The sequence below is a fragment of the Squalius cephalus genome (assembly GCF_949319135.1).
Source record: "Squalius cephalus genome assembly, chromosome: 3".
Classification (NCBI taxonomy): Eukaryota; Metazoa; Chordata; class Actinopteri; order Cypriniformes; family Leuciscidae; genus Squalius; species Squalius cephalus.
The window spans coordinates 55494350-55638528 of NC_137124.1; the positions used below are offsets into that span (position 1 = coordinate 55494350).

The 144179-nt window shown below is 38.0% G+C and overlaps 3 protein-coding genes and 1 long non-coding RNA gene across 13 annotated transcripts; 1 reads left to right on the forward strand and 3 right to left on the reverse strand.

The window, feature by feature from the left end:
- Positions 1-2838: 2838 nt before the first annotated feature.
- LOC307155906 lies at positions 2839-10475 on the forward strand. Its single transcript, XR_013820614.1, has 3 exons — positions 2839-2905; positions 4490-4567; positions 10194-10475. It is a non-coding gene; the product is annotated as an uncharacterized lncRNA (long non-coding RNA).
- Positions 10476-27269: 16794 nt separating this feature from the next.
- Positions 27270-30205, reverse strand: rassf10b (Ras association domain family member 10b). The gene has a single exon (XM_079865217.1). It carries the CDS (start codon positions 30007-30009, stop codon positions 28645-28647), a length of 1365 nt encoding a protein of 454 aa, XP_079721343.1. The 5' UTR covers positions 30010-30205; the 3' UTR covers positions 27270-28644.
- A 3551-nt stretch (positions 30206-33756) lies between these two features.
- Positions 33757-109592, reverse strand: tead1b (TEA domain family member 1b). 8 transcript variants are annotated; one of them, XM_079866118.1, is made up of 15 exons: positions 109326-109592; positions 108811-108907; positions 86137-86389; positions 56550-56614; positions 53181-53243; positions 53027-53089; positions 47767-47778; positions 45707-45841; positions 45377-45423; positions 42888-42949; positions 42659-42783; positions 41492-41665; positions 40090-40230; positions 38883-39035; positions 33757-36937 (listed from the first exon to the last, which is right to left on the reverse strand). In XM_079866118.1, the coding sequence occupies exons 3-15, from the start codon at positions 86282-86284 to the stop codon at positions 36824-36826; spliced, it is 1302 nt and encodes a 433-aa protein (XP_079722244.1). In that variant the 5' UTR covers positions 86285-86389; positions 108811-108907; positions 109326-109592; the 3' UTR covers positions 33757-36823. The 8 variants fall into 8 exon arrangements, with proteins under 8 accessions (XP_079722244.1, XP_079722245.1, XP_079722246.1 ...); XM_079866119.1 differs by lacking the exon at positions 109326-109592 and adding an exon at positions 109042-109300; XM_079866120.1 differs by lacking the exon at positions 47767-47778.
- A 7362-nt stretch (positions 109593-116954) lies between these two features.
- On the reverse strand, positions 116955-139911 carry parvab (parvin, alpha b). 3 transcript variants are annotated; one of them, XM_079865586.1, is made up of 13 exons: positions 139620-139911; positions 134290-134379; positions 134128-134198; positions 133413-133515; positions 133194-133334; positions 132815-132930; positions 132309-132367; positions 131040-131059; positions 130108-130169; positions 129949-130017; positions 129765-129866; positions 128257-128329; positions 116969-117702 (listed from the first exon to the last, which is right to left on the reverse strand). In XM_079865586.1, exons 1-13 carry the CDS (start codon positions 139753-139755, stop codon positions 117662-117664), a joined length of 1083 nt encoding a protein of 360 aa, XP_079721712.1. In that variant the 5' UTR covers positions 139756-139911; the 3' UTR covers positions 116969-117661. The 3 variants fall into 3 exon arrangements, with proteins under 3 accessions (XP_079721713.1, XP_079721712.1, XP_079721711.1); XM_079865585.1 differs by lacking the exon at positions 116969-117702 and adding an exon at positions 126459-126667; XM_079865587.1 differs by lacking the exon at positions 128257-128329 and having other exon boundaries at positions 116955-117702.
- Between the last annotated feature and the right edge of the window lie 4268 nt (positions 139912-144179).

A 144179-nucleotide genomic window follows, 5' to 3' on the forward strand; every position in this document is an offset into this window, starting at 1 on the left:
GGAGACGTTCGTCCCGTTGCCATGTTGTTGTACCATCACTGCAGACAGCCGAGTCCCTGGCTCGGCTCCTCAGCGAAAACCAAAGATGTGTTGCACCTGCTACTCACTATATACCCTTACTGCGTGATAGAAGCAGCTGGCGCAATTATCGCATGCCAATGTGCATTGGCTCGTTTAGTTTCTCTCGAAGTAGATTGGTCTCTCTGCAAAGATTCCCATTTCCGAAGAATGTCTGCATTCCCTCTTTCAGGGAACGTGGGTTACCATACATAACCGAGAAGTTTTCTTTCCTGTGTTGAAATTTTTCCTTTTGAGACAGAATGGGCTTATTATAGACTTTAGCTTATGTTTTAGGCTACAATATGTTTCGATAAACATGAACATTCACATAAATTCCATGCAACTATTTTTCTTTAACATGGCACTGCGATTAATGCGTGGCCAACCAATAAGATTTGCACTTTTGGTCACATATGCTGTTCCTGTTACATAAATCTATGACTTGGTGGTGTTTAAGGCCCCGTTTACACATACATGGTAATTTTGAAAAACGGAGACATTTCCCTTCAGTTGTGCCCCTTGTTTACACGCAAATGGAGAATTCGCCTCTGAAAACGATTCTTTCTAAAAACTCCGGCCAGAGTGGAGATTTTGGAAAACTCTGTTTGCACGTTTGCATGTAAACTGAGAAAAACTGAGTTTTAGGCAGTCGACGTCACAGTATGCGACAAAACTGGCACTGCGTCAAAGGTGCGACCTATATTTTCGGGATTCTGATTTGCTAACATGGGCTTGAGCTTCTCGTTACACTGCCACCTACAGGTTTGGCATGCTCTTGACGGCATATACACGGGTTTGTGTAAACGAACACTTTTCTGAAAACGGAGAGGGTAAAATGTCCGTTTATGAAAATAACCGGCCACGTGTAAACGTAGCCTAAGGTGCAGTTCATAGTCATAGTCATAGTCATAGTCAACTTTATTGTCATTCTACTGTATACATGTATACAGTTGAACGAAATTTCGTTCCGTACAGACCGAGGTGCAACCAATACAAGAATAAACAACAACACCACCTGATACACACAATACATAGCAACAGTAAACAATTACAGTAAAACAATAAAATAGTGCAATTCAAGCATAGCAGAAAGTCATAAAGTCATTAAAGTGACAGTGCATAATGGTACATTTTTTAATGCCCATTTCATTTAGGTGACAGTCCACAGTTAGGGATTTCTGAGAAATGCTGTTGATATTTGAAATTAACACAAACAAACACACCCCTCCCTTCATTGCTCCAACCCTAAAATGCATGAACACACAATGCAACAGTGGATGTCTCTTTACCAAGCAAAATAATTCTTCACAAAAAATAAAGCCAAGATGATGGACGAACGACAAGGAAGAGCAAAAAGTGAATATATAATACACAAGAGTGTATACAAAACAAGAGTTGGTTGTTAGTCGCCAACAGCACATCAGCTCCAGACAAACAATGACACTCAAAACTGTCCTGTTTCTAGAGCTAACATTACAACAACAGCTTATGTTGGTTCTGTGAAACAGAGTAAAACAAATGTAACTCAAGTATGGAGCAGAAACAACACAACATCGGCATCTATTTTCAGGCCTGCCCACTCAGGTCTCTCCAGCACTGGAAAGTTTTTCTAATATTAACGCAGGTCCTAAAGCTCTTGCCTGATCATAACTCTTCTAGTTTCAGTGAGTGATATTACTCTGACCTTTTCTCTTTTGTAATGTCTCTCAGCCATCTCTCTTTCTACAGTCTTTCTTCAAATCTCCCTCTTGCTCACTCTCTCTCCTCCCCCCATCATGAGTGGACCGGCTGCTGATTGGCTCACTCTCTCTTCTCTTTAGACATTCTACTAACTATAAGTAACTTTGCAACTACATGTCAACTCACTTTCAGTAGAGTAGAGTAGACTGTTAGGTTAGGGTAAGATGTTAGAGTTTGGCTAAGGAGAATAGGTTGACATGTACAGTAGTTGCAAAGTTACTTATATTTAGTAGAATGTTTGTTGGAGGAACATCAAAATAAAGTGTTAGCAGATATTAAGCTACTAATACTCTAATGACTGCTAGTTGACATGTAGTTAAAAAGTTACTTATAGTTAGTAGAATGTCTAAAGTTGACCATTGAAATAAAGTGTTGCCAGACTTTCAATTTTATGTGTATATGGCATCAAAGCTAACCAACATATTGTATTTGTATACTTACTAAAAGTTATATTGATTTCAAGGGCCCTTTAAAAAAATACAGTAAAAAAAAAGCAGCTGTTTTTTCTTTTTTGAGGCATGCATGTCATACCTAAGAGCACTGGACCATAACCATGCTGCTTTCTAGAATTTCAAAGAGAGCTCAAGACATGCCCTGCGGCCAGTGTAATGCTGTCTTTCTGAAAATGTCACTTTATCCAGCCCTCAGCTGGAGCCTGGCTGCTCTGTAATAGGAGCTTTGATCAGAGGAGCACAATCAGATGATCTGAATGTCCTGTCAGATTCAGAGTCAACAGCAGCACAATAAACAGTCAGCCAAACTAAGAGATGTTTACTTCATACTTTGATTCAGCAAGGATGTGCTTTGACCCATTGTGGTAATTAACACATCAATTTACACTATTAGTTAGGTAATTAATCCATTAAGACATGATTTTGGGAGATTTTTTAAAGGATTAAAGTGGGCTGTGGTGATTATCTGTCCATTAATTGGATTTAATCAATGCATAGCGCACAGGTGTTGCTAATATGTTACACATATTAGAATGATTTCTGAAGTATCATGTGACACTGAAGAGTGGATTAATAATGCTGAAAATTCAGCTTTGCCATCACAAGAATAAATTACATTCATTAAAATAGAAAACAGTTTGCAATAAGCCTTGGTGAGTATAAAATACTTTTCTTTCAAAAACATTTAAAAATCTTACCTATTGCAAACATTTAAATGATAGTGTTACTGTAAAAATTAAAAGATCATGAACCTTTTAGGGTTCTGGAACTTCCAGAAACTGATCCCTTTCAAAAAAAGGGGGAGTTATTGCATATTATAGATAAATTGTATTAATACACTTGCATGCACATGGAAAAAAGCTAATATATCTACAGTAGAAAAAAGATACTGCCCTGTTGATTATAGCTTCAGTGTTTGCTAGATTTTGTTAGTAGCTTGTAGTGTGACTAAATATTTTAAAGGAGTAGCCTGACTGTAGCTTATCTACTTTAAATTAGTAGCCTGTAGCTTGGAAAGCTACAGTTTCAAAGTACTGTAGTTCCCCCAATTGAGCACTGTCTCTCTGCATGACAGAACTTCAACCCTGTGGCACAACTGTCACAGAAGAATTTCACACTTCAAACATCCGTGTGTGTGTGTGTGAAGCAAAACTCTCTTTGTATATTAATGTACAAATGTCATGGTAAATCTACAGCCAGTTTCAAATTACTTTACCATGTATGATCTGAATGCAAAAGAGTTATACATTAATATGATGAATGGAATGGTGTAAAAAAGATGTTTAATGGTCTTAACTCAGAAAAATATAATTCTTTGTTTGAAATTAATTCAGTTGTGGATAGGTTTTCACCTATTAAAAGTAATATTTATTGACAATCACATGCAATACAAATTAAATATGAAAAAAATGTAATGTGAAGTATTGTTTAAAAGCACAAAGAAGAAAGTAGCATACATCAGTCATAACAACAATCAGCTAGCCCTTCCCTTTTTACCACAGTCCCAAAACATGCAAATATGTCTCTTTATCTCACATAAAGTAACATTTGTTTTCAAGAGTAAGTTTCCCCTTTCCAGTCACTTGCAAAAAATGCTTAGAACTGGAAATCCTTTACCTGAAAAGGGATGTAGTCCTAATGCAAACTAGTTTAGTAAGATTGTACTTTATGAGTAGCATAAAAAAATTAAAAAAAACACTGAAGGTTGAAGGTTTAACTTTCAAAGTTTTGATTGAAGCAATACTTCCTCCAGGGGTCAGTCCCTGTTATATGTGTGCAACATGTAGCTTTGGGGAAAAGCCAAATTAACAATTGGAATTATATTATATTATATTATATTATATTATATTATATTATATTAGATTAGATTAGATTAGATTAGATTAGATTAGATTAGATTAGATTAGATTAAAACTATTCATTTAAATTAACCTCATGATTTTTTTTTGTGATTAATTTCATTTAAATTTTTGTTGAAATATTGTCTCTAAATATATGTAGGCTAATGTATAAGGAATATAAGCAACAATGTTACAAAGATTTAGTTAAACTTCAAGGACAATCCAAATGCCAATACAGTGTCTTCATTTGCTGTTAATAGTGTTCATCTAAGAAAATAGCTTAGCAAGCTTAACAGCCATAGACTGTGAGGGGCACAGCACAGGATACCTTCAGATATTTAGAACGTGGTGGAGCAAATTGGTTTTTCGATCACAGATTTCCTTTTTCTTCACTAGTGGCCAACCCCAAACCAAGTGAGAGAGAGAAGACTGAATTGAAGAAAAAGCTCCAGGTCTCATTTCCTGACGTTGAAGGTAAGAATTTCAGCCAGATCCATGACACAGACATTGAGATTGAAGATGGTAATCCATCTCGAAAATGAGTCAAGACAGAGACCTAAAGAGGGTCTGAATAATTCGAGCAGTGTAAATACGCGTTCCTTTGGTGTGAAAGATCTCTGATTTTACATCAGCGTTACGCAAACCTTTGCAGTGCACATATTGTGCTGTATCCTGTGGTAGAAATTCCCATACGCACCTGGCTTAAGTCAATCCAGTTGTCTCCCACGACACCCTATGATTGGCACCTCCAATCCAAAATTATCATCGAAATGACCTCCCCTCTGACTATGTCGGTAACCCTCCACATCTAAGAATAGCCACTCTGACAACATCAGGTAAACCCAGATGCCTAAGACTTGAAATACTAGTATTCTGACCACAAAAGATGACTAAGAATAATAGCTACTCTAACTACGTTGGTAACCCCGGACTCTGAGTCGGACGACGTCTCTCCCTCTATGAACACTATTCGTTCCCCACTTGGGAATAAGATCTCTAGTTTTGCTGATCTGCTGCACAACAGTTACCAAACAGACTCCAAGCAATGCCTTTGAAATGGTTTAATCGTGACCGGGAGGACCTCAGCTCAATCACCTCACGACAAAAAGAGAACACCAGTTTATATAGAATAAGTGCATGGCAAACGTGACATGATTCATTACATCATTTTTCTCTACTATAATTGGTTCTTCGTATATGTGAACACCTCTCTATTACTAGGTAAAAGCAAATCTGTATTTCTCGATTAAGTAAGTGACATGTGAAGGCCAAGTATGGTAACCCATTCTCAGGGTTTGTCCTCTGCATTTAACCCATCCAAGTTACTGTGGCGCCAAGGGAGCGATTGGGGGTTTGGTGCCTAGCTCAAGGGCACCTTAGTCATTTCATGCCAGTATTGAGAATCAAACCCACAACTTTCAGGTTACCAGTTAGACTATCTAACCTTTAGGTGACAACTTCCCCACTTCAGTTTGTTACTCAAGTCATGATGTTATATATCTGGACAGTCATCTAGTCTTGTCCATCTCCATCCATTATTTCAACACACACTAACTTTGGCCCAAGTGTTGGGGACATTTAGATCATTGTACTGCTGCATCACAGTTGCACTTGAGCTTAATCTCAGGCATAGATGTTTGGACAATCTTGAAGAATATCTGGTAAATTGCAGACTTCATGTAGCCTGGGTTTCCCCATGCTGCCTTGCGCGCAGCACAATTTTATTCACGCTGCTAGGCAGCCTGGATACCATGGCCCAGATTTTCCCCTCAAAAAGGGAACCAATCACAGAACGGGGAGGGAGCAGCAAGATGATGACGACGTCTATGCGACACACCGAAGCAGTTTGTTTATATATATGGATCCAACATGGCATCAGACGTGAAGTTACCTTTCGATGCAGCCTTAGATAGTGTTCTGAGTAGTTTAGAACGCAAGTTTATTTCGTCTTCTTCCTCGTCGAATTTCTGTCGCTCTACATACGTCATCTGGTATAATTGAAACGATTGGCTATGAGCTACGTACAGGCGCATTTGATAGACATTCGTAGCGCCCAATAAACGGCTCTGGGCATTCGTAAACCACGCCTCAAATACGAGAAAATGAACATGTGGTTCCCAGACTATGTCTCAATGAGAAAGAGGTCTGACGTTAGCCAGGCTAGACTTCATGTTCCCTTAAATGATAATTCATTGTCCAGATCCCCAGGCAGAAATTAATTCCCATTTCTTCACACTGTCACTACCATGTTTCACTGTAACAGTTCTTTTGAAAAGATGAATGAGGTGCTGCAGTGTTCTTGGGGAAATTTTTCCCGCTTTTGGGAACCGAGTCTCCCAAGTGGAGGCTCTGGCTTGCACTTTGGTTTAGTGGAGTTCAATAAACTTAGAAATGGCTTTGCAACCTTTTCAAGGCCGACATATTTCAACATCTCAGCTGCTCTGGAATTTCTTTTAATTGCGCCATTTTGTAGAAGCTTTGAGGTGAGCAGTTCTTGCTGATATACAGGATTCACAATTTAAACTCAACAGGACATTTCACAATTTGTGAACAGCTCATAGTTTTCCAAACTTCTGCTGTACTCAATACCCTCTTAATTTGTGTTCAATCAATTTGTTTGCCAAAACTGGGATCCCAGAGTTCAAGGAAAGTCTACTGAGTACACAGCCTTTTCTGACGAGACACAAGAGGCCAGTATTGTCTCCTGCAGAGGATCAAATCCTTCAGTTGCAGAGTTTAGACCTCACTTTTCAGTATCGAACATTGGTCCACGACCTACCTGACACCAGCCTTTGTGAAAGCATCTCTATTCAGCCTCCTAATTTGAATGGGATTAGGCCTAATGAAGGTCCTCTCACATTGGCTACAGGTCAAATCAGCAGCCTGTTGTCCTGGAGCCTGCAGGCAACTTAAGGCCGTGAGACACCAAGCCAACGTCAAAGAACTAGCGGCAACAATTTGGCCAATAGGCTGCGTCTGGGCCAAAAAGCTGCACTTGATCACACCAAAAGGACTACAGGCGACTGTCAACTACCATGTGCATTCTGTGTCTGGTGCAAGAAAATAACTGTCTATATTATCAGGTATCAATAGTCTATATTTGTCATTCAAAAAGGGAAACCAAAATTAGGACTGCAGATATGCAAACCGTAAACAAAGAGGCACTAAACCATTTAGAATATCAATCATTTCGATCACTTTCTCTATTCCATGCAGCTCATGTTGTTAATGTTAATTAATGCATTAATTACTAATAACTAATGGAACCTTACTTTACATGTTACCAGTAGTTTTCATATTACTTTCTCTCAGTGCTACACAGATTCACATCCTGCTTAACTGATACACTTTATAGTTCAGAGATTTAAGAATTGAAAGAATGTCTTGGGTGAAAAAAAATCAAATATAAGGGGACAGTGCATTTATTTTGTTCCAATCACTTCCCAACCTTTTTATGAAATTTTGAAGACAGCTTTTTTTTTTATTGGCTGTTTATTAGTACTTATAAAGCACATAATAATGCCTTATTCTGCATGACCTTATTCTACATTACTAATCCTATTCAATACCTAAACGTAACAACTACCTTACTAACCATTAATAAGCAGTAATTAGGAGTTTATTGAGGCAAAAGTCGTAGTTAATAGTTAGTTAATAGTGAGAATTCTTTTAGAGAAGACTTTATTTAAGATGAAGGCTTAAATTAATTGCTGCATCACTGCAGACACCAAGAAACAGCAAAAACTGTGGGGAAAGCATGGAGTGAAAGGTTATTGTCATTCCCCTTGCCAGAATAAACCTCATCAAATGCTATGTAATTTCATATATATCTTAAGGGCAGCATATCTTGAATTAGGCTGGGTCTGAGTAGGCATGCTCTTTTTATTCATTACTACATCAAAACTGCTCTCCATGCCTTCGAGATACAAGCACACAGACAATACTGTGGCTGACTCACTGTGAGCTTTGAGCCAATCTGATGGGCAGGCTCTCTTTGGGGTTTTTCTGCAATGTGGGTCCCACATATTCCTAACACATTGTGTCAAGCCTCAATGTGATTATTTTCATTTCAGGGATGTGATGAACAGACTGTGTATGTGTGTTTATTCAAGGGTGGGTCCTTAACAATTAAGTGACTGTTTAAGTGGGGGAGTCATGAATTATCTACTGAGATAACAGAGATTGTCTAGACAGATACCACAGTACTAGACAATTCATACCACAAATCATAACAGAAGCATTTGTTATACACAAATAATGTATTATATAAAATAATGTATTATATAAATGTCATACAATTTAGCAACACTTTGGAATTGAATATTACGTCACACAGAACGTTATGTCATAACTCTGAGAATTTCTTTAACAGATCTTAGACTGTATGCCCTATTTTAACGATCTAAGCGCATGGTGCGCAAGTTCACTTAGGTCGTGTCCGAATCCACTTTTGCTAGTTTAACGACGGGCAAAATGGTCGGCGCGCCAGGCGCATGGTCTAAAGGAGTTGTCCCTATTCTCTTAATGAGTAATGGGTGTGTTTTGGGATTTACGTGCAATAAACCAATCAGAGTCTCATCTCCCATTCCCTTTACATATTTACATTGAGGAATTTGTAAGCGGAAAATCTGAATGCTTCTCCAGAGCGAAAACAGATCTGGTTGTGCGCGAGGTTAAAGCGCATGAGCAGACCAACTACGGGGCAAGCCGGATTCCACCATATATTTATGTACACAATAATAATCTTTTACATTTGTTATTCTTTCATTTTTTATATTTGGCATGTTTGTGTGCTGCTGCGCGTCGCTGTGTGTGTAATAAGCAGAGTGTATGTGCGTTGTGGACCCGCCTATAGGCGCACATTACTAACGCGCTCTTTAAATAACAAAAAATAAATAAATAAATATTGCGCCATTGACTTTAGACCAGGTTTCAGTTGATCAATGGCTCAGTCCATTTCAGTTGCCTCAAAATAGCAACGCGCCAACAATGCGCCAGAACACACCTCGTTTTCAGACCAGCACGCCCATGGGTGCACAGATGCATTTGCTATTTAAACAACGTGGCGCAGGACGTGAAAATGATAACTGAGTCAGGCTGAAACTAGGCTGAATGCCCTGCATTGTGCCGGCTATATAATAGGGCCCATTATGTTAACACACTTAACTTTCTTTTCTTTTTTTAAGTGCACTTTTGTAATAATGTCAAAATAAAAGTTTTACTTTTAAATCAATGTTTTAATATTCTTTTGTCATGCTTTTAAAAAATTCACTTAATTTGATCGTTGACTAACATTTAAAAGCACATGTTAAATACTTTGTATATAATTTACCATTACTTTTAACATTTACATATATTATAAAGATGTACTACTTAAGTGGGTCAAAAAACCGGCAAGCTACTGTACTTTTTCCTTTTTTAATAAGTACTCTTTAAAAAGAAGTTTGCTAAAGTGTTCTTCTTTTTCACAAGGGATATTGGTTATGAGAAAGTATATCCTTTTGAATATGTATTATGACAATATACCTGTACTGACATACTAAAAAAAAAAATTACCCTCTTGTCACATACTGTTTGCGGTTACATCTAGCTAAAATCAGCAACTTCAAATTCATTATTAGATTCTAAGTTTTAGATTAATTTAAAAACTGTTGCAACTTCAACCTTACATTCTTCCCCATGTTTATGCAAAGTTGAAAATAAATCCCTCCTCTTCTGTAGTGCAAGGGATTGTGAGGAATTTTAGCCCCTAAACACATGCATTTTAAAAACCCACGAGAAATAGTGTTACCATTGACATTATTTTCAATGCGCTACGATTTGCAAATCCTGTTGCATCCTGAGATCTTAAAGGGATAGTTCACCCAAAAATGTCAATTCTGTCATCATTTACTCACCCTCAAGTTGTTCCAAACTTGTATGAATTTCTGTCTTGTTCTAAACACAAAAGAAGATATTTCTTCTGAACCAAACAGTTGATATGCATCATTGATTTCCATAGTATGGAGGGGGAAAAATACTATGGAAGTCAATGGGGTCCAAACTTTGCATTTTTAATGTTATTTTTCCTTACTGTTTTCTCTCTTTTTTTTCTTGCCAGCATTTTAAAAGCATATCCTCTGGAAGCAGAACAATGTGTGAGCACTGATGCTATCAGAGAGGTAACAGAGATGCGGCTCTAGGCAGATGAAAGGCAGTATTGTGTGTGTTGTCCACAGCTCTGCTGCAGAGAAAAGCAACTCTAAGAGGCTGAGAAAGTGAGCAGGCACTCAAGGCTGCCAACGCCACCACGATTCCAGCACTCCCAGCACTGTCTTTCAACACTCTGAAGTTTCTCATGGAGGCAAAGATGAAAAATTCAAAACATTAAGGCCATTTTGTCAAGCTCATGAAAGCTCTGTATTATCGACATAAAATGTGTAAATAGGTATGCTTCTCAAAATACATCAAAAACCTCTCATTCTATTGAACATGTGCTTTGAGGTTTGAGGTTTTTGCATACAAATGCTAACATAGAGGCAGCTTTGTGTGTTTCTCCCATGTGGGCATGTCCAAAAGGCCTTGACAACTCTCTAAGAGAATTGAAGAATATAAAGCAGTGAATAGACTTTATTGAATGTCCTGCTTGACTCTGTGGACATCTGCTAAGGGATGAGGCGTGGACGGCAGACAACGTCTCCCCTTACACATGTCAGACATTAACACTTGACCCTCAATCTGCTACACATGGGTCTTGTTTCACTCAGTGTATTCGCTGTGTGTGCAACACAACCTGCTGTGAGCTTACAGAGGAACACTGGCCTCAGATAACTACTACCTGAGTAGATTAACTTACCGTCCATTCACCATGACACCGGATAGTGTTCACACGTACAAAGTATGTGGGTACATGCAGTTTGCCTGGACATTCTACATGTGGGCGATGCAAGAAGTGTAATATGCGCCAACATTAATTACATCCTCAAAGTCGTCACTGCCCAAGTAATAGTTTAAAAATTCTGATGGGAAGTTCCAGCTTAATCATAAATGAATTAAAAGGGTCACATGATTACATTTTTTATTTTATATGTGAATTTTAATTTAAACAAGTTTACCGGTTCTTTCAGCACCTTTGAAGTTTGATTAGTCAGTATGAGATAAAACAAAATCACCTTCTTTATTTTTCAAATGCATGTTATATCTTATTGTGAACGATTCATCTATGCATATGTTTGCATATGCATTTTTTTTTCTTTTTGTGTTAATAATATCCACCACCAAAAAAGACAATAAATGCACAATAAATAGAGAAATAAATATTATCTCCAAAATCTAATTTTGCCTCCATTTTTGAGTGCAACACCTCAAAAGCCAATCAACAAGTCCCGACCAACATTTCTTAATTTTCAATTAGCCGTTATACTAGAAATACAGATCAAATACAGAAAAGATCTGTCACTACTTCAGTTGCTTTGCCACGTTAAATATCTTAAAGGGTTAGTTCACCTAAAAATAAAAATTCTGTCATTAATTACTCACCCTCAAGTGGTTCCAAACTCGCAAGATTTTCGGAACACAAATGAAGATTTTTTTAATGAAATCTGAGAGCTTTCTGTCCCTCCATTGACAGCTAATGCAACTACCACTTTGACACTTCAAAAAGTTCATAAAGAGATCGTAAAAAGAATCCATATGAATTGAGCGGTTTAGACTAAATTTTCTGAAGAGACTCCATCACTTTACATGATGAGGCTTTTATTCACATAAACTTTGATCAGCGAACATAAACAGAAGCTCAACCGAACCTGCTTAACACGTGAGAACAAACCTCATTGGTTCTTGCTGAAGCTCAAACGTGCTGCGTAACACGAGAATGAACCTCATTGGTTCTTGCTGAAGCTTAAACGTGCTGCATAACACGAGAAAGAACCTGATTGGTTCTTGCTGAAGCTCAAACGTGCTGCGTAACACAAGAGTGACCCTCATTGGTTCTTGCTGAAGCTTAAACGTGCTGCATAACACGAGAAAGAACCTCATTGGTTCTTGCTGAAGCTCAAACGTGCTGCGTAACACAAGAGTGACCCTCATTGGTTCTTGCTGAAGCTTAAACGTGCTGCATAACACGAGAAAGAACCTCATTGGTTCTTGCTGAAGCTCAAACGTGCTGCGTAACACAAGAATGAACCTCATTGGTTCTCGCACGTCAAGCAAACATGCATGAGCTTCTGTTTACCACAACTGATGTCTGAGTGGATGAATGTTTATATGTGAATAAAAGCCTAAATTCAATCTGTTCATCATATAATGGAAGATGATGCTGACATGTATAGGCAAAGACGAATGTTGTATGTCCAAGCGAACATGTTAGTCAGGAAATTTTATTACTGCTCTGATGATGTGAAAGTGCACTTGTTTCGTGCTTACTGTACCCCTATGTATGCAGCCCCATTATGGGTCAACTACAAAAAGGAGACCATGCGCAAACTGCAGGTAGCATATAATGATTGTCTGAGGATACTGCTGAAGAAGCCCAGGAGCAGCAGTGCAAGTAAGCTTTTTTGTGACTTGAGGCTAAGCTGTTTACAGGCCCTCTTGAGGAACCTAATGTTTAAGTTTATGTGTCGACTTGATGAGTCACAAAACTATATTATAGTAAGGCTCACAAGTCCCAGGTGTAGCTCGGTCCGATATCAATCACATCTATGGAAGCATTGGTATGAGTGCCTTTTAAGACTTTTGTGAAAAAGGGTGTATTGTATATGTTTATGTAATTTTTTTTTTTTTTTTTTTTTTTGTTTGTTTGTTTGTTTTTGTATGGTGTATGTCCTGCTGTTGGGCCTAGAGCCTGTAATAAAGTTTATATATATAATGCAATCGTGTCTCTTCAGAATTTTTTTTACCAAACCGTTCAATTCATATGGATTAGTTTTATGATGCCTTTACTACCTTTCTGGGGCTTGAAAGTGGTAGTTGCGTAGCTGTCAATGGAGGGACAGAAATCTCTCAGATTTCATTACAAAGATCTTCATTTGTGTTCCAAAGATGTACGAAAGTCTTACAGGTTTGGAACAACATGAGGGTGAGTAGCTAATGACAGAATCTTCGTTTTTGGGTGGACTATCCTTATATGTCAGTATAACCCATTGAACAGACTGAGCGTCTGTCCCTCACAGCCTCATTTTCATTCATGTCAAATTAAATAGCGTCGGCCCTGGGTCACTGTGATTTTGCCAAGTAAGACATGTTCTTGGTTCAACATATATTGTTGACATTCCTGTGCGAAAACATAGCCCTAACCCTATCCCTAAAATTAGAGGGAAATTATGGTGAATAACACTGATGTAGAAGCTCTTAATCCTGCATGGTTTTAAGCCTGAGCTTGGCAAAAACTGCAAACTTGTCCCTTTGAGTCTGATGTTGAACCGAGAACATGTTGTACTTGGTGAAATCACGTTTACCTGGGCGCTGCAGGTCCATTGTTCTGTGAACGTCACAAAGTAATATGGGCTTTGTGAGGAAGCTGCTGCTGAAAAAAAAGGGGCAGCAAACCTGCAACTGGAAAAAGTGAGGCCACATTTTTTTCTTTTTTTCTGTGTAGAGCATGTTAAAACACAGTAGGCTACTTTTAAGTGCAGTATTATTGTACTGTACTGTATTTTAATATATGCCCTTGCCAGGACTCCTGATTCTTTCAGAGTTTTTATCATTAGAGACAGTGACAGATTTAGTAATATTAAAGTTTCTCTGTGGATTTTTAGGATTTATACCAGTAATATAATCAACAGCGCAAGTGAAAGCACTTTGATTTGACCTAATATAGACAGTTGTGACTGGACACTGCATATGGACAACAGTCCTTTGATCCACTTTATTTTGTGCCGTAGTGTGGTCGAGTTAGATGTGATTGCAAGACCATCATCTGCAGCAAATATGGCAACTGAATTTAAAGAAATGTTCCTCTTCAAATCTCTGTCAACTCCCTGACCTGATTCTATACAAAAACCTTTCTGCTTAATCCCAGAAATCATCTCTGCTCATCGAGTCTAGCTGGCACATTTATTAGTTTGTATGCCCTGGTTGCCTTTAGAAACATCAATCAAGAAAGAAGATTCAAAGAAGGAGTGTGTGTGTGGGTGTTGGAAGAGAGATGTGGCCACACTAGCTCCCAGGTTTGAAATTGAATCCCATGTTTTAAAAGAGGGAATCCATTTAGCCTTCATATCTCTGACTACTACATCTCTGAAGCACTGCCAGAATTCCCATTCCTAGTCAATATATATATCATATTCACAGCAGAATGCTTCAAGGTGACATATGGACATTCCATCCATTCACCCCAAAGAAAGCGTTAAATTAGTTACAGTATTATGAAAACACACAACACTCAATGTGCAAGGCTTGGGGTGTGTGTGTGTGTGTGTGTGTGTAGGGGTGGGGTTGGTTGTTTGGGGAAGATACAGTAGTGGGGCATGTCGTCACACTATATGGGGTAAGTTGTCACATTGCAACCTGCTGTTTTTGACTGATTTGAGAATAACCTTTTTGAAAAACTGAAATATTATGTAAAGTTTAAAGTTACTACTACTGCTATAATAAGAATACTATAATAATAATAATAAATATAGCTGCAAGCAGCCATTAAGGGGCCAAGCACAAAGAAGGCACGACAAGTCATCAGACCAACTGCAACAATGAGCAAGTAAAGACATATTAAGATGATTTTAGGCAAAATGGCTGAAAAATCATAAATACAGGCACTAGTAATTTGATTTAATGGTTTATCACTTTCGACCAATAGGTGGCGCTGTGAACAAATTGATGTGGTGTGGTCAGAGTGAGGTGACAATGACACATGACATACATTTTTTATCAGCATAGTCTGAAGACTACGTGTTTAAATTTTTGTGATTTTCAAAATTTTCAAGACGTATCGACGTATCAATGTCGAATCGTCTTAAGCCAAGGAATCAGAGGGGGAAAAAAAAATGTTTCCAGCACTTACAGCTGAAAAGTTATTAGCATAAACGTAAGTGACATTTTGGACAGTTGGTGGCGCTAGAGGGATTGAGTTAGAAACTCGAAGTTTGCTATAATGACATTTCAGACTGTCCTCTATCTGTGTGCCAAATTTCATAACTTTTTACCATACGGTTCTATGGGCTGCCATAGACTTCCAGAGCGGAACAAGAAGAAGAAGAAATGGAAGAAGAAGAAGAATGCCAGCGGATACACAGGTGCCGTCGCACCTTCAGTGCTTGGCCCCTAATAATTTACAATTTTAAAAACACACACACAAAAAAAAGAACAGGGATAATCACTAAATGAACAAAATTACAGTTTTCTCTTCCGGGATCAAACACGTCACAATATTCCTCATTTAAATAATTCCTGCCCAAGGCATAAGCAAAATAAAAGGACGTGGCCTGTTTGAGTTGAGTAGTCGGGGTTATGGTAAAGGATGTGATGTTTCTAAGATATTCAAATTTATTTATTAGGATAAACCCCTTGAGATGCACCATCTCGTTTTCGAGGGGGTCCTAAAAGATATGCTCGAAGAGGTTGACCAATGTGCTTTTCAGAAGGAGGGGCTTCATAGAGACAGGAAATAAAGAGAGCGTTACTGGGAAGAGAGAAGCTGCAACAATGTCAAATATGTGACAAAAATAATGTGTTTTTTGAACATTCAAGCATGAAAACCTATTCTAGAACCCAAACACAAAATCAAGACTTTGTAAAAGGGAATAGCATTGCCTCTTTAATTACTGAAGAATATATATATATATATATATATATATATAGACTGTATATATATGCTAATCCCACATAATGTCTTGCGTCTTATTGAGATTTAGTCGTTGTGACAACCTCCCCATGTGACAAGTAACCTCAGAATGATGAAAAACTGAAAATTAAATGTCTCTGGAGATCTAAGACATATTACATAAAACCCACAGCTTTACACATGATATGTAATCATGCAAAGACGGGTTCACATTAAATAAACATGATTCACGGTTTACTGCCATTGTGCTCACTGAGAGAGATAAGTACTGCTACAGTTTCACTCAAGTTTTCCAACACAGGAAACTAACAAGGCATGAGTTAATAAATGTTGCATAGCAGTGCATTCGGAACGTTAAACATTCCAGATACAAGTGGTCTGATCACAAAAGTTGAAACCAACATGGACATCTGCTGTCGACTAGAATACACAATGAGTGTCTGGACATCTAAGAGCATTTTCTGAGGGTAAAGATCACTAACTTCATTAGAGATAAATCCCACAGGAAGTAAGCAGACGGCTAACGGGAACTAAGAAGTACTTATGTTAGCGTTTGGGTCATTGAGGCATAGCTGACTTGCTTGATTGTACTTCAGGCTTTGTTCTAAATTAATTTAAGGCGGCTCAGTGGCTTTCGGTTACCAAATTAGCTGCCGAGACCCATTAGCAGAACACAGTGTGCATGTAAATCTCTTTTCAGAACAGGCCAAGAAGACCGTGTTTGAGGTGCCATCAAAATATGTGAAAGTAAAAAGAAGTTAGCAAACAAAACATCAATTATTAACTTATATTTTTGCATTTTCTGAAATAAATTTTGAATGGTGCTTGCCTGTGTAACATTTGCCTTTCTTATTTACTTTTTATGTTAAGTAATGTGTTGCGTTATTGTGTTATATGTGAAGTAATGTGTTGAATAATCCTCAGGCTGAAGAAGATGCAAATTCACGCCTGTGTATAGGGGGCGCAGCTCAAACAAACCTTTCAGCTGTGCTGCCATTATGGATTGCAGAAGAATAGGACGCAGGAGAAGTTTAACACTCTTACTTCAGCAATAAAAACAAACACAAAAATGTGATGTTTATCTAAAGTAATTTTTTGCTTATTAATATGGTTAAATGGATCATTAAAGGTCAGCAGCAAAGACATTGGTTCATAAAGTGAGATTAAATACATTAAGGCCTGGTTTCACAGACAGGGCTCAGATTAAGCCAGGATTAGGCCTTAGTTCAATTAGGACATTTAAGTAGCTTTTATAAATGTGTCTTAAGAAAAAAACATTACTGGTGTGCATCTTGAGACAAAACACTGACACTGACATTAGTGGGAAGTTCGGATCATTTTACTGACTCGGATCTTTGAATCTCGTTCATCAAAATGAACGAATCTCGAATGAGTTTCATTAATTTCTTTCATTTCTGCAGAATGTATTTAAAATGTTACATGTTAGCCAAATTCCCCAAAAACACCAAATGTTGATCGCATTTAGAATAAGAAAAAAATTGCAATGCAAGGAAAAGGCCAAATTATGAGAAACAGAAACTATTAATTCATTTATCTGGGTCTTCAGGCTATGCAGTCTGTTAGTTTACCTCACCTCCCGAAGCCGTTCGTTCATCCTCATAAACTGAGCTATGCAGTCTGTAGTACCGGATACAGAATTGATTAGTTCATCTTTTGAGTCTTCGGGTTCGAGTCGTTCATTCATCACGTGACAAAAGAACGAAAGACTCCGAAGAATCAGACCCAAAGACTCGAGACAGAACACAACTTTCCTGTACAGAACACAACTCGGTAGTCCTGAGTCATATTAAAGATTCGTTCAAAATGAACGATTGGTTCATGACCGACCCATCACTAACTGACATATTTTAAGATGTGTCAATGCAAGTTTCTTTCGGTTAAAACAGCTCAAAAATGCATTTTAGTCTGGGAATAGTCTTCAGCATTTGTCTGTGAAACTGGGCGAAAGAACACTGGTTCTATCCCATACAGAATGAGCGAGAGCAACAGTGATGTTTGCCTCTAATGAGTGTGCTGCGGGCTACAGTAATATTTCATGAGATGATAAAGCACAGCCACATTAATTAATCTCAAGGAGATGAGTATTGATAAATATGAAATTTCTAATCTCATTTCTGCTTCGTCATGAGGTTCTTATTTCTTGGCGAGAAAGAACTTGTCGTTTAGCTCAGCATCAGTGAAGAGACAGCATGGTGCACAATGGGAGTGGAAACTAATTGCAAACAGTCTTATCTCTGCCTCATTGACCAGGAAAATAAGGGTCTAGCGGTTTCATTTGAGCACCACACCATCTGTATCTCAACATTCATAATCATCCATTATGAGTTGTTTACCTAATGTGCATAGAGATCTCACCGAGCGGAACCAGGTATGTAGCTGGCTCACATTAAGTGTGTGTGTGTGTGTGTGTGTAGTGACCACAGCTGGCTCCCACTTCCCTCTTCCGCTCCACTTCCTCTACCTCATCCATACAATACAGCCCACCTCAAATACCCTCCCCACACACACACACACACACACACACACACACACACACACTTCGGCTACAGCTGCCCTGCAGGGAGAAGGCCACAAGGCACAATGAATGACAGCTTGACCTGCTGTCTCCTCTGCATGCTTCCCCTGAAGCACCTTTATAGCCTGACCCATGAAATTTCATTTGAATGCAACTCTCCCCCTCACTGCTCGCCATTAATAACAATCCACACACGCAGGAATGCTGAGTAACTGAGCCACAGTGTTCACATATGCCAATTTTACAAATAACTGTGTAAAAGAGTCATCCATTTAATTCAGTAATGACCATATGCCATTGTTTACTGCACCGCTGCTCCACACCACCACTGCTACAACTACAGTGACTGCTACAGAAATCATTTTATTAATATTATTTAGTTTGTAGTCTAAGGCCTTGTCCCCAAATGTAACCCTAAGAAGTATGCGAGGCCTTAGGCCCTAAGGCCTCGCATACTTCTTTCGAGTCCACACTTTTTTCAGTGCATATCGGCCACAAAGAGGGTGCTTGCGAGCACCCTTCTGAAACCTAAAATTAAAAATGGGACACCGTACGTTCTCATGGACTTCACAATCACAGCGACCACTGTAAGTCCACAAGACTGTAAGTTCATATGAAGTGTACCATTTGGGACAGGGCCGTTATACACTTATCACAGGGTTAGATGTTGTTGTCCCTTTCTCAAGGACACATGAATGAATGAATGAATGAATGAATGAATGAATGAATGAAGGAAGGAAGGAAGGAAGGAAGGAAGGAAGGAAGGAAGGAAGGAAGGAAGGAAGGAAGGAAGGAAGGAAGGAAGGAAGGAAGGAAGGAAGGAAGGAAGGAATTGAATAATTAATTAACACATTTGTGATTTTCTTTCCTACAGGAACTCACCAGTTTTTAGGGTGTGAATTTGATGAAGTTGATGTTCAGCCTCTCTCACTCATGCCACCAAAAAGTTCACATTCCTTTCCACTTCATTTCACTCACAGAACCTTGTGTGGGCATCTTCAAATCGTGCACCCCTTATTTAAGATGAAATCAGCTGAAACTGATTTAACGCCTATGACTCATCAAAGGATTTGCTAAATTGCAACCGAACAGCAATCATCTAACAACAGTGAACACACACACACACACACACACACACAGAGATGAGCAGAAACACAACTAAAACTGACACACAAACCACACTGACTCATAAAATCAACATCTCACCAGAGGATGATTAAACTACTCCAAAAACAGCATTGCCATATTCACTTATTACAAACCAGTTTTGCTTTTTATTTCTTCCATATGATAAATGTACAAAAGTTGTTTAAGTCGGTTTGATCACCGTTATGGTGATCAATGTTCCCTTTAGTTTGGCACTTGGCCATTGACAGGTTGAATTAATTCTCTTTCAGCAATTGTTGAAGGTGCATGCTATCAATATTGTCAACAATATTTCATGCTCCTGACTGCAATGTGCACTTTATGTATCAGTGACAGACAACTGTATTTTTTTATACATGTGAGTTCCCAAATGAGTATGAGTCTTTAAAAACAGCAACTTTCAGTTTTGAACTTTCATTATCAAGTTGTTATTAACTGTCCCATCGAAAGAGCTCTTCTCATAAACCTCTTTTATTGAACAAACTGCTTATTATTATGCTTTTATTAGACTTTTTTTTTCTAAATAGTTTTGTTTTGCAATTTACAAGCTCTTTTTAATTGATTTGAACTGATTTGTGAACAGATCTTTAGAAACAGGAGATAATTCCTTCTGATGTTTTGAAACATTTGACCAATTTACCAGTGGCTTTGACTATTAATGTAATAATAACTAAAACAATTAAAATGTTCTACTTTCAGCAAAGGGAGCAAAATAAATCATAAAGTTATAATCATATAATTCAAAAAATCATATGTTTTACCTCATATTGTTTAGTCCTTACATAATTAATGTGTTATATGCAAGCAAAAACTATTGTCCCCAAAACACTGTTTGCATACAGACAGCTGGCCTACTCACACTCAACCCAAAGACCAGCTTCACCATCTCCGTTTTTCTTGAATACTGCATGAATATACTGGACCACCAACTAGACCAGTACTATACCAGCATAAACCAGCATGGACTAGTACTTTACCAGCACTAACCAGCATAAACCAGCCTGGATCAGCACTATACCAGCACAAACCATCATAAACAAGCCTGGACCAGCACTAACCAGCCTGGACTAGCACTATACCAGCACTAACCATCATAAACAAGCCTGGACCCGCACTAACCAGCCTGGACTAGCACTATTCCAGCACTAACCATCATAAACAAGCCTGGACCCGCACTAACCAGCCTGGACTAGCACTATACCAGCACTAATCATCATAAACAAGCCTGGACCCGCACTAACCAGCCTGGACTAGCACTATTCCAGCACTAATCATCATAAACAAGCCTGGACCAGCACTAACCAGCCTGGACTAGCACTATTCCAGCACTAACCATCATAAACAAGCCTGGACCCACACTAACCAGCCTGGACTAGCACTTTACCAGCACTAACCATCATAAACAAGCCTGGACCAGCACTAACCAGCCTGGACTAGTACTATACCAGCACCATCATAAACAAGCCTGGACCCGCACTAACCAGCCTGGACTAGCACTATACCAGCACTAACCGTCATAAACAAGCCTGGACCAGCACTAACTAGCCTGGACTAGCACTATACCAGCACTAACCATCATAAACAAGCCTGGACCCGCACTAACCAGCCTGGACTAGCACTATACCAGCACTAACCATCATAAACAAGCCTGGACCAGCACTAACCAGCCTGGACTAGCACTATACCAGCACTAACCATCATAAACAAGCCTGGACCCGCACTAACCAGCCTGAACTAGCACTATACCAGCACTAACCATCATAAACAAGCCTGGACCCGCACTAACCAGCCTGGACTAGCACTATACCAGCACTAACCATCATAAACAAGCCTGGACCAGCACTAACCAGCCTGGACTAGCACTATACCAGCACTAACCATCATAAACAAGCCTGGACCCGCACTAACCAGCCTGGACTAGCACTATTCCAGCACTAACCATCATAAACAAGCCTGGACCCGCACTAACCAGCCTGGACTAGCACTATACCAGCACTAACCATCATATACAAGCCTGGACTAGCACTAACCAGCCTGGACTAGCACTATACCAGCACTAATCATCATAAACAAGCCTGGACCCGCACTAACCAGCCTGGACTAGCACTATTCCAGCACTAACCATCATAAACAAGCCTGGACCCGCACTAACCATCCTGGACTAGCACTATTCCAGCACTAACCATCATAAACAAGCCTGGACCCGCACTAACCAGCCTGGACTAGCACTATACCAGCACTAACCATCATAAACAAGCCTGGACCAGCATTAACCAGCCTGGACTAGCACTATACCAGCACTAATCATCATAAACAAGCCTGGACCAGCACTAACCAGCCTGGACTAGCACTATACCAGCACTAACCATCATAAACAAGCCTGGACCCGCACTAACCAGCCTGGACTAGCACTATACCAGCACTAACCATCATAAACAAGCCTGGACCCGCACTAACCAGCCTGGACTAGCACTATACCAGCACTAACTATCATAAACAAGCCTGGACCAGCACTAACCAGCCTGGACTAGCACTATACCAGCACTAACCATCATAAACAAGCCTGGACCAGCACTAACCAGCCTGGACTAGCACTATACCAGCACTAACCATCATAAACAAGCCTGGACCCGCACTAACCAGCCTGGACTAGCACTATACCAGCACTAACCATCATAAACAAGCCTGGACCAGCACTAACCAGCCTGGACTAGCACTATTCCAGCACTAACCATCATAAACAAGCCTGGACCCGCACTAACCAGCCTGGACTAGCACTATTCCAGCACTAACCATCATAAACAAGCCTGGACCCGCACTAACCAGCCTGGACTAGCACTATTCCAGCACTAACCATCATAAACAAGCCTGGACCAGCACTAACCAGCCTGGACAAGCACTATCCCAGCACTAACTATCATAAACAAGCCTGGACCCGCACTAACCAGCCTGGACTAGCACTATACCAGCACTAACCATCATAAACAAGCCTGGACCAGCACTAACCAGCCTGGACTAGCACTATACCAGCACTAACCATCATAAACAAGCCTGGACCCGCACTAACCAGCCTGAACTAGCACTATACCAGCACTAACCATCATAAACAAGCCTGGACCCGCACTAACCAGCCTGGACTAGCACTATACCAGCACTAACCATCATAAACAAGCCTGGACCAGCACTAACCAGCCTGGACTAGCACTATACCAGCACTAACCATCATAAACAAGCCTGGACCCGCACTAACCAGCCTGGACTAGCACTATTCCAGCACTAACCATCATAAACAAGCCTGGACCCGCACTAACCAGCCTGGACTAGCACTATACCAGCACTAACCATCATATACAAGCCTGGACTAGCACTAACCAGCCTGGACTAGCACTATACCAGCACTAATCATCATAAACAAGCCTGGACCCGCACTAACCAGCCTGGACTAGCACTATTCCAGCACTAACCATCATAAACAAGCCTGGACCCGCACTAACCATCCTGGACTAGCACTATTCCAGCACTAACCATCATAAACAAGCCTGGACCCGCACTAACCAGCCTGGACTAGCACTATACCAGCACTAACCATCATAAACAAGCCTGGACCAGCATTAACCAGCCTGGACTAGCACTATACCAGCACTAATCATCATAAACAAGCCTGGACCAGCACTAACCAGCCTGGACTAGCACTATACCAGCACTAACCATCATAAACAAGCCTGGACCCGCACTAACCAGCCTGGACTAGCACTATACCAGCACTAACCATCATAAACAAGCCTGGACCCGCACTAACCAGCCTGGACTAGCACTATACCAGCACTAACTATCATAAACAAGCCTGGACCAGCACTAACCAGCCTGGACTAGCACTATACCAGCACTAACCATCATAAACAAGCCTGGACCAGCACTAACCAGCCTGGACTAGCACTATACCAGCACTAACCATCATAAACAAGCCTGGACCCGCACTAACCAGCCTGGACTAGCACTATACCAGCACTAACCATCATAAACAAGCCTGGACCAGCACTAACCAGCCTGGACTAGCACTATTCCAGCACTAACCATCATAAACAAGCCTGGACCCGCACTAACCAGCCTGGACTAGCACTATTCCAGCACTAACCATCATAAACAAGCCTGGACCCGCACTAACCAGCCTGGACTAGCACTATTCCAGCACTAACCATCATAAACAAGCCTGGACCAGCACTAACCAGCCTGGACAAGCACTATCCCAGCACTAACTATCATAAACAAGCCTGGACCCGCACTAACCAGCCTGGACTAGCACTATACCAGCACTAATCATCATAAACAAGCCTGGACCAGCACTAACCAGCCTGGACAAGCACTATCCCAGCACTAACTATCATAAACAAGCCTGGACCCGCACTAACCAGCCTGGACTAGCACTATTCCAGCACTAACCATCATAAACAAGCCTGGACCAGCATGGAATCCATGCTGGTTTATGGATTTTTTTTTTTCACCAGTCACACTTTTTGCTCCAGTGAATATTTCTTTTTGAAAGTGAATATTTGTATAATGAACATCTTGAAAGTTCTGGCTGCAAAAAGCCATTGAACTTTTCCCTCTTGAAAATAAAGATTCTTTTTTAGCATCTACGGTTCCACGGAGAACCTTCTTCAACATCCATGGAAACTTTCCAATCCACAAAGGTTCTTCATAGTGGAAAAAAGGTCCCTTAAATTTATAAAATGTACTTCACACAGAAAAATAAGAACTGTTTGCTGAACATTTTCTTCTGTTATGTCACCAAGCTGATTTACCACAACCTAATCGTATTGCGTAAAGGTGAAGCACAAAGGCCTCCGGCGTAACGCAGCGAATGAATGTGCCTTCTTGTGTTTAATGGAGAAAACACCGGCACTTTTAAGCTGTGGGACTGGTTGAACAGTGTGTGCTCAAGTGTATGTTGGCACACAGGTGTTTGTACACAATGCATTACACGTCGTCTCTACCCTCACGCACCAAGGGACAAATCAACAATTTGTCCACATTTCAAATTGTACTCGACAAACACACAGGTACTGTATCTAGCCAGATGGGGCCCGTGTGCCAGTTCCTCTGTGATATGAGGGCTTGATGGTTTATTCTTCTCTCCTCCCTGCTGCAGTTTAACAGCACTTGACTTTATTGTGTGAAAGTGTACGGATACTCGCACTGCCAATAATTCCCTGCAGGCATTATTACTGATTGGTGGTGATGGATGGATCGGTATAAGGGTCTGTTTACATGACACCCTTTTTCAACTTTTTCAAAAACTTTTAAAGCGTTTTGGCTGGTTCATTTACATCAGAGGTCTTCAATCCTGCTCCTGGAGGGCCACTGTCCAGCAGAGTTTAGTTCCAACCTGCTTCAGCACACCTACCTTTGAATATTCAAGCGATTCTGAAGAGCTTGATGAGCTGATTCAGGTGTGTTTGATTAGGGTTGGAACTAAACTTTGCAGGACAGTGGCCCTCCAGGAGCAGGATTGAAGACCTCTGATTTACATGACATAGTTTGTGAAAACGTTTGTGAAAACATCATGCGTATGCATATTATTTATTCACCCAGACACCAACATAGTGTCAGCCCAGATCCGGCCCACATCTGGGCCGTGTGGAATCCACGTGTACCAGATGTGGGCCGGATCTGGGCAGACATGTTGCTGTCTGGGCAGTCTATAGGCACGTAGTGTAGCGTTTTTAATCGTTTTCTCTGTTTTGACAACGTTGTTGTCAGTATGCGAAAAAAACGAAGGAAAAATGATTCCATTTTAGTACTTCATTGACGTGTAAACTTAACTTTACTGTTTTTTTCAACTGCTTACACACATTTTCAAAACTTTGCCTCTTTTTTTTTTCAAAACTTTACACACAAATCCAAGAGTTGCACTCACAAAACGCAAAATGCCTCACATCTCTTGCAAAATGAAGCACTGCATTCAAAATATCACAAACACATCTCAAAAGCAAACATTTGTCTTATGTTGCAAACAACTTTGCCATAATATTATATTTTTGGCCAATATATATCATATAGGCCTACACACAGTTATTCAAAACATAAAGCTCTTCTTTCATGACCTCCTATGTACATTTCTGTACATGATTTCTGTACGAAAAACCTATAACTTTGACCTTGTGAATTGTGTGTTGTGGTTTGCAAAAAGTCGAAGGCCGAGAATTAGTGTATGGTTTTGCAGATTTGGTGTGTGGTTCTGGTGTTTGCGTGTCAGGTTTAAGAAACTGTGTGATAAGTAAGGATTTTGTGTGTAAGCAGTTGAACAAAACTGTAATAAACTTTTAGAGTATTTCTGTTAACCCTTTTTGGACACTCCTGAAGTCTGATTAAAAGCCTGGAATCAAGAAGTATTGATTTGTTTATTGCTTTCGTTTAATACGCAGTGGTTCAACAGTTGTAGGCTGATTCATTTTTTCAGGATTCTTTGATGAATAGAAAGATCAAAAGAACAGCATTTATTTGAAATAGTAATCTTTAGCAACATTACTGTCTCATCTGATCAATCTAATGTTCTGACCCCAAACAGATGCATATGAGACTGAAACAGTCCACTTGTACATATATAGATGGAAGAAACCATAATGCTCAAGATGGCACTAATTTTACAGAATTGTATGTGATACGTACAACACCAGTGTCTGTATCTCAGATTGCTCTGAGCTATTCAGTGATAAGAAATGACTTTGACCGTGCCAGAACTGATCCTGGGATCTTCTGCCTGTTTCTGGGGTCTTTCGTCAGGTGTGAGCACATGAGAGGAGGTTATCTGGGTGGGTTATGTAAATGAACACACACATACACACACACACACACACACACACCTCTGGGACAGGAGGATTGCGTAACACTTTACACCACCAGCAACTCGTCTACCCCGTTCACACAACACTTGCAATTGCTTTTCCACGCAAGTTACCTTTCTTCGCCTTTTAGCCTGAACAATATTTATAGTTCTGCAATTATATAAGCAGAGAACCATCTGTGTGTGCTGCAACATTCCCCCTTCTGTTAAACATCAGGAACAATGTTGTGTTAAATTTACATGATGGCTCAGCTGCAGCTGTGATTGTTTTGTAACACCTAGAAGAGCTTGAATCCACCGTAAAGCTCATGAAACACAGATTCCCCACTGAACACACACAAATGATGAGCATTACTTTCACTCTTCAACACTGCGAGAGCTTGAAATGTTGCCTGGGTGTGTCATACATTCCACATTTTATCTCGTAAATCCTCTGGTGAGAAATGTCACCGCAAAATCAAAATAAATTTGTAGGACCATAATTATTATTCTTTTTTTTTTATTATTATAGCATTTAAGCACATTTCTCTTAGTATAAGAGTAAAAACAATTACTGTAAAAAATAATAATAATAATTAGCATATATTAAAGGCAAAATTTGTATATATTGCATTATAGTAATTTTGATTTCTATTTTAATATGAGTTTTTAATAGTGATGGCAAATCTTTCCTTCAGAAATCATTCTAATATGCTTTTTGGTCCTCTAGTAACATTTCTTGTGTTATTTTATTATCAGTGTTGAATTTAAAGTTCATAAGAACAGCATTTTTTTTTTTTTTTTTAATAAAAGTTTTTAGCAACATTATTACATTTATTATTTAAGTTAATCAGTTTATTTTTCTATTGATTTTGGTATCAAATATCAGGTGAACATGTTTTTTGTGATGATGTGTTTTAAAATATCAATAAATGAAGCATTCCTCAGTATTTTAGTTCATAAGACAATATTGTTTTATCATAGATTCTCATATTACACAAATGTTGTATCTGTACAATTCTAAATACATAGGTTCTCTGTTAAAATACAGTGTGATAAAAAAAAAATCTCCTGTATCATGAAGTTCATCAGATGTCCACCACTTGCTCATGTCTACTGAAACATCTCTTGCACTCATTCGAATCCCACAAACATAACTCTCTTGTGCTTATGCCAAAATGCAACTTAAAGCTGAAGTGGGCAATTTTTCTCAATATTGAAATACTTTCTCTCAAGGAAGTCTATATCTGTCAGCATTCCTATTCATCTCAAAGGCTGTTGTTCATTCTGTAAATTCAATTCTGCCATCTTTGCTCATGGTTCCGCATGCAGGTTTTTTGAGCCAATCACCTGAGCCGTAAATGCCATGTGACCGGAGCCGCATAAAAATGTCAGGACAATGCAGATTGGCCGCAGACAGTGAGATTTTGTTTCATGCGTTTGAACTGGCAGAACATCTACTACAATACCATTAAATATTTGCAACATTCAAATCAGTCTGAAAACTATTTTGGAAATTCCATTTGAGGATGCACGGACATCACACACTTCAGCTTTAAATAACGAATCATAATTCATAAACCATACTGCAATGTAAAATTTATCTTCATTGACCTGCAAGGCGCAGCCTTCACAGTGTTGGATCGTGTCCATTATACTTGCTCCAAATGATGTCTTGTGCGGAAAACTCCAACCACAGTTAAAGAGATTTCAATCCTGCATGTGTTTCACAAAGTAACTAATCACTAATTAATGTCTAGATGAAATTAACACTGATTCTTGTAGGATGCTCAATAAGTGCATAGTTGTGTTCTTTGATCATTTTCATTTGCAGGAAAGTACTTTTCTTACTTTCCCTCTCCTGTTTGCTTCCACTTTATGCTTGTGTATTGTGTGAAAATGTAAAAAATGTGTTATATTAAAGGGATAGTTCACCCAAAAATGTTACTCGCCCTCATGTTGTTCCAAACCTGTATGAGTTTCTTTCTTCTGTTGAACACAAAATGAGATATTTTAAAGAATGCTGGTAACCAGACAGTTGACGGCACCCATTGACTTCCATAGTATTTTGTTTTTCCTACTATTGAAATCAATGGGTGCCGTCAACTGTTTGGTTACCAACATTCTTTAAAATGTCTTCTTTTGTGTTCAGCATCTCTACAGCTCACACAGGTTTGGAACACAGTAAGTAATGACAAAATTTTCATTTATGGGTGAACTATCCCTTTAAGCCAGTGTTATGTTGTTCATTTCAATAATCCAGCAGGGATTGCAGGCTGTGGTTTTCACACTAAAGATTCACAGACGGGTGTGATATCTGAGTCTTGACTGTGCATTGAACTGAGTCCCGTATCTGAGTCGTCATCATTCCCGTCACATGTTTTTGAAAGCCCTCTTGCCTGCTCCACCCACACACTGTCCCCCTCGAGAGCCATCAGTCTGTCTGTTTCTATTGTGCTTTCCTCTTTCAGCTCCGCATTGTCTGCACTGTCCTCCTCAAAATCCAAAGAGTTGACTTTCTCCAATAAATCCGTTAGTTCTTTCTCTTTCGCCCCCCATATCTCCTTGGTCAAGTCCAAATCATTCCTTATAGCCTCCAAGTCTGTGTTCAGCCGCAGGCCGATGTACAAACTGGTGTCGAGTTGGGTTCTGATCCTCTCCTCTTCCAGAAGCAAGTCATTGTCAGACGACGCATCCGGCGCTGAAGATCCTTCGTCATGTTCTTGAGTTGTGACTCTGAGAGATGCCTCGCCAGAAGTGCTTTCGGCGTCTTTATTCGCAAGTTCCTCGTGCCTTCTCTTCATCCATCTCTGGTTGAGTTCCTCTTGGATCTCAGTCGTAATGCTCTCCATGAGGGCCTCGTGCTCAGCCAGTTCTTCTTGCAGTTTGATGACCTCCTCGCATCTCCTCGCATATTCCTCAAACTGGGCGAGGGCTTCTTCTGGGCTGGTTTTGTCCCCCTCGCAAACTTTATCAGGGTTGGCGTCCACTAAATACGTATCTTGGACATAGTTGATCCCGTGCATCTTCATTCTATCAAAATGAACTTTGGCCTCATACCTGTCGATTTCCCTGTCGAGCTCTTTTATCCTCTGAATCTGCTGGCGGATGGTGTGATCTTGAGATATGACCAGGTGCACAAGGGTCTCCATCTTCTCCATGCATGATTCGTCCTTAGATGCAGCCTGCGCTCTTTTCTTATTGATCTTATCCAATTTTCTGAATGCTTTCCTGACTATCCGCCTTTGTTTCTCTTGTGACAGAGCCATGGTCACTCTCGCGGTCCCCTTGTAAACACACGGGCTCTCCTTGCTGAGAACTACGCGCGCCTCAGCGCTCCGCGGCCCGTTGCTCGGGAGAGACGCCTCGTTCTTCACCAGCACAAACCGCACGTTTTCTTGCTCCTCTCCCCACGCGCTCCACAGTCGCAGGATCTTGGTTTTGTTGGGTAAAATCCGCTCGACCCCTCTCCATTTCTCCACAACGCAGTAGGACTGAGGAGAGCCCGAGAGAGACACGCGCGTCTCCAGGTTCTGCTCCTCCAGTAAAACCCGGATCACATCTGCGCAGGTCGTGCGCTTCGACAAGCCCGACACGAGCTTCTCTTCACGACAAACCCACACTGATATTTTACTCTCCTCTGCCTCCATCTCTCTGACTGATAGTTACTGTCCCAGCAAAGTTTCCTGCTGCAGGAAATTATTCAGATGAAGTAAAAACTATTAAAAAAAATAGAACTATTGCACCCTATAAAATGTAAAGGGTTAATCCACACTGTTGAAATGATAAAGCTGTAATGTTGTTGATTGAAAGAGTTGCTGATGCTCCAGTCCTCATGTGTGTCTCTCGGTCTCTGTGAGTGAATGAGAGCTGACGGGACAGCGCTGCTGCGAGTGCACCGCACTGATCACATGACCTCTCTCGAGCCTAGATAGTCCCATATAAGATAGCCTACCTGTTGTGTGCACTTCTTTTCAGATGAAACAAAAGAAAAATCTCTGGTAACACTTTATTTTACAGTGTCCTTGTGATATATGTTACATGTACTTACCATAGTATTAACAGTAAATTATGCATAGTTACATGCAACTAACCCTCAACCAAACCCTAATCCTACCCTAACCCTATAGTAAATACATGTAGTTGCTTATTATTACTCAGTACTTAAATATATAATTACACTGCAACAATGACACCTTAAAATAAAGTGTAACCAAATCTCTTTTTAAAATATTTATATATAATATAATAAATATTATATAAATATAATAACAGCACAAGGATCTGATCAGTTGTTCGGATCATTGACCAATAAAGCTTCAAAAAAGGTGTTTTTATGAAAATCTTTTCAAAACTGATGTAATTGAATCATGAACATGAAACTTACATGGAACATAAAAATGTGTTTACATAAAAGGTTTCAAACCTAAAATTATGTCATAGTATTTAGTTTTTAATTTATTGTTATTGAGACGCCATTTTAAATTGTTTTTTTAGTCGGACTGTTGCACCACCTGACATTTTGAGGGTTTAAGATAACAAAACATAAAATAATGTGTATTTATTTTAAACGGAAAAATTGCAATTGGACACAAATATATGCATGTCATGTCATTTACCCAAACTCAGCGAATTCATACTTCATATTCATTTATCAGTTTTACGTAATATTGTCTTTTACAAAACTCACTCGGGATTCATTTTTTTTTTTTTTTTATAAAGAAACAAATACATGTTTCTAAAAAAAAAAACACGATGATTATCACATATATTAGCCTAGTATCATCATCATCATTTCATAATTAGGGCCAATTATTTTGTTTTCGTTTCATGTCTTGAGGTTTTATTTTTTTATGCCACAATGACTAATCGTTTTATGACATATCCAAGTGAAACGGCTTCTGGAACAGGAACAAATATAGGGCGGGGCTTGATTTCGTCCATGGGGAATTTATTTTATGGTTGTGGTTGCTAACTTGCTATTGGTGGATCTCATGTGAGTGACAGGTTGGTTTTCCCGCCCTCACTCTAGCAAACACGTCATCAAAGAGAAGAGATGTCGCTTCAAGAGGAAGGGGAAGCTATTTATAATTAAAGATTATGAGGGCACATGACAAAATGACAAAAACAACCATGCACACATTGCACAGATAAATCATTTATAATAAATAGCCTACTGCAAAATAAGAATGGTTCATTTTGATTTCATGGTGACAAACAATTAGCAATATATTTGCTTACATTGTTAATGCAATTGTTTAATGTTAGTTCATGTTGCTCAGGTCCATTATTAACAGATACAATTTTTGATTTTATTAAGTAAATGTTGAAATTAAGATTAAATATCGGCATACGCTTCAGAGCATTTTCTTTGTTAGTTCATGTTTACTTATGTAGTTAACAAATGTTTTCAAATAGAACCTTATAGTAAAGTGCTACACATTTATTCTGTGAGCATGCAGTGGATAATGGGAGATTTACAAAGACAAAATCTGCATTTAGCTGGTCATTTCAATATGTCCCCTTAAGGCACCTCACTATCAGCTGTTATCAGGGCATGACTGAGGGAGTCATCTCATGTGAGTGGACATGATTTAAAGTACTATTCACCTTTAACCTGAGTACATCTTTAACCTGCCGTTTCCGAAACAATAAAAACAAGCAGCCTGTCCCAACCCACAGTAAACTGATCCATTTCATAAAGGCCAGAGTTTAGTGCTTATCATGCCTGAACAGTGCTTGTGATGAGATGGACCGTTTGTTTGCAGTTATTTTAATAGTTGCATTTTTTAATCTTGAAGGCCAAAGTTGGTGTATTTGCTTCTTCAAGCTTGGAGTAGGCCTACTTGAAATGTGCTGCTTCCAGAGTATTGCATTAAGAAATTGAGAAAATAAAAACTTATTTAGAAATTGTACATCACAACACCAACAACCGTTTATCCTATATGTAGTGATTATAAGTCTGCAAATTTATAGACTACATGTAAACTCGAATTTCAGGGTCAAACCTGATCCAATTAAGCTTAAAGGGGCATAATCCTTATAATAAAAAAGCAAATTGCATGATCATTGTATGGTTTTAAACTTCAGAAATCTCTTCATATCCACAAAAACAAAGATATGCAATGACACCACACATTACTTCGCTCAACCGAAAATGTATATTTCATTTTTAAACCTTTTATATGTCTTTAAGCAATACATAGCAAATAAAAGTAATTTAGGTTTAACCGCTTCCTGAGAACGATCCTGCAGCGACACATGCTGTTTACTCTCATTATTGCAAAATTCACAATTCATATCTGTAAAATACCGCCCCTAGTGTTCACTGCTATTACTTTAACTACATCTAGTGTACGAGAGGGATACAGTATAAATAAATAAATACAGTATTAATGCCTACAGCTTTTATATATGTATTAAAATAGAACAAATTATGCAAATTAAAATCAAAAGCTAAGGGCTACCACTAGTGTTAAAGTTGAGGTTTGTAAGATATCCTAAGTTACAATACATTCAATAGACTATTTCACAGCCTGTACCGGAGTTAATAGTAGAATAATTGTGCGGATACAAGACATGCAATAAATGTGTAGATTTTCGTAAATAATAATAACCCAAATATACAAAATACACTGGACACACACACACACACACACACACACCACTTAATTGAAAGGGTTGGTTCACCCAAAAATCATTTATCAGTACAGTTGATGGACCCCGTAGTATTTTTTTCTCCATACTATGGAAGTCAATGGGTTCCATCAACTGTCTGGTTACCAACATTCTTCAAAATGTCTTCTTTTGTGTTCAGGAGAAGAAAGAAACTCGTACAGGGTTGGAACAATTTGAGGGTGAGTAAATAATGACCGGATTTTCATTTTTGCGTGCACTATCCCTTTAACTTTGTTTTCAAAAAGTGACGACAGGTGGCGCTGCAGACTGGCAGATAATTTCAGTACTGCAATCCATCCCCGCGGGAACATCAATTACAATGACAACTTTCTTTAACTCACCACATGTCATTCCAAACCTGTATGGCTTTCTTCTGTGGAACGTAAAAAAATATATTCCTGGAAACTTTCCACAGAAGAAAAGTCATACGGGTTTGGAAGTACATGAGGGTGAGTAGCCTCAATAATGACAGAACTTTCATTTTTGGATGAACTTTCCATTTAAATTAAAAGAGGGAAAGATAACATGATCAGACAAGCTGTGTTTTAATTATTTATTTTATTCAATATTGTATACATACAAAGTATTCTAGAAAGCTACAAAATATCTACCACTTTATCAAGGCGGCATCAAAATGTTACGGAGCAAAGACAAGACCATATGCGATAAAGAACACACACTTAATAAGTTTTCTCTTTTCACTCTCAGCCTTGCTCCAATGTTTTTTTTTTTTTCACCCCCATCATCAGGGATATTAAGAGATATCACACCTTTGTACCAAGAAAAGCCAGAATATATAATTTTATACAAAGCACCTTTTTACAAAAAAAATCTCTGCACACAAACCCAAATATCTTTTTATGATACTATCTGAACTAGAGAAAAGTTCACTTTAAAGCCAACATCTTAAATGGTAATGAACATAGGAGGTACCAGTACCTACACACAGACAAAATACAAACATAGATCAAAAAACATAAGCTAAACTGCCGTCATACTGTAGTCCGGATTCCGCTCAAATCCTTACTTAGTGTCCATTACTAGCAAAATAATGTCCGTTTAACATTCATCATATTAAAGGCATTAGTTCTCAAATCCCTAGAGAAGTAAAGGGGACTGTTAAGGAGGAACTGACGTAGCAGATGCACCAGCAGTAACAGTATCACCACCCGAACGGGCTCTGAATATACTGACGTCATCACAAAACATGTAGAACAATACAGGAAGATCTCTATATGAAACGTGAACAAGAAGGCGAAGGTAACAAAACAATCAACATCGTTTGCCGTTTTGATATTGAGCGTACTTAACTCCACGGTTTACTTTAAGCGGTACAACATACACAGCTGTAAATCTAACTTAGTCTTTCACTCTTTGAGGGTTTCATCCACTTAAATGAACAACATGAATAAATTATGCAGTGGAGATGATACGGTTTGGTGAAGTCAAGAACTTTGCGGATAATATCCTCAACTATCTTTTAGGTCTGAGGAGAAAAACACCTTTGCGTCACTTAATGTAGTGTTTGCTATATTCACGAAAGAAAAAGAAGACATTGAAATGGCTTAAAACAAGAAGAAAAGGAAAAAGAACACCATTTAGCATTCATAATCTCCATGGTGCTGTGAGGTTTTCACTTTTATAATTTGATTATGCACTAGAAAAGACACTCACAGAATGGAACCAAAGTTCTTGAAAGAAGAGAAAAAGAAAAAGAAAAAAAAACATGAAAGTTTGCCACATCCACCAAATCAAATGCTGATAGAAATTTGTTATTAATAATTATTACATAACTTTATTTCAGAACATCTCCACTCACTAGCCCATGTTGATTTTTCTATAAAATTTTATGAAGGCAATGTGGTGAATATTTTACCTACATCCACTTTTTTTTTTTTTTTTTTTGGTTTTTGATCATCTTAACAACGCAAAATAACATCTGTCTTTTCTAAGCTGGAAAAATCGGAACCAAAGGCACTTTCATGCTACAGTGCAGGAAATAAAGAGGAGCTCAGTGCGTCTCCAACTTTTTTGGTCTTTTCGGATAAGAAAGGCAAGATCAGATACTTTACGTACAGTATGTCTTAAATATGTCTTCTATGTGTCTCTGAGAGTGAAAGGTCAACCAAATGGCCAGTGCTTTTTTTTTTTTATAAAGACGACACGTAGGATCTTACGGTGCGGTCACATTTGCAAAATTGCAGCGAAATTTCAAGGACAAAAAATGTGGTGGAGAATGCGGGCAGCTTTACATGTAACCTCCGATCAACCAACGATAGTCCATTTTCTATTGTCAATAGCGTAGTGATTTTCCAAAAAAAACAAAACAAAGGCAGCTTTCTGTTGGTCAGTGCGACGAATTCACGCGAACAACTTAAAAATTAGCAAAATCTGCATGGGGAAAATTTTCGCCACAACGTAAAATCTTCTATTGAAATGACTGGATTTCGCCTGCAAAATCTCGCCGAGCAACGGTAAACGTGACCGCGCCTTTAGTGTTACTTTTTCCCGAAAAACGACTGCGCTCATCCGCGTTGACATCATACACTAAGGCACTGTGCTGTATATTGTTACACTTTGGCAGGTTTGTACTGTACAATTCCTACAACATGTGACAATAACAAGAAAGTCTTCCAGCTTAGGAAAGAGGTCACAGCTTTAGTGGCATCTTTTGGAGTTCACACAACCATTATTAAGGCTTGCAGTCGTAGAAATCGATTAGGCCACAGAGACACGGGCTGTGCGGGAATGTCGAAGGCAGCGAAGAACTCTGGGACAGGACTGATTCTTACAGAAGATGAAGGAGTGCTCCATGATGTACAGCATGTTCAGGGATGGGCTTTGTGAAGTGTGGCTTCCCCAGCGGCAGAAGGCATGTCCGACGAGCGGGTCCAAGTGCTCGGGTCAAGCTGATGAATAATCCGTCAACCCTTGGTAGTTAATGCAGTGCTTCTTGTTTCTAGAGTTATCTTTTATACAAGCATGTTGGCAGGAGGCGTTTAGCTGTCCAGTCAACAGGGTTGATTCTCTGCGTTTTCTTATTGCAGGTGGTGACACGTGAAAACAGACACGGATTGGTATAAACTTCTCGTAATCACAGTGCAGTAATTCCTCAACGTAAAATTAAAAAGTAGCATGTACAGAGTAACTCTTTTCAAGGCCTGGACTTCTGAATTCCCTGAATTCTCTGAATGTTCGGAATGCGGGAACTTTTTTTCTTTCTTTTTTTTTTAACACCTACAGTAGCTTTCTTTTCAATAAATCAACGTTTCAGAATGAAATTTCTCAAATACTTTTTCTTTGGGAAAAATACCTGTGAGAATGTACTGTATATACATCTGTACAACTACATCCCACACACACACACACACACACACACACACATTTATGGCTGCACCCATATGCTTTCAGATCTTTTGAGTACATTAGATGATTTAAAAAATAAAAATCGAAATGAGGTTGTTTTCAGATTCAACCTAACTCAACCCAACCCTTAAGTCGAATGATACCGTATGTCACTTTATATGTATAGTCTACGCATGAATCTTGATCTGGCATTCTTTGACATTCTTTCCTGTATTAAAACATAATACAACTGTACCGCCATTCACAGCTGCAGTTAAACGTCAAACACATATTAATAAAGAAATATATATATATATATATATATATATATATATATAATTAGAAGCATCACCCAAATGCGAGTGAAAATCATCTTGAGTGAGTGTTGAGCTAGAGGCACTGCCACTGTATGAGGTCGAGAGTCTGTGTGAAAGAGCTGCTTCATTCCTTCACTAGTCTGTAGATGTGATGCTGGGCTCCGTGCTCGCTGTTTGACACTTCGAACACACAGGCCATGCACAGCAGGGTCTCCTGTGTGTCTCGGTTCGTTACCACCTGAAACACAGAGTCAGAGACGTCACATTACTGTACAGTAAACCACATGAAACCTGTCAAAATCATATTTGGGTTACACTTTATTTTAAGGTGTCACTGTTACAGTGTAATTATACATTTAAGTACTGAAAGTACAACTAACTTTAGGGTTAGTTGCATGCAATTATGACTAATTTATAGTTATTACTATAGTAAATACATCCAACGTGTAACAAGTACACATTAAAATAAAGTGCTAACCATATGTCTACAAAATGTTTAGAAAATTTAGCACAACACCCCTAAATTATCATTACTATAAAGGAAAACATATAATTCTTATTTAATTCTTAATTCTTCTTATTTATTTTTTTGTATGCAGCAAGGATTCATTAAATTGATGAAGTTCTAAAAAATAATTTTTCAAATGAAATTTTTTCATTCATATTTCATTTCATAATATTCATTTATATTCATCCAAGAATCCTGATTTTTTTTTATTATTATTAAAATATTAAGCTGTTTTCAACATTGATAATATTAAGAAATGTTTCTTGAGCAGCAAATCAGCATATTAGAATGATTTCTGAAGGATCATGTGACACTGAAATGATGCTGAAAATTCCGCTGTGCATCACAGGAATAAATTACATTTTAAAATATTTAATTTTTTTTTTTTTTTTTTTTGTAAATTATAATATTATTTCACAACATTTCTGTTTGCAGTGTATTTAACTGTAAACATATAATTTTTTTTTCAATAATTTTTTTTTGAATGGTAGTGTACATCATAGTAGTATTTGTGTTATGTTATATAAAAAATAAAGCAGTATTTACAGTACATTTCTCTAACCTTTGAGAAGTAAAATAAAATGATATGAAAAACCTGACCAGCAGACTACTATATTTGATGATACTATAATGAAAATGACCAGAATTACAAAAAACTGAAAAAATAAAGCTTTTTAGCAAAAAACTGAAAAAAAAAGATTTTTAGCAAAAAACTGAAAAAATAAAGCTTTTTAGCAAAAAACTGAAAAAAAAAAAGATTTTTAGCAAAAAACTGAAAAAATAAAGCTTTTTAGCAAAAAACTGAAAAAAAAAGATTTTTAGCAAAAAACTGAAAAAATAAAGCTTTTTAGCGCTATAAAATAAAGATCTTTAGCTTTCTAAAGATCTACAACACATAACAGTAATACGAATTTGATGTGGGAACATTGTCCTGAAAATTATGGGATAATGCAAACAATCTTTATGGTTCTAAAATATTTTATTTTGGTGAGAAATGTGACCTGGATGTGTTTTTTAGATTTGTGAATGGATTTGATCAAGAGGAAGGTCTCAGGGTTTTGACTGCATGCATCACTTTATGTAAGTGCGTAAAAAAAAAAAAGTTTTTTATTAAGTCTTGTGCTTTTATATTGGGCTTTTTTCAAGCACTTGACTTTAAAAGCCACATTTAACTGACCATGTTTAAAACCCCTGATATGGTGCAATGATGGCTTGATAGGTACGGTTGGGATACATTAGTATTTAAAAAGTGTTTTAAATGATTGGATCATTTTTCACACATTTCACACATTGGATCCTGTGCATTTAGCGCTGCATGTGTTTGGATCACCTGAGATCAACCCTTCAACAACCACCACCTTTCAACAACATACACTATAAACACATCTTTCAGTCTTTCTATCATGACTAAAACCTCCATCGTACCAGGATGTGAGGGATTTGAGGGAAGAGAGCAGGGAAAGTGCATTAGTAAGACCCTCACTGTAGGGGAGAATAGGGCTCTAATCCTTATGTGTGTGTGAAGGTTAGAGAAAGGGGTTCCTCCCCCTTTGCAGGAGATTATCAGGCTTTGCACAGCGCCACAGGAATGCTAGGAATGCAGAGTCGTATCAGCTCAGAGGCCACAGGCTTTCACTGATTGGTTTAAACATCACTGATGGACATGCAGACTCACCAATAAGATGGTGAAGTTCTCCAGGACGCTGTTCATCATGTATTTCTCAGGCAGGTGTTTGAGTTTGTGGATGAAGTTGATCATGTATTCACACATGGGAGACCGACTTATCCGGTAAACAAAGCGGCCGTTCTCAAAGCGAGCGTACTCCGTCTGAGAGGAGAGGTGAGAGGGAGATCAGAGAATGCACAACAAAAAAACACCATGGCATATGATACACTACCAGAAGTCTCCTATTCTCACTAAGGCTGTATTTGTTTAATACAGTAAAAACAGAACATTCTGATATATTATTAAAATTCAAAATAACTTTTTTTATTATTATTCTCATTTTAATTTAGATTTTAAAACATAATTTATTCCTGAGATGACAAAGCTTAATTTTCACCATCATTACTCCAGTCTTCAGTGTCACATGATCCTTCAGAAATTATTCTGATATGCTGATTTGCTGCTCAGTTTTTATTGATGATTTTTATTATTATGTTGTATTAATTTTAAAAACAGTTATTAAAACTGCTTAACATTTTTTTTTATGGAGACATTTAAACATTATAAATGTCTTTATTGTAATTTATTGTGTTTAATGTGCTCTTGCTAAAAAGTATTAATTTCTTTTTTAAAAAGTACTTATGAATGGTAGTGTCTCATGGTTTCCACAAAAATATTTAGCAGCAAAAACTGTTTTGAACTTTGATAAAAATAAGAAATGTTTCTTGAGCAGCAAATCAGCACATTAGAATGATTTCTGAAGGATCATGTGACACTGAAGAATTTCAGTAATGATGCTGAAATTCAGCTTTACAATCAAATAAATAAATTACAAAAGTCTTGACCAAAGTACAGACAACATTTTATTTTTGTACAGGAGATACCATGTGTTTTTTCTGGCTAAAAATGGTAGAGGTTCTAAAATCACGTTATTGATCTCAAAATCTCACCAATGTCTCAAATTGCTCAGATTAAGATACCAAAGTCTGCAATTAAAAATACATTTCTCTAAACATTTCTTATCAAGTTCTCCCAAGACCATTTTTTTTTCAGAGACTGAGATTTCCATTAAGTGTCCTGAGATATGAAAGAGCAAAACACTTTTTTCTCATTTGAATGGAGCATTAAATGTTCTCACTCTAATATGAGATTAAATTGAGAACATTTAATGTTCCATTCAAATGTTAAATCCTGTAGTCAAAACTCAAAAATTCACCTCCACTTTCTCCACAACCTGTTTGCCAAACGAGCAAACTTTTGTGGAGCAGGTGATGGTCATGTTCTCTGGGCTCTCGTACTGACTGGTCACTCCATAGAAGGCCCCGGTTTCATCCTGAATGTTGCAGTTTAAGTCAGCCTATGAACCAATGAGATTGAAGCTTTAATTATCAAATTAATTAAAAAGAAATCTATATCAGAACAAATGGATAGATTTACTGACATATAACGTTCAATACAAAACTGCCATCTAGTGGAGATTGTAATCACAGCAACAACAACAAAAAAATACAGTATATGGAAGATTTTCAGGACTTAAATTTCAGTTTGGAGCATTATATACAGTATGGACTACTTTTATAATTATTTTATTGTGTTTTTGTGTGGACCTTCTGCAATATTTCAGTGTTCCATATAAGAAAAAAGTCAAGCAGGTTTGGAAGAACATGAGGGTGAGTATATGTTCATTTTCAGATTAACTATCCCTTTAAGACTGCATTATCCTTATACTAAACTACCAATCAAGGCTATTTCTCAATATTAGTCTATTCAAGTATTAACGAAAAGACTGTGTCTAAGGTTAGAAAGAATAGATTAAATAACTTGGAGTAAAAAAAGGCACTCAAAAATATTCTGAAAAAGAGCGGAAAAAAGAACAGCTCGCTCTCCGCTCTTTCAGTAAGCTAACACGATATTCATTACAGAGAAAGCTCAAATATTCATTTCTGGCATACTCTCTTTTCATTAAGACAAGCCTGTTACATTTTCACATCATATTCAAGAGAGGCATTATTGTGCAGATCCAGAGTTTCATTTGAAATTCAGATCCCTCCGTCACTTCAAACGGAATTCGAGCAGCCTCGCTCCGACCACGACGAGGCCCACTTTGTTGGTTGCCGCTAGTTAGCATTTCACAAAATGCATACAATGTTTGAATAGCTATTAGAGGAGCAACCAGGTCATCCAATTGTTTCCCGATATTAAACGGAATAAGTGCAAGCTTTGATCATGGACTCTTCAGCTATGCCGTGCCAAATATAGCAGCGGCGGCCTGGACATGCAAAAAGAGACGGCTGTCTTTAAACCTAAAGTGGCCCAGTGTCTTTAGGGAAATGCACAATTATTCATGCATGTAATCACTCGGTGGATAAATATTTGCGTTAAATAGGCAGTTGTATGGGTGGTAAACATGAACTGCGCTCTTATTAGAGTAGAAACCTTGGCACAGGGTGGGCATGCATTACACAGCACTCTACGTACATGTTTGTTTTTAAGCCTAAATAATAATGATACTAAGTTCTTCCTGGACTAATTGTGAGTTACGATATCTTCTTTTGCAGATAATTGCAGGGTCTGTGAATCACTAAACAGATGCTCGTTCTTTGCCGGGATTCACTCACCCAGAACTTTATGAGAAAGAATGAATTCTGAGGACCCTTGCCAAACAATTCCTTCAGCCCTCCTTTCTTCTCTGGGAATTTGTCGTAAATCTGACGAATATCCACCGACTCGAGCAAGGCATCGTTGTAAGAGTGATTTGTCTGACCGATGTGCACGAAAAGATGCTTGTTATACTGCACAGAAAAAAAAAGAAAAAAAAGACAAAGAAAACATGTTTGAAACAGGATATCTTCTCAAAATGACTGCAAGTACTTGATTGTTTAGTTTTATAACTAGGGATATCAATCTATTCAATATTGTAAATACATTTATTTCTTGATATGTTGATTAAGTAAGCTAATTAATCATGATTAATCAAATAAACAAATAACAATATTTGGTGAGAAAATCACCTGCAATGGAGACAATTCACATACATTTCATCATTGTTGCAGACAAGTAAGTTATTGAATAGACATGACAAAAAGGTTTATAAAATGTTCATTTATAAAAAAAAAAAAAAGACAATTTATAAACAATAATCTTGATGCTAATTTATACATACTAATGCTCAGAGTTAAATTGTGTTTGTTCATAATACATTAACTAAAGATAATTTATGCAACCTGACAGTTACAGTTAAAGTTACTCTTTAATTCAAATTGTTAGTTTTATATAATTTAACACAAGCATATCACTGGCATACAGGCCACAGCGATAGACTTCAATTAGGTTTCTTTAGGAGTCATTCACTTAAGTACAACAGTATATAAAAAAATGTCAGTATCACTACGACAGTATTTTACAATGGTACAGAAACAATACTTTTTTGTAAAGGTGATAATACCTGAATTGTTACAACAACAAAACTTCACAATTCAGTGTATTTTGGAGACATAAAATTGGTTAAACCAATTTATCTGATATTCAAAGAGCAAAAAATGTATTTTTCCAAATCAGGAATATATTAAATTGTGAAAAGTAGGCGTTGCATACTAGAATTCATACTAGAATGTGTGTTTTCAGTCAATTGTGGAGGACTCCTATCTGAAAACACCCACTTTTGACTGGGAGGCTGAAGGTCAATGATGAATCATGCACAATAAGACCAGGAATCTGTATTAAGAAGTAAACGGCTCCATTTTTATTTTAATTTTTATTTTAAGAGTGACATAGAAGCTACTTACAGAATCTGGATCTCTCTGGTGCTCCAGAAAAGCGGAGAATTCCACAAGCCTGAGTTTCGATGTACCGATAGATCGGCCCTGCCAGGCGGGAACTGAGGGCGCCGGTGCTGTCGCGGGCTCATAACCTACACACACACACACACACTGAATATTAGCTCTTCTAAACAAAAAGAGTGTTAAATCTGAATGGATACATTTAAAAAAAAAAAAAAGGCAAACGGTGACATACTTGAGATTGTAGTTGTGACAGCTGGCTGGATAGGGTACGCTTGCTGGGCAAATGGCTTAATGCTAAAACAAAGACAAAGGAGAACTAAGAACAGGAAAATGAGCAGTCTAGCGGCACTACATACTGAAGAGATTAAGAGGGTTATACAGCAAAGAAGAAACAAAGCTGCGCAAAGTATTCAAACTTGGATTAAACCCATCATTGCCTCTGGAAAGGCTTCCTCTATTGCTGATCCCTCTGAGGGAAAGAGAGAAAGCTGGAAGGGTCAGGGAAAATACAGACATCAAGAAGAAGAGAACGACAATAAAGCAGACAAAACAGAGACAGAAAGAATAAATAAGATTTGCATTTCCTGAAGGAAATACCAGTGCTTGCAAGGAGAGCAAAAGAAACACATACAAGTTAGCAGAGAATAAAAAGGTTCAGAAGATGTTGCAGACAAAGAAGAATGTGAAAAAGAATAAGAAGTTAAAGGCAGAAGAATGTAAAGCATGAAATTATGAGTAGCCTACCTGAACATTTAGTCTGAACAGTGGGACAGTTAGATTGAACAGTGTGACAGTAAGATTGAAAAGCTAGACTGAACAGCTAGACTGAACAGTGGGACAGTTAGACTGAACAGCTAGACTGAACAGCTAGACTGAACAGTTAGACTAAACAATGGGACAGTTTGACTGAACAGTGGGACAGTTTGATTGAACAGCTAGACTGAACAGTGGGACAGTTAGACTAAACAGTGGGACAGTTAGACTGAACAGTGGGACAGTTTGATTGAACAGCTAGACTGAACACTGGGACAGTTAGACTGAACAGTGGGACAGTTTGATTGAACAGTTAGACTGAACAGTGGGACAGTTAGACTGAACAGTGGGACAGTTAGATTGAACAGCTAGACTGAACAGTGGGACAGTTAGATTGAACAGTGGGCAGTAAGATTGAACAGTGGGAGAGTTAAACTGAACAGTGGGGCAGTTAGATTGAACAGTGGGACAGTTAGATTGAACAGTGGGCAGTAAGATTGAACAGTGGGAGAGTTAAACTGAACAGTGGGGCAGTTAGATTGAACAGTGGGACAGTTAGATTGAACAGTGGGCAGTAAGATTGAACAGTGGGAGAGTTAAACTGAACAGTGGGACAGTTAGATTGAACAGTGGGACAGTTAGACTGAACAGCTAAACTGAACAGTTAGACTAAACAGTGGGACAGTTAGACTGAACAGTGGGACAGTTTGATTGAACAGCGGGACAGTTAGACTGAACAGTGGAACAGTTTGATTGAACAGCTAGACTGAACAGTGGGAAGAATGTTCAGTGGGACAGTTAGACTAAACAGTGGGACAGTTAGACTGAACAGTGGGACAGTTTGATTGAACAGCTAGACTGAACAGTGGGACAGTTAGACTGAACAGTGGGACAGTTAGATTGAACAGTGGGGCAGTTAGACTGAACAGTGGGACAGTTAGACAGAACAGTGGGACAGTTAGACAGAACAGTGGGGCAGTTAGACAGAACAGTGGGGCAGTTAGACTGTACAGTGGGACAGTTAGACAGAACAGTGGGGCAGTTAGACTGAACAGTGGGACAGTTAGACAGAACAGTGGGACAGTTAGACTGAACAGTGGGGCAGTTAGACTGTACAGTGGGACAGTTAGACAGAACAGTGGGACAGTTAGACTGAACAGTGGGACAGTTAGATTGAACAGCTAGACTGAACAGTGGGACAGTTAGATTGAACAGCTAGACTGAACAGTTAGACTAAACAGTGGGACAGTTAGACTGAACAGTGGAACAGTTAGATTGAACAGTGGGGCAGTTAGACTGAACAGTGGGACAGTTAGACTGTACAGTGGGACAGTTAGACAGAACAGTGGGACAGTTAGACTGAACAGTGGGACAGTTAGATTGAACAGCTAGACTGAACAGTGGGACAGTTAGATTGAACAGTGGGACAGTTTGATTGAACAGTTAGACTGAACAGTGGGACAGTTAGACAGAACAGTGGGACAGTTAGACTGAACAGTGGGACAGTTAGATTGAACAGCTAGACTGAACAGTGGGACAGTTAGATTGAACAGCTAAACTGAACAGTTAGACTAAACAGTGGGACAGTTAGACTGAACAGTGGGACAGTTAGATTGAACAGTTAGACTGAACAGTGGGACAGTTAGACTGAACAGTCTAATTGTCCAATTATGGACAAAGAAAAAGAAAGTGCAGATGAAGACAGAGAAGAAGATTCAGAAAAACAAGAAGATGCAGATGAAGAAGAAAACGAAGCAGAAGAAGAAGGTGGTGGTGAAGAAGGTGCAGAAAAAGAAAATGAATAAGAAGATGCAGAAAAAGAAGGTGCAGAAGAAGAAAGTATATAAAAAGAGGTAGGTGAAGAAGCAGCAGCAGCAGAAAAAGAATGTTTGATGTGCCTTACATGCACTGTAATACGAGGAATAGCTTTAGTGGGACAATGGTAGCAAAACTTCAAGAGATACTCACTCTTGTGAGGATCCAGGCTGGCCCGTGGATATCATGCCCTGCCAAAACTAGAGAATAAGATAAATAAATAGACAACAAAACACAGGCTATCCACACACACACACATCGTCTGTGCACTCTAGATACACGAGTTATCACATTGCCATTGAAAAACGAGGTGTACTATGTGCCATGCAGTCTAGTTATCTTGAGTGTGGCATTAGTGGGCTTATCTGATGAAGGCAGGTGATGGGGCACAGCTCTGAGGGTGTGTAATGGGATTGGACCCGGTGGCCAGCCGTGTGGCTGAAGTAAGTGTACTGATAGGTGGGTGCCAGAGGGCGGTCTTACCCCTGCTGCTCCGGGGAAGGCAGGACGCGGGATGCCCGGAAGACCCAGTTTGTTGTGGATGGCTGTTGCAGAGACGATCTGAGCCGAGGACATGGAGGCCATACTCTGAAGAGCTTTGTCCTTCACGCTCTGATCCTTTAATAGCATTTACAAAAGAAATTAAAACTCATAAACGGATGGACACGGTGAGCTAGGGGTTCAACTGTTTCTGCAAAAAAACACGGTTCGTTACACACGTTTGTACCATGATTCATCTCATGTCTTACAAGTCTGGGAGACTGAGACCAGTGTAAATGCTTGCTTCTTGAATTGTTTTCTAATTTATTACAAAAATGTACTGGTCAAAAGTTTGGAATAAATACGATTTTTAATGTTTTTGAAAGTGCTCACCAAGGCTGCATTCATATGATCCAAAATACAGTATAAACAATAATATTGTGAAATTGTATCACAATTTAAAAGAACTGTTTTCAATTTGAATATAATTTAAATGTAATATATTCCTGTGATGGCAAAGCTGAAATTTCAGCAGCATTATAATCAGAAATGTTTCTTGAGCAGCAAATCAGCATATTATAATGATTTCTGAAGGATCATGTGACACTGAAGACTGGAGTAATGATGCTGAAAATTCAGCTTTATAAGGAATAAATTACATTAAAACACTAAAATAGAAAACAGTTCTTTTAAATTGTAATAATATTTCCCAATATTACTGATTTAACTGTATTTTTGAACAGACAAACAAATATATAAAAGACTTATTTGAAAAACATTTAAAAAATCTTAATTATTCCAAACTTTTGGACCGGTAATGAAAGTACAAATTATCGGCCTAGCAATTGGAGTGAAAATCTAATTGAAAAATACAATGCAATATATATTTTTTTTACTTTCCACTTAAATTGTTAGGTTAATAATTATTATTATTTTTTTTATAAATTAGAACATGCAATAAAACTATGAATCCAATACAGTGATGTTCACTGTGATAACAGTAATAACAGGTCATCCTGCAATACTGACACTGAGAGTGAATATTTGCGATGTAGTGGTCTTAATTAATTATCACAAACAATAAAAGAGTTCAAATATTTCTATATTTACTGGATAAAAACTGTGACCACAGAACCGTGGTACAAACTGAACCGTGAGACATTGGAAACCATCACCCCCCTACAGTGAACACAGAACATGGGAATATAAAGCAGCCCACGCGCTCACACACAGATCCACAGATAAGAAAGCATGTTAAAAGATTCTTCAGAGCTATAAAGCCATTGATCTTAAGAGGAATGTGCTAGCACTAAAGACGGAAAGTCTGAAAAGAGCGAAAGCCTCCAGCGCAGAGAACGGGAGATTATAATGTTTAATATCGAGTGCAGAGTGAATGAGAAGTGAATTTAATGTTACGTATTATCTTGCAGCTCCTACATTTCTAATAAAATGCATTGTGTCAGTCGGGAACAAGGTTTAAGTTATGTTAACTTTCTTTTTTTTTGCTGTGTGTAATGTTCTCATTTTAAAAGCTCCAATCAAGGTCACCAAACTGAGCTGAAACAGAACAGATGAACGCATTAGAGAAAAGTGCCTGAAGGACATCACTTTCTCCTTTACACATCCTCCTTGTTATTTTCACAAGGAGGCTAAAGACGATTTCTGAATATAGAGTTTAAATAACTCAAGGAATGTCTGCGCACAGACACATTTCTAAAACTGTTAATTTAATTAACGGAGCTAAAGTGTGTATGCCTATTTTCTACAAAGGCAAACATTCCACGTGCTTATTGTATAGTGTGCATGGCCATATCAGGATGGAAGTCCTGCCACTGATCATGTTAAACAGCCAGTAAATTGGAGCCGAACTGCATTGAAAAGAGTGAAAAGTGGGCATAAGCGGAGGATGAACATGCTGGGAGTCATGGCTCACGTATGAGAGAGTGAGAGCTGGCTTAGGGAGAGGCAGAGAGACTCAGAGCTCAAGCAGGTGTTTAGCAGCTGCTATACAGTGACGGCGACACGTCGATGCACAGTCAAGAGCACTGAGGACTCGTACTTACCATGCTTGTCACCTAAATGCAAACAAACAAGGTTACATCGTCAATTTTCAATTTGCACTTTTTGGCAAGTTAATTCAAACAATTTATGAGTGTGCTGAGAGACTTGTGACAAGTTCACAGATTTATAGATCCGATTCACAGATTAATTCCTGCTGAAAGACCAGCATAAATTGTGTTTTGGATGTCAGGATTCTTAAGTAGTTTAATATGGTTAGACAGATTCCACCAAGCTTCACCAGCTAACACCGTGTTCACACCAGCCTGGTCTAGCATGTTGCAACACGCAAATATAGGCTGCTTCAAATAAAATCAACGGAGCTGCGTAATTTTGACATGGTGCACTATGGTAATTTTATTCCTCCTTTCCGTCTAAAATGGAATGATTTTATTTACAAATTTCATATCATGAATTGATGACTATTAAATATATTTCTGTCATGACAACTCTCTGAGAGATTTGCATGGTAATAGAGATTTGCATGGTAATAGAGATTGGCATGGTAATGGGTATGGCAATGTTAATGTATTTGGTATTGGCGGGACTTGCTACTGTCAATGCATTCACAGACACTGCTGTGAGCATTTAAGAAATGCTGCTGTTGCTGCACATGTAACATACATGAAATAACCCCCATAGCAGATATATACAGGTGGAGCTGGGGAAGGTGGAGGGTTTCAGAAAACTTTAGACTGCTAACAGCAATGCTGAATGTTGAGCCGCAGCTCATTGGCCACTGATGCAACAGCAACCAATCAGATGTTCTATGTAGATAATGATTTGATCGCTACCAAATTAGTTAAAGACTGCCTGCGCCATCTAGAGTTTCATCTCAGAACTAGGTATTCACTACTTAAACTTTTGACTGTTGCTTGTGACCACTTCTATACGGATTTTTAACATGATGAAAATTGTTTCGCTAACCTCAACAGTTCGTCTCCTTACGCATGTATTTTTTATAAGATTAAAGGGATAGTTCAATTTGAAATTAAATTTTGGTATGTTTTAGCTTACCTCAAGGGCATCCAAGATGTAGGTGTCTTTTTTCCGCAGTAGTTTCAATTTTTATATTTTTAGGTCAAACCGTTCTTGTCTGTCAGTCATTTAATGCAGGTCTGTGGTCACTGTCTCAAAGAGCATGCACAGAGTCCAAATTAAAACAATTCCCCATCGTCCAAATTAAACAATTCCCCATCGTAAGTACACATTGATGGCCTAAGACACGAAACGAGCGGTTTGTGTGAGAAAACGAACAGTGTTTATATAGTTTTTTAACTCTTGTACACAGCCACGTCCAAGTGATCTGAGGGCGCTCGCGCATCCTGGTGTGTGACGTGTACGCAGACTGGTGCATAGATATATATACACTAGAATAGATGCCGCCTTGCCTACGGCATTCGTTCCAATGAACTGCCGTAGCCAAGGCGACATCTAGTGTATATATATTTATGCACCAGTCTGCGTACACGTCACACACCAGGATGCGCGAGCGCCCTCAGATCATTTGGACGATGGGGAATTGTTTTAATTTGGACTCTGTGCATGCTCTTTGAGACAGTGACCACAGACCTGCATTATAGGACTGACAGACAAGAAAGGTTTGACCTAAAAATATCAAAATTGAAACTAATGCGGAAAAAAAGACACCTACATCTTGGATGCCCTTGAGGTAAGCTAAAACATACCAAAATTTAATTTCAAAGTGAACTATCCCTTTAAGTAGGAAACAAATAAACCAATTTTATTTAAAAGTCTAAACTTCGGGTGCGTTTCCCAAAAAGCATTGTTAGCCAACTATGGTTGCATATTCCATCGTTATTCAACAATTCCGAAACCACAGTCCCAACGAACATTCGCAAAAAGCATGGCAAACTTGTGTGGTTGAATATACAGCTCTCGTCCTGTGCTTAGAAGCAAATAGTTTCTTGTTGTTAAGACATGCAGACTTACATAGTTCATGCTTTTGGGCACAATAAGCAAGCTAACATGACATCCATATTTTTCAATCAATTTATATATATATATATATATTAGCGTGTCAATAATCAGTGCCGTTCATGTGTATGACGTTAGAGGGATCCCAGATCCCACAATGAATCAATAAAGCAAAATGACAGGGATCAAAAATAGTGAAGTGTATGTCAATTAAATACTGCATGTTAACATGATTTGTTATAAAAAAATAACAGCTTTTTGTTGTTTGTGTAAATTAACTATAATATGACATTATCACTACACCATCTGTGCATGATGTCATTAATGACAGTCCTATATTGTTGAACCAACTTGGCTCAAACGACAGAGGTGCAACCATGTTACTACAGTTTTGGGAAACAGTCATGACTAGCTATATTTAATTTCTCTAATGATGCATCGTACCATAATGGTAGTTAAGCAGCGAGTTGAACGAAGCAATTTAAGTCGCCATCAGCTGGTGAACAGGGTGCTGACCATCATGAACTAGAATTGAAACTGATGCTGGTCTTTCCATCAGAGATATAACACAATGACTGAATAAATGTCATTTTTATTTGATAAATGTGATTTTAGTGATATCCTCCCCATGATATGCTAAGCCCTCTGAAGTCACACTGCACATGCTAATAGTAAAACCAGGATTAAGGAGTCAGTGTGAGTGCTGGTCAAGCAGATGAACTACAGAAAGCATCTTTAGGAAAGATTTATAGCTGATAATATGGCAGTTTGAGATTACTGTGGCTAGGGTTTCATTACAGACCAGCTCAAAGAGGGGCACCATAATGACAGTCATTTCAGTCAACATGTCTCAGATAAGAGCACACTGGGCAGGTTTACTATAATGCTACGCTGCAAATGGCAGGAGGGAGCTCAAATTCTTCCCTGCTCCTGATTTCTAATTTGCTTTAGATGAGAGTAGACAGAGACCCATACAAAAGCTGGCTGTTTTTACTCAGGCAGACGCCAGTGTCCCTGAAAGACCAGCCATTCATGGCGGAAATGCACACAGACGCTCCACTAGGCACACACACACACACACACACACGCACACACATACACTCGCACACAAATGGGGGAGTCATTAATCTATCTGAGTAAACTGGGAACTGTGGAAAAGTGTGCTGGTCAAAAGGAGTTAGTCATCACCTCACAAAAAGAAAGAGAACGAAACAGAAGGAGATAGAGAAGTCAGACCAACCTCAAGGTCTTTTCAGTAAACACAGACATTAGGAAATGACCCTTGCAGATGTATCTTAAATGACAGGTCAATTTATTATCAGATTATCCCTTCCACAAAAGGCCCCTTTTTTTCTGTAAGCCGCAGCCTTTGTGGACGAGATGCATTTGATGTAAGGTGATTATATGCAGCACACTTTGCTGTTTATATGGCTGAATCACACAGGGGGGGTGTTTAGAAATGGTAGGAGAGAATGTGGTGGTGGTGGGGGGGGGGGATGATTTCAGTAGTTTCATTAATGCAGCATGAGGAAAGCGTTTGACGGCCAGTGGGTTATTGAAAAAAAAAGCCAAGAGAAAGAGCGAGAAGAGAGGGGAACGCCACAAAAAGCATCTGAGCGACGGCCCTAATGGGGCTCTTTGGGCCAGACTTCTTGTGCAGAGCATTTTGGGAAGAACAGATGACCTCATTAAACTTCAGAAGAGATAAAGGCAAAGCAGCGCTGGTTTTACTCTAGACTGTGCTCTTCCTGTAGTCATGTGGCCGCTCGTGTTGTTTAAGCAGTGACCAGAATCCAGCTGAACTCTGACCTCCAGCTCTCAGCCACTCTCACCAGCTGAAGCTTACTGCCAGCATGAGACACTCCACACACACACACACACACACACACACACACATGCAAACACGACACAGAGAAATGCATTCATGCGACCAGCAAAGTGCATTGTGCTTTTGAGGCTTTGTTTTGTCATACAGTGGTTTTCAAATTTGTGCATCTTTAAAGCAGTTCTTTCTCTCATTCTAGTTTAATTTGCAGAGGCAACTATAAGCCATTCGAAGGTTGATTTCCGGAAAATGTAAACACTGTGACTGTGTCACTATCAAAACATCCTGAATCATTGACAGTAACACTGACTCAACCAATGGCGTTAGTTTGGAGAGAGGGCAAGATGTTTTCCTGACCAATGGCAGACAGCGGAACTGTTTAGGAAATCTTAGGAACTTTAGGGTATTTTTACACAACAGCAATGTACTCAAAACTAAAAATGGCGTCAAAACGTTCCCCGTTCACATAGATCTGTGAAAACGATTAAAAACGATGTGTTCTGCTGCCAGGCCAGTAGATGGCGATGTCACTTTGTAAAGAAACACTACGCGCCAACAGACTGAACACGTAATGCTCACGACGTCACAAAATCACGTTTTTGTAGTTTACACTGAGACGATAATGGTATTGTTTTCAAAAGTTTGCGTTTTCAGAACGCCATTGTCGTGTAAATAAAAGGCCAAAGTGCATAAAAAGTTTTCCGTTTTTAGTTGAAAACAGCCTCTTAGATTATTTTTCACAATTGTGCAATTCTTTTTATTTTGTGACACTAGCAGCACAGATTACAAACTTCACTTTTCATATTAAACTTTTATATTGTAGTTGGATACAAATTAGAGATGTTAAAAATTCAGTGAACTTAAAGTAAATAATATCTGGACTGGTTAGTAAAAAAACCATGCACAGATAATCAGAGGTTTTTATATGCGTTTATTTTATACCTACCATAAATTCATTTATAATTTAATATATTTTATAGAATATTTACCACTAAGATGGAACCTAAACTCCTAAAAATTCTGTCCCCAAAATTACAGGGATAGAAAACTGGAATTTACAAAACCTCAGTTCCAAGCCAGTGAGCAGCACAATTTACTGCATTATGGAACAAACTTAATAGTTGCCTTTTCTCTCCAGAGCTATTGAAGTTCACATCCATATTAATTTCCAAAGCATATGCCTCTTTTCAGGTTTGCGGCATGTGCCAACCGTTCCTGCACCCCTGCTATATTTAACCAGGAGTCGGCGTGGGACCTGTAGCGTTAGACTCAGAGCACACGCACTTCGCGGTCAGTGAAACACAGAGGAGAAGACGGCCACTGATGAGCATGAAAAGAGGAACGCACATCGGGGACGGAGTACAGGCGTTGAATTATGTATGTTAAACAGGCCGTCACATGCGAGGGATCTAGGTTACAGGAATTAGAGCAACAAGGCATTCACAGGAAACAGGAAGTGAGACGCATGGCAACCACAAGCCCAAAAGCAGAAAAGCGCATACCTTTAGCTTGGAATGAAATTCACGAGATTTCCTTCTGGCAAGAACCTGAATGTGACTAGACACCTGCGGGGTAGGGGAGGGGAGGAAAACAAAGGAACAGCCTGTAACCATGGCGATGAAAAGCCCCCCTGCAACTGGGCAGAGCCAGACGTACCTTGATGGCAGCTTGGATTTCTCGAACTTTCTTTCTTGCTAAGACCTGTATGTGACTAGACACCTCCGTTTTTCAAAACAAAACAAGAAAAGCAAAAAGAAAAGAAAGCAATCAAGAATTACAGACATTTTTAACAAGTCAAACATTTGAGGACGGCAGCCCAGCGCACCGGCCCGCTCACCTCCTCATTTAAGTGAGCTGATTAAGGAGTATGCAGGCTTCTTAAGCACATTAAGACAGAGCAGATGTGATCTTCTGTGTACAGAATGAGAATGGCCACGTCTAGTATTCTTCGGGGAGGGTAATGCGAGGGCCCCGGGGCCCTTTAGCCGCTGCTCTGCATATTCCACCAAGTCAGAGTTCTGTTTGTGAATTATGTACTAATGGTGTATTAATAGTGCTGTGAGGTGGGAGGTTGTGTGATGTTGTAATGAGGCTCTGCTCCGAGGGGTTACGTGGAGAGCGTTCCTCGTCTTAATCAGGCCAATCACGCACAAGTGGCTTTTGAGCGGGCCTCGCGCTCGACGCGGCGTATTAATGAGGTCGCCGGTCTCCGGAGGCCCGCCGCTCTCAACTCTCACGGCAAAGTCACATTTACACATATCTCAGCAGCACAAGTGCTCCTTTGACCTTTCCAAATTAATTACAACAATCACTTCAATGGTTCAGGCTTTGCCAAATGAAATTACAATGGGATTGTTGTGATGTTTCAGCGTTCGGGTCGATTTCTGGGCTTTTCACTTTGCTGGGAATTTTTTGAAGTGTCAACCAGATTTTTTTATAATAATGTCCGCATAGGTTTGTGCCATTTCTTCCATTATAAATCGTTAGGAAATCACTTTATGTAAATGCATGTTCTGGGTTAAACACAATGTTAGGTCTGTCAACACAATTTGGGGCATGCTGCCGATTACAAAAGCTAATTATTACAATTCAGCCCTCAGTTTGTAAATCCAAATGTAAAAAGTGTTCACTGCACTTTGCATTTTTCAAACTACTAATTGTAGGAAATGGGCTATACCAGATGTGAAGGGCGGTCAATGTTCATTATTCACATATATTAGGCTAAAGGCCCCGATATACTTCAAGCGAAATCGAAGACCGGACTGATGTGACGTCATTTTCGAACAAAATCAGGCCGAAACGAAATTAACAAATGGAACATAATTGTAAATTACTACCAATATTTGATTGCTGAATGCAGTAATTGATCAATCAGAATCAATTATTTTAGCGAGTTATATGAGTGAATTTATCAAACATCATCATTCAATGCAATGTAAGGCTTCGGGTGGATAGAGAACAAGGCAACTGTTTAATTATATTATTTAACGGTCTTAAAACAGTGTGATAATTGTAAGAGATATTCTGCAAATGTAGTGGTTTACTGTAACCAACTGAAGGATCAGAGAGCGGCCTAGACACTATATAACATGGAATATTGACATATCTCATTTAAAACAAGAGGATGTCTTGCATCATGTTCCCTGTCTGCTGTATCTGATAAGAGCTTTGAGACATGGCCCTCGAAGCACAGCCCACTGAAGTGTTCAAGCTGCACCAACACATACAGATCACCATGACAAATTACACTACAGTCAAATGGATTTAAACAGACATTTCAGTTCTGAACAGGTCATCATTAAAATTGTGTTAGCTAATGTGTGAGTGAATGTGTCTTGACAATAGCTGTAGTTCAGTGGCGTGTTCGCATACAGCTGAATGAAACATCTGCCGGCTGAGCCCAGCGTTCAGGGTCCGTCTCTTCAACAATCGCATTAGCGTTCTTGCGCCCAGCCTGATCATGCTGCAAAGCTCCATGCTTCTTCATGAGTGGCTATGTGTGTGTGTGTGTGTGTGTGTGTGTGTGTGTGTGTGTGTGTGTGTGTGTGCGCGTGCATGGGGGTACAACCTTATGTATGTGTGTGAGAGTAGGGGTGGGCAATAAAGAAACACCTCAACCTAGATGCACAGAAAGAACAACAGGTGTCCCTCAAATGCCTGTTTCACTCCACAGGCCAAAGCAGCACATATTTTTTCAGTGTTCTGAAAAGTGTTTTTCATATATTTATAAATTTAGAAAATGTGCTCGCACAAAATACTTCTGCAAACTATTCATTCATTGTTTGAAAAGCAAATCTTGACTTTTCAAGGCACAAATAATATCTATTCAGTAAATCTTACTGAATACAGATATTTTCAATAGTTCACAGCTACCGTTTTGGTTCAAGTTGTCAATTTTATAATACTTTAATATACTTTTATATACGAATTAACATAGTAATATATTTATTTTAGTGCTGTCAATATTTAAAAAAAAAGCAGTTAATCGCATATTTTTTCTGTAATTAATTGTGATTAATCGCACCTAGCATTAAAGTTTTTAATATATTTTTATATTGTAATAATGTAGAAACAACATAAAGAGAGTAGCCTATATTTTAAATATTTGTTTAATGGCATATTTTTATGAATGAAGGCATCACTGATACCACTGTCTCTATGAAATTGATTGTTTCCCCTCAATTTTAGCCATTAATTATAGCCATTCAGCATTACTGTATAATTGGAAGCTATACTTTTAGTTATTAGGCTTTATACAACTTTTCATTTATGTGAACTTTAAACAATCTTCACATAAACCCATTATATAATAAATGTCACATTTACCTGTGCCCTTCAATATATCAGGACTTTTTTTTTTTTTAGCTAGCTCTAACAGTTATGATATATAGCCTACAGAAATTGAATAAAGTTATCAAACACTTCACAGTCTTCACTGAGAAAATTATTAATCCTTATTAAAGCTACAAAAGTTATTCAGTCAAGAGCAGTGAGTGTTTTTCTCTTTTTCTTTGATTAACATTAATGAGGTTTATTAGGCTGCTGTCACTTTAAGAGCTGAAGCACATGCTGCAGATCTGACGCGCATCCCATTTTCTCACAAGTCTACGTTCATTTAAGACTTCATTTAACTCATTTAAGACTGTGCTTGCGAGGATACTCTCTTTTGTGTCTTATCGAGCTGGAATGGTTTAAACGCATCTGCATGAATAAGAGCGTGATCATATAATGTAACGCTGCCAAAATATGACAGGAAATATGTTGCGTTAAACTGAAAAAAATAATTGCATGCTCTAATTCTGACAGCACTAAATATTATATATATTCTAATAATATGATATCATGATATCAATTTTAAGGATCCCATAATATGCATTTTTCCTTATATCGCCCACCCCTAAGTGGATGTCTTTATTGTGTGAGCTGTAAGTTCTCTCTCTGCAGAAGCTCGGATAGCAGGCACATTCAACAGGACTGGCCTTCCCCCATTTAGTGGCATGCATGCAAGACCACGGATTCTCTTACCTGTTTCCGTGTCCTTGTCTTCCCAGTTCTGAGTTTAATGTATCTGGCAATCAACTCATTCCGACCTGGGGAAAGACAAAAGATGAGATGTGTTAATGTCAAATGTGTGGAGATGTAATGCTGTAAATTCAATTACCCAAATCAAAGCAGAAATGCGAGCCAATGAGGCAAAATGTCTACCACCTCAGTTGTTCCCACTATCTCAGCGACATGTAACAATCTTTAGCCCAGTGAATAAACAAACACGCCTAATTTAAATGAAAACTTGGCTGTGAGTGCCATTACCATGAAAATAGCCCAACAAATCTACAGCTTTTCAATTTAATCTAATTTATTCCCAATTTCTTCAAAGCCTCATGCTATGAAAAGAAACAGATCCAGACATTCATATGGTTACAGCACGTAATGACAGAGAACATATTCATTTAACACACTACTGTTCTCACTAAATAATAATTAAAGCATGGTTTTGTAGTGATCTCCAATTAATGGCAGCTCTACACATTCTTGCGCCCTCGGCACTGCTCTAATTACTGATGCAAGGCACAATGACCCCTGCTTAGCCTTTTCATATGTTAATAACATACCGCCACCCCAAAACTATTACGCAAATTATAGGTAAGGAGCCACTCTAATTATGTGTCCAGCTGTAGCCAACGGTTGCCATAGAGCCCCATTTTTTTTTAATTCATGGCCATGTACTAAAACTAGCTTTTTAAACAGGCAACCGCAAAATTGATGTAGCTACAATTTACCACGTGTCCACCCAATTTACGTTGGAACAACAATAAACTGTATTTTCCACAAAATATAATTAGCATAAAGTAAAAAGAATCGAACACATGTATATGTGTATATACACACACACAAACATATGTACACACACACACATACATACATCCATCCATAGATGCAGAAAATCCCACTTTATGTATGAAATTTGCATAGCATTTGGAGGCTATTATGTGGATAAAAGTGGTGTAACAATATATCGTGCCACAATATATCGCAATGTAAAAATGCAACAATACGTATCGTGCATAGTGACAATATGTATCGTGGATAGTTCACCCAAAATAAAAAAAATTCAAGTTTTCAGAGTTTTAGTGTCTGTACTACATTAAACTGCTATATATAATGTTGCTTATAATGTATAATAATGCAATGGGGGGATATTTGTGGGTGCTGATAATGCCAAATGTCTTATGTTACCAGTAAAAAGTGGCCTACATTTATTTGAAATATATCTAGTGCAAGCATACTTGTCTAAAATAATTCTGTATTTTCAGCTTCAGAATCATGAATATTTTTATTCTGGTGTCACCACTGGCCTTGGGTTACAAGCACCAAGTCCAAGCTTATTCATTTAAACCCACAATGTAATATCAAAAGTTAGCATTTTAATCAACAGTAAAATTTTTGTTAACCTTTTGTCATATGTCTTGGAGTATCGCAATAATATCGTATCGTGAGTTCAGTATCGTGATATGTATCGAATCAGGACATGAGGGTATCGTTACACCCCTAGATGGAAATCCTCTCGATTTTGAACAGGAACTCTGTCCCCACTTGAAATTCACTCCCTGGACTCAGTCCCCCCTCAGTCCAATCTTTTATTCATTTTTCTGGCCTCTGATTACCAGGGAATGGGAATGACCTGAGCACAGCGAGACTTGAACTCATAAAAGCCATATGAACACCACTGCTCAACATGTAGCTAACAACCAGGCCATGGCTCCATCAAAGCACATGCTAAAATTAAAGGTAGACTTGTCGAGGAAAAAAAAAGATGAGTTGAGGAGGTGAGGCAGCAGATGTGTTCTGGGTGTGGAGTGGGGTGACTGGCCATGGCGGAGGCTGGGCTGAGGTCTGTTGTTTGTGAAATGGGCACACACTGAGATGGCAAAGCCGCATCATCCACCTGCTGTGCGCTGGGCTCGCCATGTTCAGGTGGGCTGGGTAATCTCCTGAGCTTCTGCTATTAGGCACACCTGTCGTGTGAAAGGGAATCTCTTTGTCACTCACCTCTTCTCTCTGACATACCAGTAATTTGCTTTTCTCTCAGTAAAATCCTCGCGAGTTTTAAAACCAATGGGAACCATAAAGAATGAATCGGACCTGCTGATATCAGGTTTTTTTTTTTGCACGTCCTCTCTGCGTTTTTAGAGAGCCCTGCACATGACATGCAGGAAAAAACATCCACGAATTAACAGTTCGTTCCCATGACTTACTAATACATCAGCACGTTTTACAAAATAATTGTTATTTCCCTCGTTTTACTAAGTCGTGGCCACCTTGTAATAATTTGTTCCCTCATGTTGATTTAACTAAACCAGGTGATTTACTAAACTAAAGGAACAAATTATTATAGTGTGCACATGATTTTAAAACAAGGGAACAAATTAGTGAATAATGGCCATGATTTACTAAAACGAGAGAGCGAATTCATAATTCTTGGCTATATGTCCGCATGTCATGTGCAGGGCTCCATTTGTTTTAGCACTCAACTGACTAAATGATTTATGCAAATGAGGTAATGACACAAACATGCCAACAAAATCAGTGCTGACCATCATTTGTATGCCGCTATTCCCAATCTTTCTGGCTAGTTATGAAAAGGTGCTGAAGACTAAACACAATATGTTGTACTTTACTGGGACTGTACTGCATCACCATACCTGAATAGTCTATTTTAAATAAATAAAAAAAATGCTTGTTTATACTGCACAACTCGATATGATCCATGATAATTACTTATTCAAAAATTCTGCTTCTTTGATCAATACATTTTTTTACATAAATGTCTCTTTTCCTGTTTTTTTGCATGAAGCCAGAAAAATAAGCTAGAGATGTGAATAAGGTGCAATTTAAAATAATAATAATTATAACAAGCCTAATTTTCATCAGGTCTGTTTCACTGAAAAAGATGACAGTGACTTCATTTGAATACTCATACCTTGGGTCAAACTTGACTGCAGTTGATTAGTGAATAAGAAGGTTTTTAGACTTGAATAATAGATCATAAAACGGTTTATAAATTTGCCCTAAATTTTCTACAAAAACACTTTGAATAAAGTCGCATTGTGACGTACTTCCGAGGGCAATGGATTATTGGGGGGGGGGGGAGGAATGTAAGGTTTTATTAATTGGTTGTTGACTATTGAGATGTGGGCGTTGCACTCAAAAGTGGAGGCAGATGAACCTGAAGTCTGTCATTCTCACCAGAAGATCCAGTTATCACATTTTTATTAAACAGTATGAGGTCAAAACATTAAAAAATAAATAAATAATTAAAATATATACATGGATGAATCGTTCACAATAAGATCACAATAAGATGCATTTAGAACATAGAGGAATTTTATTTTCATGCCAACTAGACCTATGAATTTATCATCAATGTCAAAATAAATCTGAGAAAGCCCCAATCAGGCACTGATTTCTTTTAAAGTCCAAACTCTGGAATTACCCACAAACCATGTACATGTGTTGCTAGCAATTTGTGAGATGTCTACATGATAAAAATAAAAACTCCCTCTACAAAGGCCTTGTCCTAACAGGTGTGTAGCGCTCCCCAACATAGCCTGAAGCCAATGAGTGTGCGATTCCAACATGCGTGCTTGATGCATGTGTGGGCTGAATAGACGGACAGCTCTCTTTCTTCACGTAGGCCTTTCTGTTAAGGCTATAACAACGGCGGGAGATCATGTGACCTCCAGGACAAATAAATAGCATCTGGGGATTTTCAGTTCTAGCCCACCTCCTCAGCATGCCAACACTGTAATCTCTCCCAGATGAAGCCAGGGCCTCGCCACTTTCAATAATTCACACACTGTGTACACATAACATGACAATAAGGGCATTCATGCAGACGCCTGATTCCTAGATCAAAGCTCACAAACGGCCAGCTGTAAGCATGCTTACTGCTGAATAATTCATTCTTTTCACCGCCTTGAAAAAAACCCTGCTCAGCGGGACTTGGGCAGCAAGCTTTCTTTCCTGTGTTAGCCGTGCAAAACAACGTTGGCAGAAAGAAAGTCAAAAAAGAGGGTAAGGACACACTGGAGGTCCAGAAACCCCAGGAGACAATCTGCCCCCATGACATTAATAAGAAAAAAATAAATACATTGCATTTTTAAAGTAATATGTGTTACAGTTTTATTCTAAAAGAATGTGAACAGGATGTGCATGTGATTGAACTGTGAAACCCCAATTCTGCACAAAATGCACATTTTCTGTTTTTCTGATTTGACAAATCAATGAGAATATCTATGAATGATAATAATAAAAGTTTTTTTAACAGTAGATAATTAATTTCAATATAAATTGTACAGCTTTGGGCTGTTTAAGTTAGTTCAGTTAACAAAAGTTTTAACTGACTTTTTACAAAACTGGTGAAATGCATCAAACCTCTGTCAATAAAAGTGTTTGAAATGACATAAAAACTGAATCTGACATTCTTTGCTATGTGTGAACAGGTCCATATGAATGTACCAATTCGATTTAAAGTCTTGTCCATGGTGGATATTCATGGGGAATATATTCATTCAGCAGTGTGGTGTACACAAGGAGGACAGCAGGGCAGGGGGTGGGAACAGGGAGGATGTGAACTCTTGAAAGAGTTCTCCAGATGTCAGTCAAAACAGAAGGGAAAGGATTAGGTATTTACGGTCTGACTAAAAAGCAGAGCACAGAGCAAGAAGAAATCCGTCCTCTCAAGGAAAAGCCTTCCCTTAATTTCAAAGACAGTAGAGTCCATATCAATAGTTCCTAAAACAGCAGAAGCCACTCAGTGGGGCCTGCCGGTACCCCTCTTTCTAGGATTGTCCCCCAGCTGACTCTTCATTCAATTAGGAATGCATCTCCGCCCTTTGCGCCAACTCCCTCAGAGGAAAGGGGAGCGGACTCCCTCCCCACTCCCTACTGAGAGCTGTCAGCACTCCCACCTCAATTTAGACACTAACTCATCCTCCCCTGCTCAGACTCCTCAGATATGCACCGACAGACTCTGGCCATTGAAGGCTTTCTCTGAATAGGGTGTGTCTTTGATAGCTGCACAGTCTGGAGCCGAGGTGTGACTGTAGCTGGACGTAGCTAAGCCAGAGAACAATTAACAGTCTTGGTACAAGGGTTCACCCTCTCAATACATTCATCCATCCCTTGGTTCCTGCATCCCCTTTTTAAACTGATGAGGTTTACACAGCTGCTGCTTTGCTCCCCCATGACTCCCCACTGCAGCCCACTTTACCACACATTCACTCTCACCTTACAATGCTGCATCACACTTTTTTTTTAATTTGGATGAGGTTTCATTACCTCAGTCAACTGGGCTGCTCTCAAACAACTTGGCACAACATTTCCTCAGTGTTTTATGGCTGTTTCTCAGTATTGCCAAAACACCCTAGCAGCAGTGAACTTTCAAATTACTAATCACCATTAATGTGTCAAGACTCAATATCTTATCTCAGCCCACAACGACATCCCTCATCTTAAAAATGTATATCAAATGTGCCTTGTACATTGTCTACTTTGCGTAATTACCTCTCTACTGCAAGAAAAGACCAGTGGACCATAAAGTTCTGCTGAAAGAAACAGTTGGTCCAAACTGATCGTTTATCCTCATTAGATGGTCCAGCTGGCTAGGGCCACATTCATTTAAAACTTCAGAATTCAGTTTTGTCCAAACAATTAACATTGAGCACCTTAAGCAGTTAACGACAGGTCCAACCCAGCACTCATTAGCTAGTTGATCAACTGGACCAACTACTAGACCATCTTGGTCAAGCTGGTTAGAGTTTGTACACCACATTGGACCAGCTGCTATGCTCCAAAAAACACCTTTTCTGCCTTAAACTGATATGACCCGGTTACTACAGCAGGGTGAAGCAACACGTGTAAACTCCGACCTCCTCACAGTTTAACTGGGGTAAAACCATCACCAGCCCTTACATTGGCATCCCCTGTGCCCTTCAAAGCACTCTGCAGAAGTTTCAAGCAATGTCTAGATGATTGATTAACTGGACTATTAGCTGGTGGAACTAGTTTCGACCTGGTAGATCAAATTGATCAAGCTGGTTAAAGCTGGTAGACCACCTTGGAACAGCAACAAATCAGTTTTCATGTCCCAGAAATAAGCTTGACCACCTTTAGTTGGTGTGAGCAGTGTTTTTCTCTCACGTGGCACACCTCCTTACAGGTCTAACTAGGATAAAACCATCACCAGCCCTTACATTAGCATTCTCTCAGCCTCGGAACAAGTTCAATCTGGTCAAGATGATTGATTACCTAACTGGACTAACATTTGGTGGACTTGCTGTTGACCTGGTAGACCATCTTAATCAAGCTGGTTAGAGATGGTATATGAATTTGAACACCTTAGGCCAGTATGAGCTATTCTTTTTTTCTAGCAACATGTGGCAGTGTCCTCCTCCTTAAAGGTCTAACTGGGATGAAACCATCAACACCAGCCCTTCCATTAGCATCCTCTCAGCCCCTCACAGATAGCACTCCACAGGAGCCAAAGAGCCTCTGCAGCAGGAGTGTGTTATATCATTTAAAAAGACAGCATAAAATTGCCATTGATTCCACACCGAGGGGGTGAAGCAAATAAAGCCCCATCATCCTTCCTGCCAGCATGTCATAGCAAAGATGATTTAATCAAAGAAAAATCCTGCAGCTCGGCTAAGACCCCATGCCATAAACATTGTCCTCATTTATAGTTATAGCATATTAAAGCCTTTTAATGGCTTTGGTTATGTTCTTTGATTGCTAAAAACACATCACTTTTTTTCTCAGAGCATTTTAAAGCACTCATTTCCTGTTGTACCACATTTGTTTAACGCAGGCCTGACCGCACTCACATCTGGCCAGTTGGACAACGATGAAATCAGTGGATGCTGGACCGTGGCCATACAGTCAGTCAGCAGAGAGATTTCTCACATAAAAGCTCACTTCAATGGCTTCACCCCATCCAAATCTAGCATTAATCCTCAATAGGCCACAAGTTTTGATTGTTCTTAACATTCTTTCCTGTGAGATTTCAAATGTGTGCAATAAAGCATTCTACTTGAACACTGCTGTTCTTTCGAACAAATGACTTTTATGAGCCACATATTTAAATCAATTAGAAAAAGAACAAAAATGTAATGCAAACACAAATGATTGCTTTGAATCAATCTGCTAGTCAATATGAGTACTCAATTGTTCAGTACTAAATGAACCCTGAATATATTTCATAACAATATATTTATGTATATATTTGATAGTGATTTGAACATTTCCACTTTCACTCAAAATACACTCAAACCAAATCCAAGTGGATTTGAATCATCCAACTGGGCAATATTATCAAATATATTGCTAGTTAAAATACCCATAGGCAATTTTGTATATTTTTTGGGGAGTGCATTTGAAGAAAGATATACATGCTTGGTAGCTAGTAATTTTGGGTAGTGTAGTTATTGAAGAAAGATACACATGCTTGGTAGCTAGTAATTTGGGGTAGTGTAGTTATTGAGTAGTAATTTGGGGTAGTGTAGTTATTGAGTAGTACTCTGTCACTATGGACAATCTACCACAAAAGCATAAATTCTTTGGGTTTGATATTCCCCCGGTGAGACCTGTGGAGACAGCAGCCCTTCTCCTGTGTGCAGTACAAGACACAATGCCCCTGCTTCCCTGTCACGCGTGATAGATGACTCGAGGGTCTCCGGCCTCCATTAGCATCACAATAGACTAAACCAACAATATGGAGGCATTCACTCCAAGGGTCCCTGGCTTGGCTGGGCTGGGGGAAGGGCCAGAGAGGGGCAAAGGGAGGCAGGCAGGAAGCCTTTTACTCGCAAGAACAACAGCATTCAAGGAACACTGCTTGCTAGGAGGGGAACCCACATAGACAGGAGACAAAGAGCAAGATTTGTGCATTGGAAGTTGAGCAGGTGACACAGAACTAGATTCAAAAGCGCAAAATGAGGCACACAAAAGGATGAGGTTCATGCAAAAGTTTACCCAGCAAAGATTTTCAGGATTGTGACTAATTTCACAATTGCAACAACTAATTTCTGAGTACATTCACAACTGAGAAAATATAGGCCTATTTCTTCAAAATAATAGTGCAAGCAAACTACAAAATAAATTATTGACCACTCTACGTTAAGTGTAATAAGATTAGTAAATGTGAAAATATATTTGAACTTGACCTTCCAAGAAACTAGCTTTTACAAGAGAATGTGCCTAACCTTTATCTAGCAACTGAAATCCCTTTAGAAGGCTGTTTATAAACATCTGAATCATGCAAACCAGTTGCCTAATTCAGAGGGTTTACATTTCCTCATTACAGGGTCATAAGTTACACTTAGACAAAGTTTCTTTACTGGAATTGTGGTTCCCAACACCGGTCATGGATACCCTCAACACATTTTTAAGGGGCAGTTTACAAGACACCGTTTTTAAATAAAACCTACAAATCTTTGTATGTGTTTTGGCCATTTTTAGTACATTGTTGTTGTGTAAACATACCCTAAGTCTGTCTTATCTGACACTGGACTTGGGCTGTGTCCAAAATTATCCCCTATACACTGATTCAGTATTCCCTACATTACTCCACGAATATAGTTCACTTGAGGGAGTGAATGAAAACGAATCTGGACACTGAGTGCGTTGGAAAGGCTGCCGCTTTTGCATAATTTGTGTTTGCTGTTTAATAATCATTTGAAACTTAGCAAACTGGCAGCTCCTGTAGTAATGAAAATATTTATCTTGAACTCTGTCATGGAAACTATGTATAAACCTTAATTAAACAATTTAATAATCAATTAAAAAATAATTTATACCTGTATGATATTATGCTGTACCCACATTGGACCAGCGGTGTGGAAAATGTATGTACGGATGATTCAGCTGCGGGCGCCATCTTCTGGTCAAACACGGGAATTAATTTGGTGCGCGACTCTCACAGTGCATTATGGGTATTCTCTAGCCGTTGAGCGTACATCGATTGTACACTAGTTATTGTGGTGCATTGTGGGATTGAATGAGTGCACTCGATAGTGTCCATTTTGGTTTCGGACACCACTACAAATGGCTGTCCTTTCAAATAGTGCCCTATTTAAGGGTATAGGGGGCGATTTCAGACACAGCATTGGAGTCTTTACTAATGAGCTGATGAGTTGAATCAGGTGTGTTTGATTACGGAAACATTTAAAATGTGCAGTGCTGGGGGTACTCCAGTCCCAGGGATGGGAAACACTGCCATTAAGAACCTTTTACATGAATTGTATAAAATGCCCTTTGTAAGTGTCATAAGATTTTTAAATGTTCTTCACACTAAAAATGTTTCCTTTAAGTATCTTCCACTGAACGGTTCTTTTGGGGAACATTTAATTTAACCAAATTCGACATGCACTTAGCAAGACCCTGGCCTTTAAAGGTCAAAACACTGGCCTCTCACCCACCCTTTGACTCGAACAAGCTTAGAGTTCAAGATCATGCATTTTGCACTGTGACCTAATGAGTGTGTGAGTGTGTCTGGGATTGGGTTATTCTGCCGGGTCTGCCATCTGCCACCTGCTGAGAAAGCAAGACCTCCCTCACACACACATGCACATGCATCACCCACTTACCACACTCAGAAAGCCCCTTCATAGGAGAATGGAACAAGAAACAAGCTTTTCAAACCACATCATGTCCACGTATTAGTGATGTTTGGTAAGGCAGGATTCAAGATGTGAACAAACAACCAACCCAAATTAATAAAAAATCTAAGCAAATTATGTACGGATAAAAGACTCCTCTAGACTTTGATTAAAGTAAGGACTCAGGATAAAATATTATAGAGACTTGTGGGAGGGTTCTTTGACTTGGGTAAGTGAGGAACCACTAAGCAACCACAAAGAACACCCTAGCAAATGAACTACTTATGACCCAGTATGTTTCATTTTCTGTGTTCAACTCCGTTTCAAGCACAATCGAGTGCGCAAGACTTTCAAAGCATACTCCATTGACCATGAGCATGGACGACGTGTTGGGTGCGTGTGCATCTAAAGTGCCTCTCTTCAAGCGCTCAGAGTACTTGCACATGTAATGGTGTTCATGCAGACACAAAAATCTAGCTGTAAGCAAACGCCATGCGTGGAAATCAGTGGACTGTGCTGACAATTTTGTCATGGACTCTGCAAAACAGTGGGAAGGAAAAGCCCTGGTGACACCTAACATCATGGGGGCAAGTTTTGCATGGGCAATATTAACATTCTCTCCAGAAAATGTACAAATCTAATTGATTGGCATCCTAAAAAAGCTATGTGAGTGTCATCAAAACTAATAAACAATGTCCATCCAAGGAAGTTTACTACAGCTTGCTGACACTGGACAAAAGAGGAACATTTTATATACTTTCTAATCATCATGAAGGTGCTTGCCAGTCACTGTCAAGTAAAAATCAGGCTGATTTTAGAAGTCTCAGGTAGATGGAAGTACTTGTCCTGATATCCAAGCTATTCACAGTTTTAGAGCTCAAAAGGAAGACTGAACAACACATATATAGGCTAATTAATCACACAAAAAAAATACTGAGAAAAATCATTTTAATGCACCAGACAATACATTTATGGTTAAGCATTTATGTCCCATCTTATAAGGACACATTCATTCTGTTAATAATGCACAACATCACCAGGACACAGGTACACTGATGGTACATCTTTAATCTTTCAGATATTCTATTAAATCTAATCTTCACAGGCTTTCATTTATTCCGATCCACTCTTGAGCCAAGGATTTCTTGCTTTGTCTCAGCTTTCATATCTAACAGCCTATATTTCATGAGCTGATTCTCAATGCACATAAAAATCTTTAAAAGCATTTAACCTTAATGTACAAAATGCAGCTTCTGTTTGAGCCAGTCACTTATCAGAAGCTCATGGTGACGGCGGATGAGGATGGATTAATGCGCACCCTCGTGAGATTGTAACGCACAACTGCCTTCAATAGCCACACTTGTTTTTGTGGTCTGTAAATAACGAACAGACAGGTCTGCAGGCCTGAAAACTGCTTCATGTTTCTTATTCGGCTATTACGTCTTACTGAAAATTCCCCCCACTCCATCAATGTCATGCAATGCACTGCCGATCTGAAGTGAGCTGGAGTTTTGTATGTAACCAGGATCTACAAGCATACATTGGTAATAGACCATCACTTCAATCCAAAAAGACTGCCTGAGCACAGCTGAGAAATTCAATATCTAGGACAATTTATCAAGGATCAAAGTATAAAAACTAGAGTATCTGATACATTTTTGTGGTAAAATGAATTCCAAATGCAAATTTTAGCAAAATGCTATCCTTTATTACTAAGGTTTTGATTGTTGTTTAGGTTATTTCGACTGCAAACATTTTGTTTACAGTGATAGACAGATATGTTGGCCAGTATGACCAATATTTGACTATTTTTAGATGTCTATATCTTGTCCAATTAACAAACTAACATTTTTCCTTCAGTCAGTCTCAACATTGCCAATAATATTTTTTTAAAACAGAGTAAATGGTGTATATAGCCACCGCATAGTTTATCCGCATCTATTCCATATTGGATATTTAATGGTTTCTGGCTTTTGTAAGGTTTAGATTACAAATGCAAATGATTAAATGGGAAGTGATTGATTATTCCAAAGATTTAAGCTCTAAGCTATCTCTTGAAGAGCACTTACAAGAGTGTGTTCCTGCTGTGCATGATCGCAGAGCTGTTTGCGTTTGTGTATAAAAATGAGTTAAGTTTATTAATGTTGACATTAATTAATGTTACTTTGAAACGTGCAGTAAATTATTTTTCAGACCACACAAACAAACTCACAAAACAAAATGTAATGTCCAACTAATCATTAAGATGTATTGGTTATTACTCACTACACTTTTATTGTCTATGTTTTTCAAGTTTTCTAAATTAGAATCCCAGAGGTCTCTCCTCTGTTAATATGGACACTTTTTTATGGACAATTTTTTTTTTTTTTTTTTTTTTTTCAAATCAGAATATTTAGTTTTAACAGATTTCAAAAAGAATATTTATCCATCCTTCATCATGTACATTATAATGCTGTAATGCCTAAAAAACCTTGTAGCATACAAACTATTTTAGCTCTTAGTGTGGTTTCATTTTTTTTAACTAAGTAAAATAGTTTTTTTCTTCCATAACTCGAAAATAATTGCCAGCCTATCAGTATCAGTCAATATTGGTGCATTAGTTGTTATAAAAAATGTATATTGATAACCCTCTTTTTATATAACTGAGTGTTTTATGGATGTCTAACTAATCCAACTACTAAGTAATTACAAAGAACCAGTTCGAAATGACGCTTCATTCACAAAACTGAACATCACCAGTTCAAAGGGCACCAAAAATTAGTCGGTATGACTTAAGAATACGAATACAAATTGGTAATGCAGTTTTTAAAGCTGACTAATAGACCATCAGTCTTACCACAAGTACATCGACATGACAGCCAATCTATTAATTCATCATAGCACTGTCTTTAAATATAATAAATACCACTTTAAAAATCAATTGAAAGTGTATGAACACGAAATGAGATCGATAAGTAACTCCTGGTGACCTGCGAGAAGTCTGAAAGCTCTGGTCGCGGGCTCTAGGTCATGAGTCAGAAAACCGCGGCAGGATTAACGGTGGGCATCCATTGTGGGAACAGACAAGCCACCAGCAGAAATCCGTGGGTCGCAACCTGGAGGCTTCACCGAGACAGAGAGGATTACGCTAGACGACCCCTCGTAAATCCTCACGGTGAGGCGGCAGGTGAGGAGGAAGAGAAGGCCTGGGCGTCTTTCCTCTATTTTTCCTGTGTTTCCCAGCAGCCAGACTCCCGCCCTCTCTCCCAGGGTCTGCCTGTGCTCCCAAAGGACCAATTATTACAGCAAGTCCTCCACTGAATCACTCTATCAATTAGGAGGTGGTGAGTACATCATCACATATATTACTGCTGAGGCAGGCCTGGCTGTGGGGGTTAGGAGAGAAAGAGAGGAAGAGATGGATGGATGGACAGCGCACTGATATGCTAGAGTCGGTAATCGGGGCTTCTCGGAGGTGCGGGACAACTCCACTTCCAGCCCTGCGGATGTGTGAACACACTGATGGCTGGCACCACGTTCAAAGCAAGAAAGAGGGTTAAATCAATATTTTCAATCTCTCAGGATCAATCCCACATCTGAACATGAAGAGAAACCTGTTAGCAGTCACCAATATGTGTAAATGAAAAGCCAAACTTCATGACCTTGATGGTCCTCGTTTTTAAGTTCCCCGCCGCATCTCCAGCAATGCGAATCTGCAACAAGCCCAAACTCAACTGAAATGTTTCAGGTTTCAAGTGAATTGGGCTCCTGTGCAACACCAGCTTCTAGTATCGTCCATCAGAATATAAAAACATTAGATAAAGTGTTTGACCAAAACACAACTTATTTAAAAATGTATTTTTAGCACAGCTTCTGAAATTGCTTCTGAGTGCATATAATAATCAATAGTTATTTTAGTAAATGTAATTATTTTATCTCAATCAAAACCAACTACGCCTAAATCTATATATTTTTTTTCCCGTTTGTAAATAAAACAGTACAGAAATGAATTACAAATGTATATATTAAATTATATTATTTAATTGTATAATATAATAACAGTATGTTAAAAAAATTGTATTTTTCACACACACTTACTGTTTTGCTTCAGAAGACATTGATTTATCAACTGGGATCATATGAATGACCGTTGTATCCCTTTTGCGTGGTTTTTGAAGCATCAGTTTTGAGGCACTTATCTACTTGCATTATATATAGAGATGGATTATTTTTGTAAAAATCTTTGAGAAGAAATATAGTCATATACATCTTGGCATGAGGGTGAGTAGTTGGAGTATCCCTTTAATTTCTGCACATTTATGAGCAAGAAAAAATATTGAATTGGTTTTGAGTGAGATGAAACATTACTGATTGACAATAAAAATAATAAACATATTAAAGGTTGAAATTATTTTTGCTCAACCATTCAGTCTTGGTTATGTCATCCAGAACAGTAATTTTAAGTCTTTTTATCACATTTTGAAGAAAAATGGCGTGCACAATAAAACCAGGAACATTTATTAAGATGTTAAATATGGTTAATTTTGATTTCACGTATCATACTGATTCATCGTGATGTGTTACAGTATACTGCTAATAGTATACTACCTTACTACTATTGCTATGTCTGCACTAAACAGCGTGCAAACTGTCAATGCTAAGAACATACCAAGCCTTTCCAAAATGTGCAGTACGCAACAAAACACACTTCATGGAATATTGTATTCCACAATGCAAAGCGCATTTGACTATACATTTCTAATTTGACAGATTAATCCAGTTATTTTAATTTCCTCTTTCCTCTTTTTTTAGATTTTACACTAGTATCCCATTACATATAGCCACAATATGTGTTAACCAGTGAATGCTGCTTGCAGAATGTCCTGCTTCACTCAGACAAAAGCAGCCAATTGGAGAGGTGAAATATGAGACCAGCCTAAGCACTGGCTGATTCTGCTGGATCCGCTCTTCGACAGTGAAGAAGACAGCTCACATGATCAGCACAAATCTCAGCAGTCATGTCCAAAAAATGCAGTCAAATATGTTGAGCCGGTACAGTCATTCTTCAAAATGGGATCTTTCAATACCTTAATTATTGGTATGATGTTAAACCTAATGAGGATTGATGAATGAAAAAGAACTAAATGGTGACTGACATGTAATTGAAAACAAAAATTAGACCATTGGATTTAAGAGAATTTTTGACATTCCAGACTTATTCTTATTCTGGTATCGTTCAGAATCACAGTCATTTTCTTCCACACTAGATGAAATTGCTAAAAATTGACCACTACATTTTACGTGGTCTTCAACTTCAAAACAAGCTCTTTGTGCAATCAGAGAAGCTGTCAATAGTATCATGTCACACCGTGGTCAACAAACAGCAAATATGAAATGCCTTGGGCGTTTTGCTTTCAGAATTGGCCAGCCAAGCATGGGATAGACTAGACAACCCAAAGCACTTCTTTTCACCCGGCAGGACCGGAGAATGTCTTGACCAGTGGGGACATGCAGCATGAGACCCCAGGGTCATTTAAACAACTCAGAAGGTCAACAAAGGGGCACATCCTAGCCACGAACACTAGAGATGAGCGAAGAAATCTGAAACCTGCATTGAAAAACAGCCCGAGTCAATACAAACAAAATTATGTTAGTTCTCTGACAGATCCATATGTTTACAATGTCTAGGTCCAAAAGAACGAGAAATTCCTCTTTAGTCTTTGTTAGCACAAAACATCAGGTGCTGACAAGCCGTAACAAGGCCGTCAAGACTAAGCCTTGTTAAGTGTGACACGACCAGGAGGCGTAAGATAAAGTCCACATCCATCACTCAGACAGAAAACGTGGTTAAATAGCCTCTGATCTGACATATCGCAGCTGCTTTTGTGTTTTCGGGATCAAACACATGCGTATTTTTGTCACTACACTGCGAAGCCCCTCTTTCTTATTTTGCAGTCAGACGGATGGCAGTAATATAAATTTTAGGGCACACAATCAATGATAATACAATATGCTTTGTTAGAAACCACTCCAAATATTTGAGCAAAAATAAAAATATCCCACAAGGCACAGAGAAAAAGGAACAGTTAGTTTGCTGGTTTGTAATATCCATTCAGAAAATCAATGCAGGTACACGTTATTCCGGGCGGGGCTTGCAGGAGATTTTTAGGCAAATAAAACCCCAGCAAAAAAAAAAAAAAAATCATCATATTTCTAATCATCATTTTCAAGCAAAGGCCACAAACCGTTTCTTACTCTGTTTACTGCATGAGAACAACCCTGGTGGAACAACCCTCATTTGCCCGGCATAATCGGAAATATGTCTCTTGCAGGTGTAAAACCACTGCGGCGTGTCAAAGCTACAATTGCGCACAAACAAAAGCAAGGGATTATATTGGAGGTTTGTGTTAGACTAAAGTTCTCCAGACTCCATTCTGAGCGAATGCAGAAAGCAGGGGCCTGAGCGGATCCCAGAATTCCTCATTATCCTCACAGCGGGTAGCTAGGGTGCGCCAGCGGTGCGAGCGCGAAGCGGGCCGCCACTGAGGCAGGTCTGGGAACAGCGCTCTGATAGCCCCACGGGGGAGGCCAGGCTCGCTCATTAGGCCTAAATGATCCACGGCAGCCCTGCAAACCAAGTGCCACTTAGTGCCCGTCGGAGACGCCAGTCCGGCCTTGATGAGATTGCTGAGCACACTGCATATCTATAATAACACGGTGAACAAAAAAGGCCTTACAATGGTGGCGGTAACTCCGGGAAATGGGTCCAGTAAACGTTTGGCCGATAGCGTGGCAGCGAACTCCCTGAAAATGTCTTTCATCCTTCGGTCAGCGTTGAAATGACACAATACGATAAATGTTTGCCACCTTCAAAGCAAGCAGATGCGCTGTGGGAACCGCGACGGTGGCGAAAAACTGATGCCAGCAAGTGCGACTGTGACTAAAAGCAGCTCGTTGCTCCTGAGACAGATGGTCATTTCACATGGAATAATTACAGCGGACTCATGCATTCTCACGTCCCTATCAAGTTGTGAGATTTACACTGCTTTATGGTAATAATCTGACTGATTATACTAATAAACGTCACGAAAACTTTCCCAACACGCATGTCTGAAATCCAGTGCATGGTGACAGGAAGTAATAGAGATCTTAATCGGCTATTTTGTCTTCTTGTCAAGTAAAAATATCTAAACATCCTTAAAGCAATTGGATAAGTTTAACTGTATAAGATATTAAGACTTTAATATATATATATATATGTATACTTATTTAAATTGCCTTCCTTTGAAGATCTTTTAAATTTTTGCTAGAAAACAAAGCAAACAATGTTTATTGCAGTGTTGAATTTACTAAAATCTTCAAGAAAAATGTATCCAGAAAATTCTGTCATAATCTACTCGCCCTCATGTTGTTCCATAATTTTGCTGCTTCTGCAAAACACAAAGGACGATACTTTGAAGAATGTTGGTAACCAAACAGTTGGTGACCAGACTTCCATTGTATGGACAAAAAATAACACATTGATGTTTCTCAAAATGTCTTATTTTATGTTCCACAGAAGAAAGAAATATAACACTTTAGTTTAGGGTCCAATTCTCACTATTAACTAGTTGCTTATTAGCATGCATATTACTAGGATATTGGCTGCTTATTAGTACTTATATATTAATGCCTTATGACCATATTCTAAATCCCTAATCCTACCCAATACCTAAACTTAACAACTACCTTACTAACTATTAATATGCAGTGATTAGGAGTTTATTGAGGCAGAATTCATAGTTAATAGTTATTAGCAAGAATTGGACCCTAAAGTGTGACGAAAGAAAGTCTGACAGGGTGAGTAAATTATAAAAGAATTTTATTTCTTGGGGAGAGGGGGGGTGAACTACCCCTTTAAGATGGTGTACTTCAGTCCAATGAGACTTCAGTGTGGGCGGGGCTACCCAACGCAACGACCGACCAAATGTTGAGGCTATGGCTGGTTGAGACAACTCATGGAACATGGAAGATATCCATTTTATCGCTTGACGCTGTATGCATTAGAATCTATTTTTTCAACACGACTTTTCAGTTCGAAGTGCAAATGAAGTTCATGAAAAAGAAACTGGAAGAAGTTTCTACATAACACACATTACGGATAGCATTGTGCTGTGGCGCATTATTCCTAACAATTTGACTTAAGGACTCTGCTGCATGCACAATAACATCCATTAAATGCAATTTCTGGGAACTCAATGTCCCATTGTGTGTTTTTTTGCCATATTTCACATCTGGTCATGTGTTCATTTATATAATCCAGAGGGTATGTAATCACGCAGGGCGTGCTGAATGGAGGCTCGCAAAGCAGGTGAATTATGTAAGTGCCGCATCTTCGCTTCTTTCTGCTGAAGGGGACTGCCACTTTCTTCCACCTCTTTTCATGCTCCTCTCATCACAAAGCAGCTGTTGTGATGTTTTTCACCGCGGTCACAATTAACCTCTGAGGCTGGGCAGTGAGCCAGCCCCGGCACAACTCAGGGCGCTAGAGAGCCCATCAGGTAAACAGTATGATAAGCTTTGCTGCAAAAATTAGACATTGTTTTGAAGTGAGAGGCAGTTGCTATAGTGACTGTTGCTAATTAACTGCATTCAGCCAGGGGAACAAAGGGCTTAAGGGTACTCAGGACGGCGTCTCTAGCAGAGAGCTATGCGCAGTGAATATGTGCAATCCCGTGGGTCTCTCTGCACCAAAATACCTGCGCCTCTCCTTCTCGTAAGTGCCAGGAGATGCACGGCGGCCGTTTTATCGAGGCTAAAGGCTGCTGGACACCAATTATAGAACTGTGTGAATCTTGATGCCATCAGGTTCTAAGCTGCCCCTAAAACAAAAATAATCATCGAGCCAATCAGGGTGCTTCATCAGCATGGAGGACCTCTCAAAGGAGATCTCATCAGCTCCTGAGGCATTCTGGAGAGTGGCCTGTCAGCCAGTGCATTTCATTAAAGCAATGGTACACAAGAGAGAAGAATCACAGAAACACGAGTCAGAATGTTGTACGGTCACCGTTCATGTTCGCCTCTGGAGAAAAAAAAAAATGTGCAAACATGAATACCTTACAGGGTTAAGAAATGTTTATTTGATTATCACTGGATTAAAAAAAAATATTTCCAAAAAATAAGACTCGTCACTACTAAAAAACATCAACTAGTCTGCGTTTTGACTGAACGCTGATACAATTAAGATTTTTTTTTTACCAGGGGTAGAAATTACATCATTAATCACTAGTCAGTTGGATAAATAGATCATTGTGACCTGTCCCTACTGGTCTTGTTGTATTTAACATGGGATAATTGTATTTTTCACCATGCTTCCTAAATAACTTGTCCAGAACAACTTCCTTGGATCAATCACCAGGCACCAGGCAAACCAACTAAGTTTTGCTAGTCAACAGCATGGTTTTTCAGATCAACCAGTTAGACCATCACCCAACCAGCACTAACTAACATCACATTTATTTATTTATTTATTTATTTATTTATTTATTTATTTATTTATTTATTTATTTATTTATTTTACCCTGGTATTAGCTTCAAATACTGGGTACGAATTTATGTGGGCGGGGTTAAACTGACCTTAACTTTGATTCAATACAATTCACAAAAATTTACACTATGAAAAACAAAACAAAAAAAGGTTATAAGGTCATGTTTAACACTTACTTATCACACAAAATAAATAAATAAATAAATAAATAAATAAATAAATAAAAACTATTTATTAAACGTTTTTGATTCCACAAATGATGAATTTTGTAAATAGTACTGAAACCATTTTTAGAACATTTTAACATTTTAAACAAAAGAACTATGAAAGGCAGTTTTTCTGTGTGCTTCCCTGAAGCTCAAACAGTAGAGCAAAAGCGCTTGCAATGCCAAGATGGGTTCGAATCCCAGCTAAATTACCATCCATGAACAATTAAAAAGGCACGTCTTTGACATAGTGTAAATTTATTCAGATAAAAATGCAAGCCAAATGCATAAATGTAAATATCCTTACAGGGTAGTTGAGATACTGACATTAAAAAAGTGTTTTAATTTAGGTTCAGCAGCTGCCTTCCTTACCTTCTGCTAGGGTCATTCTGACCCGGAATTCATTTTCTTTTCATTTTTTTAATAATTGAGTGTTCATTGGAGTGATCCAAGACCTTAGGTATACACTAAAAAAGTTTGACTGGATTCAAGGAGATTATGGGGTTTTAATAAAAATTGTAACAAATCTTTCCTTCGCGGGTCAATTTGACCCCCATTGGAATGAATGGGAAATGGGGATTTATTTATTTTTTTGTCACAAAAAAAAGAACAAACACACATATAAATGAAGGCATGAGACTCCAGAACATCCCCAATGCAGAACACACTCACATGCATACACACACACACCTAGGAATTCCCATTTATATCAATGGGAGGTCACATAAAGGGGGCAATATTTTATTTTTTTTCGATTTTCAATCAGTCACAATGCAGACTGCACATATGACGTGGTTAGATTTGAACACATTTACAGTGCAGGGAAGGATTTGTTACAGATACAGGAGGAGAGGATGAGGGTGTGGGTCAAATTGACCCGTAAATCTCATAATTGTAGTATAAATTTCATACGCACATTCCACAACACATCAAATGTTGCGGCTTTGCAAGCATGTTCATCACCCTAAATGAGAAAAAGTCACAAAACTTCAAGAAAACTTCAAGAAAAAAATCTGATTGATCTGCAGATCAGACTGACCGGCAACATAATATACTGTACGTGTTAAATTCTAGCCTTTTTTCAAAATGGTGTTGGCGGAAAAGCTGTTTGTTTAATGCAGTTAGGCATAAATGCAAATAAATGTATTTGTAAACTGCAAAATGTGAATGAAAACGAAAGAACTTCAGCTGGATTTCAAGGGTAGAGCCTGTTATGTCTGTTTTGTAAATGGGCCACAATAGACGTGCACAACAACCCAAGAGTCAAAATAACCCTGTATAGAAAACCGGCCCATTAACCACATTCAATTCACCAAAAATGCCAATCAAGTCTGTTTCTCTAATTTGTCCCGGAACCCCACTGTCTCTTGTTTTGACAGTTGTAACGGCCCTTGTTAATGGTTGAGTGAGTGAGCGGGTCACAGTTCACGGTGCGATGGCTTTGGCACTAGGACCCAGTGACAGCTGCAGAGCTGAAAGACGAGACTTTACAACGACTCTACGCTCAGAGAGAGGGCAGCCGCAATCTGCTGCCTTCAATGTCCCGCCAAACTTTGTGAAAGCCCGAACACTGCCTTTCAGAGATCCGCACTAAATGCAATGCTCAAATCCTTATAGACAAAAAAAAAAGGTCTACATTGCCAAAACATACACATATGTACCGTATTGAATAAAAGACACTTTTTATCATCTGAAATTTGCTGCAATTTATATTCAAAAGCAACTTATGAAATGCAAATAATGTCAAGCATGCAAAAAATGCTCACATTTGGATAGTTTATTTGTATAGCGCATTCCCCACATGCCAGTTGTTTCAGTTTTTCTTTAAATAAATTAGTTTAGGCTTGTCGTTTATAATAGATGTTGTTTATAATGAATGCCACTACAATTTATGTCTGTTTTATACTTTTCATTTCTGTTCTGGGGTCCGTTCTTCATCCCTGAGATGATTTGACAGATACCAGGTCTCTGGTTCTCTGGCTAATTTGGTTCTTCAAACGTATTTGTAGATTTGATTAAAATATCTGGATTAAGTTCTCTGATATTACTGCGTGTTCTTGTGTTCATTGGAAAGGGCAGATCTATCAATACTTGAAACCATGATTAGCAATTCACAATTGGCTGGTGGCAAGACAGGAACATAATGACATCACATAATTTAAAAAGGAAACAGCCAAGCACAAGCAATTTGTAATTGTTTGTTACATGATTCCAAGATATTTCCATTTTTCATGATTCCTAGGATTTGTACAATCTTTTACATTTTTTCAGTGTCAAGTGTAGCCTATTGTTATTAGCAATTCATTCAATTTTACGTGTGAAGCGGATAAAGCTCTTTAAGGGTCAATAACACACTTGTAATGGCACAGTAGACAGAATTTTTACGTTGCATTATTTTATTTTTTTCACGTTATCTGAATCTCCTGCACTGAATCAAGCCACCCGTATAATTCAAATTAATGCATGGTTCATACTAACTGTAGGCTATGTAATGTGTGTAAGCAGGGCTTGACATTAACACTCGCCAACCTGCCAAATGCGGCTGTATTTCAGCAGTGGCGTGTAACGCTGTCACTCCTACTAGCAACTTTTCCAAAAGGCATCTGAAAGAAGTGCAATGTAGTGTTGTTAAAAATATCGCTTTTTCAACACACATCGATACAATACTCATTTTCTGCAGAATAGATACACGATACCAGCTGTGCTTACTCTCTCTCTCATCTCTCCGACAGTGAGTTAAACACAAACCCGCGTTACCCGCCTCCTCTCTCTTTCCTTTGCGTTTTATGAATATTGTTAGTGTTGAAGGGCTTGAATTTCAGTGTGGGAAAGCATGTATTGCGCATAAATTTACTCATTCCCACAGATTTTGTGCTCACATCCAAAGTGTGCGCACAAAGCCGCCTCTCAGCACTAAATTGAGTTCTTATTGCACTTCAACAGTCAAATACTCACAAAATAATGTCAAAATGCCGGTTTTGGCGAGTATTAAAGGGTAGCTCTCGCCAAAATTGAACCTAGGCTCTTTAATCTTCCTGAGTCAAACTTTTGTGTAAAAGCATAATTAGAATGGAAACGCCACTTTTAAGATTGACCGTATTTTCGTTTTAGGTCAAAATGCCTTTTGAATGGGAGTGCATGGGGCACTTCTATGATAGCATCAAAATCGCTATTTTTACGTTGCATTCGGAGATCGACTACTTTTGACTGACAAAATTTCAGTAAACTCATAAAGCGAGTCTACAAAACCTTTCTTTTTAGTAAACTTTGTGTACACAAACAATGTTCTCAATGCTCAAGTTCATGTGTAGAGCCCCTGGTGATACTTCGAGCACAGTTTCATGTTGTGTCGAGCCTTCTTAGTGTTTTAAAAATAGCAATTTTGATGCTATCATAGTGCACTCCCATTCAAAAGGCATTTTGACCTAAAACGAAAATAAGGTCAATCTTAAAAGTGGCGTTTCCATTCTAATTATGCTTTTACATGAAATTTTGACTCGGGTAGATTAACAAATAGAGCCTAGGTTCCCTTTAATGTAAACACAGTCGGTTATGTCTTAAGTGAATGTAAGCAGTTGAGAAAGACAACACATGTGTAACAGTATAATGGATCCGCGTGTCAGGTGTTAAAGTGACAGCAACCTAATATTCCTGCTGCCAAATTATGAGATAACATTAAAAATATCTATATGGCAGTTTTTCCCCATGGTATCGATGTCAAAAATGTGGCCAGTGAAAATGCTGAGTGCCAAGTAACTTTGGAAAACCACTAGCCACAGTGGCTGGTAAGCATAAAAGTCAATGCCAAGCCCTGTGTGTAAGGCTCCAATAAAATTATGATAATTATTCCCTCACGAATAAATCTTGCAATGAGTAAAAATGGCTCTGTCTATTATTATAGACTCAATTTAATTGTAAAATGATTAGTATGTGTATAATAACATATTTACATTTATATTTTTAAGTACTAATTTCCCAGATTCAATATGGTGCTCTTTTAAGAAAGTATCAATGGCTGAGAGAGATTTTTACCTTTAAAAAGATGCAGTCGAATCTTGTTTACGTGAAATAAGCTGATATGACAGCAACTCCAGGATGAGCTTCAAAGACCCTAACAATCCTGGATCATGTCAACGGTAAAATCCAGATAACTGAGCAATCCACATACAGACAATGGGCCCCCTGTTTTGAATATCGTTGAATTGAAATTAATTGCTGTGGACTGAAGGGAAGTATACATGTTTATTTTCTTATGTAATAATAAAATGTGACTTATACATACACCAATGTGACTTTTTTTCTCTTGACAATGCAATTTTGACCCTGTGTGACTTAGTCAGGTGTATAGTCAAGTTATTTTCCAGAAAATACAGTATACAGATTTATTGTAAGTATTAATTTCCATGATTATTAAGTTCTATTTCATATAACTTTTGAGTTTGGACATTTTTGTGAGGCAAAAATATTATGCATGACGGCATGAGGTTAAAATACAATAATCTTTTGGCAGGTAACTTGATAAAGCAACAAATGATAACCTTTTCCATGACAAAATATCACGTTTTTTATTAACCAGTGATGTGACATTTTGTCAATCACCTGGTTTCCTGGCCAAAATCTCATTTGGTTCAAAATGCTGGTCTTTACAACTGTACGTCAAACAAATCAAATATGTTCTGATTTGCTGCGATTGTGTAATGTCACAGAGAGGCTTTGCATGCAGTGTGCACAGACAAATTTCTAGTTGCTGAAAATGTTATTACTCATGGTGTAAGATGAACTGTCATCCAGACTGTTGCTTTGGCTTATGTGGAATGTAACGTCCCTTTTCTAGAGCCATTAAAGTCAGTTTATTTATACTTATAGGATTTCTGCCTACAGACTTTCTCTATATCCTCAACATGATCCCCACATACACTCACTGTAGCCTCCAATTGCTTTGTTATTCGTCTTTTCTTCAAACAGATCTGTAACAGATTATGAGAACAACCAAAAATCTCCCAAAGACAACAATCCTGAGGTCTTGCTTTTAAAAGCATCAAGTCAAAACTTTGTTGGTAGGGATTTGTGTACAAATCTAATTCATCTACAGTATGTGATCATCTGCTTGTAATACGTGTAACAATGCGACCCGTGACTGTGTGCTGCTTTCTTGTTGTCTCTGCCTGTGGTCTGGAGGACTGTGAAACATTACTCCTGAGGCTATGATGGACATCGCTGTTGAGTAAACATGAAACCAGACACCCTGAACAGCTGCTAAAGCTGACCTCTGGTCAATCCCTGCACTCTCAGACAGGTCAGCACACCAGCTCTCCACTGCTTACGTGGTCAGGTGATTTTTGTTGATATAATTTCCTGTTGGATCTATAATGACTCACATGCTACTTCCTCTGTACAAATGATGTACAAGAAACTGTAATAGAAAATTCAGCACCGTTTCATTATTCAGCATTGTTTCACTCACTATAAAATTCTCTTCCTGATTGAAAAACTCCTGTTCTTAATCAGTATCTTTTTATTTTTCTAGTAAAAATTATACCTATATTTAACAACAATAAGCAGAAGCAAAATTGTTTGTCAAGATTTCTTTTGAAAGAACTGTCTTGAATATGGTACAGTATACAGTGATATTTAGCAGTTTCATTAACTTTTTTGAGCAATAACCTTGAAAAAAAACAATACATTTTATTAATATGGTTTATGCTAAAAACAAGCAATAAATCTGCTAATGCAACAAAATAATTGAATATAATAATTTATATATACAGTATATATATATGAAGAGTTCAAATGCAAAAGCCTCTAAGTGCCATCTGGAATTTTCTTCTAGAATGATAATTTTTATCAAGCTTGTATATTTAAGTTCAGTAATTTCACTTAAATGGCAATGAAGATTACCTATTAATTGTCATTTAAGTGAAATTACTGAACTTAAATATACGAGCTGGATAAAAATGATCATTCTAGAATATATATATATATATCCAATGATGCATTTATCTGATCAAAAATACAATAAAAACGATTACAATTTTGAAATATTACAATTTGAAATAACTGTTTTCTATTTCAATATATATTGCAATTTATTCCTCAGATGGCAAAGCTGAATATTCAGCAGTCATTGTTCCTGTCTTCAGTGTCACATGATGGTATTCACTGTATTCCAAATATTAAGCAGCAAAAACAATTTCCAACATTGATCATTAGAAATGTATCAAGAGAGGTCCCAAATCAGCATATTAGAATAATTTCTGAATGATCATGTGACATTGAAGACTGCAGTAATGTTGCTTAAAATTCAGCTTTGATCACAGGAATAATAACATTTTAAAATATATTACATAAGAAATTGTTTCTTTAAAATTGTAATCATATTTCAAAATATTACAGTTTTTTCTGTATTGTTCAACAGATAAATTAGCATCTTCTGTGAGCATAAGAGACTTCGGTAACACAGTTTAGGGTCCAATTCTCACTATTAACTAGTTGCTTATTAGCATGCTTGGATTTTGGCTGTTTATTAGTACTTATAAAGCACAAATGAATGGCTTACTCTGCATGACCTTATTCTACACCCCTAATCCTACCCAATACCTACACATAACAGCTACCCTATTAACTATTAATAAGCAGTAATTAGGAGATTATTGAGACAAGAAGTCATAGTTAATTAGCCTGGTAATACCAGACTCTGCTACTTCACTTTGTTTCATAGACAGAGTCTGGAATAGCATAATAGAGAAGTGTTTTCTCTCTCGCGGGGGGGCGCTTGTCTGAAGTTTAAAATCATTGGTTACCCGTAAGCCAATCACATAACGTTTGGTTATGGCGTGTGTTAGGCGCATGCTCAGCCGCATCTAACTTCCACTGTAAACACATGTATGATGCAAAAACGAAACCATCGAGCGAAATACCGGAGTGAACATGGCTGTGAACGACTTTTGCAGATTATGTGAAGTAAATCTACGAATCCACGGTACAATCAGCGTCTACGTCACGGCTCTCAGCCCGCCCTCTGTTCGTTGATTGGCCCGGCTGTTTTCAGGCCGGTGGAAAACTGAAAGATACGCTGCTATCTCAGACTGACTACAGGAGCGAAATGAAATTAGCGGAAGTAGGAAGTCTGACGTAGTCAGGCTAATAGTTAATAGCTAATATTGAGAATTGGACCTAAATCTAAAGTGTGACCGAGACGTCATTCAAAAACATAAAAAAATCTTTAAGATTACAAACTTTTAAATGGTAGTGTAAAACATTTGTTGTGAAATTTATCGTAATTTAATTACATAATCTGGCTTTAATCTGTTGTTTTTGCATTAAATTATATAACATAATAAACAAAACCCCCAAAAATTAACTCTCTTTATATCAGTCTGAGCAGTAGTAACTCTTACACTTGGTCATTTAAAACTGGTCAGCCAAACCCATTTTCCTTGCTTTAACTGTTAACGGAGGGAGTGAATGAAAGTGAGTTTGAGAGCAGAGGGTGTGCAGGGTGGCCCAAAACACTTTTTTATAGTGGCAGCTGAGAGGCTTTGCTGCCACTCCTAAACTTTACATTTCATTTGGCCGGAGGGGTCACATGACAGCTGCAAACGAAAGCCCAGAGGGCCTTCTGCTTTCACTTGACACTGACAAGCTGAGAGGGACTCCAACACCGCAGAAAGAAAATATTCCCTCTTTCCATGACATCACCCTGCCAGGAATGGAGGAAAGGGGGAGGACGGCAGGAGAAGGAGAGGAGAGGAGGAGGAGGAGGGGGGTGGAGGAGGGGGTGGCACAGCTGGTGACAGCCGCAGTACCATCTGCTCCTGACTAATAGTTCATGCTGCTTTACTTACACTCCCACTACTCAACAACAACCCAACGAATGGGAAGCCTGCTGCAGAGGCCCGCGAAGACTTCAGAGATTCCCGATTGACAATTATTCTCATCTTCTCCACCCTCATGCAATTCCTCAGAGCCTTCAGTTTCACTTCTCACTTCTCCTTCGATCACCTCTGGGGCCAATCCAAGCAGCCTGAGTGTTGAGGCTACATCGTAAGGGATTCGTGATGTTACCTTGTCATGTGACATTTACAATGTGTCTTAACCAGATGCAAAGTGACAAGTTTCCAGCAACAAGTCATTTCCCTGTCCACAGTAAAAGTCAAATATATTTCAATGGAAAAACGGTGTTCGCAATCCATATTACTCTTATAATGTGAAGTGAAACAGCATATTCAATAAGAAAAAAATCTGGATCTTGAATAGTGCTGAAATGTGAAAAATACGAGGGCCTGGTGAAAGTGGTTTCAGAAAACAAAAAGCAAGTTGCATGCAAAACTATGCATGTATCAATAACATTTTGTCCACTACCAATAAGCCAATGATTAGTAAATTGTGACTTTGTTAGAATGTGAAACTATTTTGTCTAAAAAAAAGTAATAAAACATTTAAACACTTATTTTAAAAAAAAGTTCTTATATTGTATTGTATTATTTATTTATTTGTTTGTTTTTTGGGGGGAGAGGGTCTAATTGCAATTTTTCTGATAAAAATTTAGATTGAAATTTAAAAAAACAGTTTTGTTGTGCTTGTTTGTAGGGTACAATTTGGCCATATTTTTTAATTTTTTATTCTATATGAATATTGCTATAAAATAATAATAATAATAATATAAAAATTACTATTTTTTTTTATTTAAGGCGTATTGCACTACCATGTATACTGCACACCTGTGGAGGCGCTAAAAAAAGAGTAGTATGCAAAAGCTAATTGTAGTGTATAATGATGCCATGCGGATGCTACTGAGGGTCCCACGACGGAGTAGTGCAAGCCAAATGTTTGTAAATGTGGGTTTGCCAAACTGCCCTGCTGTACTGCGAAATCTTATGTACAGGTGCATGTGCAGGCTTTCGAGCTCGGTGAACAGTATCATCACTGCATTGACCAACCCTGAACTAAGCTCGGTGCGATATTCTTCTGGTATTTGGACTCACTGGCTTATGAGCCTATACAGGAGATAATTGTATTGGTTTTATGTTGTATAAATTATGCTGAATTTTTTTTTTTTTTTTTTTGTGTAATATGGACCATTATTCACGTGTCTAAAATAAAGAATAAATAAAAATAAATAAAATTGTAATATGTCACTGTAAAAAAATATATAATAATATAATTACCTTTTAAATGAAAATACTAATACTTAAGGATGTCTTAATTCATTTTCAAACACTCAACCATTCAACTTTTATTTTGACAGCAGGGAGCTTATATTTTGTTTACAAGTGCTTCTCATTGTATGGAAGTATGTATCATGCATCCCAACAGATGTTTTCCTTTGGAATGACCTGAATTACGGCCAACAAGACCAAGAACATTTAGCACAAATGTATGACAATTTTAATTTCCTGTTGATTTAATATACAGCCATTGAGCATGATTTTTGACTGACTAGATTTCACCATGGCTGGGGAAATTGGAACCAAGTGATCCTAAGTGATCCATGGTTGTGACTGGTTAGGACAAAACCTCAGATGACTATTGAAGAGATTTAAAGGGATATTTCACCGATTAGCATTAAGCTTTGTATCAGTAGAAACCCGATAGTATTTTCGAATGACCGTGCTTCCCTCCCTCAAGTCCCCCTGAGACGAGAGATTTCTGTATTGTGTGTCTGGAAAATAATTTTGCATCATTGGAGGCTTTTTTGGCCCGAGGCGAGAGACTACAGCCAGTAGGAGGAGCTCGTTCTGCATGTTTTCAACCCGCCCATAGGGGGATCTCACGATAAAACGGCGTCTTTTAGGTTTCGAGTCAACTAGTAGCCTAGCTGTATCATTTCTTCCGATACTGCTCTCTGTAACCGGTAGGCGTGGCTTGGGAGTGGCCTCGTAGGGCAGCGAAGCAAGTGCATTCTGGGAGTTGTTGTCTTTCATCCACATGAGCCAAAAATACATTTTCTGGCTTTTCTCAGTCTAGAAGGCACCAACTTCTAAAATAATTTCACATTTCTACTACATAACTGACCCAATTTAATACACATTCATCTTTCCAGTGGTGAAATATTCCTTTAACACATTCTACTGGTAAGAACAAGGTGTTATTTTTTGCTATATTATAATTTGTCAACTGAGCCACACCAAAATTGACACCTTGCATTTTTCTGTTAACTGTTGATTGGTTGCCTGAAGAAACAGAGAGATTGTTTGTGGCCGTATCCTGTATGATATAGTTTGGAAGAAACACTGTGTTCTTACCATACATCTTGCCTTCATCCGAGAGGATAATTTTGCGGCGTCCACAGGGCGGGTAGATGGCCAGTGCCTCCTGGAAGCTCTGCTCTATGTCAGGGCTCCACACCCCCTCAGCGTCATTGTCAATGGGCTTGTCTGCTGAGTCGCTCATCCTCTCAATATCCTCGGCAGAGCTTTCACTGCCACTCCAGCTGCTGGGATCAATGGTGGCGGTTGGGACCTCCAAGCCGAAGCCTGGAGCAGACTAGGGTGAATCCTGGAAGACAATAAACAGAGTTGTGGTTACTCTCCTGCACGGATATCTGCTGGTGAGATTTCAGGTGATGGCATTATTCGCTGGTAGTATCACTTTAAACTCATGCCACTGGTTGAGCCAGAACATGAAAGACCACTCAAACAAAAAGAAGTTTTAAAGATGTTGCACTCTTTGGTGCATTCAATGAATGGCTTACTCATAGTTGTCTAAATATATTAAACTGGACTTTGGTTTAAAGCATTTTAACACTGAGAAAACTTCAGCTTTAACTACATTTAACTACATTTCACTTTAAAATGCTCTTTTTGTCAGTCAAAGTGACAATAAAGGTAGCGCTCCCTAAATTACTTTGACATTTTTTCGTAGCATTATGACAGCATGAATTTTGAAGACATGCGTCTAAGATTGCTGCAACTTAAATCCAATTGCCTGAGGAAATTTTCTGACTAGAAGCTTTATCCTTAAACATTTCTTAAAACCACCAGACATTTCCATTAAAAAAAAACATAAAATTCATCTGTCAAAAGGAGAACAATCTCAAACTCAGTTGCCCGGTTTCGAGTTGCCCCTCTTTGTCAGCATCCAGGGCAATATTGCCCTCATATTCATATGAATGAATGAAAATTAAATAATGACAAGTAAATAACCTGAGCAACATGCATTAGTGAAATCTAATAAAAATATTTAAAAAAAAAACACAAATCAAGTAGAAAACAAACATGGCCTTCCAAATATGTAGGCTAGTCATTTGAAGACGATTTTATCTAAGTGTCCTTCTTGGCCCTAATTGGGACCCTAAGCCCTCGCGATCTTCCTCCAAGTCCACACTTTCGTGACGCAATGCCACTTTGACTGTCGGGTAGAAGTCAGCTGGGTTTAGATGTTGTTGTCCCTTTCTCAAGGGCACATTTGTGATGGTGCACTTTTTAAAAAAACATTTTACCACTGTATCGGAAGTATGAGTGAAAACTGGATTTTCAAGAAGAAAAATGTAGGCTGATATTTCATTTTAAACTCATGGAAAATATGGTACAAATGTTACCCTTCCAAAAGATACACCTTTGTACTTTATTTACCTCTAAAGGGTGCATATGCTGTGCCCTCAAGGTATATAGTAGTACCTAAATGGTAAATATTAGTACCTTTTTTGAAAGAGTACCATCACAGTGACTGCTTTTTACCTTTTTGTTGATGTTGGGATTTTTTTTTTTTTTTTTTTTTTTTTGAGGGAGTGTATACATCAAAAATTATTGGAGCCTGAATGGAGGTTGGTGGTTGGAGTGAGGAGTTCAAAAAGCTAAATGGATTTGTGTTGTCAGCTGAAAAAGAAAGTCATTTTCAGATGAAGAGCAAGTTATTATAAAGTTATAAAAAAAAAGTGTTCAATGATTTACTGATGACAGTGGATGCTGGTGATTCAGCAGTGTTAGTTTTATTAGACCTAACTGCAGCTTTTGATACAATAGATCACACGGTACTGCTTTCGCGGCTAGAGGAGTATGTAGGGATTCAGGGGAAGGCCCTAAATTGGTTTAAAGTCCAACTGAAATCAAAATTGACCCTATTTACTTTGTTAGTGCATATTACTAGTCTTGTGGTGAAAAATTAATCCATGCAAGTTAATATACAGAAAAAAATTGTTTGCCGTCGTAATCTTTAATCAAAGTCTGAAAAGTTACTTCCGGTTTGGAATGGCGTTCCTTCTCTGATGATGTAGGTTTGACGGCTTGGGTTGGGAAACGCTTAACCACTCCCCTCAAACCGTTAGTCTGTTATGAGCAGAGATGGAGAGGAGGAGCGCTAGAGTAAAACCCCGCCCTCTGTTCAATATTCCTTTTCACTGGGAAATACGTCACAACACTGGAGAAAAGTCGTTTGCAACTTCCGGTTCACGCGGACTTTAAGTCATACCTGACTGCTAGAGGCATGGCAGTAAGATTTGACTCGTATACATCGAGATCGACATTACTTATTAGTGGTGTGCCACAAGGCTCTATCCTGGCCCCAATGCTCTTTTCGCTTTATATGCTCCTGTTGGGAGACATTTTCAAGAAATATGACATCGCATTTCATTGCTATGCAGATGACTTGCAAATATATTTACTGTTAATAAACGGAAATGGTACTCTGATACTCCCAATCTGTTAATGGAGTATCAGGCAGGAAGAACTTTGAGATCATCAACTCAAAATTTGCTGAAAATTCCAAGGACCAAGTTAAGCCAGAAAGGGGATTGTGCATTTGGGGAAGTAGTGCCAAGACTTTGGAATAGCTTACCATTACATGTTAGGGACGCTGACTCTGTACATGTCTTTAAAGTACAACTTAAGACACATTTGTTTCCCATGGCCTATTCATCCTTTTGATGATCATTTTTTATTCTTTTTATTCTATTACTATTGTACTATTTTGTCTTACTGAGTCTTACTACAACATCTTACTGAGATGGTGTAAAGCACATTGGTTAACATGTGTTGTTTTAATAGTGCTATACAAATAAAAGTGACATTGACATCATTACAATATGATAAAGTTCACAAAGACAAACATTTTGTTCTAATGCTAATGAGTCATGCACGATCAGGATAGGAACATGCATTAAGAAAGTAAATAAAGTCCATTTTAATATCATGTTGACTTTAGAAGGAGACAGCAACTTCCCAAGTACCAGCCCTGAGCTTTGGCCCCTACTCCAAATCACCCCATAAACTGGGGTCATAAACGGTAAAAATGTAATTTCCTCTTGAAAATATTATATTCTTCGCTCAACTTCACATGAACCACTCAATAGGTTCAACATGCAACACCTCCAAGAACTCATGAGCATTCTTGAAGACTCTCCCCTCTTCTCCGTTTATCACTCCACCCCTTCCCCCACCCTTCCGACAGCTTCCTCTCTACGTGCCTTCTTCCATTCAGGCAGCACAAGCTGTTGTGATGTGGACTAGCAGCATATGTTTCTTCTAGAATGTCAGTTCACGAGGGGGGAAGGGAGCAGGCTGTTGGAAAAAAAAGGGGGGAAACGCTCTGGGAGAGTGGAGAGAGCTTTTACTGAATTCCGTGTTTGTGTGCTGAATGCTGACACTGCAGAACAGACTCACAGACTGATGAGAGAGGAAAAAAAGCCTCCCCTTTCTGACCACTAAATGCTTTGGGCCTTCATGCCCACCCCCCCACCCCCCAACAAAACTGAATAATGAACTACACTGGTAATCACTTCCAGCACTGCTGCAAACATAATGTGGTTGTTCAGTGCAGTGCCTCATCTTGGAAGCGCATTCTCCCCCTCTATCAGATATACAAACTGTTTAAAGATGGCCAGTTTGAGGGGAACGCTCAGGAGCTCAGCATAGATAAACATGTTTACTTCGGCTATCCTTGCAGTGCCGGCTTCCATATGCTAACAGAAAGCCTTCTTGAAAAATGGCTGCCATTGGTCCCTTGGCCACGTGTGGCCTACTTGAGAGCGGGAGCTAAGGCCAATGTCTCAACACGTCTGTTTCGCCTGATGGAGTTTGACTTCCCAATAGAAAATACCAGTTTCAAAGTGACATGAACAATCCCACTTTAACAGGTAGATTTAGTTTTGCATTAGCTGAAAAAAAAAGTTTTGAGTGTCTGATTTGAGCTAAAGAAGCACAGTCATTGTTGTCCAGTTTTATTACTGATTTGGAAGACATGTTATTTAAACTGAAATGTGCCCCCAATCAATGTGCTGTAATTGCATGGAAATATCTGCCTTGGGATTTACCTTAAAAGGGCCATTGCCATGAAAGTCACTGATTTTCAATAGTTGTTTTCCATTTTACATGCGGTCTATCCTTTAGTATGTAAGATAAAATGTGTTAGTGCACTAATAAAGTAGTAAGCCAAAGTTGTGTGGATTATGTACTTCAGCTAATATTGCCCACAAATCCTGTGCATCTTTTGGCATTTTCTGTAAAAATTGGCGAGGAATGCCGGAGGTCCAATAGCAGTTTTTAAAGGTTTGAACCTAAAAGTTAAGAAAGAATTTTGAAATATCCTAACAAGAAAGCATTAACAGTAAGACTTTGGAATCAAGATGCAATTAGCAACACTTTATTTTAAGGTGGCGTAGTTACTACATGTGCTTACTATAGTAATAACAGTAAATTATGCATAATTGCAATTTACTAACCCTAACCAAATCATAACCCTAACTGTAACACTATAGTAAGTACATAGTTAATATTACTCAGTACTTATTTGAGTAAGTACACTGTAACTAAGTCACAGTATTCCCCAATTCTCCCAAACACTGTATGAACTTCTACCAGAGAAGTACATACTTTCACTTAATACTACTAACAGAGGTCATTTGAAAATCAGATTTTTTGATAATATTACAAACTCTAAGTAAGGCTGAACCATTTTTCTATTTTAAATGACTTATCATCTTTAGCAAATGAGCATATTTTCAAAAGATTATTTAAGCCTTGGTAGTAAAATGCAATAGCAATTAAAGCTTAATTTGCACAAGATGAATGCAAAGTTTAAACTGCACAAGATGAATGCTCAGAATAACACTAGGCCATGGCAATTTCTAACCACTCACTGCTCTGAGTTTTATCACCAGACCAAATGGATCTACTCTGAATTTACATTTCCACTTACATTAATTGGAGGTTATTCTGCCTTTGATGGTAATGGAAAGTGTAGTAGCTGGTTCTAGATAGGCAGCCGCTTTTAGTGGAGAGAAACAGTCAGTCTGATGCAGCGGATCACAGCAGCTGGACCGGGCTTATATGGTTGGGTTAAATGTTAGCAACTAAACCATGGGTTGCATCGAAGGCCAGTTACTTCTAAATGTAATATTATATTAGCAATGTTTACTGCTGCAGATCAAACATGAAATGAACATGCATTTACAGAAACAAGTGTTAAAGAAGAAAAATCAATAGCCTAAAAACAGCCTAATCATGCTACATGCTACAAGTCCCTCGATGATCATTTAGCCTTCGATACGTCAACGTAACTGATTCACCTCTGCCACTATTTCATGCAACATCTCTCATGGGGATCCCAGATCAATGCCGCCTAAAAGATAATGATAATTTCCGCCTTGTTCGAGAGCGCTGCATTATTGGATTACTTCAACATGCACAATAAATGGGAGTGTGATTAAAGCAGGATTTTATCTTTTAGCCTTTTCCCCTGCAATTGATAAAGACGTCATTCATCAGATGTGAGCAAGAAAATCCTTCGAAGAGATGTAAAAGGTGTACAGAATGTGCTGACTCTTTTGCAAAAGTGAGCAATATTTAGGAAGACAACTCTAATAGACTTTGTTTTATATCAGGTCATTTTGTAATTGTAAGTGCCCTCAGAAATATTTCACAGCAAACTGTCAGTTCTTACACGTCTTGTCTAAATAGAGACAAACAATAGGTAAAACGTTTGCTAGAGCTTATTAAATTTACGTCTGAGAGACACTTGAGAGACACTGAGAGAAATTGAAAATACAAGGACGTTTACCTCATGAGGAAATTCTAAATGTCAGCAAAGTAGTTTTTACACCTAAATATTTTCTAGTGCTGTCACAATAATAGAATTTGAGTAGTACCAATACCATTGAAAACAAAGTAAACATGAATATGCGCTTAAAAAAGTTAAATATTGATATAAAACAAATTTAATTAAAATAAAACAATGCCATGTAGCCTTCAAGTATTTTTCAGGTCAATTTTTGGCATAGATTTCACCTCACACAAGATTATTAGAAATACTTCATTACAAAACAGCTTAATTTTGGAATTTGTAATAAAAATTTGATGTGAAGTGTCTTGTTTCTGTATTTCTAACTTTGTGGTTGTGTTATCCAGCCAGGAGCTGTGAGAGGACTTATCAATATTGTTATTTTTATTAATATTAAGGATGCACTGATATTGATATTCTTGTCGATACTGATTAGGTGATGATTATTGTAATGCTTTGGCCAATTAAAATTGCAATATCATAAACTGTACAACTTTTTTTAAATTAAAACATTAAAAACTAAACTATTCTGTATGCAACAAGGGAAGTATATAGATAGACAGAGAGATATTATTAAATATCTCTTTTAAAGTGTATATGATTTATATGATGTATATAATGTATTAATACCTCCGTAAAATGGCGTCTTGACCACTAAGTGCTTTTGATTCACACATGCAGCCATTACGGCAAACGCTTTCTTTCGACGTCCAGAATCTAAAGCAAAAGTTGTATAATCTTACCTGATGAAAGGACTAGATGTAACTCACAGAAAGCAGTAAACTACTGCAAAGATTGCAGAATGTCAGACAAAGTGAGATTTCCTTATGGTGCAGCAGCTCACAGGCACACACAGCCAAAAAGCCTTGACAAATGCATTTTGGCAAGAGTGAAAAAGGATGTAGCTGGAAGGCTCTCCATTTTGATTCATTAAAAATTACACTATAATGGAGAAACAAGTCCTGCTCTGTGCTCAAACAATGTGAGCACCTGCAAGTTGTGCGGAGTGCACACTTACACACAGTACTTAAAGGAAAAAACCTTTTTGCTAATTTATCCTTTCCTTTTCCAAATTCTGCTTCTCCCAGCCCACAATGCATTCACTGAAGAAAGTGGATCAGATGTTGAAATATTTCAAATTAAATGTCAACATTATAAAATGTGATGAGATTTAGTCCTTCATCTGAATGCCCACTTTTTTGCATTCATCTTACTGAAGTATGTAAAACCATTCTGTGAATAAACAGATGCATAAAAAGATGTTTTGATTATTATTATTTCACTGGGATGCAGAAGATATTATTGCCTTGAACTGTATCAAGCATGACCTTGTTGGAATTATGGTAATAAATAACACTGCTTCTGAAATTATCATATTAAATGAAAAAAAAGAATGTTTCACAAACAATTACAAAGAAATGGCAAGTAACACGTTGAATTAAACATGAAGTAGGAAAAGTAATTTCTTGTAAAACAAACTCAACTGATCTTTCCTTACAATTTCCAAAAATACTATAGTTACAGTGACACCTGCGATTCAATAAATATGCTTTTAGTCTGTTGTTCAAAACTTGCATGACAAGAATGATCATGATTATGATTACACTGTTATTTTGAATCCCCCCCCCCCCCCCCTCCTCCATTCTTCATACAGTATATGGCAGCTGCCAATCAAGTTGTAGTTCCCTGTAGTGGCCTGAGGCACTGTTAACCTTCTGCACACATTACAGACGTCCACACTCATTCACTGCTCTACCGCTCAATGCAAACATGTGCGTGTATACGTGAGCACTTTTGTGTTAGTGTGCTCAAGTGTGTCAGCACATTTGTGTTGCATTATAAGTGTGTGGCGCTGATAATACACCAGCACATCTGAGCCAGGATGTGCCCAAACATGCCTCCTTCACAACTCGATGCCATTATATACTCTCTGCCACAACAACTCCAGAGCTCGGGATACGGAAGAGAGAAAACCTTTGAGAGGTGACACAGAGAGCATTGAACATGTCTGTGGGGGTGTTTCATCACTGTCATTAAAGTGAACACATGCCTCCATGGTGCGATTATTCTGATTATTTAAAACCAGGAAAAGCGAGTCACATATGGGAGAACAACGTATAAACCTGCTTAGTACTACTGTGAGTAAATAGAATTAATGTAATATGCTTTTCTGCTGGAGTATTGAACATGTTGCATTGTTAGCATATGCTAATTCATATATTGCTTAAATAAGGTCTATCTCAAATAATGTTTACAAATGTGCTCTTTAAGAGGTTACTCTTTTGTGGTGGGAATTTGCATTTCAATAGCATATTTGTGTTTGCGCATCTCTTGTTGTAGTGCTGTGCGCTCTGCTCCGAGTCTCATAAGGTACTGTATCACGCAGCTATTTTAATCATTTCACAATGTCTAATACCGAAAACACCAATTTGCATGTTCATTAACTTGTCACGATTACATCAAACTCTTCTGGATAATTAACAGATCCTTTCTGCGGAAGAAGTCTAAATATGGTCAAATTTGTTAAATGAAGTTGAGAATACTACCTGAAAGCATTATAAAATTGCAGGGGGCAATGGGGGCAGAACTTTGTCTATGGCGAGGTTATGAATTATGTGGATAAGCTTTCTCTGTTAATTCGGTGGGTGCTGATTCCAAGCAGCTCTAGTTTTTCTTCTGGCATGTTTGCTGGGAATTGCAAGGCCCTATTCACTGTAAAGCTGCTTTGAAATAATACATATTCTGAAAAGTGTTATACAAATCTATTAAATTGAATTTAGTCATTTAAACAGAAAACATAGCTCAAATAATTAGATCTTGAAAGAATCTGAGGAGAAACGTATCAAGCTAAATTTTTCTGGTTTAAAAGTGAAAGCATGCCATTGTTTAAACAGCTAAAAATTGCTGAAATGCACCATGGAACCAGACCAATTATACAGGGCTTCCGATTAAGACTGATTAGTCAACTAGTCTAGGCCATTTACACCTGGTATTAAGATGTGTTTTGGTTGATCGGATCACAAGTAGACGAGGGAGACACATTCCTGTTCACACCTGGTGTTTTAATCTGTCTCTTTTGTCCACTTTTAACCACTTCTGGCCCGATTTCTTCTAGGAGAGGGTCTAAGGGCGGGTAAATGAATGTTTTTTTTTTTTTCAGATCTTTCGATCTAAAGGATTAAATAAGTTCACACTATTTACTTATGAACGCAACCAGAGATGACAGAAAAACATACGGAGATCATCAGCTTTAGTTTCTGCTCTGGAGCCGCAAGACCAGCCGAACGTTGTGAGTGAGTTAGAAATCAGGAATGGTGCGAAACCATTGTGCTTGGTACGTTTTTCATCTTCAAATCTAACTTGGGTCTTCAAGTTTAAATCCCATCTGGCCAACGCGCTTCCCATAATGTTACTCATTAGATCAGAAGACGGAGAGAAGGCGGCCTTTTGTGGCTGTTTGAACACATTCGACCACATGAGCGGTTACACTACGAAAGCAATCCGGTCGAATGAATTTTCCACTGCCTCTGGAAGTGGTCAAAAGTGGACAAGCTCAAACGTTTTAGACCCCGTTTACACCTGTATTTAGCGTCGTCCACTTGTGATCCGATCTTAATAGCAGGTGTAAACAGGGCCACAGATTAGTCGACTTTGAAAATAAGCACATTTCTCTTTATCTGAACTTTAAACGCTGGGTTCGGAGGCCGAAGCAACAGCGCAGAACTTTCAGAGGTGCGAGATAAGTGGCTCTCTCCACTAACTTTAGCGAGACCGGCTTCCTACATCTCTGCCTCTGGTCACGAGCCTGTCAAAGCCAAAGTCTAGTGTGCCACAGCCTGTTAGAACACTAATTATCACAGCTTCTAAGAGGCAGGAATGTCACCTGTGGAAACAGTTGCAGCCTTTACAAATAATTGCATGTTCCTATCTGCCCGTCTCCAGCACCATGGAAATGGTCTTATTAGCGAGATAAAGGAGGAAGCAGGCAACAAGTCAATGCCATGGTGAGAGCGGCCCATGGCTGCGACACGCCATGATGGGAGATGACACTTATCGACAGATTACATAAACCACTCAGGTTCTAGCTAAGCAGGAATTTGGCTCCCTAAATGAAGAGAACCAATTTCAGCCATCACACAGGGCCGGGGTAATGAAATAGAAGATGAGAGGTCTGAAATGTAATTTTCTGTGTGGACTCCTTTTGTGCCGTTATCTCTGAAGGTGCAATAATGGTTCAGTCAACGACTTTCGCTGACCCTGTAATGACCCGCAGTAGTTCAGGTCTCTGAGTGAAGAACTATAATTACCATATAATTACTAAATACCACATATTGTGCATTATTGCTGGGAAATCTGAAGTATTTCAAAGTATGCTTGTTTGGAACAAGCAGCATCAAATTATGCATATTCATAGCAGCAGCAGCGAGACATAACAGAGATTCCACACGCCACATCCGTCCTCCTAACAAATTCATTATCGCTGGAATGTGTGAAACAACTTTAGTACAACACATGAACCTTGAAAGGTAATTTTACTAATTTTTGAGTCGAAATTGAAAAGGACCATTCGATTTTCATTAACATTGTTCGCATAATAACATATTTTCAAAGAAACCAAAGTCTACCGTGATCAAAATCAAATCAAAATGCCAATTATCAGTTTCCTTGTTGCATATAACTTACTTATCAGTGTTGCGATATCTCTTTCTCTTTCTTTAACTTTTCTTGTTTCCTTTTAAAACATTTTTGAAATTAAACAGGACTATAAACATCATTAAAAATGATTTTTCCCCAAAGTCTATAAACTCTACAAGAATCTCTGCTTGCGCAGAGAGAAAATCAATTGATCTGTTTTGTACTGGATCTTTCTGTTGGTTTCATGAATAAATCTAAAGTCCTAGAGCGTTGATGAATCAATGACAGAGTCTCTCACGACCAATCTTCTGAAGCAGACAGCAAAGGTCCAGTGGAGTGGACGGCCACTGGCGCTCTCCTGCTGGCAAGACCCAAGCGTTTATTTCATGCCTCTTTAAACCGGCGGGGTGAGATGCGGTGAAACCGTCTGATAGGATCCAACTCAAACCTGAGGCCTGAAGCCTACCGCCTGGTGCTGCAACTACGGGCCGCTTTGGGATCAATTTCTGTTGGGCAGAGAGCTGGATTGATTTACAGGGCCTGTCAAAACAACTTTCTCCACCTGCCTCCAATGCGCCACAATTATGTGCAATGTTTGGCCCATCACACCGATGGCACAAGGAAGGGCAGAGGCAGTAGTCCCATTTCCTGCCTGAGGCTCAAAGTAATATTTTACACACAAAAAATTAACATTTTGTCATAATTTACTCACCCTCATGCCTCATGTTGTTTTAAAGAATGTTCATTCTGCTCTTTATCATACAAGGAAAGTGAATGACGATCCAAAAAAAAAATGACACTAAAAAGAAGTCTACATTGCATTCCAAGCTTTACAACAGCTTTGTGTAAGGAATACACATAAACGTAATTTTAAATCCTGTTCATGCAACATGAATATGCACATATTACAAGACACAATAAACAAGTGACATGTTCTGATGCACCATATTTGAACAGACAACAATGTAATTATCAAGAATAAACCATGAAAATTCGATTGACAAGCACGAAAATTCATTATGCTAAATATCTATTTGTGTTCCACAAAAGAAAATAATCAGATTTGGAATGAAATGAAGGTATTGCATTAAATAGTACTAACATAATGTGACCAAAAAACAGAAAAAAACGATAAATAATTCAATTATACCTCCAACCTTCTTTAGGATGCATTGGGTGACCTTTTAAAAAAGCATGTCTATCACAATACGCTTTGAATTCCACCGTCCCAACTTGCGAAGGTGCTAAACAACCAAGTGTGGAAATAGTGTATATAAAAGCCAGGTAATAAAAGCTGTGAATAAAACCTGCTTATCATAAGAGATTTCCCAGCCAAAGCCGAGGACACGGGCCGAGCGACATGCGGTGAGGCATGAGGAATGAAATGGCAGTGATGAGCAGAGAGGCCATCTGCATTTCACAAGTCCCAGCATGTCAAAGACAGCGTCTGTTTGGAGTGCACCTCCATCTGTCATAAATCACTTCTTCTCAACACAGCACTAATGGCGGAAAGGTCACATGGAATTTTCTGACACGCTGTTTGTTTGTCATCCATCGGCAAAGGGATGCGGCCGTGTTTATTGGTGCCTCATGAGCAGCGGCGACCAGATGAGACCCAGCCATGGGCTCTGCGCTAACATGCTAGGAAAACCCCCCGTCTGGTCAGGTTAAGCAATGTTATTTCAAAATACTGTTTCAAAAGAGTACAACTTCAAGAAATTCACAGACAACCAACCCTGACCGTATTACAAAAAAGTTTTTCAAAACCTCTAATATAAGATCAAAGGCCGTTTACACCTGGTATTAAAATGTGTTTTGGTCGATCGGATCACAAGCAGACAAGGAAGACACATACCCGTTCACACCTGGTGTTTTAATCTGTCTCTTTTGTCCACTTTTAACCACTTCTGTCCTGATTTCTTCTAGGGGAGGGTCTAAGGGCGGGTAAATGTATGTTTTTTGTTTGTTTTTCAGATCTTTCAATGTAATGGACGAAATAAGCTCACACAATTTACATATGAACCCGACCAGAGACAATGGAAAACCATACGGAGATCATCAGCTTTAGTTTCTGCTCTGAAGCCGCAAGACCAGCCGAACGCTGTGAGTGTGTGTTAGAAATCAGGAATGGTGAGAGAACATTGTGCTTGGTACGTTTTTTGTCTTAAAACTAAAGTTGGGTCCCCAGCCAAAAAAGTTTGAATCCCGTCTGGCTAGAGCCTTTCCCATAATGTTACGCATTAGGTCAGTACAGACAAGAGACAGAGAAAAGACGGTCTTTTGTGGCTGTTTGAACACATTCGATCACATGAGCGTTTATTTACTCACCGTCAGTCCATCCAAGATGTAGGTTATACCTGATCGAGAACACTTACAATTGGTTTTGCTGTTGTAAACTGTTATGTAGTATTTCGGTTGATTCAATAATGTTAAAAAATATTGTTATTCAACAATATTTTTGAATTCTTGAATTTAGATTTGATCACATGAAGCACAATTTCTAGGATAACATTTTTAGTGTCATTTCTATAATGTAGATATACGTTTTAAAAATGTATATCATGATGTGTCAAAATACTATATCAAAATCCTTCAGCTGCAAACACTGCAAAATCCCCCCCAAAAAGAGTTCATTCAAGTCAAAAAAAGTTTTTATTTTATCTGGAAAAAATTTGGTTACACCAACAAAAGTCATTTTTACTTTATTTTTTATTTTTAATGGGTCCAATCAAATAGAAAAAAAATCCTCGAAGAAACATTTTTAGGTTACCACTTTTGTTCTAGTGCACTTATACATAACTATACTTGACTGTTTTTATCTTAAAAAATAATCAGTAGAGTTGAAGTGTGTAACTTATATGCTGTATTGCAAAAACTGATTCTGCCTGCCATTGTTCGAAAAACAGAAAGTCCCGCCCCCACACTCACGCCATTGGCTGAGCCACAAGTAGACATTTCGAGCTGCTCAAACAAACTGAGCAATGTTTAGAAAGCACCACTGTTTACACAAATGCCTTACTTATAGGTGTCTCTGCATATTAAAAAAAAAAGAATACTTGGATATATTGCAGCTATGGCAGACGATTATGCTTAAATAATTGAGAGAAGCAGAAATCGTGATCACAATGAAAATATGATTAATCATGCAGCCCTAGAGAATTCTGTCAGCATCTACTCACCCTCATGTAGTTCAAAACCTGTATGAAATCATTTTTTCACAGAACACAAAAGAAGATATGAAGAATGTTGACAGCCAAACAACATTGGAACGCATTGACTTAAGACACTGAGATATTTCTCAAAATATCTCATATTTTAGAAAGAATTTGGGGTGGAGTTAGCTTCACCTTAAAATCAATGGTTGAATGGCATAGTAAATGTTTCCAGCAACTGCAACCTTTATATTAAACAAAAAAACCCAACCCCTGGAACTCTTAGTATTTGCATAAGGCATTGGAGAGGTTAAGCGGTGTTTACAAAGCCGAAGGCCGCACTGTAGCAAGATTTCAAACTCATTGAGCAGGTCCACTTTGCATACTAATGTTCAGAGGTATCTTAAAGTCTGTATCTTCCCCCTGTAAATCCAGGCCAGCTCCAAGGCAAAGGGAATCTGCCCGGGCTCCTCCGCTCATGATAACAATGCAGCAGCAATTAATGAAAGGCCTGCTAGGGATTTATTACGACGGAGAAGAACAGAATACGGTGCCAGAGATCCTGGACGCTCGACATTTGAATACAGGCCACAAATTATACACAGTTTCAGTAAATGAAGTGACTGAGTGTTTTTGTTCCACAGGCGTACATCTTCCTATTGCTAGCAAGGAACAGGGCGCACTAACCACTAGCGTGGCCAGCTCTGGGAAAGGAAGTTATTGAAGCCTGGATTTCCTGCTTTCAGCTGTGGCCAAGAACTTGGAGGTTTATGGCGGTTTCAGGAACTGACTCATCTAATGATTCATGGATCAGAGATTGCTTTTCACATGTGTCTGGTCATGGAAAAACTAGCTTGAATAAGAACATACAACATTTATGTACGCCAAAGACGGCTGAAGGGCACGATATTATTAGATATAAAAGCATAAGTCCTTCAGAATTTTTTTTTTCAAGATGTTCAGACGCCATTTGTATCGACATTAATTTCTTCCACTGAACTGACAAAGCCCTCCATCTGGTTTGAGTTACAAGGCTTTAACTTTGAAATGTGGTAACTGGTCTCGCTAGTCTTTTCAGGTTTAACAACAAGCAAAAATGCTCTTGAACTGGCAGAAAATGTCTTCTATTACCAGTTTACTTAAAGAACACTCCAAAATCATGCGACAATTAAACTTCAGACTAAAGTGATCTGTGTTTTCAAATTGCTCTGGAGCATTTTAGTCCATCACAATCACCACCACTTTTTACAGTCAGAATTTTTTGATGTTTGATTTACATTTTTACCAACAGTTGGGGGGTAAACATGAATAGCACTTGCAGAAATGGTCGTCAGGACCACGGTGTGCTCCGTAGCTGGCAGTCATTTTATGGCAGTTGTCCTGAAGCACATTTACTTACATGACGTCAGTGGCTAAGAGCCAGCTTTTCATTTTGGTGGCAATTTACCTCAGCTTCTTTACAGGCTTGTTATTACAACTAAACAGCAGACCACACTCAGTTATTCCCTTGGAGAATCAATTTACCGTGGGTCATGCTTAGACTCCAGACAACCGGTTTCGCAAAAGTATGTAAAAATGCTCGTCTCGGTGAGCATCCTAGTGAACACAGGTGCTTATGGCTTATAGGTGCATTCATGCCATGTCTTAATTACTGCATGTTGCAATTAGTGGTCGACTGATGTTGGGTTTTTTTGTGGCCGATGGCCGATATAAAGCCGGGATTATTTTAAAATATATGTGACCCTGGACCACAAAACCAGTCACATGGGTCAATTTCTTAAAATTGAGAATTATACATCATATGAAAGATGAATAAATACACTTTCCATTGATGTATGGTTTGTTAGGATAGGACAATATTTGGTCGAGATACAACTATTTGAAAATCTGGAATCTGAAGGAATCAAAAAAATATCGAAACATTGAGAAAATTGCCTTTAAAGTTGTGCATTTATGTTCGCGATTGTGCTCTATTATGCATTTACAAAAATAAATGTTTTATATCTTTAAGGTAGGAAATTTTCAAAATATCTTCATGGAACATGATCTTTACCTAATATCCTAATGATTTTTGGCATAAAAGAAAAATCGATAATTTTGACCCATAAAATGTATTGTTGGCTATTGCCTCAAATATACCCGTGCGACTTATCACTGGTTTTGTGATCCAGGGTCACATATATAACATATATAATTTATATTTATTTTAATCAATATTTAATAAATTATAAATTAATATAAAATAAATCTTTAAAATAAACATGCTTATACTTTAGATGACAACTTCTTGAATCTGCAATCCTACAACAGTATTTTTCACAAATAAAGTAATTGTTTAAAAATACATGAATATGTGAATAAAATGAAGTAAACCCTGTGACAGGGCACTCAGTAATCTGGTAATTTTGTGTACACTGGTAATCATTTTTTTTTTCAAATAAAGACAAGGTAACACAAATTTTTACATACAGCACACAGTGAAAATGATATGAATATGACACAGTGGGCAACTGGATATAGTGCAGCATATTTTACAATTAAAGATTTAAAGTATGTTGATTGCGTCTCTAGTGAAGCTGAACCCTCCTGTCCGGATTCACTTCGTACGGACCGACCGTCACACACAGTAACACGTTTATGCAGGCTACAAATGCACACTTCACAAGATCTCACATTTTTTGGATTTAAATGTAAAATCTCACAGCTGAAATTAAATGTTTATTAGATATTCAGAGGTTTGTTTCAATGATATAGATGCGTATTTGCTGAATATTGACGGTGAATGAGAAAGTATCATAGCCTATTAGTTTGCCTTTCTGTTACTAATAATTTCAAAGCAAACGCTTTACTTTTTCGCATACCGTTTACTTTCTTTGTCTAACAGTTCTGTCAAATAACGTATTAGATATGACTGTTAAACAGAGACCATAAACAATCAGGTGCAGGCATTCTCAGCTCCATCAAAATAAGCTCTGCTTCTAACACATCAGCCAATCAGAAAAACATATTGACCGATGCCAATATTTTAAAAATGCCAAATATCGGCCATGGCGATATATCAGTCGACCACTAGTTGTAATTACGTGATTTCAACTTGTAAAAAGCGTTCACGTCCTCGTAGAGCTCGTAATTACATCTTGTAAGATGGGAATTGTCTGAGAGCTCCTACTTGTACCACATGACTGCTGTACCACCTGATCACTGCAGGTTCATTTAGGCATTGCTAGTGGTAATTCCCAGCCCGAGGACGTGAACAGCTCCGAATATAACATCACGTGGTGTCTTCTCGAGACTACGGTAATTACGACATGGCATGAATGCAGCATATCATTATATTGGATCCGTGCATTCGGTCTTAAAGTGACAGCAGCCTAATATACCCTCTGCTGTCTGTGTCATTAATGTTAATCAAACAACAAAATACAAAAAGTAAATCACTTTTGTCGCTTTAAAGTTGTCATATGATGCTATTTTCAAAGATGTTATCATGCTTTAATGTTAAAAAAAAATACATTACATTGTATGTACAGTATGCTCCTCCTTCTGAGAAGCACAGTGTGCTCTGATTGGTTTAAGGTTAGCCCCCCACCCAGTGCATTGTGATTGGCCGAACACCTCAAGCGTGTGTCGAAAACGTAACGCCCCTTAACATAACAGCGAGCTTCAGCTTCCAAAGCAATTATATAAATACTATTAATAATGTTGTCAGCTTTACCACATCAGTTCGAGCCCGAGTCGGATTCTGAAAATGCAGATGACCAAGCCGATCGATCGGAACCAACTTTGCAAACGCGACTTCAGCAGAACATTTCACAGTGGGACATTGCAAGCTCTGCTTGAGCGGCCAGTGTGAAACAGAGCACGTAGTAAATAAAGTAAATAAAATACTTTTATTTATTCACTGAATATAATACAGAACATACGCATGCTATTATGCTATTAAACGCAGGACCTTCCCTTCCAAGGACCTCACAAATGTATATGTTTGTCATCTTTTCATCACAAGTTATAAGCCGAGAAATAGAAGCCTTTGTGCACAGTTTAAGAAATATTCATAATAATATAATAAAGTGTATTAATGTGTTACAATCTTTAGGGCTTTTAATATTTAACATCTAAAAAAAATAAATAATGATTAGCATGATTGTTTGGTATTGAATTGGTATTGAGAAAATTTCAGCGTTATTGGTATCAGTTTCTCAAATTGTGGTGTTTGGTATTGTGGAATTTAGTATATTAGTTATTTTAGTGTGTTGGTTTTTAACTTCACACTTCTCACGGATAATAGACACGGCTTCCGACAAAAATGAAGTGTTAAATCTAATGGGAAAGAAAACCAAACTTAAGATACTTTTATGTATAATGAGGAAACAGGGCAAAGGCAGTTGATTTTACACTGTTTAACACTGAATAACAACCAAAGCTTAATTCAGCAATTCCAGCACTGAAACATTAAAAACAGATTGACAGTAGTGTTGCATCACCTAAATTCATTTAGTTTGAAAAACATGCATTTAGTGAACAAAGAACCATACTTGATGGACGCTCATTTGTAAAAGGTGTCGTTGTAGCAGCCGCGGTTTTGATGCACATGGCAACTGTAAAAGAGTCAAACTTTAGTCAATCCGATGTTAATAACCAACTTTCAATATGACACACTTCCTTTTTTTCTCCACCCAACGTATGCGATTCATTTTCTTCAAAACACTGCATTGTGTTCCAAACAAAAGCAGAGGATCCATCCGAAGACCATAAAATCAATCAGGAAAGAGTGACCAATACTTGGGTTTGTATAAAACAGCATCTGATTTGTTCAGCTCTTTATTTACAACAGCTGTTTGGATTAGTGAGAAGAGACAAGAATATTGCTGCCAAACATATCCATCCTTTTATTCACTAAATATAACACAGAATTCCTTTTTAACATGCGCCTGCTATTATGCCAATCATTAAACGCAGGACCTTCCCTTCCAAGGACCTCACGAATGTATAATATTTTCCATGGCTTTGATTTTTTTTACCCCTCCCGTGATAATCTTGATTCCTGTATGACCACAGATAGATTCTAATAGGAAATGATGCCTATGAAGAGTAAAACACACAGGACGTGGCTGTTTGTGTTGGTCTGTCTCCCAGCAGAGTTTAGTAGTTCACATTACCCCTGACCACAGAGCACAGCAAAGTGAGTTAGCTGCTTCTAGAAGTGGCAAAGGCACTTTTGTGCGGTTCATTCATATCTGTTTTCAGCCTTGTTGAGGTAAACCCTCTTTCATATGCGTCGCCATTATAAACCTATTTGTTCCACGCTGCCCACCGACTGAACATAAATCACATGCAGTCAATAAAAACATCAACATGTGAGAGAACATACGCCTAGAGACGCTAGAATCGCGTGTTTTCAGTGTGCCAGGTGTTGATTCAAGAATAACTGCTAATTTGGACATGATTCAAAACAACTCTTGAAATGATTCACTAGAATGATGCGATGTTTCCAACGGGGGTAAAAAGGAAGATCGCCAGACAGCAGTAGACCATATGCTCATGGAAGATTTTGATTTACACAAATTGAAAATCAACAGTTTGTTGTTTAGTAGTACTACTAAAAATATTTCAATTATCTGCTTTCCATTAGAGTCGCTCGTACACTAAATTCACAACGGACTGTGAGCAGCATACGTCCCACACGGGAACATAAAAAATACAAACCGAGGAAATGCTATTGTTTGGCGTGCAGGATGTCAGTCAGACTGAATATACTCTGACTTCAGCTCAACTTTTTGATCTTTCATCCTTTTAAAAGAAACAACCTGGAACAAACATGTCAATGCTGGCCAACAGAAAGTTAGCAACTCAAATATGAAGCGATTTAAAATGCCATTGATAAGCTGAGTGAAGAGATATCTTATCTGAAGCATACATGGGCCATATGGTGCCACGACCGCTGCCGCCTGTTGCTGGCATAACAATAGCCCGACCTGGACAGCGAATGACGGGCACAGTGTTAGCCTGGACTCCCTGAGCGGGAAACGCGAGAGCAAACGTTCATATTTGCATTTTTTTTTTTTTCTTACAGGTGCAGAAAGGGTCTAAACCAGATGTCTGCTTGAGCGCAAAACTGTTTGCCTTCTACAATTCAACAGCCTCACACACACACACTCCTCCCCGGCTCAGCAACAGGAAAAACAATAGCTTCTCTCTGTACGCTCCCATTCCCCCACAATCCTCCATTCCCAGAGGTAACCCAATCCACTATGTCTGAGCAATGCACCTATTCTCTTCTCATTTCACAACTGAAAGAATGCTTTCTTCCTGAGCCACGCCGGAGAGCACCACTGAAACAGAAAGTATTGAAATTAATGTTTTTCCCTCCTGATTCAAATTCATTATTTATGGACAGTGATATGCGATTTTCCTTAACAGAGATCGTAGCTTGAAAGGGCAATGCGGTACTTTTGCAAAGCTAACGCGGTTTCAAAGACATTCTCATTCAACAACAAAAAAAAAAAAACTGTAGTTTAATAACTCATTCAGAGTTTTTGTCAGCCGTGTTCTGATCAATAAATAACTATTTAAAGCTTCATTATGTGTAATACATAGGCTACTCAATGTGCAATGTATATATTAGAGAGGCTGTATGCAATATAAAGATCACCGGCAGCGCTGGTTTGCCTGAATTCATCTATCAGTGGTGCTCAAAATGACAATCTGTTCCTCATTCATAAATTATAATAATACAGTAACAGCACATACCTTACAATGAAACATACACTCCAGCAACCCGGTTAACACAAATCAGCAATATACTAACAGACAGCCAACTAAAGTAAAGGTTAAGTTTGAAACTTTAGTCACTGCATCATAAAATTATTCCCACTCTTATTTTATGGTTTATGCTTTCCCTTTTTATATCCCAATGGATATGGCTAACTTTGATAAGGTTCTTCAGTTTTCTAACCACATCTGACCAAGAGTCAGATGTTCAACCTCAACTGATGGGTTCAGTGTGAGACAATGTTTCATTCTCTGACTTGAAAATGTCAAGCAAGCGTGTTCAACAGGTCTATGCGCGCACTGCATAACACTGAGCAAAAAAGCACTCATTCCTTCCTATGCCTATTTTACACAACAAGCAGATTTGCTTCTCATCACTGTCATACTGTATGTCAGGGGCGTATATCAGATAGAAGTCAATCTGTTTACTGTAGTACATGATAATGGCTCAGTTAGAGGACACAAACAACACATTGTGTCGCTCGGACCCTTCTTTATAAAAGAGGCCAATGTGAAATATAAGACAATAATTAACTGCAAGAAAAGAGGTCTTTTCCCAAAACGCACAATAGGGAACTTGTTTTCCTGTAAAGAATTAAAGTCCAGAACAGGGCAAGGGTCCGCAGTTTTAAACATTTTGCATTAGAAAGAAAAAGTGAAACTGCTGCTTTGTGTTCTCATAGTAATTCACAGTAATAATCAATATGTTTCCATCAATTCATAATCATTTCTGTCATTTCTACTCTCGTAAGTATGTGAACTCAAATGTCATCATATATGACATTCAAGTGGCCAAAATAGTAAAATAACATGCAGACTGTGTTTGGCATTACTGATCCTACTTATTTAAGGAAACAATTTTAGTAGGCTGACAGTGTGATCTGACTCTTAATGACTTTGAATTAAGTAGCCTACTATAGTCAGCTTGATTCAGTCATATATTGACTTGGAAAAAAAAATCAACTACAATACATGTTTAGTGTAAAAAGTAAAAAGATCACAATTTATTTTAAGGGGATGTTGATACATTGTAATTACTCAAAAAAGTACTGAATAAGATTAATTATCTACATGTACTACATCTACATGTTAACTATAGAGTCACGATTAGGGGTTATTCTAAAGTGTCTTTGTTACACTGTAATTACACATTTTTGTATTTACTATAGGGTTAGGATTAGGGTTTGGTTTAGGGTTAGTTTTGTGTAATTATGCATAATTTACCGTTATTACTGTGGTAAGTACATGTAGCAAATGTAACAAGGACACTGTAAAATAAAGTGCTACCGGGTTTGGTTTAGTGTTAGTTACTTGTAATTATAATTTACTGTTATTCCTGGTGAGCACTGCTAGTAATATGTCATCTTAAAATAAAGAGTTACCAAATTCGGTTACACTTTAGGTGTAAAGTGTGGGTTTTAATTTGTCTTTGTTACACTGTAATTATATATTTAAGTACTGAGTACCATTAACAACATGTACTTACTATAGGGTTAGAGTTTGGTTTGGTTTAGTTGCATGTAATTATGCATAATTTATAGTTATATTACTATAGTAACTGCATGTAACATATGCAACAATGACACTGTAGAATAAAGTGTTACCCAGAATTAATAATGAAAAGTGAAACTCACAGCTCGTTTTATCGTTGAGTTTAAGCAGCTGGAGGTGCGATGCATATGTGATTTCATAACTAATGAATTCACAAATGGAGAGTGAAACTGTTAAATACGTCAAAGAGCAATAATGCCATGGAGTAGTTAGTGTGGAGTTGGTAAAGCTAGTCATTGATGAATTGCTAGGCTAAGCTATGCTGTTACTATCGTCATAGTTTCGTTGCTTGTGATGAAACAGCGTTTCTGAATAAGATACTTTAAAACACACACACACACACTGTAACTGACACACTATATTTTAACCGGCATTATCGTTTAAAAAGTCGAAATACAACACGCTGAAGCACGACATTAGTCCATAAGAAACAGGGCGGGCATTCCCAACAAAGGAAATGACAGAGGAATAGCAGCCAGATTCTCAGTAGGAACATTAAAAACAGTGTCAACTACTGCTAGAATTGTATAGCAGATTTGGACAAACTTTTAAACTGCACAACAAAGAACTAAAGTTTCTCAAGAGTAACTCTGTCAAGTAAAGTGCGAGTACACAGGGTTGTTGTTGATGTTGTTGTTGTTGTTGTTATTAAAATAAAAGACACTGATATTAAATAAGCTTAAGGATATGATGTATTTTCCTGTGCGTGTTAAACAACGAAACATCCATTGTAATGATGTACTAAGATGTAAGATGCCAAGAGTTCACGCACAGTAAGTCAAATACATAAAGAGGAGAAAAGTCAAATGTACTTACGGCTGAGATCTGAACAGAAGTTGGAGAATAAACGCCAAAGATGCGCGAGCAACAAGTCTCTCCTCGATATATTTGTGCACCGCTCCGAAATAGCCAACTATGGAGGAGAAAACAGCAACATTTGGATCCGTCATCTTGTCCAAAAATTCTTTTCATGCAATAATCAATGTCCAAAAAAACGTTCCCCCAAAACGACGCGTATTGTTTCTGGTGTAAATGTGCAGGACTTACTGCAGAGCGCGAGCGCGCAAGGTCAGCTTCTTTAGCAAAAAAATGTGAAAAATGTCAAAGATTTTCGTGCTATGTCAGACTGAGTCAGTGGACAAAGTGAAAGCAGCACCCTGTTGCTGCAGCGTCGCACTAAAATCCCATTGAAAAGATACTTTGAGCCCGACCCCTCTTGTTACATGCCTATCAATAGTCATAATCACGCAACACAGTTTGTATTTGCTCGTCTGCTTTAACTTAATCCATACAATATTAAGCCATTAAGGGCTAATTACCTTAAAACTTACCTTAACGTCCGCTTTCTTTATTTATATCAACATTTAAGTTCGGCCCCTTTGTTTTTGTTCTAGTGTGGGTTTGTATAGTTTTTTTTTTTTTTTTTTTTTTAATGCAAACTGTGTTTAAAGTTATTCTTGTGTTTTTTTGGGGCCGGCCGGGAATGTGAACGTGAATCTCCGCCGCACCGATAGAGATGCGAAGAATGCTCGGAATGAGAGCAGGAATGAAATGAACGCGAGCGTCGAGTTTGCAGAAGGGCGGAGCGTCACTGGCGTCATCCCGCAGCTTCTCCCACATCCATGGGGATGACCTCACAGGACACGTCCGAGCAATCCTCCAATGGGAGACAGCGCTGGCTTGTTTATACTTTCTAGCCCACTTGTTTGCAACGTATCGATTCAGATCAATGTAATTATAGTTCTTTCGAGGTTTTAATTGTTTACTGTATATCCCTGTAGAACTATTTGTTATATATTATTAAAAAAAAAACATTAATGTTTCCAAACATTAACATTAATGCACCGGTCAAAAGTTTGGAAACATTAATGTTTTTTAATGTTTTTGAAAGTAGTCTCTTTATCTCACCAAAGTTGCATTTATTTGATCAAAAATACAGAAAAATCAGTAATACTGTGAAATATTATTACTATCTAAATTGACTGGCTTCTGTTGTAATATATTTTAAAATGTAATTTATTTCTGTGACGCAAAGCTGCATTTTCAGCATCATTACTCCAGTCTTCAGAGTCACATGATCATTCAGAAATCATTCTAAGATCATTTCTTATTATTATCAATGTTGAAAACAGTTTTAGCTTAATCTCATGATACACTGCCTTTCAAAAGTTTATTTGGCAAATGCACATTCATTTAATCCAAAAAGACAGTAAAGACATTATGTAATTAATAAATATTACAAAAAAGTGTTATATTTATAATGATGTTCTTCATCAAAGAATTACCACTACAGTTACCACTAAAAATATGAATCAGCAAATATAGATATAGCAGCATATGGACTGATTTCTGAAGGATCATGTGATACTGAGTAATAATGCTGAAAATTCACACAGAAATAAATTACATTTTAAAATATATAACAAAAGAAACCAGTTCATTTAAGTTAATTTTATAATATTTCACTTTTTGTACTGTATTTTTGATCAAATAAATGCAGCCTTGGTGAGCTTAAGAGACATTCAAATACATTAAAAAAAACTTTATTTTTCTGAAAAAACCTTAATGTTAATGTACTGTATATTTGAGAGTCTCAATGCATCTTGCATTATATAAAGGAAATCACTTTTTTATTTAATTTATAATAGGTTTCAGAAAAACCATACCACTGTATTTTGTTGGAAAAAATGATTACCATGGTATTTCTGGAGTGATATATGTCCATTAAAGTAATAATGTATAATGTTTTAGTCAGCAATTGCATTACAGTGAGTGCACTATTGTACTAAACATTCTTTAACATTAGTCATACTAATTATTATTACATAGTAATATAATTCAAACCATCATATCAAAATGTATAGTTCATATTAGGATATATGATACAAAAATACACCAGTCAAAAGATGTTTTAATGTTTTTGAAAGAAGTCTCTTAATCTCACCAAGGCTGCACTTATTTGATCAAAAGAAAAAATGTAATATTATTACAATTTAAAAGAAACATTTTCTATTTCAATATATTGTTAAATTTAAGCTGAATTTTCAGCATCATTACTCCAGTCGTCAGTGTCACATGATCCTTCAGAAATCATTCTGATATGATGATTTGCTGCTTGATTGTTATCAGATATATTATGCTCGATTATTAATATTTTTTTTTTTAGGATTCCTGAATAGAAACTTTAAATGAACAGCATTCATTTGAAATATCTTTATATATATATATATATATATATATATATATATATATATATATATATATATATATATATATATATATATATATATATATATATATATATATATACACTCACCTAAAGGATTATTAGGAACACCTGTTCAATTTCTCATTAATGCAATTATCTAATCAACCAATCACATGGCAGTTGCTTCAATGCATTTAGGGGTGTGGTCCTGGTCAAGACAATCTCCTGAACTCCAAACTGAATGTCAGAATGGGAAAGAAAGGTGATTTTAGCAATTTTGAGCGTGGCATGGTTGTTGGTGCCAGACGGGCTGGTCTGAGTATTTCACAATCTGCTCAGTTACTGGGATTTTCATGCACAACCATTTCTAGGGTTTACAAAGAATGGTGTGAAAAGGGAAAAACATCCAGTATGCGGCAGTCCTGTGGGCGAAAATGCCTTGTTGATGCTAGAGGTCAGAGGAGAATGGGCCGACTGATTCAAGCTGATAGAAGAGCAACTTTGACTGAAATAACCACTCGTTACAACCGAGGTATGCAGCAAAGCATTTGTGAAGCCACAACACGCACAACCTTGAGGAGGATGGGCTACAACAGCAGAAGACCCCACCGGGTACCACTCATCTCCACTACAAATAGGAAAAAGAGGCTACAATTTGCACGAGCTCACCAAAATTGGACAGTTGAAGACTGGAAAAATGTTGCCTGGTCTGATGAGTCTCGATTTCTGTTGAGACATTCAGATGGTAGAGTCAGAATTTGGCGTAAACAGAATGAGAACATGGATCCATCATGCCTTGTTACCACTGTGCAGGCTGGTGGTGGTGGTGTGGGGGATGTTTTCTTGGCACACTTTAGGCCCCTTAGTGCCAATTGGGCATCGATTAAATTCCACGGCCTACCTGAGCATTGTTTCTGACCATGTCCATCCCTTTATGACCACCATGTACCCATCCTCTGATGGCTACTTCCAGCAGGATAATGCACCATGTCACAAAGCTCGAATCATTTCAAATTGGTTTCTTGAACATGACAATGAGTTCACTGTACTAAAATGGCCCCCACAGTCACCAGATCTCAACCCAATAGAGCATCTTTGGGATGTGGTGGAATGGGAGCTTCATGCCCTGGATGTGCATCCCACAAATCTCCATCAACTGCAAGATGCTATCCTATCAATATGGGCCAACATTTCTAAAGAATGCTTTCAGCACCTTGTTGAATCAATGCCACGTAGAATTAAGGCAGTTCTGAAGGCGAAAGGGGGTCAAACACAGTATTAGTATGGTGTTCCTAATAATCCTTTAGGTGAGTGTATATATACATTTAATGTGTCCTTGCTGAATACAAGCATTCATTTATTTCCTTTTCTTTAATAAAAAATCGTACTTATCCTAAACTTTTGAATGGTAGTGCATCATGGTTTCTACATAAATATGAAGCAGTTGTCGACATTGATAATAATAAGAAGTGCTTCTTGTGCAGCAATGAATGAATTATATAGGATAATGTTACACTGGAGTTATACTTTACAATAAAGGTTCTTTTATTTCACAATATTACTGTATTTTTAATCAAATAAATGCAGGCATGGTGATGAGCATAGGAAACTCCATTCAAATTCATTCAAAACTCTTGATTGTTCAAGATTATTTAGAATTGGGGGACCAAATGTAATAATATTTTCCATTGAAATGTATATGTTTGCATTTCATGCCGTCCATGTGATTAATGCGTTTTTTAAGCATCACACTGCACGTGTGCATTAGTAGGCTTCTCTTTGACCATGGTAAAAGTATAGCATTAAATGCAACCTATACATATATAATAGCCTCATTGAAGCCCATAAAGTTGAATCACTAGTGAATAATGACTTTTGCTGTAGTGCAGCGCTTCCCTCTCCCCTGCTATATCTGTAAAATCTGCATCACGTCTGCTTTCCAAGGCTTTCTTATCTTATCAGCCGCTTCTCATCTTCGCGAATGGTGTCTGTTCCTTCAGTACCAAACTATTAAGCATCAAAAGGGAAAAGGCTTATCTATGCAAATCCAGCTCGCCCTGGAGGAGCCAGTCTGCCCCTTCCAGCTCCAACACCTGAGTGCAGTGATTCATTCACCGTCATGGGTCATCTGCCAGAAGGGTTTCACAAGCTCCTTGTTAAACATTAGCTCTGTGTATCCAGGAAGCCTCGGCGAAGGATCCCAGCATAATAGAGGACTGTAAATGGCTTCATAGCCTTACATCAGAGCCTGTTTTCATTGCCTTATCTAAGAGCTGAGCTGCCCTAACAGATTGGATTGGTGGAAAGCGGCCATATGAAAATCCCTCCGTGTCTGTGAACCCAGGTGGAAATGTCTTCCGTGAAGAACAATGCCAAAGCAAACGGTTGCCGTTGAACACAGAGGGCGTACTGTAAATCTCTGAGCCGCTGTGCCGGCGCTCTTAGCTAGCGACATTAAAGGCCACATTTGGCCCTTTGAGGAACAAGTACATCAGTCAATAATGCATTTACAGATTTTTGGCAACACAAAATCCAAGTAAATCAATGCCGGTATTGGCTAAAGTAGCTTTAAATCGCCTCGCCGTAGCGCGGGACGTGGATCCGTCCACGTCGTCGACAATTTAAGAAACGCACACACACACACACACACAGCCTAAATGTATGGATGAGATGACATTTTTCATGATGGCATGGTTGAGGTGCACGCAGATAAAATGATAAAGTGGCTCATTTAAGAAACCAATAAGCTCTCCAGCTTCATGCAGCATTCTGCACTCTGATTCAATCAATTTCATACAAGGTACAATTGAGCAATATTCTCGCAATCCCTACGAATGCCCGAGGCTGATCATTCAACCGCACTTTGATGTATTACAAACAATATGAGAACTTACACAATTTGGCGGAGCCTTGGCCCAGTTATGAAACTACGTTATGCAAATGATGACTCACTGCAGCATCTTGAGTTTGTAAACTTACACCCGGATGACATTGGTTATGAAAAGACACGATTACGCAGTAACTCAGCCAAAGAAGATGAACAATATCTAATTCTGCCGTCCGATGTTTTGGTGGTGACCCGCATCAAGACACAAAAGAGGGAGCTGCAGACAAATCAGAGGCCTAAAACACGCTCTCAGGTGTCTACCTCACACACACACACACACAGCCCTCTCCATATGCTCAAACAGCCAGCTCACCTGAATTAACACTGGGTGTGGCTACAGAACAAAGCGCCTGATGCACAGCGGAAACCTGAGAGCTTCTGTTGGGAGAGAAGAGGGAAATGACCTGCTAAAAATTCAATGATTCAACCCTGTGTTTTCATTTTAATGGATATAATCGTTCAAATAAAGCACTATGGATTTATTTTGGATGCATTTCGGGTGAAAAAAAGATTTTTAGTTTCTGAAGAAACGTGCTTTCGTGCATAACTACATTGCTAGGGTGTCGCTGTATGCAGTTTCTAAGGTGACCTGTGTGTTTCTTGTTTTGCTCTTGGTGTTCGCTTAGTCTCTACACTGAAAACAATTATACTTTGTTTGGACCAAAACATTTTTACGGTTTGGTTCAAACCTTGAATTTTGATTTAATATGAATTAAATACAAAGTGAGAATATTATTTATACCATACACTAGGGATGCTCGATATATCGGCCACCATATCGATCTCGTCCGATATGTGTTCCTTTTTAATGTTATTGTTATCGGCCCAATAAGAAAATTTGGCCGATATATTAAAGGCAATAAATAATGGATTATTTCCTGCACTGTTCGCCATGATAGTTTAAAATTGCTTGAAATAGGATTGAAATCACTTCAAAAAAGAAAAATACAGTTCAGTGCAACATTTGCAGCGCAAATCTGCCATATAGGCTGCATGAAATTATAATGAGAACATTATAACTGTGTGTTTGGGAAATGGTGAGACTTTTGTTTTTGTAATCAGGCTCTCAAAAATTATATAACAATTCGGATTTTGATTTATTGGCTAATATATCTGTTATCGGCTTTCAAATATAAAGAATTATCGGTTATCGGTATTGGCCAAATTTTTCATATACTTTATCAATATATTTTCTTTAGACATAAGCAAAAATCTAACTTAATGGAAGTCAACTTAATTTCACCATGAACAGAAGCTAAATTGGATATAAAATAAATACAGAAGTCACTCACTTATGAAAATATTTGTGTTAGTCAATGTTTAATAGTTGACTTACTATAAATAAAGACAACTTTGAATGACCTTAATATTTATTGTGATGTCTTTTTAAAATATTTTCTAAAAAACAATTAATAAAATCAATAATTTCTGCAGTCAGTAAAGCTGATCACTGTGTGTTCTACACATCTGGTGTCAAACGAAAATACTATTTCAACTATTTTATTTATTTTCTTCTATGGGGAGTGTTATGTGCTTTTAGACAACTTGAAATGACACAGCCGTTTGACTTTCTTCAGTGCAGTTTGCCCCAACAATCAGTGTGTTTACATGCACATTAAAGTTTGATTTCTGTCAGACTAAAGATATAATTCATCTTTTGTGCTTTAGTATGACAAAAATCGCAGCATTATGGTTTTTACAAAGTTGTGTGTTACGAGTCGGCCTTGATATTGTGCACGCACTCGCTCTGAAACAGGGATTCCCAAACATTTTTTCATTTATTTCAGCCGAACTGGAAAATAAAATATTTACTTGAAATTCCTGAGATGACTGAGATTTGAAGGGAATATTGCAGTTTCAGTAAACACACACGTTGTGTTTTCATGTTTTATTTACTTGATTATTTAATTATTCTTAATGATTTTTATACTGTACAAACTGTATATTATTTCCCCTTACACTAACTCTACCCCTAAACCCTTCACATACATTTTTTTTTAAACATTTTTACATTTTCAAAAAACATCACCCTCGTGCAAAAAAAAAAATGGATTTCAGATATTGCTATCTTTGTGGGGACATTTTGTCCTCATAATGAAGGGTTTACCTGGACCACACACACACACACAAATTCGCATTTTCATGGTTTCCTGATGTCAGTTAATGATCAGGACATGCAGGTACACAAATCATTTATTTTAAATTAAATATATAATAATATAAATATATCATATGCATAAAAATATATAAAATATAATAGGCTATATATGATTAATTAATTATTAATTACCAGCTTTTCATTAACTTTCAAACCCGTTTGGAAAATCCTGCACTAAAGCTCTGTCAACATTGACATTGTTGCAGTTTAATTGATTCCTTAGTATTTATTGTGTGTGTGTGTGTGTGTGTGTGTGTGTGTGTGTGTGTGTGTGTGTGTGTGTGTGTGTGTGTGTGTGTGTGTGTGTGTGTGTGTGTGTGTGTTTGTGTATGTTTTTATTGTACGTAGGTATTGTTTGTGTTATTTTATCATTTATGTTAGTCTTGACCTGCCATGGGACTGTGGATGAAAATTAGCCTTTGGCTAAATCTAGTACAATGCATGAAATGGAAACATTTATGTTAAAAAATTGTCCATGGTCCCTTTATAAATAAATAAACTTTTAATTCATCACTCAGGTATCATTCATGTCTGTAGGACAAACAATGCAGGGAAGATTTGCCTTCCAAAGTTTAATACTTAAAGGGCTAGTTCACTCAAATATGAAAATTCTGTCATCATTTACACACACCCAACACTGTATAACTTGAAGAATTTTGAAGATTTCAATTCAATTCAATTCAATTCAATTCAATTCAATTCAATTCAATTCAATTCAATTCAGTTCCATTCACATTTATTTGTATAAATATGATTTTATACAAACATTTATACACATTTACTTTTCACAATACACATCATTTCAAAGCAGCTTTACAGAAAAAGCATGAGTCCACATTACAATTTAGAGCGATCTGTTATCAGAGGTAACTGTCTAAGTTATTTATTTCAGAAATGTACATATACAAATCACAGTTGGCTAAAAAATTATTAGGCTAATTTAAACAATGTAATAATTTAAGGCAGAAACAATGAGCTCATTGAAGTAATGAATACTTGTTTGTGAACAAATGAGAAACAGGTTAGAACAACACGAGGGTGACTGAATTTTAATTTTTGGGCAAACTATAGCTTTAAGTTTAAAGGGTTTCTTCACAAAATAATGAAAGCATCAGTAATATATACTCTTTAGGTGATTAGACAGAAGGCAAAATGCTCAGCTGCGGGGCCTTTGACGGACATTAACAAACATGTGAATCACCGCTCCTTTGCTTGATTGAGCGTCTTTTCCATGTCCATTATCAGCGGTGTAATCTGATGTGGGCAGATAAAGCCCAAAGGCCTTGTTTGTGTGTGTGTGTGCTCTTTGAAGACTGGAGTGTGTCAGGCTTTTTGCTCCGGGGGGCTAGAGGTGGAGCAAGGTGGTACGGCTCTGGTTTAGTTTACTCCGTTGTTGCCCTGTGACCTCACGTAATCAGGGGCCCCTGCGAGGCCAGGTGCACAGCAGACCCGGCCCTAGAGCAGAGATAAGGGCCAGAACATTCACTGATAACAACACAGAGCTTCATTTCAATCAAAGCATAGAGAGAGAGAGAAAGAGAGAGAGAGAGAGAGAGAGGGAGGGAGAGAGAGAGAGAGAGAGAGAGAGAGAGAGAGAGAGAGAGAGAGAGAGAGAGAGAGAGAGAGAGAGAGAGAGAGAGGTCCTACAATCAAAGCCACCACGTAGGGCTTTTTCCATCAGATTTTTGGTATGTCTCTTTAATGCTAATGACTTTGAAATTAAGCACTTTCAATTAAACGAAAACACAGCAGAGACTTAAAGAAGATGCCAGCGTGGAAAATTCGTTTTAAACTGCATCCAGCTGGGCGCGAACTGCACGTTGAATTAAAATGCGTTTTGATAGCATGCCTGCGTGGACAAAAGAGCTTCAGTTTGATGCTGGACGCATTCCAGTTGTGGTTAAATATGAGAATGAGTACTGTAGGCTATATACATGGAGTCGCCATCTTGTGGTCAATGCTGAGGCTTCACGGGTCACGCTGTGGTAGAGGAGACATTTATAACACTATAAATGAGAAAAATAAACTAAAAATAAAAGACGGAAGGAGTGAAAGATATTTTAAATACAGGGGGGATGTGTTTGGCACTGGTCAACACATAACAGAATTAATCAGAGGGACGGTGTGTACACATGCCGCTACTTTAAACAAAGAGTTCATTACTGAGAAATGTTGATTAAATGCCTGATGTTGTTGATGTTGCTTTTCATCGGATTCCTCTGCTGAACACCTGAGTAATAATTGACATTCAAAGTTGCTGTGGAAATTATGTTATCAAAATTTAATTAAAATCATTTTGGTGAAAAACAAAAGAAGCTGATATCTCGACGCCTGACAGATTCTTTGAATTCTGTGGTATGGGAATTGAATGTTACATAGAATAGCAGAAGCTATTCATAAAACAAATAAACACTCTAAAAGAAATGAGATTTTTATATTCTCTAAAGGAAATGTAGGCAGTCCTCGTGCAAAACTCGCCGCCACAATATTCAGATGTTCTGGATGGTTGCAACACTCTTAAAAAATAAAGGTCCAGCAATGCTATAATAGAATAACTATTTTGGGGTTCCCCAAAGAAGTTTCAGTGAACAGTTCGGTATGAAACAGAAGTCGCAATCATCTTTTGACATTTATCCAAGTAAAATTAGTAAACAAACTCCATCGCACACCTGACCAACCAGGTGGATCGTTTCAACAGACAAGCAATTCCCGCACACTATCGTAACTTGCAAAGAAGTAATATTTATTCACACAACGTTTCGGTCACACGACCTTCATCAGGACATTTATCCAAGTAAAATGGCTTCTTGAACAAGATAAAAATGTAGGTTTGTTTGCTATTGGTCGATCTCATGTGAGTGACAGGTTGCCCCGCCCTCACGCCGGTGATCATGTCATCAGAGAAGAGTGTTGTGTCCGAAATCACATACTGTACTACATTTGGTTTAAAACTTACTTAGCGACTGTTAAAAAAGTATGTTCTATATAGTGTGAATGTGAATGTAATCCAGACGTACTACATCCGCCATGTTGTCAGTGTCATGTGACCTATGGAGTCAGACGTGTCGCTTCACTGACATTCACAAATCCTCTCCTGTGGCATCATGGGATAGTAAAGTGTCCATCGAATGCAGACTTCAGAATCTCACCAGAAGTAGTAGGTCATCCTATGAATTCGGGCATGCCACTCGTCTCAAATACTCTTTTTTCGCCTACTATATGGAAGTAGGGATATCCGGACTCAGCGGAAATGTCATGGCAAGAGGGAGGGGAAGTCATTTGGTAACACTTTATTTTGATGGTCCCTTTTGAACATTCTGTTGACTATAAGTAACTTTGCTACGTCAACTAACTCTCATTAGAGTATTAGTAGACTGTCTCCTTAAAATCTGCTAACTCTTTATTGTGACGCTCCCCAACAGACATTACTCACTATAAGTATCTTTGAAAGTACATTTCAACTTATTTTAACCAGAACCCTACCAGTAGACTATAGACGTCAACAGAATGTGTTAAAGGGACCATGAAAATAAAGTGAAACCAGTTACTTTGATTAAGTATTACAAGGGTACATGCATTTAAAAAAAAAAAAGTGCATGGATAAATTGTTTATAAAACAAATACTGCAGAATTGTCCATTTTGATTTCATGGTGACTTTAAAATTATCTTTTTATCATTTTAATAATATAAAGAACGTTTTTACACTATAAAGAACCATTTAAGGGTTCCATGAAGGGTTGCTTACTGGTCAAAAGTAAAAACAGCTTATCATCAAGCACCTGGATATGACCCGAAGCCTCCCTTCAATGTATTCTAGATCTATGGAATTCCAGCAATACCAGTCAGATGGAAAAGTAGTAACACGCCTCTCCTCAACACGCCGCAATCTGAATCAATTCATGTCGATAATAAAGCATTTAATAGTGGCGCAAAATAAGCAAAAAACACATTTGAATACGTCCTCTGAGGTTTTCAGATGTCTCCGTGTTACAGTACCATCCCTGGCTGCTGTGTTCTGGCGGAGAACCAGGAAGAGCACTAGTCTCCAGGCAACAGCTGAGGTTTTTGATGTCCAAATGTTTGTGGACTAAATGTCTCTTTAATTCAATTCTGTAATGCAGTGTTTGAAGATATGGATCAATGGCTACGGCCTTTGATGGTCCTCCTGGTACTCAGAGGCATGTCATTGTGACAATCCCACACTGCAGGGATGCAACAAATAAAGCTATGATCATATTCTGCTGCTGATGTTGCTCTAAGAGAGAAAAGAAGGGGGGTTTAATAGCCAATCCTTGCCAGAAAAGGATTAGCCACACAAGCTATACGACAGACCAGCACGCTGAAAAGGGAAACATCATAGTGTTCTTTTGTGTTGTCCCTATTTCTGAGAGCATGCTATTAGTTTAATGTAAGAGGGGCAAAGTGAAATGTGGAAGAGTGAGATTTCCACCTAATGACAGTCCATTCATCAGTGCCACTTTAAATTTATTTAAACATTGAAGACATACATCACAACAATTTGGCAATAAATGATTTAATTAAGCAACTTATTTCCATTTCATATTCCTAAACCCTCAACGGAGAGGCTCAGAATGAGTTTTCATAAACAAACAGGATCTGTCAAGGCGATCTTAAACTGGGAATAGCTTCTGGCACAACTTATCCATTAAATATGATTAAAACCAGATGTGAGGGCTGATTAGATCAGTGACACAAGGCTACAAAAATGGCACGAAGTGAGTTTTAGCAACTACATTAACCACAGCAGTGGCAAAATGATCATACAAATGAATTTCTTATGCATGCAATTACAAGTGTTTCACTTACATATTTTAAAAGGAACATATTTTACAAGCGATAAACACAAGAGGATGTGCCTTATTGTGAACATAGTCACGTTTAAAGGGGAACTTCATCGCTGGAAAATGGGTTTTCAATAAAAGGTAAAAAATATTTTGAAAGCAGTTCTAAAGAAAACAGAGAGACAAGTAAGACATGCTGCTGCTGTACAATATAGCATGAATTACAGGTTGCAGATCTATACAGGTGGAGCTGGGGAAGGTGGAGGGTTTCTGAAAGTGCGCTGCAACTGCTAAGGCAAATGCTAACCAGGTATTTGAAGGTTGAGCAGCGAGCTCATTGGCTACTGATCCAGCAGGAACCAATCAGCTGTGCCCTATAGAGAACGATGTGATTGCGAGCAGATTGAGTTAAGGACCAATCAGCCTGTGCCATCTAGAGTTTCATGACAGAACTTTGTATTTGTCTTCCATTTTGCCAAATATGTATGAAGACTTCAACACTCTTAATGCACTGGGCATGTTGCCACCCAAAGCCACGCCCACCAGGGTCACCGGGATTTTGCCAAGTAAGACATGTTCCTGGATCAACATATTTTGTTGATCCTGGAATAACATTCCTGCCCCAAAATGTAGTCCTAACCCTATCCTAACCCCTAAACCTAACCCTACCCAAACTTTTCCCTAAAATCAGAGGGAAATGATAGGTGAATAACACTGATGTTGAAGCACCTCACCCTGGTTTTAAGCCTAAACTTGACATAAACGTGTTCCTCAAATCTGATTGGTTGATTGGAAAGTTGTTCCAGGATCAACAAAGATGTTGATCCAGGAACATGTGGTACTTGGTGAAATCACGTTCACCCGCCCACCAGTCTGCAATGGATACGCTTACCAGAGTTAAATACAACCTTACTTTAATAGGAAATACCTCTTAGCAAACTTTTAGACATGGTGTAGACTTGTATTGTTTCCGAGTGCAAGAATTCAAAGAGTGAACGTTTAGAGGGAGTGAATTACTTCCGGTTTCCAGTGAAGGATCCAGCACGTCACAGGCAGCGGCTAAAGGCTGCGGAGAATCGTAAAAATGGAGAGAACACGGAGTAGCCAACTTTAGTGATTCAGGATAAGACAAAAACACGGTTTGGAAGATGGATTCATTATGTACAAATTAAACATTAATGTAATGTTTTTTTTTTTTTTTATTACATTTTGAACATAAAAAGTTACATGGTGTAGGCCTACCATTAATCTAACTACCTAAACCACATGCCCACAGTCCATTTAATTACTGTTTCATACTAAACTGCTTTCTCGAAGAAGAAAAGTCAAAGTCTGATTGGCTGATAACATGATTAACACAATGAGGCTGTAAAAGTTGATTCGTGTAGAGATGAGTTTACCTGGGGCACGTTCAAGTTCAAAACGGTGCGCAACGTTTTGCTACGGTTGAACGTCATGTTTCCTGGAAACGGCGTGCACCGGTGTGCAACGGGGTTTGAGATACGTTTTCTCTTGTTTGGTGGGTGTGTCAGAACTGCAGTCCAATCAGCAGCAACATGTATATAAAGCACGCGGTATTAAAGTGAACTCGCACAATGGGTTCAAGGAAAGTAATTTACAAATGTGTTCGATGCAGCTCGGTATACGCAACAACTGAGGATATTAGAAGACATGTTTGTCTTAAGTTGTATTGTACAAATATAGGATATCAACATAATGATGTAGTTGTTTATATTTTTAGCTTCATTGCAAGTGTATGACATTTGGTATAGAAATAAACAATGGTAATTAAGTGCTTTTCTTAAAAATGAGAAAGAAAATACAGGGTATTAAAACAGTATGAACTACAAATAAAGTCAGTATGTGAGGCTAAATAGATGTGTTTTAGGCTGAATTAGGTAAGATGTGTGCTTCCATTTCAGTTTCAGCAATCCCTTCACTCGATTAGGATGTTCTCTTTTGTTCTGGGCGGCAAGTGCAGTAACTGTAACATCGGGCATATTTTGTACTATTAAACACATATTTATACCGACTTCATCAGGCTCCGAAAATTCTTCACAAAGAATGGCCTTCTCAGATGCCATAGTTGCAACTCTTGCGTCATCAGAACAGTGTGTTCAACGCATCACCGTTTCTGTTTAAAAAACGTTGTGCAACGTTTTGTCGGGGCTGAACGCAGCCCTGTTTGGCGACATGACTTTTAATGTCTCTGACAAACTCTGCAGTCCCATTTAGCCACTTGTTAGCAATGCATTTTTTTTACGAGATAAGTAAAAGTTTTTTAAAAAATCTAAATGGAGTACTTGTAGGGAAAAAAAATGTGAGCTTGCATTAACCACAGACCCTATTTTAGACACTTAACCAAAAACCCATTCAAAAAACCTATTGACATCAGGACGATGGAACCGGAAATGCTAAAATGTTGACCTACAAAAATACCTTATCCCAGCAGCGCTCAACAGAGCCAAGACCTTCAGTAATAGGCTACCTAAATCACCAAAACAGAACCTTTAGTTTAGGTTGTGTTTGGTGATTTAGGTATAGCCTTGTGTAACGTAAATATGGAGAATTCCATTTTATGAAAATATATTTAAACACTAGCCCATTGCAATCTCTATTCTACCAACACAAGCCCTTGCTAAAACAAAGTAACATGTAAAAAAGCACTCTCTGGTGGGAATAAATGCCAGAGGCATTCTAATAATCCTCTAAAGACACTGCTTAGATGCTAGAATCAATTACTCGTAATGACCAGGATCTTTAGTACAAATCAATAGAAGCTCAGATCAGATGCTTGGCCAGTGAGAGTCAAGCATTTAGCAGCTATTTCCGTGGCTCCTCGCCTCACCCCTTTGTATTTGTGAGTAAACAGCGGTTCTGGCTCGGTGAAGCAGAAACGCTCTCATGGTCTTGTTTGATATTATGAAGGGAGGGATCAGAAGGAAACTCAGGGGAAGGTAATTGCAGCGGGCTGCTAATGGTGGGGACACCACAATGCAGGACACCTTCGCGCAGGACGCTCGATTGCACAGGTGTTCTTCTCTGTTATTTCTGCTCTCAAAGGCTCTTCTGTGATGAAGACACACTCGCCACTAAATCCCCTACCTCTAGTGATAATGGGGCGGCAGAGAATGCGTCGGAACAAAGGTTTATCGAAAGGCAATTGTTGCAGACTCTCCTAAACACACGTTTCGTATTAAACACCAGCACTTAACACCAGCCACAGTACATGATAGGGAGAACATTATTTTTAAAAACACTTCATATGCCCGGACAGCCTGCAATGCGGGTCTGCAATTTAGTAGCTTCACGAAACAACAGACAACCTACAATTTTTAGGACTGATCCGTTACTTTTGCGCTTGTCAGTATATGAGACTTTCTGTGGAATTATTGCACTGGACCTTTCTGTCTCTCCACTCCACATACATTGGTGACATGCAATCGTTACCCTAAACCAATCTAGCCATTACTGTAAATCTGGCGAAAAATTCCCTATGCAAATTTTGCTCACGTTCAACTTCACGGTCACACAAATTTGCTGCTTTGATCAACAGAAAGTTGCTTGGAAACAGAAAGCGGCTTTTGTGTGAGCTGTGCTTTTTTACACACTGCCACTTTATATTGACAAATGACCTTTTCTTGACCATTTTGAAACTTTGCTGAAATATCAGCCTGATCTCACGGCAATTCGTACGAATTCTACGAGGTGGCTAATTCGTACGAATTCATACGACCTCACTCGTACGAATTCGTACGATTTTTGCTAAATCGTACATATTTTACGAATTGCCCAATTCATATGAATTCATACGAATGACCTACCCCTGACCCCGCCCCTAAACCTACCCATCACGTGGGTTTAGACAAATCGTACAAATTCGTACGAGTGAGGTCGTACGAATTAGACACTTTTTTATCACTCGTACGAATTCGTACGAATTGGTCGTGAGATAGCTTTGGAAATATCGCTAATGTGACCGCCTGAATGTATACAGCTGAATATTGAAAACCTTGAAATTAATTGAAATCATTGACAATAAATGTTGGTATGCTTATGTATGTTCCGTGCCCCATGCCAATAAATGCTGTTTGAAATAATTCAGTCCAAGAGTTGTCATGGCTGAAAGAATTATTATGATGTCTGAAGGTCAAACTGACCCACATTGAAAAAATCACACTTATAAAAACAGTAAAAAGTAACCATTGCAAATAGTAAAAATATCAAAAACGTTACAAAAGCATGTTACAAAAATAAATGTAAGAACATATGATAAATAAAACTGTATTAACCATTATCTTTTAACATTTTAAAATAAAATTGACCATTTTCTTTTCACAAACTATGACTATAATGTACACTTTTTAAAAAAAGTTATGTTTGCCCTTTTGGAAATTGATCTTAAGGCCTACTAATCCTAATTTAGCTCTAATTAATTAAGTTGCTGCCTTAAATTTTTAAATACAATTAACTTGGATGTTTAAGTCATTTCAACCTAAATTACATTAAACTGCCTTAAAAAAAATAGTTGAATCTTGTATAACGTATAAAAAAAAAGGTTAGAGCTAAAGTAAAAACGTTGTGAGAACTTACTGATAATATAATTGTTTACAGTAAATGTATGTGCTTTTTGCAAATGTAATTGTTTAGTTGATTTAATTTTTATTTTATTTATTTTTTGTTCATATGTGGTCTTGTTTCACTTCTCCAACAAGAAAAAAATGTAGGGCGGGACTTGATTTTGTCCAGGAGGAATTGATTGGATGGTTGTGGTTTGCTATTGGTGGATCTCGTGTGAGTGACAGGTTGCCCCGCCCTCGTCATCAGAGAAGAGAAGAGATGGAGAAGAGAAGGGAAGTTATTTTGATTCAAAATTATGAGGGAGCATAAATAAATGTTTAAATCTTTAATAATAAAAACTACATATTCCATAAAAATATAAAATTGGTCAAATTTGATTTCATGGTGGCTTTACACCTCTACAGTGCAAAAACAATTTCAGCGACCTTTTAATTGAATCTATTTTAATTGAATGCCCATGCTACTTTCTTAATCTAGCAAACATCTTCATGCATCAATATAATTCTCCCACAGCCTAATTGTTCTCAATCCATTTTAAAAGAATAGGTTACATTTCTATTATATCTTGTATCTGCTATCATAAATAAAAAAATTAAAAATACTTCATATATTTAAATGCATTTGATAGATGAAGCCAAAGAATCCAAAGTGACTCTTTGTTTCTGAAGAAATCAAGCCAACAAACAAAATACATTTACAGTATCACAGTATTGTGCATTATTTCCATATGTCCATTATCATATTCATCATAAAATATTATATTAATATTATATAAATAGGTCAGTGGAATGTGATTGCTAAATATCTTTCAGACTGAATAAATATTTGTATATGCTCAATTTCAAACATAACAGAAATACAAAAAAAAAAATACAACAGCAATATATTAGTGATAAGGATGTGATCTCTGTACTGAGCATTTTGGCTTTATTAAATCAAGCAGTTTCGCTGCTTCTCTGTCACTACACATTCCTGTACTTGGTGAAGAGATTGTAGAGGACCCTCAACGTGGACTTGAGGTCACAGTTGACAATGTCTGAGGAGACACATAAAAGATCTGAACATCACTGAGGTATGACTGTATTCACTGTTCATTTCAATCTAAAACATAGTCGTTCCTCTCTCTTAACATACCAGACACCTCAACTGCTAATGTCAAGTGCTGCTTCTAAAATGAATTAACAACTAGATTTTCACTACAGAATAATGCAAAGAATGCAATAAAAACAACAATGCACTTTAAAGTCAAACTTTTCATTTGACATTGCACTTTTTAAGTGTATTAAAGGGTTAGTTCGCCCAAAAATGAAGATTCTGTCAGTAATTACTCACCCTCATGTTGTTTGTCAAACACAAATTAAGATATTTTTGATGAAATCTGAGAGCTGGATCACTCCTCCATATGGGATCGAAACTTGCCGGCCCAGAAACGTTAGTAAAGGCATCGTTAAAATAGTCCAAGTGACTACAGTGGCTCAGTGGTTGTACGGCAGAACGTAGGCTCACTATTGGCCAGCATCACACACATGACCAGCGTCGGCCAATAGTGAGCCTATACGTTCTGACGTACAACCCAGAAGCGCTGCGCTGTTACACTACGTGAACTCACTCAGAGGCCCACACAGAAGAAAATGAAGAGTTGAATAAAGTCGTTATTTTTGTGTGTTTTTTGCGCACAAAAAGTATTCTCATCGCTTGATAAACTTATGGTTGAGCCACTGTAGTCACTTGGACTGTTTTAATGATGTCTTTACTAACGTTTCTGGGCCGGCAAGTTTTGATCCCTTAGAAGCCTATATGGAGGAGTGATCCAGCTCTCAGATTTCCTCAAAAATATCTTAATTTGTGTTCCAAAGATGAACGAAAGTCTTACGTGGTTGGAACAACATGAGGACGAGTAATTACTGACAGAATTTTCATTTTTGGGTGAACTATCCCTTTAAGTAATATGGTCATGGAAATCCTCTCTTTAAGTAGGCCTACACTACATGTGCACATTCAATACAATTAAGCACACTTGTTCACAAGGGATTCTAAGTGGTTGTTAGGGTGTTGCTAAGTAAAAAGAGCCCACACCCACATCATTATCATGTTCTGGTCACTAGCTATATTTTAATCTCTCACCCAGCAATGAGAAATAATAAAGATGCTTGCTTTAGAAATCACCACTAATAATTAACAGCAACACATTTCATGGTGTCAATGTATTTTGCATTAAACCTCATTTAGTAACAGCCGCCCATAAGGCATATTCTCAGTTAGATCATCTGCGCCACATTAACCAGATGTTGTTTAAGCCTTGTGATTACACAGAGGAACTCTGTTGCAGCGAATTGAAAATGCAATTGTAAATTCAGCATGAGATTGAGGCTTTAAACAAAGCCTTCGAGTAAAGCAACCACAGCACAACTCCAGCCCCATCTGCTGATTAGCTTCTCATTCAAGTAGTTCAACAGCAACAGTAGAGGAGATCAATTCAACTAATACACATGGCAACTCTTCTTAACTACAATGAACTACTGCAATCAGGCATCATGTCATGACTGTTCCTTAGGAATCAAGCACCGTGAAGCACATTATTCATTACAAGGATTGCAAGACGCTGGGAGAAAAGTTTAATCTCACCTTCTGGCCTGGGCTTTGGCTTCTCCAAATCGCCATCTTGCATCAGTTCAAAGGAAAATGAAACATTGTGCACCTGATACATTAGATGCGAAAACAATGCTGTGAGTAAGTGACTTTGAGAAATCAACTATTTTAAAACAAATAGTGGCATTAAAAGACCAAACTGACCTTTTTTTGTTAATGCATTTTACTGGTCTTATTGTGAACGATTCATTAGTGTATATCATTTTTTGACCTTGTAATCTTTAAAGGTACACTATGTAATTGCTGGCCCTCTAGCAGTTAAAAAGACTGCATGCATTTTGTGGAAGAACATTGTTTTGGTTGTGCTTCGGCTCTGCGTGACTGTGCGGATGAATATGACCGTTAGTTCATAATAGATAATGTTTAACAATGAACTCTGTTAGAGCACATATGGCAATTTATCTGTACAATAAAATACCTTACCTGTTTAGTAATAAAAACACCATCATCTCCATGTCGCTTTTACAACATTTTAAATCCCTCAGTTCTCGACATCCCCGAAAAACCAAGCCGATGTTGATTCTTGTTTTATTACGAGCTCTGTCGCGTCCTCTTTTCTCTCCTCTGTTCGCCGTTTGCTTAAAACGGATGATTTCCCGGAAGTTGGAGATTTAGCGGCTCCATGTCAACCTTTCTCACTCGTTTTGACAACTAACCTATGAAACTCCATATACGTGTCCAAGTAGCCTCAGCAACTTTACTCTATTTACGGATATGACGAGATACGCACGGGCGAGTGACGTATGTATGGAATTTCTCGCGAAAATCATCTTGCTAGGTCTAAAATGTAAACACTTTTAATATGCTTACCATGGTGAATCAGGGTAAGACAAAAACACGTTTTGGAAGAAGGATTGATGATGTATTGACATTGAAATTTTGTTAATTTTGAACAAAAAAAGTTACGTATTGTACCTTTAATAACACTGTCCCTCCATTGACAGTGCTTTACACCTAAATTTTCAAGCTTCAAAAAGTCATTATAAAAGTAATCCATATGAATCAAGCAGTTTCACCCAAGTCTTCTGAAGAGATTTTGTCATATAATATGATGAACCGATTTTTTTTTTCTTTTTCATTTGTTCACATATAAACATAGATCAACACATATTCATAGAACTTCAAATATAGAAAATGAAAGTGCAAACTTTCTTGCTTGAGGTTAGTTATTGCATGTCATGCAAGCATGTTTGAGCTGCCATTAACCATATTTGATGTGATCTATGTACTGTATGTACATTTATAGAAGAATTAATCCGCATGATTCATATGGATTACTTTTACAATGCGTTTAAGAACGTTTTGAAGCTTGAAAATGTTGGTGGATCATTAAAATACAGTGCCTACTGCCTACCTACATAGTTTTCTTGTCCAATAAGCCATTTTTACTCAGAATTATGTCTCAAAACAGAGGTCAGTAGTAATTCATATTTAATGCCTATTTTAATCTTATAATTATTAACTATAATGTCACAGTAATTTACCTTATGATCAAAATTTTCAGGGATGAGGAAGAAGTTATAGAGGGGCACAAAGTATCCTTCTAGGAGTCCCATCAGTAAGACCAGGTACACGCCATCTGCAAACTAGAGGGAATCGCAAAACATTAAGATTTCAGTTTTTTGGATATGTACGTCTGTGATATTCTGTGAGTCAAAATCATGTTACCTGCGTTTCCAGCTCCGACACATCCAGATTCAACTTGTTTAAGTGCTTATTCACAAATGTGATAAGAGTCTGAAAAAAAGAGAGACCAAAAGTTCAGAGTCAAGAGTCAAAGCTCTCAGTGTGTAAAACCTCTCAAGAAATAGTGTGATGTGCTCTTGCCTCTTTCACTACATTCAGCTTATCTGGCGCATGGTCAAAAAGGGTATCAAAGGCGTCTCGCTCTGTTAGAGTAAAATATGACATGATTGCTCATTTGCAGCGAAGCATTAGAAAACATATCATATTTTATTTTGAGGTTTAGTACATCACATCAACTATGAACGTTTGACAACAATAAAGTGTCCAAACTTTGGTTCATTTTAGAAAATCCCTTTTTTCTAATTGTGCCACTCTGCATTGCTATTCAAACCACTTCATTTTTTTCCTATCCATTTAAAGTTAAATTTGATATATTTTGGATATAGTACAATATTAGTGTACTACATATTCAATGTTACTTAATTTCCCACTGTGCTGAAAATCAAGTTTTTAATGTTATTTATATGTCTATGTGGTGTTTTTAATACGCTTTAAGAAAAGCCATGTGCAAATTCATAAGTCGACACCATTGCTGAGTGTTTTCTCCTTAAAACTGCAGTGAACCAAAGACAGTCTCAAAAACATGCTTTGAAATCGCTGGTGTTTCTGACAACACATACTAGCTTGTAACCAATCAGATCAAAGCGTGATTGTCAACGAGTGGATCTCTGAGCTGAGTGAGTGAGTGGAGGCGGGGCTCATTTGCATATTCATAGAACCACGTATATTAAATGAGGAAAGGGTGTCGAGTTACATTCAAGCTTAAGGCATGAAGACTTTTTTCAAGGAATAAAAACGTTTAATATGTAATTTTGGTGATCAAAGATTTTAACTAATACGTTTTTGTTTACACATTAAATCATTTCGCTATTCAAAAATGTCTAATTTTATTAGAAAAAAATATTCTATTTTAAAACTCTATCCATCTAATACATCTAATTCATACATTGTTCAAAATGTTATTCAGGCCACTGTAAATGAATTTTAATATAAGCAAACATAATAATACACACCATATCTTCCAGACAATGCCCTATGGGGAAGGGAAAAGAAAGGATTATTATTTCAATAATAATTTGAGCAACAAAAGAGACCCACAATCTATTTATCTTTGACTGAAAGGGTTTTACACAAACAGTCACTAAATGGCAAAATAACAAGCAAAATCAGAGGGTCGTATCAAGAGTGCCAGGATGAAAGGCAAACAAAAAGATTAGGGGGGAAGGGGATGCTCCGGTCCCAGGAGCGGGCCGATCAAACAGAACTGGGTTCCAGGATATTGGCCTAGTGGACGTGTGCCCAGCAGCGGCTCCACAGTCAGTTCTGCCGGGGCAGAGGCATGTCTCAGCAGCTGCTGCCCGAGGAGCTGCTCTCTGCCTTATCTCGAGCCCACTGGACCACTGATAATCAGCAGCAGCAGTGGAGAACTGGCAGAGCAACAGCCCCGCTGCTCAACCACTACAACCACTGCAAATCACACACACACACACTGCTACATGACTCTCATGTGACTGCATGATGAAGCCACCGGATGCCTGATCATATTTTAACATGTAAACCAAACATATACACGTTAAACAATGCGACAGACACACCTTATTGTTCATTTTCTCCATTTTTTTGTCCTGCAAAAGGGAAATAAGGCCCCGAGTTACTCACGGCGAAGTTCTTTTTTCACTCTTTGACACCCATGACACCCACACTGCTGAGAGCAGCGTTTAGATGAATATGTAAATATGTGCTGCGCGCTTTCCTCTCAATAACAAAATAAACACATCAAAAATGACCCTCATGTATTATCAGCAGCTATCGCGTTTCTCAGGAGCTATTTACCCTCCTCCCTCCCCAGCTCCTCCTGTCTCCAGTCAGTATTGCATTCTCATTCCCCTTTGAATCAGACTAAATTCTCGAATTATGTTGTACATTAAAATCGTATTTGACGATAGTGTCCTGACAGAACTACAGTGTTGGCCTGATTTTGTTCAAAATGACGTCACACAAGTTCGTTCTGCGATTTCGCTTGAAGTACATTGGGGCTTTTAGCATTATAAATGTATTTATAGCATATAAAGTTTTTTTATAGATCAACATTAGTGCATTATCATAAACTAAGAATAAAGAGTAGCCTATTTTATAGTAGAATTTATTCATCTTGGTTAACGTATATATATATATTGTTGGTTACTGTCAGTTCAGTGCATTTAATGTTAAATATTGTGTTGTACTGTAAAGTGTTACTCTTTTATTTGCAAGGCTGTTATGAATTAAAAATAAAAACATACTCTACGTTGCCTGTAATTTCCTCCTGAATCTGCCGAGACTGAAGTATTCCCTCTCGTTTCTGTTGGGATAGTGAAACATTTTATTAAATAATGTAAAAAGAAAGGGAAAGTTTATAACCTTTATCAGAAATTCACCACGGCAAACAAAGTTTCTGCTATTGTGATTACAGTAACATCACAATAAAATAAGATACCAAGTTAAAACAGTCTTGTATTACTATGGTATATTTATGATCAAAGGTTATTTAAAAAACGTGATCTTTATAATCATTGTAGCTCATTCATGAAACACCAAACCAAAAATTATTCAGTCAATAAGTCAATTGCCATATTGCGACAATATGGATTTATGAACATTTACACAGAACTGTTACAAAGGTTGTTGCTCATGTTTTCATTCAGGTCCATTGTGACAAGACCCTTAAATGTGAGTAAAACAATATAGCAACTGAGAAGCTTAAAGCAAATGAATTAGCTATAAATTATGAACGGAGAAATAAAAGCACCTGGACCACGACTACTTGAATGGACACATGGTCTGGCAGTCTGATGGGGGCCCGGAAATGCTGAGAAAGAGCCACCAGCAGGTGAAGAATGGCCACAATGTTCTTCGCATGAACCGCTGAGAAAAACACAACAGAATAAACAGCAGAAGCAACAACAGGAGGGATCTAGTGCTTTCAAAACTAGCTTGCTATTGCTAGCCGCTCCTAAATTGCCTACCCTACCTTTAAGCAGAATCAGTGAAATACCCAGTGACCACAATTGGTGTTAAAAAGAATTAAACTAACTGTTCTGGTTAACAAAAAGGGAAAGACAGTTGAGTGATGAACAGCAATGAACGGTATAATTATAGAGAAAAGAGGCCAAAGCTACAGTACATACAGTCAACATTCCATTTAATGTTCCTGGAGGAAACTTTGAGGGTGTCATTGATCTTTTCCAGAACAGTCTGCAGCTTCTGTTTCTGAGCGATCTCACACTGAGTCATCTCAGCCACATTCAGCTTCTCTCCCTCCAGTTTCTCTGGGAATAAATACACAATACAATACTGGGTCTTAATGGAACAACAATATAGCCTCTTTTCCAGAACAGATTCCTCACCGAAGAGTTTTTGAAGAACCTGCCCATCATAGAGGTCTTCAGCTAGATCCTTAACAATGATTCTCTCTCCCGCCAACACGTCATTGATCCAATCAATGAGCACCTGTCGAGAAACACCGGAGAAGTGGGATCTTTGAAAAATGACTAATTGAATATGCATGCGAGTTGCAATCATCCATGCATCCCAAAGTAGCATGGAATTATGTTATTAGTAAGTGAATGTCTTTAAATCATGTTTCACATGATTTGAAGGATGATATAAAATTATATATATATACACACTGTACTTTGATTCATTTTTTATATATAATTTATGTTGTGAATGCCAATGTGATCTTTTGAGTCTCTATTTTACTTTGATGTACACTCTAAAATATTTTTTTTTTTATTGGCATTAATGGTTCCATAAAGAATGTCCATGGAATCTTTCCGTTCCACAAAATTCTTTATAGTAGAAAAGGTTCTTTGCACAAAGAAAAATTGGTTATTTTAAGAACTTAAAAGTTTTTAAGGGGGGGGGGGGGGGGGGGTGGCTCTTTTATGGCATAAAAGCCATATGGCTCTTTTATGGCATAAAAATTAGATCAGGATTTGAACATGTGTCTCTTTGCATGATAGATGACAACTGTCCCACTAGACTAACTTGTTTCACTTGAGAGTTGCAAGAGAGTGAAGGAAAAAGGCCAAAGCTCTCGAAGAAGAACAGTTGATTTACCTTCATCAGCTCTTGGAGTTTGGGATCATTCCTTGAGTTGGGATCAACCATGGTACGGACTTCATTCTCGTCTTTTGAGAGAAATGGGAAATACGGCAGATTTTAGAGGCTTACAGAGGCTGTGTGGTTGAACTCTGAATTAGTAATGTTGAGAAATTTTACCAAGCATGGTGTCTTCAGGGTAAAGCTCAAAGGGTGTGGGGCTGAGGGGCAGATTGATCGCATTCATACCCTCCTCCTGCAGCTCAGACACTATGAAAAGAAATGCATCACAACACACATGACATAAAAAGATTTTCTCTTGAACCACTTCATGCTTCATGTCATGAAAAACGGAATTTGCCTTCACAAGATCTCAATGTACGATGAAATATACAGTAAGTTTCAAAGTCTGAACTCAAGACCTTTCATTGAAGCTGAACCTCTGCAACTTTCTGATGTCAAAATAGATTAATAAATTAACATCTTTATATGTCAGCCAAGCCTCGTACGTTCAGAAACTTGGTCCATTAGTCACAGCCAGGTAAAAAAAGAAAGGAGAAAAGGAGAAGCAAAATTACTTCAGATATTAAGTCTTGTTATTGAAAAATCATCAGTGTTTTGATGCAAGAAACCTTGAGTAGCTTAATATTTTCGCTCAAACTATTATAATGTTGTATGATATGACCTCATAAATTGTAGCATCATCTAGCAGCAATCCTCAAAGTACTGGCAGAGCTGAACACACAGCTCTTTTTAAGCTGTGCCTCTCATCGCTGGAGGTCAGTTATGCAGCATTAGCCTCACTGGGGAGGGGGCTACTCAAAGCCTCTCATTTAATGCTATGCATTCATCCCTGAACACGTTCAGATTAACAAAAGAACTACAATTCAGACCTTCAATCAATAGCCAACAGCAATATTTGCCAAAATATCTAGAATCCCATTTCAACATTATGTTGAAGGTGAAGAGTGTATTTTTTTATTATTATACTAAATATTCTTTAGAATTTGAACATTAAAAAAAAAAATTCTTATAAATACTGATTTTGCAGAGTTAGACGTGTTCCTTGGTCAACATGTTTTGTTGATCCTGAAACAACAATCCTGTCTGAAAATGTAAGCCTAACCCTATCCCACCCCTAAACCCAACCCTACAAGTAATGAATGAATGAATGAATGTATAAATGAATGAAAGAACGAACAAATTAATGAATGAACGAACAAATGAACGAACGAACAAATTAATAAATGGATGATTGAATTAATTAATTGACAAACGAATGAACGAATAAATTAATGAATGAATGAATAAATGATTGATTGAATGAATGAACAAATGAACAAAAGAATGAACGAACTAATGAACAAACTAACAAATGAATGAATGAATGAACAAATAAATGAATGCATGATTGAATGAACGAATTAATGAACAAATGAATGTACAAAAGAATGAACGGACAAATGAACAAACGAATGAATAAATGAATATAGGAGTGAGTGAATGAATGAACGAATGAACAAATGAATGAATGAATGAATGAACGGACTAATGAACAAACAAACAAATTAATGAATGAATAAAAGAACAAATGAACGAATTAATAAATGAATGAACAAACGAATGAATGAATGAACAAATGAACGAACGAATAAATAAATTAACGAATGAATGAACGAATGAATGAACAAATGAATGAACAAATGAATGAATGAACGAACGAACGAACGAACGAACGAATGAATGAATGAATGAATGAGGCATTTATATAGTGCTTTACAATGCACTACTGTAAGCACTGCACAATTATATCAGGGGTTTCTCTTCACCCACCAGTGTTCAGTATCCATACGTATGATACGACTGCACCAGTGCGCTCACACACACACCAGCTATAGGTGGAGAGGAGAGAGAGTGATAGAGCCATGGCTTTGATGGATAGGGATTATTCAGAGGCCATGATTGATAAGAGCTAATGAAGGGAATCTGTCCAGGACACCGGGGTTACACCCCTAATCTTTACAAGAAGTGCCATGGGATTTTTAATGACCACAGAGAGTCAGGACCTCGGTTTAACGTCTCATCCGTAGGACAGAGGTGACTAACACTGGTGTAGAAGCATCTAACTGGCTGAAAGCCTACATTTGACATAAACTGTAAACTTGTCCCTCAAATCTGATTGGTTGATTACTGTATATGATCTGGCTGTATATCTCGCAAGACTTTATAACTCACAATTACGACTTTGTCTCGCAATTACAACTTTATATCTCACAATTCTGACTTTATAACTCGCAACAACGACTTTGTCTCGCAATTCTGACTTTATTTCTCGCAATTCTGACTTTATATCTCGCAATTCTGACTTTACATCTCACAATTACGACGTTATATCTAACAATTCTGTCTTTATAACTCGCAATAACGACTTTGTCTTGCAATTCTGACTTTATATCTCTCAGGCTGGAATTTATATCTCGCAATTCTGACTTTATATCTCGCAATTCTGACTTTATATCTCGCAATTCTGACTTTATATCTCGCAATTCTGTCTTTATATCTCGCAATTCTGACTTTATATCTCACAATTCTGTCTTTATATCTCACAATTCTGTCTTTATATCTCGCAATTATGACTTTAAATCTCACAATTATGACTTTATATCTCGCAATTGAGACTTTATATCTCGCAATTCTGACTTTATATCTCGCAATTCTGATTTTATATCTCGTAATTACGACTTTATATCTCTCAGGTTGGAATTTATATCTCTCAATTCTGACTTTATATCTCTCAATTCTGACTTTATATCTCTCAATTCTGACTTTATATCTCGCAATTCTTATATCTCGCAATTCTGACTTTATATCTCGCAATTCTGACTTTATATCTCGCAATTCTGTCTTTAAAATCTCACAATTCTGACTTTATTTCTCGCAATTCTGTCTTTATATCTGGCAATTCTGTCTTTATATCTGGCAATTCTGACTTTATATCTGGCAATTCTGACTTTATATCTCACAATTCTGACTTTATTTCTCGCAATTTTGAGAAAAAAGTCAGAATTGGAAGAATTGTGAGATAAAAAGTTGAAGTTATCTTTTAAATTGTTTTATTCCATGGCGGAAACAAGCTTTCATAATTATCTGCTAGTAGTTTTTTTGTTAAATATTTTTAAGATTTGAAGTACACTTCAGGTAGTCTGGCTATCACCAGACAAAGCTCAATCTTTAAAGATTGAACATTAGTCTGGGGAGTCTGCTCTGTATTTTCTACTGCACAAGAGGCGTGATCAACGGGCATAGTTCAAATGACTCTGTACGCAATTGGATAGTCCTTAAACCAATCGGACCAACGATCCGGGTGACGTACTTTGCAGAGCGACGCGAAAACTCCAGGCAGGAAACGTGTCAACAAACGTGTTGGTTTGGAGCTTTGATCAGCGGTTTGCAGAAGCAACAATGGCATCGAGCAATTTTTTCAGGTTGTGCAAAAAAAACCCATGATATTATTTACACCCACTCGAGCAATTTGTTTGCTTAACTAAAGAAGCCATTGAGCATCATCGAGAGGTTAAAAGGAATTGGATTGACGGTCGTGCGAGAGCCAATAGCGTGCCAGGTGGATAAGCCAGTGTGATTGGTCCCTGCAGATTTGTAACGGAAGCAGGATAGAAGAATGTACAGGTTTCCAGCCTGAGCTGGAGGGCGAAATCAAATCGCCGGCAGATCGGGCTGGGTTTACCCAGTCTATAGGTGCACATTCTACACAATTAAGCACACTTCTTTTTCACAAGGGATTGCAATTCGCTCTATGACATGAATATGCCGTCAGTGGGGAATTGCTATCATTAGTTAGCTTGCTACTGTTATAGTGGACATTGGACGTGTAACTCTCAAACCTATTAACAGATTAGTGTTAGTTAATGCTTATAGATCAAGCCTCTGAATCTTGCTGTTCCATTGAATCTCTCATTTAATTGACCCTGTCTGCCATCCTGTGAATCAGCACATGGTGTCTCAAGCAGGTGATCTCCTAAACACCCTCTCTGTCTCCATCTGCCCAGTGGCCCGTCGATACTGGCCGATCAGTAAAGCAATGCTGGAGCACATCTCTGTGAGAGGCAGTCCAGAAGAAGAATCGGTACAGATCCCTAGAGATATCGACATCCTGTTTTTAATCAACGCCGAATCCTGCCATCGTTGCTGCTTCTAACAGCGGACGGCAAGGAGAAGCAACTTCCCAATGAACTCACAGGTTTAGAACGTATCCATAACAGCAGATTTACAGCTTGTAAATGAACTTTTGACAAGATTTTTCATTTCTCTCGGGGTGCCAGATGGTCCTTCCTGTTGTGGCTTGCGGTTCTTTCGCTCAGTGAAAATCTAAACCCACAAATAAACATACCAGCTAACTAAATATGTCTCTGCCACATGGGACCAACAAAAAAAACAAGACAAACAATTTCTCCTGTATATATATATATATATATATATATATATATATATATATATATATATATATATGTGTGTGTGTGTGTGTATATGTATATATATAAAATGCACAAACAATTAATTCTTCAAGTTTTTTTCTTATGTTTGGATTACAGATTTTTTAGGAAAAATTAAGAAATTGTGAAACATTTCTGACAGTGTACTGATTATGTGCACAAGATAATGTGGTAACTGTTTATTTTAAGGCATCATTTTTACAGTGTACAGTAATATATTTAAGTACTGAGTAATAATAATTAGCTACATTACTAAAGGGTTGTGGAAGGGATGGTTTAGGGTTAGTTGCATGTAATTATGCCTATTATATTACTACAGTAACTACATGTAACATGTGTAACAAGGACACTGTAAAATAAAGTGTTACCCAGAATTCTTAATGTGAAAATAGTCAATAATTTTCAATCCTTTACATATTTACTCAAAATCTCACAATGAGTATTTAAAACAGCCACTTCTCTTCCTTATATGGTCACAGCAGAGAAGGGCAGCCTTTTGTAAACACTCACATTGTTAAGTTTATATCAACAACAGTGTAATACTTACAATTTACATGGTCAAAATTAAACAAGTAACATGACAAAAGAAAGAAAGAAAGAAAGAAAGAAAGAAAGAAAGAAAGAAAGAAAGAAAGAAAGAAAGAAAGAAAGAAAGAAAGAAAGAAAGAAAGAAGGAAATTTTTTTCTGAGATAAAAAGCATTTAAAAATATCTTAACTTAACTTAGCCTATGTCAAATTAGTATTATACATAGCCTATATTGTATAATTTATATAGGCCTATTACAAGTTGCACTACTGCATTACGTAATACACTATAAAAAATAAAATGAAACAAACACAGTGCAGGTGTTCATAACTATTTACAGTATAGCAGACAGATCCATGCCTTCACATCAGTGAGCTTTAGAGAGAGATTTGTTTGACATGCATAGAATCAAATATAAGAGAGCCTAATATCAGAGACAGCGGCTATCCATGCAGTTAAGTTGAATTCACACCTTCTTTTGCCTTTTTTCTTCTTGCTAAAGTTCCACCAAGTTTTCCAAGAAAAGACTCATCTTTTTTCCTGGAGGAAGGCGACTTCGGAGTGGGAGCTTTCGGCGAGGACGGTGATTTCTGCGGTGAAGAAGCCATTTGACAATACAGTAAATGTGCGTGTTATCTAGACGTGCGGGTTTAAAGTTGTGGAGAATTATTGAATTCCACTGAACGGAAGCGGAATTCCAAACATTAGTGTAATGACTCTCTCTTGCTTCCCTGCAGCGCGAGCGCGTTTCCCAGACCCGCCCTGACTGACTGACTGACTGACTGACTGATGATGACTGACTGAACGATACTTTCGCTTTTTTCATATCCTCATCATATGTCGTAACATATTGTATAAACTATTTAAGTTAGTTTTCAACATCACTATTAATCTAACATGGGATGAATAAGTTTGAGTGGCTGTAGGCTACTAGCTCCCTTGCGAAAAAGAAGTGTAGGCTACTTTAAGTTAATTTTATGAAGTATACTTAAGTAATGTTCAAGTAATATAGTAAGTATATTAATAGCAATGTGTACTTGTTGTAAACTTCTAAGTGTTGCAATACTGCTTGGGACTAAATTGGCCAACTTTTAGCATAAAGTATACGTTTAAGTGTATATGTACTATAAGTGCAAGAGTAGTAAACTTTAAGTGCACAACTAGGTTTCTCATTTGTAATGCATCTGTACTACAAGTGAACTTATAAGTATTTTTAATACAAGTAGTACATTTTTTAGTTAATGAAAGTACACACTGAAGTGTACTCAGTACTTCTAGTTTAGTAGTTTATACTGCAAGTATACTCAAGTAAGTTTTCTTTAAGTGAACATAACATTAAACTTATAGTTTACTATTTATATATTATTTTTGCACTTGCAGTATACTACTATGTTCAAATGTAGATATTATTTTTTGTACTTGAAAAATACCTTTAAATGTACTTTAATTTTAAAAATATGTTATTAGCTTCATGCACCTGTTTTTATCAACACTTGAATGTCGGTAAGTTTCATAAAGAAAGGCAACATTTTAAACAAAAAAGTTGAGAAAATCACATTTTTGTCAAAGTCTACGCCTTGATCAGATTCAGAACGATGATCAAAACAGCTTTTTAAAGCATTTTAAAGCACCCCCTAAAGTATATTCCTATACACTACCAGTGGACTACCCTACACAAAAATTCATATTTAAACAATGTAAATATTTTCAAACAATGTAAGTTTCATAAGACTGTATGAAAAACTAAGAAAAAGTATATTTAATAGGCTGCTCGATCAAAAGAGTTAACACAACTACAAGCCAAGTATACTTTGAATACTTAATTATACTTTTAAGTATATCTCGATCCAAATACTGAGTACTAGTACAGGCCAAATATACTTGGACTTTTCTCTCAGTATAAGTCAAGTACACTTAAGCGTAATTTTAAGTACTGTATATTTCTGAGAAGTACATAAAGTATATTTTTGAGAAGTATATAAAATGTAGACTGAAAGTATACTTTCTTATTTTTAGTTTAAAAGAAGTTACTAATAGAACACTTGAATAAACTTCTTTTTCGTAAGGGCTACTACGTTCTACAATGACAAACTGGCGATTTATTAAGAAATATTCCATGTGTTTATCAATTCCTTTCTCTAATAAAAATAAAATCACTTTCAAAGACAAGAAATGACATCGTCCTACAGGAAGTGACATCCTTTTGGTGCTAATAGCTATTAGCAGTAGCCTAAACATGGTTTGAATATAATTGGAATTCTTAAAATTTTTGATAAATCTGGTATTTTTTGTCTTATGAAAAATGTATTTCTGGGTAATTCCCCCCTACCCTTTAAAGAATATTACGCAGCTCTCAACTTGTAAAATGGCATTTAAGTTTTAGTAAGAGTGACACCAAAGAACCTGATGTGATCTTAGATGGAATAAGAATAGCCTATTTAACAAAAAAATAATAATAAGCAAAAAATATATTCAACAAATTCTTCATAATAACAAATATACTGCTCCTAAAGGCAAATTTTACTGGGCATCTCTTACTTAGAGTTTATTATTGCACTCCCAATAACATTCAAAAAGTTCATTTTAAGATTTTACATAAAACATATCCTGTGATATACACTCACCTAAAGGATTATTAGGAACACCATACTAATACTGTGTTTGACCCCCTTTCGCCTTCAGAACTGCCTTAATTCTACGTGGCATTGATTCAACAAGGTGCTGAAAGCATTCTTTAGAAATGTTGGCCCATATTGATAGGATAGCATCTTGCAGTTGATGGAGATTTGTGGGATGCACATCCAGGGCACGAAGCTCCCGTTCCACCACATCCCAAAGATGCTCTATTGGGTTGAGATCTGGTGACTGTGGGGGCCATTTTAGTACAGTGAACTCATTGTCATGTTCAAGAAACCAATTTGAAATGATTCGAGCTTTGTGACATGGTGCATTATCCTGCTGGAAGTAGCCATCAGAGGATGGGTACATGGTGGTCATAAAGGGATGGACATGGTCAGAAACAATGCTCAGGTAGGCCGTGGCATTTAAACGATGCCCAATTGGCACTAAGGGGCCTAAAGTGTGCCAAGAAAACATCCCCCACACCATTACACCACCACCACCAGCCTGCACAGTGGTAACAAGGCATGATGGATCCATGTTCTCATTCTGTTTACGCCAAATTCTGACTCTACCATCTGAATGTCTCAACAGAAATCGAGACTCATCAGACCAGGCAACATTTTTCCAGTCTTCAACTGTCCAATTTTGGTGAGCTCGTGCAAATTGTAGCCTATTTTTCCTATTTGTAGTGGAGATGAGTGGTACCCGGTGGGGTCTTCTGCTGTTGTAGCCCATCCTCCTCAAGGTTGTTGTGGCTTCACAAATGCTTTGCTGCATACCTCGGTTGTAACGAGTGTTTATTTCAGTCAAAGTTGCTCTTCTATCAGCTTGAATCAGTCGGCCCATTCTCCTCTGACCTCTAGCATCAACAAGGCATTTTCACCCACAGGACTGCCGCATACTGGATGTTTTTCCCTTTTCACACCATTCTTTGTAAACCTTAGAAATGGTTGTGTGTGAAAATCCCAGTAACTGAGCAGATTGGGAAATACTCAGACCGGCCTGTCTGGCACCAACAACCATGCCAAGCTCAAAATTGCTTAAATCACCTTTCTTTCCCATTCTGACATTCAGTTTGGAGTTCAGGAGATTGTCTTGACCAGGACCACACCCCTAAATGCATTGAAGCAACTGCCATGTGATTGGTTGATTAGATAATTGCATTAATGAGAAATTGAACAGGTGTTCCTAATAATCCTTTAGGTGAGTGTATGTGGCAAAATACCTGAAACAATGATCAATGTGAAAAAATAAACCCTCAAAACTTTTGGAATATATCTTCATATAGGTAAGCACCTTGATTCTTCCAGATCCATTGTTTGTTTTTAAAATTTTAGATGGAATTTTTTTAATTCATAAGCAAAAATTTGTTGGTAATACCACTGATGCATAATGTTTTCCTTTGCATGTGTTTATAACGTTATCTTTTTTTGTGTGTGTTATGAAACTTTACATGAAGATTTGATGTAATTTCATTCCTGTAGAGGTTCTATCAGTTCTGTCTATTTGTACCTGTTTATTGTTTAATGCATAATAAAAAGCTATTAGCAGTATACATTCTGTGATGTCAGTATTTTTATTATAATAGATGGTTTGTCCCATTTTAAAACATCCCAAGTTTGAATAAACTGAAAAAAATGAGTATGACAATATTAACAATTCAAAACATAAAAAACAAATAAATAAATTCATTTAAATGTAAACTGTTAATTCTTCACTGAGCAGCAATCGTCCTGCTAATTTTCTCATCAAGCGTACTTTAAATAATCAAGTTATACTTAATAAAGCTAAAGATGTACCTATACAGTTACAGCTATTTCATTTCTTTAAATATTTCTGGACCAGACTTATTTTATTCTGTTTGCTTCTGTGACATTTGTCGAAAAGATGTTTTCAGCAGTCTCCTCAAGACACCTAATAATTAATGTACACTGACTGAGCACCAGACATTAATGCATTAATCTGTTTATTTACATCTTTACTGTCTCTGAAGTGCTACATGTGTTGTCATTTTGTGTTAGACCATGTTTCTTTATAAGTGTGGTTCTAGCGGAAGTAATCATTATGCTTTTCACTCATCATTTAGCCATGACTGGCTACTTACTCCTCTAAAACTCATTTAGTACAATGAGAAGCTTGGCCTAACAAAGACCCCATTCAGTTCGTAAGCTTTTTCTCCCTCCCTCTGATACAATTATCTCCACAAAGCCATGTAAACAAGAAGCACAATAGACACAGCCTTGCCCTGGGCTGTCATTACAGCAGATTTTCCATGCAGTTATGCTCTAAAATCTTACGCACGGCCCTTTCGGAGACTGGGAGGAGCCCGTGTTGGGGATAAGTCTTTCACTGCAAAACAAGGCCAGCGCTCTGCCTCGACACATGGCCTGACCTTTTTTCCTAGGACACA

What these genes read in the sequence shown, in the direction of transcription:
- rassf10b (XM_079865217.1), bottom strand. Translation starts at nt 30,009, where the DNA reads ATGGAGGCAGAGGAGAGTAAAATATCAGTGTGGGTTTGTCGTGAAGAG.
- tead1b (XM_079866118.1), bottom strand. Translation starts at nt 86,284, where the DNA reads ATGAGCGACTCAGCAGACAAGCCCATTGACAATGACGCTGAGGGGGTG. An exon ending in AAATCCAAGCTGCCATCAAG is followed by an intron (nt 53,090 to 53,180) that starts GTACGTCTGGCT and finishes CCTACCCCGCAG; the next exon opens with GTGTCTAGTCACATTCAGGT. An exon ending in ACCAGAGAGATCCAGATTCT is followed by an intron (nt 41,666 to 42,658) that starts GTAAGTAGCTTC and finishes TTTTCTGTGCAG; the next exon opens with TATAACAAGCATCTTTTCGT.
- parvab (XM_079865585.1), bottom strand. Translation starts at nt 139,755, where the DNA reads ATGGCTTCTTCACCGCAGAAATCACCGTCCTCGCCGAAAGCTCCCACT. An exon ending in CATTAAATGGAATGTTGACT is followed by an intron (nt 132,931 to 133,193) that starts GTATGTACTGTA and finishes TGTTTTTCTCAG; the next exon opens with CGGTTCATGCGAAGAACATT. An exon ending in TTCAAGTAGTCGTGGTCCAG is followed by an intron (nt 132,368 to 132,814) that starts GTGCTTTTATTT and finishes CTATCCCAACAG; the next exon opens with AAACGAGAGGGAATACTTCA.